This window comes from Pseudonaja textilis, chromosome 1 (assembly GCF_049901715.1).
Source record: "Pseudonaja textilis isolate UNSWEBS1 chromosome 1, rPseTex1.2, whole genome shotgun sequence".
NCBI classification, from domain to species: Eukaryota; Metazoa; Chordata; class Lepidosauria; order Squamata; family Elapidae; genus Pseudonaja; species Pseudonaja textilis.
The window spans coordinates 99,654,088-99,798,266 of NC_141990.1; the positions used below are offsets into that span (position 1 = coordinate 99,654,088).

The 144,179-nt window shown below is 37.2% G+C and overlaps 2 protein-coding genes across 6 annotated transcripts; one reads left to right on the plus strand and one right to left on the minus strand.

The window, feature by feature from the left end:
• Window positions 1-9,221: 9,221 nt before the first annotated feature.
• Window positions 9,222-49,558, minus strand: CDC40 (cell division cycle 40). Of its 2 annotated transcripts, none has more exons than XM_026726622.2 (15): window positions 49,454-49,558; window positions 37,985-38,071; window positions 31,823-31,952; window positions 27,571-27,654; window positions 26,253-26,392; window positions 24,841-24,937; window positions 22,941-23,080; window positions 21,488-21,562; window positions 19,912-19,957; window positions 18,687-18,788; window positions 17,562-17,677; window positions 17,195-17,328; window positions 14,225-14,301; window positions 13,140-13,284; window positions 9,222-11,408 (listed from the first exon to the last, which is right to left on the minus strand). In XM_026726622.2, exons 2-15 carry the CDS (start codon window positions 37,997-37,999, stop codon window positions 11,231-11,233), a joined length of 1,479 nt encoding a protein of 492 aa, XP_026582407.1. In that variant the 5' UTR covers window positions 38,000-38,071; window positions 49,454-49,558; the 3' UTR covers window positions 9,222-11,230. The 2 variants fall into 2 exon arrangements, with proteins under 2 accessions (XP_026582407.1, XP_026582405.2); XM_026726620.2 differs by lacking the exon at window positions 49,454-49,558 and adding an exon at window positions 47,745-47,981.
• Window positions 49,559-49,643: 85 nt separating this feature from the next.
• Window positions 49,644-113,407, plus strand: WASF1 (WASP family member 1). Of its 4 annotated transcripts, none has more exons than XM_087913172.1 (9): window positions 49,644-50,317; window positions 91,930-92,088; window positions 97,141-97,275; window positions 100,675-100,828; window positions 102,283-102,400; window positions 106,784-106,956; window positions 107,564-107,743; window positions 109,659-110,251; window positions 112,479-113,407. In XM_087913172.1, the coding sequence occupies exons 2-9, from the start codon at window positions 91,956-91,958 to the stop codon at window positions 112,634-112,636; spliced, it is 1,644 nt and encodes a 547-aa protein (XP_087769298.1). In that variant the 5' UTR covers window positions 49,644-50,317; window positions 91,930-91,955; the 3' UTR covers window positions 112,637-113,407. The 4 variants fall into 4 exon arrangements, with proteins under 4 accessions (XP_087769298.1, XP_087769323.1, XP_087769313.1 ...); XM_087913197.1 differs by having other exon boundaries at window positions 106,787-106,956; XM_087913187.1 differs by lacking the exon at window positions 49,644-50,317 and adding an exon at window positions 50,717-50,860.
• The last annotated feature ends 30,772 nt before the right edge of the window (window positions 113,408-144,179 follow it).

Here is a 144,179-nt window from a genome sequence, read left to right on the forward strand (position 1 = left end):
ATTCTCTCTGTTTGGGTGTAAGAAACAGACCTTAGTGGGGTGGGGTATCTACTTCATGGAGGACTCTTAACGGACAAAGTATGTTGGGGACTGGAGGTGGGCTGATGTTTTCTTTCTATTCTACAGTGGAATTATTGAGTCTATCATCTGCACCTCTGTAACAGTCTGGTTTGGTTCTACAACCCAACAAGACAGACACAGACTTCAGAGGATAATTAGGACTGCAGAAAAAACAATTACTACCAACCTGCCTTCAATTGAGGACCTATATATTGCACCAGTCAAAAAGAAGGCGGTGAAAATATTTGCAGACCCCTCACATCCTGGACATAAACTGTTTCAACTCCTTACCTCAAAACGACGCTATAGAGCACTGCACACCAGAACAACTAGACAAAAGAACAGCTTTTTCCCCAATGCCATCACTCTGCTAAACAAATAATTCCCTCAGCACTGTTCAGCTATTTACAATGTCTGCACTACTATTACTATTAATCTTCTCATCACTCCTTATCACCAAGCCCCTCCCACTTGTGAATGGATGACTGTAACTTTGTCGCTTGTATCCTCGCGATTTATATGGACTGTTTCCTAGTATGATTTGATTGCTTATTGTACTCTATGACTATTATTAAGTGTTGTACCTTATGATTCTTGACTCTTGACGAATGTATCTTTTCTTTTATGTACACTGAGAGCATATGCACCAAGGCAAATTCCTTGTGTGTCCAATCACACTTGGCCAATAAAGAATTCAATTCAATTCAATTCTATTCTATTCTACTCTACTCTACTCTACTCTACTCTACTCTACTCTACTCTACTCTACTCTACTCTACTCTGTTTCTCTTTCTGTCTGTGATAAATGAAATTCACTGGTACCAAATGTTTATATCTTGAAAGTAAGCTTATGTTAAGAGATGGATTGTAATTCAGGTTTTTAACTTATTGTTTGCATTTTTGCAGACTTTTTTTAAAAATTAGCCTAGCCATCAGGATAACCATTGCTGTAGGGTATAGGTGAAGATTCCTGTAGTTCTGCTACTGAGGTCTATAATAGTGAGTTGCCTCATCGTGCTGGAGAGAAAGCAGACTCTTTTCCTCCTTTTTGGCAGCTCAATCTATCTTGGAGAAGATTAGTCATAGTAAGTGAGCTACCCTCATGATCATTTCTGCAGATGCTGTACATCATTCACTTAATGCCTGCTGAGCATATCTACATGACTCCAGATGTTGACTTGATTGTTGCATTCGTTTAGGAAGACCTGGAAAAGTATAGAAGCTGTGACGCCACAGCCTTAAATTAAAAGGGGAAACAGAAATATGTATGACCCAGCAAATGCTTGTGGTCTGAACACTGAATTTATTAAGTTCAGCATTCCCTGATATAGGATTGCAAACTTCAACTCTTGGAATTCTGGAAAATTCCAGAGAATTTTGGAAGCTGAAATCTGAAAGACAGCTTATGGGGCTAGATGTTCCCATTCATGAATTGAATTAATTTAACTCTGTGGGTCAGATTTTGTTTTAAATTACATTTAATGGCCTGCGATTTAGCTGACTAGAGTAGGTTATCCCATTTTGGTGCTCCAACAGTGAACTAACTGCTCCCCCTTCTACTGACCCTGAAAACAAACAAACCCTTAAAAGAAGAAATTATAGAAAAGACTTGGAGGATATTAAATAGATGATGGTGTTTTTGGATCACTTTTACATATTTATGGGCAGCTGTGCAGTTAGAGATTAGTGTGGAAGAAAAGAAACAAGAGACAGGTTGAGCAACGTTTTGACTTTTCTAACACATATAGATGGGAAAGTATCAGCTTGGAGACAGTGCAGTCCATGGAGCTGCTTTGTCTACCCACAACATCCTTATTTTACAGCTAGGCTTTTGAAATCTTCTATTGGTCTGAAGGTTTGTTTGTTTTCTTCCAAAAAGCATATTCATATCACATGGTTTGCAGGTGAAGTTTGGAGCCATTATCGTAGTTTTCCAGTCAGGTTTGTCTCGGCATAAATCAAAATGAACTCCATGCAATTTGTTGTACGAATGGCATTCTGAAAGCTGCCTGCTCTTTTTCCTAAACATTTGAGGGCAGTGAGCCAGGATTGCAGATGTGCATATACAGTAGCCCGATTATCTGCAGGACAGAGAACTTGTCTGTTGGTTTCTACAGACTATCCCAAACTGTCATCCCTTTGAGGTAGGTTAAACAAGAAACCCAAACCACAAATACTACCTTTATTGTAAAGTTAAGTAACAGAAGGTTAAACAAGAAACCCAAACCACAAATACTACCTTTATTGTAAAGTTAAGTAACAGAATCTTGCAAGTCTGAAAACACATCTCTCTCTCTCTCCCCCACCCCGACCTCCTGTCTTAACTTCCCAAGGAACTAAGGAGAGTCCCTTGTGAGATGCTTCCCGTGGTCCAATTCCTTCCATGGGCTGAGATGCCTCTCATTTAACTGTTGCAATCTGGTTCTTCCTCCTCCTGTGTCACAAGAATGTTCCCACAGATAGACATAGAGAGCAATTGGAGATGTTCTTTTATGGAATGTTTCCCTTTTACTTGTGTTCTTAAGGTGGAGAATTAATCTTTCAATCTGTAGAACTTATTTCCCTCCAATAATTTACAAGGGCAAATTGCTGGAAATCAATTTACAGTTAGCAAATTTCTGGAAATCAAGATCAAGGGTCATCATCTCTCGTGCCTATAATTCAAAAACTGGTGTTTGGCTTCAGGTTGGTTTAGCAGTTTTCTGAGGTTTGTCTCCCAATCAATTCTTTTCAGCTAGTGTTTCTTAAACTTGGCAACTTTAATGTGGCTGGCTGGCAATTCCGGGAGTTGAAGTCCACACTTGTTAAAATTGCCAAGTTTGAGAAATACTGAGCTAGAGCAATCTGTTTCATTTGGAAACAGTTGGGAGGCAGTTCTCTCCCCCCCCCCCCCCCCGCAACATTTTCTAAATTCTGTTGGCAGCAGTGGGAACACACATTAAATCCTTTTACTACTGCATATGACAGCACCTAGTTACCATATCTGATCTTAAAAAGGAGAATGTGTGGAATAAATGAAGGGGTGGAATAAATGCCCTAAATCCTGAGAACCCCCGCACATTCCAATGAAAATGCAGAATTAAAGAAAACACCCAATTCCACCGTTTTGGGCTTCCCTTGCTTGGGCTCGAGACCCACAAAGAGCTGCTGGTTAGTTGTGTGTGGCCTCCAAGCTACAGTCTTCACACCCTGATTAAATGGATATTGTGACTTTTTTTTTTTCATCTTTAAGCCTTTAGTTCACCACCACCTCATATTATGGAATTATCTCCCCAAAGAATTTCGCTCCCACCCACCTTTAATGGAAGGGAAGTGAGACTTGCTGGTTTGTATAGCATGAACTATGGCTCCTGCAAGCTTGCTCCATCTTGTTATTTTTAAAAGGCGCTTGCAAGAAAAAACGCATGGCCCAAAAGCTTTCTGCCCTCTCGTCTGCCCCTTGTCCATTTTGAAAGCTTGTTAGCTCTACCTTTCACCTCTAGAAAAGGCACTACCTGTGTGCAGGTGGTCTCACTGTTATGTTGAGGGACACCCCAAGGGGGCTCCTGAGAGATAGGTGGCTGTCTTCCCACAAGAAATAGGATGGACACCGGGATGCAAGAAAAACCTCCCCTTTGCTTAGTTGTATGAATGTGACTAATGCCAAAGATGCCGACACTTTCGCAAAATGAATAAATGTCACAGGACTCCACTGTGATTGTTTTGCATAATTTATTCTTCCCTTTCGCTTGTCATGGAAACAGTTCGACCTGCTGGGCAGTGTTGGTGCACAAACACAGCAGCTGCGAAATAATGATTCAAGGGCATCTTCTTCATCCACTTGCATTACAAATTCATTGTAAACTCTTTGCAAAAGTTCTGATAATCTTGTTTCTTTTGAACTCTGCCATGCCAACTAGCAGCTGTTGGCATCAAATGCAGCTGTTTAATTCCAATGAACTAAATCTCTAACATTTCCCTTGGAATTTTAGTCATAATTTTAGGTTTTAAACAAACTGCAAATCTGCATCTGATGTCAGAAGCCTGTGTATTTAACTATGCTTGATTTGAGACTTGCCTCTAGAAGTTGCAGGTGCTCCAATACTGAAGGTTTTTAAGAAGAGATTGGATAACCATTTGTCTGAAATAGTACAGGGTTTCCTACCTGAGCCAAGGGTTGGACTAGAAGACCTCCAAAGGTCCCTTCCAACTCTGTTACCCTGTTATTCTGATATTATTCTTCTCTACTCAACCTCCTACTCCCCTTGGGTGAAGCCTATGGGAAAACATTTCATGTTTGCTCTGTCCAATCATTTTTTTTTTATAAAAATGGATTGTGTGAAATATGTTGATGTGTTGCTAAAATTATATTCCAAATATGTGGATTTTCTCTATGAAGAAACTTGAACTTACCATATTGGTTGGACTATTACCAGTGGTGGGATTCAATTATTTTTACTACCGGTTCTGTGGGCGTGGCTTGGTGGGTGTGGAAGGGGAAGGATACTGTAAAATCTCCAATCAGAGGTGGTATTTGCTGGTCCTCTAAACTACTCAAAATTTCTGCTACCGGTTCTCCAGAACTGGTCAGAACCTGTTGAATACCACCTCTGACTATTACCAACAAAATCATGATATGTTCCTAGAGAGACACCTGTGTCCCAGATAGCTGAGCCTTTGAAGTAGCTATTGATTGATACAAAGGAAAGATAGGACAATATGATTCCATAGAGTCAGAGTTTAATTCACTGCTGAAAACAAGTAATTTTTTATCTAAAGTAATCTAAATCGATGTCATGGTCGTTGTACAGTTGAGTTTGATTGGTTTTTTTCCCTTGGTAGTTTTTTCTATTTATCTTTTCTGCTTTATTTCTGTTTCCTGCACAAGGTTTGCTGTATAAGGCAACCCAATCTGGACTGAAAAAGACTTAATTCTTTTCACAACAGTCTCTGAACTGCTATTAGAGACAGCATCCCTTGGAATGCTTTTTTTAGCAGCCGATTAACTAGAGACTTGTGACATCTTCTAGACAAAAAAGAAAGGAAAGAAAGAAAGAAGGAAGGAAGGAAGGAATAGTACCATTTGAACAACATTGTATTGACAAAATTACCATCAGTCAATTGCAAAAGTCAGCTTTCCTTGGAACAGTGTACATCCTGTAATGATACCTTTAACACTATCAAACAATGCCTGCCTGTTTCAGGTCCCCTAAATGCCAAATCCAATCTAAACATCTAACTGACTGTGCAACTAACAACAACAATAATAACAATAATATAAGCCTCTGCACGGAAGTACAGTAGTTTATTATCCAGAAAAGTTTATCAAATTGGTTTTTGTGTGGGTGTGTGCACCAGAATTTTTGTTATAGCGCACATAGGTGTCAAACTCGTGGTTTCATGTTGCAGTCATGTGATGTATTGTGATGTGTTTCCCCTTTGGTGAGCTGGGGTGGGCAGTTTCTGACCAATTCTGGAGAACCAGTAGCGGAAATTTTGAGTAGTTCGAAGAACCAGCAAATACCACCTCTGACTGGAGATTTTACAGTTATCCTTCCCTGCCTTGCCCGCCAAGCCACGCCCACAGAACCAGTAGTAAAAAAAAATGAATCCCATCACTGGTGGGGGTGGCCTGTGCACGGGCCGCGAGTTTGACACCCCCAGTGTAGCAGAAACTGATACTGGTGCTCCTTGCTTACCAACATTATTTGGACCAGAAAATCCACCGCTAAGCAATGTCAGGTGATCACACCAACAGTAATTGCAGCAGCCCCAGCTGCTGTCCTAAGTGAATCCTGCATTGTCATAGAGTCCCACAGTCACATGACTGCTATTTGCGATCTCCTGTCAGCTTTCCCACTGACTTTGCTTGTCAGAAGCGGCAATGAAGGTCGCAAATGGCGATCACATGACCGCAGGATGCGGCAACATCATAAAGGTGAGCTAATTGCCCAATACCTGAACTGCAATCATGTGAGCTCAGGAAGGCCACAACTATGAGGACCCATCATGTGTCCTGCTCCTTCAAAGCCATTGTAACTTCAAACTGAAGGAAGGGGTGAACATTAAGTACCTGTTCAAGCTCACTGAAATGCCATGTACTAATCCATATACATTCCTTCTTTTGCACAGACAACCTTACACATATAGAGCAGAATTGCGATGGCATATACAGAGCCGTGCCTCCATACCACACATGCTTTCTGTAACATCCAAGGTGAGCTTTTTGCTTTCCCTTTGGCAGGGATAAACTGACAGCTGTGGAAATGTGTGAAGACTGAAATGTCCAGCATGAATGCAAATGAGATCTCTACATGCTGCTTTGCACTCTTGCAAGAAAAACCTCCCCTAGCAAAATGTAGCCAGGAAATTTCTGATGGATGCTTGTCCAATGCTGGTATCTGCAACAATTATCTCACAATAATTCATTTCAGCAGACATCACACCTCTTGATATCTTTGGAAGCCTGGCTTGTATTTCTTTCTTAGAACAGATGAATGCCTTGCAGCTGCTTGACAGTACTGTTCTAGTACGGTATGACTTGTCAAAGCCCTCTAAAATAATATTAGTCTTTTTTAAAAAAAAAACCAAATGAACCCAAACAGTTGCATGGTTTCAGTATGAAAATATAGCAAAATGGAATAGTTCATTTAACATAGCTGATTCAGCCACTGAATTATCAAAGTCACTATCCTAAAGCACCATTTCATTGTTATTTCCTTGGGCCTTTACTGAGAATTCTCACTTTCTACCATCAAGGACTTTGTTCAAATCGAATATACCGATGTGGAAATTCTTAAAATGCATGGCTAATTCCTCCTGCTGAGTTGTTGTTCTTACAGTCTCTTTAGTCAGCTATGACTTCTGATGTGTACAACTACATTTGCTCAACCAGTTTAAAGAAATCTTCTTGGAACACAGTGCCTCAAATGTAATTACTTTTAATATTTTGGCTTGATAGTCTCAAAGCCAATAAGGAAACTGTACAGTGAAGAATTTTGGAAATCTGGTTCTGGGGCATAGTACAAAACAGATAATGTCCTTGTGATGCACATTCAAGTTAGAGTCAATGATGGTATTATGAGGTGGTAGTGATAATAGTCTCCTCAAACAATGAACAGAAGGATTTCAGGCTTTTCACACTTTTTTTTTTTTAAACCCTCACAGATGTGTTTGAAAAGGAAAATCTTCTGTTGGAAATTAGTTCATCCTGCACCAGGCAAATACAAAGCATGAGACACAAAATGGAACTGTGAAACATGTCCTTTTATGTTCTATTTGATAATTTGAGAGACACACTGATAGAAAATATTAATGGAAAACATGCTGAATAGAAAAAAAAAAATCATTCAGCATTGTCTACCCCTCAAAAAAACAAAAACCCCTGTATACTTTCTTTACCTATGAATGTTATTCTGGTTCTGTCAGCCTCCCAAGTAAAAAACACAAGATGAACTACAGTACTTTAAGGTTACATTCACAGAATTTGGCATGTCTGAAAGCACACTCTCTCTTTACGGCCTGATAAGTTAGGGCAGCTCCTTTCTAAAGTTTTTCACTCTGCTCATTGCTCAGTTATCAGCTCCTTCCCCTTTACCTGATTCTTCCCTAGACAGTTTCTCTTCTCCCACCTCCAGGTCATTCTCACATTCTATTGCAGGCTCCGTCTACACCTGATAAATTTACCCCATCATATGGTCCCTGCTGATCATCATCATTCATGAACCCCCCTCCCCGCCCCAATCTGGACTACTGCAATTGCTCTATGAGGACTTCACTTGAAGAGAATTTGGAAGCAAAATGCACAGATAGTAAAACCATTTTCATGGATAAACAAGTGTAATATAAACTCTTTCTGATCCTGTAGCTGCATTTGCTGTCATTAATTTAAAAAAAAAATTCCCAAGAACCTTAACAGTAGCACCACAATTCTGCCATTGTCTTATTTTGTTGCCTGGGTTTGGGCAAGAAAAAACCTTAATAGATTATTCCCCCCGACACGTTTTTCTTGTTTTTCTTTTAAACAGGAAAAGTTAGCTGCATTCAGTAGAATGATGCGATCACCTACTTGTTGTGAACTTGTGAAATACAAGAGGTTGTGAATTTAAGCTTCTAACAGCTTCAGTCAGCATGGCCAGTGGTTAACTCTGCTGAAATTATCATTTAGCAAAATTTAGGTTAGTTACTATCCTTCCCTTTAAAATATTCTTATCCCCTACTTTTAAAACATCATTTATCTCTTATTATGCATATTGATTTGTAGCTTAGTACTTAAATTAAAAATGCATATATGTATATCTAATGCTATGCACTAATGCATTGATAGAAATAAGGAAGAAGTGAATGAGACCTGCTCAAAGCAAGCCAATAGAATGATTTTCTTATGGAAAATTTCAGCTTGTGGAGCAAGTGGAAAAGTACCAGGATAAAATTTTCTAAGATACAAGAAGTGACACTCAAAACAAGAAGTCATTCTCAGAATAAGATGCTTCCTGTATGACCTGGGATGAGATAGCTTGCAAATTTAAAAATACATGGAAGTGTGAGAGAAGTACCAAAGTGTAGCTAGCCAAACCTAGACATGAACAAAAATGGACAGGAACTATACTGTTTTGGAGTTTTCCTTCAGAACAAGGTTTTCCTGGAATTCTAACTTGGCTCAACAGACTTTGTTAGATACATATGCATGGATGTGTGAAGTGTGAGTAATAAATCTTTGGGTTGAAAAAATAAAAGTTACAAGTGCTGCATTTTTTTCAAATATCCATACAGAAATAAAACATGTATCATAAAGATCTTTGTGCCAACATGGCACGGTTACAACTGACACCTCTTCCTTGCCCTCCTGTCCCTGTTGACAAATTGATCGGGCAGGCTGCGAATAGAGCTGATGAGGTGTCCAACCTTTTTACATCTTTGACTTATTTGATCCTATCCAGGCATCTTGAGCCTACAACTTTCATGACAACTTAGTTGAGCAATTCTGAAAAAGTGATCCATGGTACGCTCAACATATACTTGCAACCCACATTTATCATGCTGTTACTTTTCAACTGGGACAATCCCAAACACATTTTGCTTCCACAGAACAAACAAACCAACAAACCCCAACCTGTTGAGATGTACTTAACAAAGGAGTGAAACTCAGAGCCTAAGTAAGAGAAATTAATTCAACTATAGTGAAAGGTGAAATTAACTGAACTTTTATTAAAATGCAGCACCTGATCATCTACCTAAGCCCATAAGTTTGAAACAGCATGCTTATATAAATTTCATTTCCAGTTGGTGTAAATTATGTAGCATAAGCAGACACAAGTTAAGAACAATTTTTATATGGGAGCCAGATTGCAGTAAAAGTTTAATTTTGGCTATTTTCTGCCCTTTGCACTATTAAATATATTTTCCCTTACATACAAACTTGACTTGAGGACAGAAGAATAATGATACATTAATCATACAAGAAATACAATCTATTAACTCCTTGATTTCTATAAATATGTAAAAATACAAGAGAGTTCATAGTGTTTTTTGAATACAAAATGAAATTTGTGAGAAAGCTAATACTGCTTCCCAAGCCACTCTATTGCCATACCCATCCTTCTGTGGTAGGCCTGATGGTATTTGAGAAATTCGTACATAATGACTTTCAGATAAAAGCACATGCGGTGATCAGGATACTTTCATAGTTCATACACATCAGTTTATGCCACTTTCTCTATTTTCTATGCTTACACAACATGAAGCAATAAATAATCCTTTCTCTCCAAAACCAATTTGGAGATATATTTGGGAAAATACACACACAGAATATGTGTAGACAAGTTGTGAAGAGTTCATCGTTACACAGATGCATTCTGCCAACAGAAGGGCAGTACGGCACACCATTTTAATGTGAAACAACATATACCTGCCATACACTCTACTTTTGACACCAAAGATGTGCACCACAAAAAGCTGCTCTTTCATAAGCTTCCAATACCATAAATTCAGGTAAAACCGATTCATGCTTCAGTGATAACTATACCAAACAAACATTTTAAAATGCACAATGCTTCAGGTGGTGTGCTAAGTTAAAACCTGCATTTTTATATAAAGCATTTATTAAAAATAATTTTGTAAAAATAAGAACGGAGATATCTGTACAGTAGTTGAGCACAAAAGAAACATGCTTTGTAAAATAAACAAGCAAAAATAATAAACATATTTAAAAGCCTATATACAAGTCTGTAGTTGGAATATGATCGTGAATCTGACAGCAATGGCTGCCATTGTACCAATTCCATTGGCTGACTGGATTTTTGATAAAATGCCTGAAATAACATTTGGTAAAGTACTTCTTAAACATTTTATATACCTGTATTGTGTTCTCTGAATTTCTGTATTATAAAATTGAAAACCTTGAATGATAGTCTGACTTTCTATAAGGATTAAACGATACAAAATGAAACAAAAAGCAGTAATGATCAGTATAGATAAAATGTCTGAGCATATATTTGAAACTAATGCATCGGCAAACACAACAGTTTTTTTCTATGGGATTATGAAACGCGGTTCCTCAGATACAATCAGACAGATGCTCTGCATTAGGGTGGATTCTGTATCTATGCTGAAAGACTGGACAAAGCAGACTGTTTTTCTCCTGGGGGCTGCAATTTATTTACACCTTTAAGTATTTCCACATGACTAACACTTTTTATTAACCCCCACCCACCCCCAGCCGAAAAACATCTGGGTAGCAATTTCTATAAAATATACATGGAAACAATATCCTATTTTATTTAGCAACTGTGTTAAGATTCCCAACAGGTTAAGAAAAACCTTCCTAATAGATTAATATTATGGTAACATGAAAAAAAAAATCTTCCAAATTCTTCATTTGAAAACAGAGTGAAGTTTGTGAGGCTTTGGCTTCAGTTTCGTTTCATTAAATAAAAAAGTTGTAGGTACCTCTCTCCATTTTAATTCTTTTAATATCTGGAAGGACCAGCATATTTAGTCAATTTGTGCAGTGATTTGCAACATTTCAAATGTCTGATTTCCAATGTGCTGGGTGCACATTCTAACACTGAATACTTGAATCAGTCATATTAATGTCCTTATTTCAGACTTTATTTGTTGTAGCATATGGATCCTGAAATATCATGTATTAATTGTCTGATTAGAGAGGGCAAAAGGGTCTATAGTTCAGCCTTCAGTCCCACAGTTTAATGAGACCATCCCATCCACAAGTGATCACTTTGGATGTTTCATGTGGGTGCCACACTGCCCCAATGCAGACTTTGTCATGGGCTTTTAATCTACTGTAGAGTTTTGTTGTCTTCCAGTCCCAGATATTTAACTTTCCATCTGCATCACCTGAGGTCACATAGCTATTTCAAAAAAAGAGAAAAAAATTATAGTCGGAGGTCATTTACAAAATAGTTTTTAAACATAACCAATTCAGAACAATAGCATACATTTTAATGAGGAACAGACAGACCTTTCCTATAGTTTTATAGTCTGTAGATTTTCTGCTACTCTTAGCTGCCTTGATGTCCCAATGTATTTGTTAAGATGGGAAAACATGACAATACAGCTGCTTCAAAAATGTAGGACACTTAATCAGAAGTCTTCTCAAATGAGCAGAAAGGCAGTATAGTCACTTAATCCATAATGTCAGATGATCTGTTTTGGCAAACATGTACACAACAAAGCAGGCTACTTAGCTCTGCATGGAGGGTTTAAACTTAATACTGAAAACCAGGTGTAATTCGGATTGTGGAATGCAAAATCATGCATTCATTTACATGAAGCTCACTTTTTTTTCGAAGCAAAAAAAGTATGGGAAGCTTGTATTTTTAACGGTTTCTGATACCACCTTAAAGTAAATGCACACTGGCTGGGATTTTGTCTGATATGGGTTTTCAATTACTGCTTGAAAGGCCTTCTTGGAGTGGAATAACACAACAGCTCTGTGCCTCAAGGCTCGACTCTCTTCCCACTCCCTTTTAATATAAAGCCACTGAATGAGGTGATTTGTCATTATGGGTCTGTGTAGACCATAAGCTGATGATAATACTCCATTATACATCTCCGCCTCCAACTGTTCCAAGTGATACCATTGAAGGAGCATATGGGGAAAAATCAGGCTTCAACTCAAGCCAAAAAAGGCTGAGTAGGTGTGGTTTTAGACTATCCTGAATTTCCATCTTTAATGGGATGGGATGGTATTATCCCCACCACCACCAGACAAAATTGATACACTCAAGGAGCAGGTGGCTGCCATGGTCAGAAGACCTCTACCCAAATCCATCCTGTGTGCCAACTGTGCCCATTCCTGGATCAAGAGTCCCTGCCCCTCAGTCACTTATGCCTTGGTCAGTTTCCACTTGGATTACTGCAATGAGGCCTACATGGGGCTGTCCTTGAAAAGCATCTAGAAACTACAGCTATAATTCTGAATGCTGCAATGTATGCACTGTTGGACACACTATTGTATGCTGATAGGCTGAGTATGCTCCAGATTCTGTCTATCAGGCGGTGCCATTTTGTTCAGGCTAGGAGTTCACACCTTTCCTGTTCTGCGGAACAGCTCCATTCTGAGAATTGGATGCCCCAACCTTACTGACTTTCTGGAGGGCTACGAACATCACTTTGTCCTCAGTGGCTGTGGCCAGGAAGTTTGGCTAGCTGACTAAAGTTATTTGTTAAGATGGATGGCTGGATAAATTTAATAAATAAATACCTCCTACTTTCCCCCTGTATTTCTCATGGTAAATTCAAATGGATATTTTGGCCATCACAGGAATGTCTGAAATTAGCCCATGGGTCATAAAAGGCTGCCCAAATTTTGCAGGATATCCATATAATACAGGGTTTGATAAGCTGCTGTAGCCCAAAGACCAAATCTCAAGTTCATTAATTAGGGTATATGTAGTAGCCCAATAATGTGTATTATATTCTCTTCAACAATTGTCTTAAGGACTTCTATATACATAAAACATTTGACAATAATATGGCGGGTTTATAAACATATCTCTCTCAACCAAAGCCAAACTTGAAAATAAAAATGAAAGTGATATGTAATCTATATTATGTAATAAAAACAGTAGAATACGTACCTCATATCAGGTGAAAAATCTACTTGGCAAGCGTAGCCTGCCACCATATGACCTTTGAAGATTTTCTTTTTGTTTAGCCTGAATCTGTTTTGAGCTCCAAAAATCAAAATCTGATTGTCCATTGATTGACAGGCAAGCCATTTTCCTGTTGAGGTAAAATATTAATGCACACGTGAAGCTCCTACCTCTCATGGATTTTAAGAATGAAACAGTCCTATAACATACAAAAATGTAAGCTACAGAAATGTAAGCTAAGAAATTTGTTTGCCAAGGGCAAAGCCCTGCAATTTTACCAGCTTGATCCCAACATTAGATTTACTAGGATTTTGGCATTGCTGCTTTAATATACAATGTAATGTCAAGAATTCAACTTGCAAATTGACATTCAAAGGAGATATGCACCTTATAGCAAATATGAGTAACGTGAAAATACAAGGAAAAAGTCAACACTGAGACAAGAAAAATTGCTGCCAGAGCAAAAAACATACAAGGGAAATATGGAAATAAGTCTGATAATGGGTACAGGATTACTAGCATTTAAAGTAAAGAATCAAGAAAGCTAGCTTCTATTCTGCCTCAAAACACTTTTTCTTTTTGCTTTTGCCAGATGTTATAGCAGTGTTTAAATACTTGAGCGGCTGTCACGGGGAGGGTGGGGGGGGTCAACCTATTTTCTAAGCACCTGAAGGCCAGACAAGGAATAAGGGATGGAAACTGATCAAGGAGAGATTCAACCAAGAAATAAGGAGAAATTTTTCTGACAGTGAGATCAACCAACCAATGGAACAGCTTGCCTTCAGAGGCTATGGGAGCTTCATCACTAGAAGGCTTCAAGACGAGACTGGACTGCCATCTGTCAGAAATGGTGTAGGGTCTCTTGCTTGGGCATGGGGTTGGACTAGATAACTTACAAGGTCCCTTCCAACTCTGTTGTTCTGTGAGTTCTGTCATCCTCCACAACATTTGCACACTTCAAAACCCAGATAATCTATTTCTGAAATCTTGGATGTTAAATGAAAAATGCTAAATACGATTGCACCTTTTAAAATTGAAATATCCTACATAAGATAGAAATAGAAGCTTACCATTTGGAGATAAAGTCACTGCTGGCATTGAGTGCATACTTGGCTCTGCTATGTACTTAAAATCGACTGGAATGTCCCTACAAAAGTAAAATATATGGATGAAGGCTCCTGCAAATAAAATGTTCTTATATGGAAGGAGAGATGTAGGCTGCAGCATTCCAATATGAACCTGTAATTCTGAAGTACATTTTTTTAAAAAAATTTCGAAGTACAGTTTTACTTACATCTGATATCACTACTAGCATTACTGCCTTCCGTGCCTGGATTACAATCTACAAATATTTTTATGTCTAATGCCACAGCTGGATTATTTAGTGCCTATCACACACAAAACAAAACGGGATCATCTTGATCTTAAAATAAAACAAAACAATAGCTGAATAATTTCTCATAAATATTGCTTGTATGAATTAAATTAATGAAATCTTTAACTCTTGATACTCAGCACTTTCCAGGACTGATGGGGTGTAGAAGAAGCTGAGCTCTAAAGGGTTTCTTTTAAAACAAAACAAACAAATTGGCTACCTTAAGCCTTCAGAAATATATAATATCTTACCAGGGCAAATTAGGAAAATCTGCCATGTTACCACAGAATGATTTGGAGAGAAGAAAATATAGTTCCCCTTAACACGGGATCTGATATCAGTTATGAATGATGACATTAAGCCCTAAAGCTGTATTTCTGCACTGGCTATATGGAGCTCATGAATTCTTACTATTCTTGTTTACCATGATAATGTAAAGATAATGTTTGAATCAGTAGGAGTTTCAAAAATTAAGAGTATCTTTGTTACTTTGGATACAGGTTAAACACCAAGAGTAAGGAAGAATTTTTGTTTACATACCCTAATCTTGATAGGCTGATTCTATAAACCACTTAGACAGTGCCATATATAAGTCTAAGTGCTATTGCTATTAAGAGGTTTCATTCTATATATGGAGATAAGACCATCTCTTAAAAGCATTTAACAAATTCTAGTCAATTAAATCTCTCTCTCTCTCTCTCACACACACACTATATATATATATATTGTACATATGCACCCACATATAAACCTGTTTAGACACAAACACATACAAACACATCCCAAAACATATTTGTCTGCGCTATCTATGTTTTACATTATGTTGTGGTTATCTTAACAATCTTAAATGTGGATTAACCTCCCTTCAAAGGATGGTTTACAATGCTTCTGCTATCAATGTGTATGTTAAAGGAATAAGATATTTCTTATTACACTTTAGTAAATTTCATTTTGTGAATCATCTTGTAGCATCTAAGGCTGTTTTATTTTCATGAACTAAATGTCTTCTGGAAGCTCTTTGAAGAATTTGCTATAGCCAACAGAGATCTCACAATGAAGATTAGCAAATGCAGAAAATATTCATTATATAGCTATATTAACCTTCATAATACTTTCATGCAGCACATTAACGATGAATTATTTGGCATGTACATGATCCCAGAAAGGTTAATTGCACTGGTGGGATTCAGCCAGTTCGTACCAGTTTGGGAGAATCGGTTGTCAACTTTCTGAGCAGTTTGGTGAACTGGTTGTTGGAAGAAATCATTAGGGCATAGAACCGGTTGTTAAATTATTTGAATCCCGCCACTGATTCATTGCGATAATTTTGTCACAGAACCATATAAAATAAAACCAAATGCTGCAGCCTACAGTACAACCAGAAAAACACTTGCACTTTTAAAAAGCCAAATAGAATTATCTGTGATAGAAAAATCATTTCCTTTTATTATGGCCAAAAATTAAAATAAAGAAGTTTGATTTGAGTGCCGGCTTTTATACGCAGCATACCTTTAAAACAATCCAACCAACATTAGAAAAGGCAGATATTCTTTTACCACCCATATCAGTTGAACCCAGATAATCTGCATTCACTAGGCACTTGTTTAGCCAGGTTGTGTACCGAGCATTTTGCTATTCTTTCATTTATTCAGGAGCTTCAGGTCGTGACTATCAAATGAAAACTTACTTGCCACTACAACACATCCATTCTTTATACACTTCTTTGTACATATTACTGAAACAGCTTAACAGAGCTTTGGGGGCTCTGAGTATCATTAAGTGGTACTGAAGAACCAGCAGGTGGTGCTCTTTCATTAAAGTCAATAGCTAATTAAGGATCGAATCAATTATTGTTCTACAATGGGTCTAAAACTCCCCCTCCCCCAAAGAAAATCCAGTTTGCCTTGATTGACATGATTCTTCTTTTCTCCTTTGAAGTTAAAAACTCTTTGTTGACCACCATTCTGAAATCTCAGATTTAATAATTACATGAGAAAATATATTCTTTGCGGTCACTTTCCACTACTTTCTTTTGCGTTTTCATTTTTTCACTTTTACTGAACAGCAATCTCACTTGTTTTATTTTAGCACCAATACAGGCATACCGAATTACAAAAAAATAAAAATCAAGAATCAGACTTTGAGACCTGAACATGGGCTCAGTTAATGCCTTCCTCTTCAACTATCAGTTGGAGAAGAAAGACTGCAATCCAACCTTGGAAGCTCACTGGATCACAGCTTGCTTTGTGGAGTTGGGGATGCTCCATCATGGGAGGTTTTCACAGAAAAGACTGGACAACCACTTGCCCAGGATGGCATAAGGATTCCTGCTTTGGGCAGGGGGTTGGACTAGAAGATGCTTAAAGTCCCTTACAGCCTTACAATTCTATGGTTTTTCTCAAGAAATAAAGGAACCAGAATAATGCTTTTGACTCGTTTGTTTGGGTTCACTTTCTCTAGTTTTAGGACTTACACGGAGAACAGATATGTCCTATTTATGCAGAAATATTGACAATTTGAAACAGTTCCCAAACTTTTAAGCAACAGTGTAAATATAATAACCTGGGATTTTGAACAGACTAATGGAAAAGTATAGAGAAAATCTGCGGCGATTATTTTTGGGATTTGCCCTGTTACCGTCAAATGCAATCAAACTTATACTTACCATTCCCAGACTCTTAAACTCTTGTCATCCGATGTACTCACAAATCTTCGGTTCTCATCTACAAAAACAATGGTGTTGACAGCCCCCAAATGTCTATCGTATTCCTGAACGATTTCTCCATTTCGAATATCCCACTGCAGGGAAAGACAAGCATGATTTTCCCCCAAATTTTTTTGAACGGAATGATAACCAGCATTTGCAAAATTGTATGGAAATATTCTAAAATATCTATATGTTAGAAAAACCTAACCCAACTTTAAAAAGAACTTTAAAGGTAAATAGCCTATTTGCAACTGCAAGGAATGAAGTTTTGCAAGTTGAGTTGAAACTAGATTGCTCTAAATAAATTAGGAAGTTTTTGGGTTACCTGTACAATTTTCTTATCCGACATTCCTGCTACAAAAAGATTCTGCTTATCTTCATCGGGATTGAATTTGACGCAGTAAGGAACTTTCCTGTTGGTGAATCTTGAAATACACTGTCCTAGAGTGAAAACAGTTGAACAGGAAGATGTTCACAATTTTAGCTTTCAAAGTTTGGTTTTAAGACAGCTGACTGGAATGGCCTACTGGTCTAAAGACTTCCTGAAAAGCAGGAGAAGGGGAATGCATCGGAGTAAAAAGAGACAATTTGTGGGGGCAGTTATAGTGTTTAGAGAAGGTACAGTTTCGGGGTATTGTAACTGTATAAGGAGTAGTAATTTATAAATCACTTGGCAATGCTGAACTAACCTATTATAAGAAGTGACAGCGGTTGACAGAGAAATATTCTTGCCCTGAATAGCAATAGCACTTAGACTTACATGCTGTTTCAATGCTTTACAGCTCTCTCTAAGCAGTTTATAGAGTCAACATACTGCCCCCAACGACAATCTGGGCCGTCATTTTACCAACCTCGGAAGGATGGAAGGCTGAGTCAATCTTCAGCCTGTGAGAATCAAACTGCCAAACTGCTGGCTGCAGTCAGTCAGCAGACGAAGCCTGCAGTACTGCATTCTAACCACTGCACCACCAGGGCTTATCTGTTACTAATTAAGGTGAATATTTCATTACTCAAACTATGTAACTTCATCAATGCTCATGTTTATGTGTGTTAATAAAAAATTAAGGCAGAGGACAAAAATAAACAAACCAGTCAGTAGGAATATCCAGGAAGCAAGCTTATATATTTAGACAAACCATTCGTCTGTCCAGTCTGCAACAATTAGCAATGGACTCTACAGAGTTTAAGAGGAATGTTTCCAAGCTTTGCTTGAACATACTAAACAAAGAACTCCCAAAATGGAATATCTGCTTTTTTATTGAGCTGTAAGTCCGCCTTTTCCATCTCAGCACATGCATATATGACTGATGTGTTTTTATGATATGGAACCATCCTTTAATATATCCTAAAAGTACCTTGCATCATTAAGAGAGCAATGTTGTATCCTGCTTGAAGTTTATCCTTGGAAAAATGCACATCACATAAACAATCTTTCCACACATACAAATACCTGTTTCAGTGTCCCACAGTTTGAGATAGCGGTCATATGCAGCACTGAGGAATTGGTTCCCAGCATTGTTAAAACATATATCCCTAATCGCTTTACTGTGTCCTACAAGATGGAAATCATATCATTAGAATTGCAGAGGACCAGAATTTAAACCTCTAAACAGAACACCAGCATGGTGTATAATTCAACATAGCCTATAAAGAATTTTGAAGTGGCAGAATATGAAGCCTGGATTCAGGCTATGGCTTTATTTATTTCTACTTGCCCTTATTTGTAGATTAGAGACCCCTGTCTAGCATAATGTAGAGACTAGCACTACAAAGAACTGCAAAGAATTACAAACTGGTAACTGTACATATGCCAATTTGTACAAATATGGTTCTCAAATCAGCAGAAAATATGAAGATAAGCATTCGCTTTTGCATGGCCCTCAATAAATTAGGGAATCTATTAGACTTCTTGTCATGGTTCTGACTTCTCAAAATATAATTGCAAAGAAATGAAGCAGGAGATCTATCTCCATCAGTAGTTAATCTGTTCTGTAGGTTCCCTATGTCCAGAAAAAACAAGGCAGAGGATGAGGTGAGAGAATATTTCCGTATAACAGCCTATAGAGTTAACATGGTTTCATTTTCCTTTTGAAGCATTCCCATTTGGAGAACATAGCAAGGAGAGCTAAGTAGTTCGCATATTTAAAAATATCTCACAACTCTCTCTAAAAGTCTGTGGAGAAAAACATGGGTGTTTCTTTTATGAAGAAATCTTTTCATAATTCTTGTTAAGATGAAGACTAGTTATTTAATGATTAGCTCTAGCCCTAACAATATTCATTGATGTAAGATATTTTTATCCTGTTGCTTTAACAGGCCTGGCTGATAATAAATAATTAAAACCACTTTTAAAATAACAATATCCATTTAAAGTCAAAATCAGCATTACAAAACTGAAATATCTTATCTGAAAATCATCCAAATGTCAAGGCTTTGATTTATACCAATGTCATGTGTATTATGTCTTGGTGAAAAAGATATGTAGGAGCAGTAGATGCCAGGTTCAGAAAGAGTAAATTTGTGCTTTCGTGCTCAAATCATGGTGCCTTTTACTTAAGCTCATGAATATGCCCACAACCTCCAAATTTTGGGAAACGTTGGCTTACATAAAGCATAGACATCTCAGTCATGCACATGTACAGTCATTTAAAAAAAATAAGGGTAAATAATATTACCAATGAATGTTCTCAAACATCTTCGTTCACCGTACACTTCCCAGAGCTTTGGGGTGGAGGAAAATACAAATTTAAATAGAATCACACACAGCTGTTATATATACAAAGACTTCATTTTAAAACCAACCCACCTTCAAATATAAACTATTGTACAATTTGTATTCTCAAGCATAGGTAAATTACAGCATCAAATTCCCTTACTGAAATATTTGCAGCTCAGATAAGAAAAGGAGAAGCTGCAGTTATGTACATGATGTTTGCTTTATTAAACAAAAAGGTTCTCTCATCACTAGTAGTACAGTATATACTGCATACCACAGATGTATAATTTGTGTGTACAGTACATATATATAAATAAAAAAGTATAGGGGAAGTGATCAAGGCACATCCTAACTTGATTATGAGAGAGGAGTTTGAGTTGGTCACTCAGAGAATCTTTACTACTGTGAGTTCTGCCACCTATTGTCTGCATCCATGCTCTTACAGATTAGTTAAGAATTCCTGGGAGGTGGCTTGTGGTGATCTAAGAAATGACTAATGTCTCTTTGTGGGAAGGAATGATTCCACCAGCCTTGACAGAGATGGTCAGCCCCCTCAAGAGACCATTCTTGGATTCTAGGAATTTGGAAAGCATTATTCAACCAATTGCTGATGATGAACAGCATCATCAAGAATTAGTGAAGGATATAAGACGGATGAGAGGTTCAAACACACTTTTTTAAAAATAAAATTGTAAGCGGAACTGGGGGGAAATGGACATGGGAGAAACTGAAGGGAAGAGTGAAAATAGAATGAATGCAGGAAAAGTATGTGTCTCACAACCAAATGAATAAAAATGGGCATATGAAAAGATGATAAACAGAAGCTGTATGGAATGGGATGAAATTATGTTACAAAGAACACTAAAATGTGCCAAGTTAATCTACTGGGAAGCATGAAAAAGAATACTTGGCAGAATAAAGTGAGATGGGTTGCGAATGAAAAAGATTATCAATGATTGCCTCAAAAAGTGATGAGAGAAAAATATTATATAATAGAGAGAGAGAAAGACAGCTGCAAAAATATTCAAAAGGAAACAATGGTTAGTATTTTAGAAATCCAACTATTTTCCAGAAATACAGGTATTGTGGGTTAATGCAGAGGATCAATACAGTTATTTTTATACCACAGGATCCAGTTATGCATAACCAACGTTCTCCTCTTTTAACATTGGATATAATGGCTTTGGTTTACCAGTTACAAGATCTGTCCAAAACGTTTAATTAGCTATTGAGTTGTGGAGAAACCCTGACTCTTCACGTATTGAATTATAGGCTACTTTCAAGAATCCTAAGTTATGAAGGATATTGGGAATTGTAATTCAGTAAATCTCCACAACTATGGGTATACCAACGGTTTTAAATGAATGTGTTTCTTACTAAATAAGCACTTAACAGCTCTTAAAAGTTATAATCCTGGATGGCCCTGGCAAAAGCATGACAATTGCTACTGAGTTTACATAAATGAAACCATTAAAGAGCAAATGTAGTCACAACAAAATTAAAGCAGAGATAGTATACGCTTTGAATCCATTTACCTTAATTTTACAGTCCATGGAGCAAGATAAGAGCAGATGGCCGGAAAGAGGAAATAGCCTGACGGCACTGACTCCCTTAAACAAAAACGTAACTATGAATATGTATGCATTTTCCATTTTAAAATTTGTATTTCAGTACCATATATGATTTACAGGTGCTTCTAGTACCACTGAGTTTTGGTGCCCAAAGCACAGCAACAATTCTACATCTCCCAAGATGCACCAATGACTAGGCTTTGATTTGGTTTTGTCTTCTAATTTTCAAGGCCAATATATTATGACTGCTGTATATTCTAAAGTTTGGGCAGTTTTGGATAAACCCCTTTTCTAACATACTGGAAAACTGCAGTTACTCAAGGCTAACAAATTAAAAGCTCCTATAAATCACAAAATGTGCATGAATTCAAATCACAACAATACTTTTAATTTTACAAAAAGAAGAATTAATGCCAAGATAGAAATGTATATGGTCACATTTCATGGAAAAAGCTTGACAGTCTACTTAGACAATTTCATATCCACAATCTGAACATAGTAGTTTCCCACACTATTAACAAACCAATATTAATATGCAATGAAAGATGCTAATACTTAAGATGAGCATTGAGATACTGCAATTCAAATGCAGCTATGTTTCCATGAAAAGAGGTCTTCCCTTCAGCTAGGGAAAGAGGTTTGCTACTCTGTCATATGGCTGGCCTAGTTATTACATTATTTTGAGAACTTCCATACTTCCTGTAAACATGGCCATGCAATAATGGGAGATTTTTCAGGCAAAAATGGAAGATTTTTGACCCACAGAAAATAGTGGGATAAGTTAGGTTTGGAATGTATACCTTGAAACTTGCTGTGAACTCATCAAAATTCTCCCACAAGCACACAAAAGACTTTATAACCCACAGCTTTAATGCCTGGCATTTTCCCCAAGTCTTCATATTATTAACACGTACCCATGAATGAGCTTCCATGAATGAGCAGCAATTCAAGACTAGATCTCTAAGGCCAATGGTTTTAAAATATAGATGTAAAAAATACTTTGATTCTGAAGTGATTTGTTTTTCAGTCTGAAACAGCTGCTTTGAGTTAAAAATAGCTTGTTTTGATTATTCTGCAAGTGTTTTGAGATTAAAACATCTGTTTCCAATTCGAAACAGAACTGTTTCAAGCTCAAATTACTTCCAGAGTGGTTGAAACAACTTATTTTAAATGTAAAATAGTATCTGTATTTTAAAAGCAACTTATATGGGAGAGTAGTGATAACTAGAAGAGATAGGCTAGAAATTCAGAATAAAATTGACATATAGTAATAAAATTTGTCTAGGAATATCCTGTGCAATTTCCCCCCAACATTTTGAAATTCTGGTGAATTTGGAATGGGCTTAATGCAATTATAATCAATGAAAGGAATGCAAGGACACAAAAGAGGAAAATATATCTTTCAGGTGTTCCTTACCTTTGTATGACCTGACCATACATGGATTTGTTTCTTAGGAAGGTAACATTTTTCAGGGGGCACTGTCGAACGTAGGTTAACACCAACATCCTGAGGAACATGAAGATAAGACCTCCCTTGATAGTCATACATTTCTTTGACTGAAAGAAAAAATATAAATCAATTAATAGAAAATAGAAAATTCACACTATCAGAGAAATAAAAGACTAATTCAATGTTAAAGTGGCTCTGATTAAAATGAAGTGCATCCCAAACACTGGCCCCTCAATTCAATTTATTTGGGTTGCTTCTTTTAATACTGATAAATATTTAGCTCAAATGCAGTTTGTTTCTATCCGTCAGCTGTCTGAGCATATTTGTATTCATCTGTCCACTCAGTGAGATCAAGTCTCTTCAGGTCCTGTCCCTCTGTTTGGTACTTGGAAGCAGGCGTTCTCATTATTCAGATCCCTCTTTGGAACCCCTTCCTAGCAGAGGTCAAGTCAGACATTGGGCATGATGACTGCTGAAAATCAGCCACTTCTGCCTCAGATCAGGAAAGAGCAAGTGGTAACTGAAGGTGGGATCTGTTTTACTTCACTTTTCAGTTTTAAAATCTTACTTGGTTTCATCATTTTGTATGTATACTTGAAATTTCAGATTGTTTTAATGTTAATTCTGTTAACTGCCCTGAGTCATTGTGAGAAGGAGAGACTTAGAAGCAAAATGAATACATAAATAAGTTCACTGAGACCTTAATAAATAGATGACTAACATGATTTGACAAAAAGTTTAGATTTATGGCAGGATAGGCATGCACATTTAAAAAAAACCATGCTGTAATTTAAAAATAATCTTTGTGATATATATATACATGTGGCACCCCTCTTGTCTTGGAGGACATTCCATACGAATGAATGAATGAAATCAAATGAATGAAAATATATAGATATATATGAAAATAGATATATATGAAAAATATATATTTTATATATTTCAAGTTGATTTGTAATATTGGAAAGAGTGTTCCACTGAGTGGAAAAGGCAGTCATAAGAAAAAAAAAAACCAAAATCCTGATGACATGCATAAATCCTAGGATGATAACTAGTAGAACTGGTTGCAGAAAGAGAAAGAAGCATTACATCTAGAAAGATTATGATGTAAGGAGAGGAAACAGCAAAAGCTTTTCTCCACATTGCTAGATGTTTTTCACATCAACATCATCACTTCAAACTTTAACAGCAAAAGCTATGAGTTTTAATTACATTATTTCTTTGGAAGAATAGTAAGATTAACTGATGTTAAATATTTTCTTCTCCTCCTCTAAGGGAATCTCTATATTGAGTCTGGTATTCATGGGAGAGAAGTGCAAATTGTGGACTGTACTCACTTAAGTAGTTTATCAATAAATTCTTATTTTTTCTCAGCTGCTAAAAATTTTTTAAATTGTTTTTATGAATGTTGCCACCCTGAATCACTTGTCCGAAATGGGTGACTAGAAAAATTTAATAAATAAAAATACATAGATTAAAAAAAACCTTAAAAATATAAAGATCCAGGTGCCTATAGAAATTATATCAAAAGAAGTTTGCAAATTAAAAACCAAAGAGCTAACATTTGAGATGAGTATTCAAGCAAATGACATTTCCAGAGTGTTCCCAATAGTTCAATAGGCCACATCTTACGTTTAACTGCAAGTTGAATTTTTTTCTTGTGTTACAATAAACAGAAAGCAATTGCTAAGCTTATTTCTTATTTGATTACACATATACACCTACATAAACAGAAGCATCCACTCTGCACTGACTTCTAGCTATGACATATTAGTTCAAAGATTACAGATATGGTATTATCTTTAATAGTGATACAGTGGAAAGTTGATGACAGAAATGCAGATTAATTGCCAGTAGTATCACTTACCATGCAAAACTGTCTTTTCTTCTCCAGGTTTATCATCTTCATGTTTGCCCTTCTTCTGCCTTTTTGCAGTTATTTCATCCAGTTCCCTCTGTTCTTCCTAAATTGCCAAAATATTAAAAATTACAACCCTTACTTCTACAGCAAAGTATAGAATTATTTATCTTCAATGAGTTCTAATAAAATAAGAAATGATATCTGAAATCATTGCTTTAAGTAAAATTCAGGAAATTACATTATGAACAAGTTGATTTTACATACATGCTCTACACGCATACCCACACCCACAGTTGTTATGTGTCTGCACATACTTCAGTACTAGCCATAGATAGGGTCACTCCACATATGGTCCAGATAGAAAATGGACTGATTTTATAGTATTTGATAAAATACACATTCTCTTGCAAACTTGGATTGTAGTGTCTCCCTTCCTCCTTCTCCCTCTGTAATCAGATTCAGATTCCTTGGAAATTGTCTCCCCATTGGAAGATCTATCTTAGACCTCAGAGACTTTAGATATTCTACCTTCTACTTATTACTTTGAGATGAACCCACTTTCCTTGGTAAATATGTTTATTTTTACCCCCTTGTATGATGCATAGGAACTATAAAGAAAATGTGGTTAGTTATGCTCCTTCTCTTACTTGGTGTCTTTGATAGCAGTTGCACCACAGAGAGTGTATAATAGTGCTTTCTGCTTTGAAGAGACTGGAAAGGGTGTTTGTCAAAAATATCAACATTAAAACATTCTGAAGAACAGCATCAAATATATTTGTGTGGCTGAATATGTGAATTGTCTTCTGTGTCTTTAGAAAACAAAATTTCTTTGCTTCATTTTCAGCCAAAAAAAAAAAAGATTTAGAAATTTATCTGATGATATATTTTCTATGTTTTGCTACTTGTGTCCTAGATATACAGCTCAAGATTTCAATTATAATACAGATATGGAGATTTTGTATATCAATGTCAAAAAACCAACTATAGTTTAAAGTAGTGTCAGTAGTCTGAGCAGAGCTGTCTGTTTTAGTAAGTGACATCTTGATGCTCTGTAATTTAAGGAATTACTTTTCAAAAGCCATCTGCATGATTTATACCATGTAAGCTGTTTTTTACTGATTCCAGAATATCAGAGTAGCATATTGTGTAATGAATAAACACTTTTTAAAAATCAGTGTTTAGGAAACCTAGTACTATTCACATATTTTAGACTTTAACTCCCATCTGCTGGACAAAGGCAAGCAACTGAATCATGGGGCGTAGCACCACATTTCTATCCAGAATTAGAACTCCTCTCCCATTTAAAACACAAGGAGTACAACTACATATATAAACAAATGGGTGAGACAATATAAAGAGAATGACTTCCTCATCCCGGTCTTTATACTTGCAAACAAAAATAAACAAAGGGTACTCACTTCAGAAGGTTTTGCAACCTCCTTTTCATCAACATATTTTGCCCAAGGTCCCAAGAAGCCATCTATATTAGATGCATCATTCTCTTTGAATTTTTTCCTTTTCTCTATTTTCTTTTGTCCTGTTTCAAACACTGTTAAACCTATGACACAATAGCAAAAGATTATGTCCAGATTTGAATGCAATTCTTACTTTGAGGATGACAGAAGAGTCTTCTGCCTCCTAAAATATCAATTGATGCTTTCATACAAAATCAAGTTTGGACAGCATGTTTATCACAATCCATTTCATGCTCATACATAGCCAATAAACTCCAAATAGTTTTGCTAAGGTTTGTGACTATGACGTTTATAACATACACTTCTACACTAAGCTCTTGTTGTGGCCTGTCAGCCACCGACCCCTCCAGCAGCCGAATTAGAGGAAGAGGAGGAGGTGGGGGAATCAGGGTCAGCTACAGGGCAACCTAGGAGCTCCGAGGGGGAAGAGGGAATGGAGCTGGCAGAGAGAGAGAGAGAGAGACAGAGGCGGAGCCTGGGCCATCCATCAGCCCTCAGATGGAGAGTCAACGGCCCCCAGGTCTGGAGGTAGTTGATGAAGAAGAGGAGGAAGAGTTGGGTCCAGTGCTTGATACGTGGCTGCGCAGAAGGCAGAGAAGAGGAGAGCACTGGAAAGCCATGGGCCGGATCCTGGGGAAGGAAGAGCCACCATTGCCTAGCGAGGCCCCACCCTAGCTCTGGGGATAAAAGGCAGGGGGCAAAGATGAATAGGTGTGGCAGACAACTATTCATCTTCCAGCTGGATGGATTGTTAGCCTATGAGAGAAACTTTTTGCCGGCATTCCTAATAAAAGAACCTTTTGAGCTCACGTCAGAGGGTTTGTCATGTTTGGGGATCTGGGTCAGAACAGCTCTGCTATGATTAGGTTCCATATTAGTTTTCTCCTTGTAGCACATTCATCGCATTCAGAGATAACTGAATAAAGATTCTTAGAAAAGAAAAATAACTACCTGCAACTCAATACTTACTTTAGAAATGTTATCACTTGTCCAGAAAACAAAGATAAGTTAAGAAGAGGTGCTCGAGGTGACAGTTAATCCCCATCCTAAAATACTTTTTGAAGGCACCCATGATGTTCTTCAAAATTTTAATATGCATCGGAACCACTCAAGTCACAAACCCATGCCGTGAACATGTTTTCTCATCCATCAAACAGTGACAGTTCATCCAACACTTAATTGTTAGTTTGTGAATGCAAGAATACAGAACAAAAGATAATAATGAAATCAAGAATGAAAATCATATTTGGTGTTCCTTTACCTTGATTTTTTTCTGCTTCTTCTACGGATCCAATATATTTAGTAGATACTTCATAATTGTCTATGGAAGGATCTAGTGCATATCCTGGGGGATCAAATCATTTGAAAGTCATTTTTCGTAAAGTATTTGTATTGTCACAATTTTAATTTATATTATCAAGTTCACAAAAAAGTTTGTCCTTGGCTCACATCCAACACATTTAACAAAAATCGTTATACATTAATTATCAATAGATCTATAGTATTATAGCAACAAAATATATCTGTATTATAACGACAAAAGCTTAGAAAATTCTTCTAAGCTTTTGTTGCTATAATACTATAATCAAGGACAATTATAATTATTTTGCATATGGGATGCATAAATGCAGAACCATATACTGTATAACTGCCTTTCTGTTGATATCTGAGTAAGCTATATATTCAGTCTTTTACATTGTATGGCCACTGAAGCAGAAAGGTTCAGATCAATCTAGAGAATTCAAAAAGCCTATAAAACCACTGATTGTATTTGAAGAAATAGCATTTCAGCCTTGTATATTTATACATAATGTATATTTAATTATATACACTACAATATATGTAATTCTTTTTTATTTTTAGTAATTTAACACCAACTTTATTCCAAGGTTAAATTAGGGTTAGTAACTAACAAAAGCAGACAGAATAACTATGCTTGAAATACTTTTTATGTTAAACCTTGTAATCTTTTGATGTTAAGAATCTATAATATAATAATATTCTAGACTAGAGACCTATTTATTTAAGATGATAGATGACAGGTATGTCCCTTGGATTCTGAGATATCTCTTGCACTTCAAATGTTTCAAAAGTAAGGAGATTTCCATGGTGATTGAATGATTGAAAGAAAAAAAATGGCAGCAATATTACTGGTATTGCACGATTGAACAAAATACCTGTTTCGTCTTAAAAATGCTTACAAATAAAAAAATGGCAGGATTCCAATCACAATCAGCTATTCACATTGCAAAGTGTGAATTGTAACATTAATCAAATGTAAGGAATCATGCCACCAGACTGATGTACCTTCCCCCTCCTGTCAGTACACATTTAAACAGAAATACCATTTTCAGTGGTTAGGTATTGCTTCAGAGTACGAATCACGGTTAACATGAAATCAAGATTGAATCTTTTGCCATTCCTCTTCATACCCCTTATACAGTTGGAGGAGCTTTCTTTGAATGATTTTTAAACTAACTATCCATTTAACTGTCATTATATCCATTCTACATTAATTGACTGACTAATCATGAGATACATGCAAGTGGGATAATTGAAAAAAAGCTGAAGAATGACAAAAAGAAGTCAGTATGTGCTTCATTTTTTTTGGAGAAGCCTTTGGATTGTATCAATCACATCAAGCTGTAGAATGCACTCAGGAAAATGGTAATCTCACTGCCCTCATTGAATACAAGTCAGAAAGCCATAGTCCAGCAGAACATGGGGAAACAGATTGGCTGCAGGAGTGCAGCAAGACTGCATACTTTCCTCTTATTCTTTCAACATGTATGCAGAATATTTATCAGGGAAAGCAGGATTGGAAGAAGAATCTGGTTTAAAAATTGGAGGGAAAAAACATCAAAAACTTTTTCCATGCTAATGACACTAACTTGAGAGCCAAAAAGTGCAAAGGATCTTTAAGACTAATATTGAAAGTCAAAAGACTCAGTGAAAAAATAGAAGTAAAATTAAATATAAACAAGAACAAATTAATGACAACAGATGTTTTAGGATTGAGAATAAAAATATCTGGTGGTTATACGTCCAAGAAAGGTTCTGCATAAATGTTCACGCAGAACATTTATGAACATAACTCAATGCGCAAACCAGGTATATTGTTTTGCAACCTATTAGGTTCTCATTTAAAAAAATAATAATAATCTAAACAAAAATAAGATGGGCCACTGAACCTGGTGGATTCAAAAAGCATTGTCATCAAGCACCTTAGTGCTTCAAATGCCATGCTGGAAACCAGGATTTATTCCAACAAAAGTCAAACTCAGGAGAACAACAATCTAGCCAGTCTTTCCTCTTAATAGTAGAACCCTGTTTCACTGTATAATTAAACAGAGAACAGAACAAGAGTGGGGATTTCTTTTTGGCTCTTCAAAAACCAAAAATACTGTCTATACGACAGTACAGAATTGCTCAATCGTAAGTGGTATTACATTCTTTCTGACACACTTAGCTTGTACTGCTGAAAATCGTAAGTGGTATTACATTCTTTCTGACACACTCAGCTTGTACTGCTGAAATTTGTAGTAATAGACAAGATAGCTGATGGCTGGCAATTTAAACTTATGAGAATAGGTGGGAATATAAAACAGGATGTACATGGGATTGCAAACTACTCCAATTTGCATCTCCACAAATGGCCTCCAGTGAAATCTGGCCATGTTGGTAAGTTGATTCCAAGATTTTAAGGACAGAAATTAGAATGGTTTGCTTCTTGGATGTTTCTCATTCTGATTCACCCCCAGTTAACAATGGGCTAAAATGCAGCCTTGCTTCTTCTTCTGACATCCCTACCTTATTAGTGACTTCAATAATGAACTTCCTATCAATCAGGCCAAAACTGAAACCTCTGGTTCTGGGAGAAAAAAAAGCCTGCTCTTGCTCCTATCATCATCTGTCAACAGAAATCTTACAAACTGAATTTCCTCAACAAGTATCACCTTCCTGTCTTTGGAATAGCAAATACAAGCAATTTTATTTGCTATCCAGTAATCTTCTTTCAATGGCTTATAATAATTTCTGTCTGAATACGTAATTGTCAAAGCATGCTCTGATGCTCTCCGAGATAAATTAACACACTCACAAATAGCAAAGTGCAAAAAAAACGGCAAAATTGAAGCTCAGATGTCTTTTCCTTCTCTGTCTACAATCTACAATATTTTATTTTACAATCAATAGTGCTCCACAAAGATAGGCCTGGAAGACAGCCCAGGATTTGGGTGAATCAAATGTATTAGTTCCTGCTGTTTCTTGCTGCCAACACTCTAGGTTATTTTATTAGATTGATGTAGCTGAACAATGATGCCTTTGTACCATTCTTGCAACATTTAGGTAGGAGCACATTCCTGCGCAGAGAAGCTTGGATTCTTGGAGACAGAGGAGATGCCTTCTCTAACTCCCAGCATTTGGCAAATTCTTTTACCGTCAGTGTACATGGAGATATTCTTTGCTACTGCTGAAAACTGAGAAAACAAATTGCTAGACTATTGCTTAGTTTGTTTCCAGAGTTATATTCAACTGTTTACCTCTAGAAAATATCAATCTTAATGTAAGTAGTATGTAAATATACGTTTGAGAAACATTTTAAAACACATATACAGATAGAACACACACATTCTACACAATCTGCTGCTCTTTCTCTTTCATTTGCAAACATCACATTAAAATGAATGCTAAAATGTTTCAAGCTTCACAGGTAATCAACTTGGGTTGATTTATTTATTATACAGAATAGTAAAACTGCTCCAAAGGAGAAAAAGGAAATTCTCCAAAATGAATTAGGCATCTTTCTTTTCAAGATATATTTGAGGTTTCTACATATTTCCTATATATTTTCTCAATTGATATCATAGGTTTCAGAGAATGGGCCTTCCTCTCTATCTCCAGGCAATGCTATTGACTGACCCTGGACCTAGAATGCAAGCCATGAATTCTACAAGATATTTTCCATAATAGATACCCACAAAATGAATGGGAGTCAAACTTTCCCTTTAGCTGATCTTAAGCTTTGGAATACATTCCCTGTTGAACTGAGGAAATTATAGTCTTCTGAAAGACAGGCTTTTAACTAGTATGGAGATAGAGAAGAAGGCCCATTCTCTGAAACCTATGATATCAATTGAGAAAATATATAGGAAATATGTAGAAACCTCAAATATATCTTGAAAAGAAAGATGCCTAATTCATTTTGGTGAATTTCCTTTGAGGAACTATATAACTAAAATTAATATTGTAAAAGCTTTTTAAAAAGGTGAATAGGAAATTCAATTAAATAAACAATTTAAGCCTAAATGTTTTCTGAAATTTTCAAATTAAAAACAAAGTCTTTTGACACTTACTACTTGCCAGAAAGACCAATGGCAGATGGACCCAATTTATTTTTAAAGCTTTGAAAGTTCTGAGAGGTTTGGAGGTATATTAGAGCACGGCATTAATAAGCATAACAATTTTAAACTGGTTCAAGTATAAAGACACGCACACACACACACACACATTACCATAAGTTGCAAATGTTCTCCTCTGTTGTTCAAACATGAAATCATTAATATGTGCTGGTTCCGTATATCCAGAAAGCATGTTCCTGGGAGCGGCCATCTGTTGAGTTCTAAATGGATTGACTGGCCCAAACTGTGTAAAAATGGTACAATAAAATGCTTAATAAGATTTGCTCCATTAATAGCATTTTATTTAAAAAATATCCATATTGAAATTGAAGATAATGGTGTCTTATCTTTCATTCAAAGAATTCTGCACAGCATACATTAGTCTATCCTCACAACAATTCAATAAAGTTAGGTCAGAAGAATGATTGCCTAAGATCATTACTGAACCTTCACAAGTGGGCATTTGAACCTCAGATTCAATAACTGTAATGTAACATACTACCACAATCTGAAATTTTGTAGACAGTGGGTTAGCAGTTTCCAGGCATTACTGAACTGAATAATCAGCAACGTCAGTGGATTTTTCCATTGGTCATAGAAGATGTGACATTTAGTCTGTTATCAGAAGGCTCACCATTGCCTATCCTGCTAAGGTTTAGTATGGAAAAGACACACATCTATTTGTGTATCTATTAATGTGAGGATCAAAACCGAATCTTTGCAATGGTTTCCAAATTTATATAGAGAAATCTGCCACCTCACATAAGCAAAATTGTTACATATTCATATTGGTATGTGATTGGTATGATTTATATAGTGTAATGATGACTGCTAAATAATGAACGATGAAAGTAGAAATGGAGTCAATAATCTCACTTTCAGAATTCTTACAGTACAATATGCAAAATTATATTAATAGCCACAACTCAATAATAAGATTTTTCCCTCATTTTGAGACTTTTTATCCAAAATAGCAGCATCAAGAAAATTAAACTGCAGGTAGATGCAAGGCATTCCATTCACTCAAATAAAGTTAAAAGGATTGAAAGCATAGAAGACCAGAAATTCCCCATCCAATTTATTCTTAACCATTCTGTAGCATGAGAGTTGTTAAATATTATCCCTAGTACACCCCACGTTCTGTAACAATGTTAGAGAAATTGAAGTACTTTATAGCTGAATATAATTGCTATGGAGCCAAGGAGAAATTCATTGTATGCTATCCATGGGCTATCTCAGAGTTTTATTCTCTGTGGGTTTCCTATTTCTGCCTCAATAGGATGGTCAGAATCAAGATGGCTGTGCTGCCTTCTGTACCGTACTGTGATTTTTTTTTCCACATTAGCTAAGTAAAAATTCTGCTGAAAGCTTCAACTGATTTTTTTTCTGTGAACCATGCTGAGATAACACAGTTTACAATACCTCCAACCTTGATGGTGATAAGATCACTGCAAGAGAAGCAGAACCTGCAGAAGTCACCACATTCCCTTAGGCATCGGTGGCTGAGAGCAATTTAGATTTCCATTCTTCCACAATCTGAATCCAACCCTATCAGACTTCAGTTTTATTTAACTGATTGCACTGTAATGTTTAGATTGCAAGTTATCTTCATGTCAGAGCTAAGATACTACATTCAATTTTACTTTCCATTTTTGCAATGGCAATCTTTATACTATTCTATCCCTATTGTGTGCCTCTAAATCAGTTCTGGAAAGCCCTTTATCCACCAGAGACAGGCATATATGTCTGCAGATAAGAATCTGGTTTTAATATATTCCATTCTACTAAAGCTGTGCACAGTTTCGAGGGAGGAATTCGGTGAGAAAAGCTGGCAATAACAGAGTACAAAATGATCAGATGAAAGGTATATATTCCTCATAAATTAACTGCAGCTATTAATATAAGGCTGTTATTCTAGCCGCAGAGATGCCCACTATATGAATCTTGAGCCATTTGACAAAAAAGTCAAAACTGCAATACTTAATGAGATTCATTTCATGTATTATTTCCTCATCCTCTCGAATCGTTCTCCTGCTCACTCATGTTTAAATCTAAGATCAAACTAATCAAGTAATAAATATTCTTAACCAGCAAAAATTATAGCTATTTTTTGAACATTTACAATATATGTTTTCACACTGTTTACTCTTGGGAATGCAGATCACCAATATCACAAAAAAATGCATTAAGCGTACAAAAAATAACCTTTTGAGTTTTGATAGCCATGTTTTCACAGCTGATAGCTGTTTACATTGAGACAAATGAAAATGTATACAGTCTTCACTTACAGCCATAACTTGCCCAGAATGAAGGTTGTGCTGGTGGTTAAATGAGTCATCATGTGACGATGTCCAATTTTATGATCTTTTATGTGGCGATCATTAAGTAAATTCAGTAGTTGTTAAGCAAACCCTTTGTCCATAAGTAAACAATGTCACAAATCCCATTCATTTGACTGCAGGACACTGCAAATGGCCATAAAATGCAATCATGTGACTGCACTCCCATCCCGGGTGTCAGAACTTCGAATCCCATTAACAAGTACCTTTTGGGGGGTCCACCATAATTTCAAACCATCACTAAGCGACTGGTTATAAGTCAAGGGTCATCTACACTTATAGTACCTGCTTTTTCCTGGAGATTTTTTTCTGAGGAATATTCAATTTTATGATTTTTTTTTAAAATAACCTAGGTATTTTAGAGATTTTACAAAGTAGAAATTTGTATTCATGTGCATCATACTTTTAATTGAACTTTAAAAATGCCTGTTTATTTTTTTTAGAATTTAAGAAGAAAAAGGATTGCAAATATAAGGAATACTGCTGTTTTTTGCCTGTAAATATTATTTATTACAGACAACTATAATTACAAAAATATGGCATTTATGAAACTCATAAAAACACATTAAATATGGACAAGACACATATCTTCAATGCATCAGTTCAGTACAATTCCTAATTGATCATGCCAAAACTCCTTGAGAATTAACACTGCTTTCTTGTCTTTTGATAAAATTAGCATTCTTCAAGAGTACAGATCTAGCATTTAATCGATAAAAAGATAAAGATAAAAAAAGAGAGTCCCCAATACCCCACTTACTGTGTAATTTCACAAATGCAAGAGAAAGAAGTAAAAGTAACATCTGGCTATGAGATTACAAAGCTATGAATAAGATCATTCTTTTCCCCACATTTTGCTTACTATTTCCAAGTGAAAAGTCAAATAACTAGAGTATTATAAACAGACCAGATGTATTTTATATACACGAACTCCATTATTTAGCTTTATTATTTCCAGTTTTAAGGAACTGTATTGTACAAAACAAGAAACAAATAAAATCTGTAAAAGAACAGTCTCAGGGGAGATATGGTAGCAATTTTTAGATATCTAAAAGTCTGCTATACATAGGAGGAATACACTTGTCCTTTGTTGCTCCAAAAAGGGTAGTACCAATCCAATGGACTGAAACCACAGAGAAGTAGATTCAAATTAGATACAGGTGAAACTCGAAAAATTAGAATATTGTGCAAAAGTTCATTTATTTCAGTAATGCAACTTAAAAGGTGAAATATATGAGATAGACTCATTACATGAAAAGCAAGATAGTTCAAGCCTTGATTTGTCATAATTGAGATGATTAGGGCTTACAGCTCATGAAAAACCCCGAATCCACAATCTCAGAAAATTAGAATATTGTGAAAAGGTTCAATATTCTAGGCTCAAAATGTCCCACTCTAATCAGCTAATCGAGCCATAACACCTGCAAAGGGTTCCTGAGCCTTTAAATGGTCTCTCAGTCTGGTTCAGTTGGAATCACAATCATGGGAAAGACTGCTGACCTGACAGTTGTGCAGAAAACCATCATTGACATCCTCCATAAGGAGGGAAAGCCTCCTAATTGCAAAAGAAGTTGGATGTTCCCAAAGTGCTGTATCAAAGCACTTTAAGAGAAAGTTATGTGGAAAGGAAAAGTGTGGAAGAAAAAGATACACAAGCAGCAGGGATGACCGCAGCCTGGAGAGGATTGTCAGGAAAAGGCCATTCAAAAATGTTGGGGACTTTGACAAGGAGTGGACTGAGGCTGGAGTCAGTGCATCAACAGCCACCACACACAGACGGATCCTGGATATGGGCTTCAAATGGCGTATTGCTCTTGTCAAGCCGCTCCTGACAACAAACAATGTCAGAAGCGTCTTACCTGGGCTAAACAAAAAAAGAACTGGTCTGTTGCTCTGACAAAGACCTCTTTTCTGATGAGAGCAACTTTTGCATCTCATTTGGGAACCAAGGACCCAGAGTCTGGAGGAAGAATGGAGAGGCACACACTGCAAGATGCTTGAAGTCCAGTGTGAAGTTTCCACAGTCTGTGTTGATTTGGGGAGCCATGTCATCTGCTGGTGTTGGTCCAGTGTGCTTCATTAAGTCCAGGGTCAACGCAGCCGTCTACCAGGAGATTTTGGAGCACTTCATGCTTCCTTCCACAGATGAGCTTTATGGGGATGCTGATTTCATTTTCCAGCAGGACTTGGCACCTGCCCACACTGCCAAAAGCACCAAAACCTGGTTCAATGATGGTGGGATTACTGTGCTTGACTGGCCAGCAAACTCGCCTGACCTGAACCCCATAGAGAAGCTATGGGGCATTGCCAAGAGAAAGATAAGAGACATGAGACCGAACAATGCAGAAGAGCTGAAGGCCGCTATTGAAGCATCTTGATCTTCCATAACACCTCAGCAGTGCCACAGGTTGATAGCTTCCATGCCACACTGCACTGAGGCAGTAATTGCTGCAAAAAGGACCCAAACCTAGTACTGAGTACATATGCATGCTTATACTTTCAGAGGACCGATATTGTTCTATGTACAATCCTTGTTTTATTGATTGCATGTAATATTGTAATTTTCTGAGATTGTGAATTTGGTGTTTTCATGAGCTGTAAACCATAATCATCTCATTTATGACAAATCACGGCTTGAACTATCTTGCTTTGCATGTAATGAGTCTATCTCATATATTAGTTTCACCTTTTAAGTTGCATTACTGAAATAAATGAACTTTTGCACGGTATTCCAATTTTTCGAGTTTCACCTATATTGCGAGAAATTTCCTTGATAGTAAGGTGTCAAAGAATAGGTTGCCTGAATATGTGGCGTTATCTGTCACTGGGGATTTTGAAACAGAGGCTGGATTGCTGTCCAAAGTGCTTAAGAATCTTACACCAAGCAGGGATTTGGACTGGATGATTTCTTAGGTACCTTTCAACTATATGCTTTTATGAAATGTTTTTCTATTCTAATTAGCTGAAATCTGAATTTTTTGTTAGAAAAAAAATATTTTTAGGAGATTTTCCAATTTCATAGTTCAAGCTCTTTATTATATACTGTAATTTTTATTATTCATTTTGGTGTAGCATTTAGTGTATTGAATAGCTATAAAAAAGTTATGTCCTAATTTCCAGCCCCAATTTTATACTTTTTCAACTACCTTTTAGTTGAAGAAGGTATCAATATACTTAAATACAATAGGTGATGTTGCAATGTATATAATTTAATAATCAACAGTAATTTACCACATCATACTGAATATTAGCTAATACTATCAAGTTTAAGAAGCCATAATTCATCTCTACACTGTGTTGCTGCGATTGTAGCTAAAATACTGTGTCTAATTCTGCCCACTGCATTTTTATAAAAGGCAGACAAACTGTATCATGCCTAAAGGACAGGTGATAAGGAGCTAGAAAGAAAACGTATAAGAACAGTTGTAGCTATGGATATGGAGAAGAGAAGAATGGGATAGGGGGAGAGACATGACAATGTCTTTGATTATCTGAACAACTGTCATGTAGAAGATGGAGCAGAATTGTTCAGAGTAGCTTCAGAAACCAGGAAAGGATAAATGGGTTTAAACGGCACAGGAGTGGATTTTGGTTAGACACCCCCAAAATACTAATGGTCAGAGCCTTTAAACCAGGGACCTTTAAACTTGACAGCTTTAAGACTTGTGGACTTCAACTCCCAGAATTCCTCCTCCAGTCATGTTAGCTCAGGAATTCTGGGAGTTGAAGTCCACAAGTCTTAAACTTGCCAAGTTTGAAACCCTTGCTTTAAACAATGAAATACTCTGAAGATGGTGGGCTGAATAATAGGATACAACAGCAAATTCCTTCACTGGGCAGGATTGGACTAGATGATCTCCAGATCCTCTTGTAACCTTTACTTCTATGATTTTATGATAAATTGAAAGCAATTCACATTTAAAGCCAATTTACTTACCTCTGGTGCAAACATGGTGTCATACTTTGGATTATATTGAACTTCCTTGGTGGTTGGATCAAGATGAACCCCGGTTTCCACATCTTCCTAGAAAATTAAACATAGTTGTAATGGACATATTTTCCAAACCGTACATCTTCTATATTAGCCTGATTAGAAAATTATATTTCAAGTTCCCTAAGATCTTACATTATTTTGGGATATGGCACCATCAGAGCAACTTTTATATAAACTTCCTATAAAACTGGCATCTGAAAAATGTTTTATATTTTCTTTTTGCAGTAGGACTTTCCTAGGTTAGGATAACAGATTATTCATCATTGGCTACCTGCCAATAGATATATTCACTCAAGGTTGAATTGTGGACTCTTTAGTGCTGCTCTCTGAACTTACCATAGTTAACTGAATCATACCATAACTATATCATACTTTTTAACTAACTTAACTATAGTTTTGATTGGAAAACCATGAGCATCTGAGACCAAATTAAATCTAAAAATGCTCGGGAATTCTTGGAACCTTAGGGGTCCCATCAACAGGTACACAGTGAAACAACAGACACAGCTTTTTGGATGAGAAGTGAAATGTCTTTAAAGAAAAACCAGAAAGTCCAGTTGCCTCTTGAAAAAAGCACCTTTGGGAAACCATGACCTGGATGACTGAGAATCTCCATAGACATCCATTCAAGAGTCGATAAAAAGCTAAAAATAAACAGAAAGACCAGAACATCTCCTTACCAGCAACTAACACCCAGATAAGCAGGGATTAAAACCAAACAAATAATCAAGCAGTAAACCGCCTCACCAAAGAATTACCAAGGAGAAAACAATGCCCCACCAACATGAACAAGGCAAACTACTGTATATAAAAAAACAGAAAGCAAATATCACTCCCTTCTAATATTGAAGATATAATCTAGTTGGATAACAAAACATCTTCAACCAAAAAACCAAGCTCAGAGAACCAGCGACTCCACAGTGTGGTTGGCAAACATAATTTTCTTAAGTCCTACAGGAGGCTGTCCCCTATATAAACCAATTAAACCGATACAGAAGGGAAGTTCCCCAAGCAGGGAACTTCAACATGTTAGAATTAAAGCAAATATCAATATCAAAGACCAAAGAAATATTAGTTAAGACCACACAACACCACCAACTTTGTGAAGGCAAGATGCACTAGTGAGAGAATACAGAAAAATTATGAACAATTTACTCCTACTACCCCACACTGACCTTCTCCATTTATCATTTGGAAGGCACAAATCTAAGAGGCCCCCTCTGGCAGTTGCACAACATCTGCTTAACAACTTTAACATTGATTCCCAATGGGTTACTGAACGCCCAGACACAGATAGACATATAGATGATCCCATGCAAAAGGTGCCAGGTTTTGAACTATCTCACTAAGAACTAACTCTGAATAGGATTCATACCTCACATGGCATCTGCTGGGATTTATTGTATAAATGGAGTGTAAATCCTCCCCTCAATGAGACCATGGGGTCCCACATCAAAATTGTAGATCACACTGTGACCGGTTGTAAGCTGAAAGCATATACTGCTCCAGTGTTTTATTTTTCAGATAAACAATGCTGCATTTCAATGGTTAATATCCTAGACATTGGCATCTGAATATGGATCCTTTTAACATTCATATTTTACTGTTGTTGTTTTTTAATTTTAGGTGACGTGCTAGTAAATCCATATATGTTATGCCATATCTTTGGGGAAAAAAGATTTGGATCTTATTATCAAAAACATTTACTATTTGTCTCAAACATCAGTTAACCTCTTCAAAAACTAACAGAATCCTTGACAAACAGCTCCTATTCTAGTGATGAAATTTTAACCTTAGTAAAAAAAAAAAAGGCCAATTCAATTCAGGGCTGCATTTATCTAATGCTAACCCAGAGATTCAGTACCAAGGAAAGCAGAATTATGCAATCAATATATGTCCTGATTTAAGGAATTTAATAAAAAATATGTTTTAAAGCAAAATTGCCCTTTAATTCTGAATCAGATTTTATGCATGTAGAAAATAGTGAATCAGATTTTATGCATGCACAGAAGCTTACAGAGTATGGACAAAATTTCTCAGCTGTATCCAAAGTTTACTAACCAAGGTCTAACAAAAGTTTATTTTTTCAATTTAAACACCACATGGATAGCTCATAAGACAAAAATAAAACAACAAATATATAATCAAAATGTAACATAAAGCAATAAATGGATTTAGTTACAGACACAAATAACATTTACTGTATCTGTACTGTCTAGTATTTAAGGCATCAGGATACCAACTGGGACATCTGAGTTCTAAAACCACTTTAGGCAGAGTGACCTTGGGTCAGTCACTCTCTCTCTATCCAACTGATCTCATAGGGTTATTGTAGCGAAAATAGGAGGAGGAAGGAGTATGTTTGCTGCCTTGAGTTGTTTATAAAAAAATAATAAAGGTGGCATAGAAAATAAATAAATAACATTATACATTATATTATTTCATTTTATACAAATTATAAGGAAACCAAGTATTAACCTCCATCACTAAGAAATCCACACAGTTCCTTTTTGGTCTTAATAGTATCCCTCCCATGCTACAAGTTCATAACCTGTGAGATTTCTAAAAATAGTAATATAAGTAGATATTGTTTAGATATTGACCGAGCAAATAATGTCAAATTCTATATCCTTCTTTAGAGTTTGGACAAACAGAAAAATCTCAGAAACTTTTTACTAAGTGTTTTCTGCATCTAGACTTACTAGTTTTGAAAATAACTGAACCAGTGATAATTTAGTATATCAGAATGGAATGGCTTCATGAACTCATTACTTCATAAAGACTTTTATAACGGTTATTTAGCTCACCATTGTTGAACTTCATTCTACGATGAAGTCCATTCGTACATCAATAAAACTAGACGCAGAATACAATATTATGAAACAATTCATGCCATTCAACATAAATGAATTTAGGAAGTACAGTAAGGATAAAAATCATCTCTCAGATTCAATTTGGTATTCAATTAATAAAAGAAAGCTATAAGTTATATACCTTTCCCAGAAGGAGAATATCTACTTAGAGAATGATTTTTCATAAACATTCCATCTCTCCTAGTTGGCTTCACAGTGGACAAGAAAACTGAATGGATGATTGGTGTGTGTATATATATATTCCAATAAGTATACATATATACATATACACATATATACACACACGCACACATACACACATACAGAGAAAAATTTGTGAAAAGATGGGAAAATGGATAGAAAAATATTAAGGGGTGGAAATGCTAGGCAAAAAAGCAGTAGGGTAGTTTTAGGCTCTATTATGAAGAATGAATATCAAGAGTAAAAGTGGAGGTACAGATGATCCTCACTTAACAACCTTAACTGGGATTAGAATTTCCATCACTAAGTGAAGCAGTCATCAGGCGAAACACCACATGACCACACTATTTAGAGACAGCAGTTTTGGTAGCCCTCATTGCAGCTATTAAGCAAGGATTGTGCTGTTTTTCGAAAAGCATCTCATGTTTCCTTTGACCTGCCGTGCTTACCTTCACTTCACCTTGTCCCATCTCTTATCTCCCCCCATCTTTGTTCTTTTGGCTGCCTTGCACTCTGCTGTTGCCTCCCCCTGCCAACTTTTGTTGTCTTCTTCCTCCTGCTGTGATGAGGCCCTACCTGATCAAGGCCTGGACTTTTGTTAGGCATCTATGATGCTCTGTGAGACCCTTGCAAGGCCTTTATTCAGCATAGGGAGGCCTTGCAAAAGGTCAGCAGTTGTCTCAGCTGGGTGTGTGTTGTCAGCAGCGAGAGGAAGAAGACAGCAAAGGTCAGCTGTCAGTCAGCTGGGGACGATGGAATGCAGGGTGGCCAAAATGATCTATCTGAGTGGCCTACCCTTCTCTCCCCACCCTACTTTCAAGATAATGATAAAATAAAAATAATGTCTATTTCTTGAACTTGAATAATTCTGTAGTTTGACTTGAATTATTAAACAATCTCTTTACATCAGTGTTTACTGAAAATATCTTTCCCTATAAAGACATCAGAGAAAATAAATTCCACAGCCACCTGAGGCAGCTTATGTGGCTACTGCATTATTTTTGTCAGTATTATTCTTGAAAATCAACATTACACAATCTTGTGGTTTTAAACCATTGGATGCCAAAGTGCATCATAAATGTTTCCATTAATGAATGGGGATTCTTTAGCTTCTTTCCTTGAGTGATAACTTCCTACAGCCTCTGAACCAAAAATGCATTATGGCCAAGGGGCTGCCATTGAAAAGAAATGCTACCTTCTGCAATTAGATAGAAAACCTGCCCTCAACAATTATCATCTTCTTTATTAAATATCTTTACAAATTGTCAGTATAAAGCACCTATTGGAGCAAGTTCTTATTGCTGGTGGGATAGCCAATAATAATAGAATATCTATCCTCCCCTCTGCACATCTCCGAATCTCTGTAGTATTGCAGAAAGCTAAAGATAAGAAAGCAAAGCGAAGTCCTATTATATTAGTGCAATCCACCAACATAACATTGGTCGGTACTTCCTGGTTTGGGGAACATAATGAATTATAATCACAGCTAGGATATGAGATTAAATTGGCACAAGAGTTTAACTCACTCAAATGAGATTTTGACTTCTGTAAGTAGCCAACACGTTTAATTTTATCCTGAACTACTTTGGAAAAGCCAGCAGCTTATCATGTGCCTGTGCTAGAAAAGCAGAAGCTAAAGATGCCCTTAGACACAGTCTTTAAGCTGCATTTCCATTTTTATCCCTATCAGCACCTTCTTCCTCATAATCCACAGAAATGCACGACTAATTCCACAAGTGAAGCAGTACTATGGAGCAACAGAGGTTTTCTGCATACTGCATGACAAAGATTCTGAAATTTGAATCATTTAAGAAAAGGCTTAGAAAGAAACATTGTTACAAAGTTTTGAAAGTGGCAAACTGATGTCCACATAAAAGCTGTTGAATAATTTTAAAGCACCCCCTAGAATACAGCTTGAAAATTAACTACTATGTTGTTTCTGAAGAATTTAATCAGTAATTGATGTTATTGTCACCATGAACATAACAGGAAATTATAATCAGTTGCAATGTTTTAATTCTGATTATAATGCCAAATGTGCAAAGAGATAATTAATTCTACTCCAAATATTCATAATGTTCAGAAATGTCTGTTTTATTATCTTCATATAGAATGCTGGAGAAAAAAGTTTTAATGATACATTGTATAGATCAATCATCTTGCAACTGCTTCATAAATCATGCTAAATCATAATGGCTCTGTGCTTCATTTGTTGAGTGTGGCCTAGAGATTCAATATCCTTTTTCCCTACTCTTGGAATAAACCAGAGAGAGAAACCCAAGAAAACCATGTTTTAACCAGGTTTGTTCCACTCAGAATAAACATAGTTCCTGCATACTGCATGACAAAGATTCTGAAATTTGAATCATTTAAGAAAAGGCTTAGAAAGAAACATTGTTACAAAGTTTTGAAAATGGCAAACTGATGTCCACATAAAAGCTGTTGAATAATTTTAAAGCACCCCCTAGAATACAGCTTGAAAATTACCTACTATGTTATTAGTTTGTCTAATATTCTATAATAACTATACTGCACTAGCTGCATCTGCTTATAAAATTCAGCACTGTCCATTAAGACAAGTACTCTGAATACTTAGGATGTAGGTATTTTTGTGCAGAATTCTGTTAATATAGACAAAAACATTACTTTTTAAGGATCATATAATACATTATTTCTTTAAAATTAAATTTGAAACAGGAAGCATCCAAAATTATGTCTGATTAAAAATATGACACAAAAGTCCTGACAATTTTTTTTCCAATAAAAACCTTGTCTGGTGTTTAAAACAGCAAAAGTAGAAAAGCAGTTGTATGTAAAAACAATTTATGCAGGGGATCATTCATGGTAACGAACATTATATTCCTTAATTTATTCTTTGTGCATTAAAAAAAGTTGGGGAGTTCAAATGAGTGTCCTTTTCTGATTCTTTAATAAAAGGATTATAAAGGACAGAAGTTATCAGCAATTCAGTAAGCTCCTTTCCATAAAACATCAACTAATCTGGGATTAGCAAATGAACATAATGAGTGTGTCTCACTAATATAGCATGTTAAGGATGATATATACAGAATATGTACATCAATATAAACATTCACACAATGGTGAATAAAAACTAACACTTTTACATGATATATATATAGTAAGGCAAGACTTTTTTTTTGGCAAATTAGAATATATATTATTTTTGTGCAGTTATTTACAGATTCAAATTTAAAAAGCAGTGAATATGACAGATGCAGATGTCTGAATAACTTTTCAGTTAGTACTCTGTAGTCTTTCCTTTGGCAGAGATAACTTGCAGACATTTCCCATAGCTAGCTAAGAATCTTTCTATTCTTGGTTTTAGAATGTTCTTTTTTGTAGAACTCTTCTAGCTCAGAAATATTCTCAGGACTCCCTGCATGCATGTATCTTTGTGATTCCAGTTTTATAATATTAAAATCTGGAGATTATGAGGTCCTTTTCAAAGTCATTTCTCTTTCTTTTCTGAAAGTATTTTATGGGTGATTTTGAGCTATGTTTTGGATTGCTGACTGACATAACCAACTTATTTTCAGCTTCCATTTCTCTAATAATTACACTAACATTGTAGAGTATTAGTTTCTAGAACGTGATGACATTTAATTGAATCCATTCAATTAGTAAAGACTTTTCTTCATAGTCAGTGAGCAGGTGTACAGCCTAACTACATTAAATGGGAAATCAGCAGAAGGTAACTTAGATTACTAAAATGTACTGTACTTTATATGGAACTGACCTAGAAGGCAACTCAAAAGTTGTAGCTAATAAAAATGTGAAATATGCATTTGTTTTACAGGAGCAACTGTACTGGTTGCTGTACTGGCTTCTGATAAGCCTCCATATAAAACAATATTTTATTTGAATTAGCAACAGTTGGCTGCCTTACATAGCATACTAAACTATACATGATAGTTTAAAAACACCACCACATACATCACTGTATCAATCTTTATTTTATTTTATTTTAAGATGATTCAGACACACACCAAATGTAGAAAAGAGCAAATTATGGTATAATGCAAGCCATATGTTAATTTTTAATAGCATGTCTGAACTACTAGAAACTTTAGTAAAGCCATGTTTGTTTATAGGTCACCCGAAACAGTCAACTCTGGACAGCAAAAACCACTTATGGCTGCTTATATCCTTTACAAATGGAGTTTCAAGCAACATCACTACATAAATAACAATGTCCTACATTAGATTTCAGCAATTCAGCTTCACTGTTTACCATATATATCATTATTAATGATGAAAACTAATGCCAACAGATGCCAACTAATATTAGCATGCTAACTGGTATATTTCAACTTCCCCAAGAACTAAATCTATCTAAGTAAATTGTGTCGCAGTCATCACTTCCAAATTTAAGAAAAAAGAAAATTCTGAAACTGGTCCATGCAATAATTCTGACAAAGACCTGGAAATTCAATTGCAAATAGGATATTCACTGATATTTACATATTAAAAATGTAAATTAAACATTTTAGCATATATAGGTGGCTGAACTAGGAAAGACCTCCATGAAATTAGTGAAGTAAAAACCACGAGTCAGGGGGTATTGATAGCTTAATTAACCCACATCTGCAGTATAAAAACAGATCTACTCATCTTCCAAAGCAAAGCAGGTAAACAAAAAATCCATGGATAAAAATGCAAGGAGGACAGAAGATGGTCATCTTAAATTCATGTGACATGTTGGATCGTTTCAGAGATATTTCCTTACTTAAACTGAGAAACAGAATGGCCAAGGTTAGGCAAAAAAGCAATGGGAGTGGCAATGACATCTAACTTCTTTCTAGTTTCCCATAGATTTTCCATGTAGGAAACTGTCATAGTTAGAAATGACAATCAGGTAACTAAAACTGACCAAAAGAACCAGGGAACAGTGAAGCAGCCACAACTTTGCCAAATTCCAATCTCACAGGAGCCATGGGTCCTGGAACTTGGATGCATTCTTTAAGTTAGCCCTATTTGAGGTACATTGGTTCAAAAACTGTTGCTTTATTATGCATCATTTTGCCCAATGGAATGCTACAAAAAAATCAAACAGACATAAGTGTTTTACTGGAATATAGATTATGTGAAGAGCTTTCATCCCAGTAACACAAGTTATGCAAAAAGTTACTGATTTGTTTAATATTTAGCACACACACATTTTTGTCAATGTCTTCACAACTGATCTTTACAAAGTAAGCTATTGTGACTCTATACAGGAAAGTTGTTCCAATAGCCTTCAGCCCTAGTTATCAACAAAATAACATCATTTGGGAAGAGAGATGGTGCCACTTTGGAGAATACAAAAGAAGAAACAGATCTTGTTCCAGAACTCAAAATAACTCTTCGATTTCATTTGCAATGCTATGCCTCAGACACAAAGACATGAAAGAAATAGGATTGTGAAGATCAATGCTGATCTTTAAAGTTAAATTTACCCTCCCCTACCTTCCCAGTGAATGCTGAAGCTAAAACTACAGGTAATCCTCAACTTACAATCACCGTTGAGCCCAAAATTTATGTTGCTAAGTGAGAAATTTGTTAAGTGAGTGTTGCCCGTCACATCCTGGACATAAACTGTTTCAACTCCTACCCTCAAAACGATGCTATAGAGCACTGCACACCACACAAGAAGAATTTTTCCCCGAACACCATCACTCTGCTAAACAAATAATTCCCTCAACACTGTTCAACTATTTACAAAGTTTGCACTACTATTACTATTAATCTTCTCATCACTCCTTATCACCCACCCACTCCGAGTTGTGACCATATGACTGTAACTTTGTCACTCGTATCCTTACGGTTTATATTGACTGTTTCCTAGTATGATTTGATTGCTTATTGTACCCTATGACAATTATTAAATGTTGTACCTTATGATTCTTGATCCTTGATGCATGTATCTTTTCTTTTATGTACATTGAGAGCATCTGCACCAAAACAAATTCCTTGTGTGTCCAATCACACTTGGCCAATAAAGAATTCAGTTTTCGACTTTTCTGGCCACAGTTGTTAAGTGAATCTGGTCTCCCTATTGACTTTTTTCTTGTCAGAAGGTTGTGGTAGGCGATCACAGGATGCCAGGACACTGCAACCTTCATAAATATTAATCAGTTGTCAAGCATCATCTGGATTGTAAATCATGTGACCCTGGGGATGCTGCAATGGTCCCTAAGAGTGAAAAATGATCATAAGTGACTTTTTTCAGTGTAACTTCAGTCACTAAGTCGACTGTTGTAAGTCGAGGACTTCCTGTATAACATTTTAAAACATCCACATGCTTCTGAGTGTGCAAGGCTGGACCCCGCCCGTTCCCCAACAAGCCTTTACCAGGACCAGCAAATCCTCAAAAAAGTGATGAATAAGCTTTCCCTACGGACTCTCCGCTGTTTCGCCGCTATAACGTTTACAATCACGCTTCCTGGAGGAAGCTTGCACGCGAAAACACCCAGGCGTCGTTTCCCCGTGGCACAGCCAAAGAAAACCGCTGGGGTCTGGGAATGTCAAGTCTACCATCCAAGTCAGGAAAACGTTGGCCCTTTCTACTCGAGTCGGCGGGGCTCGTAGCCGAACAGCCACGATCTATCTGTTCAGGTGGCGGATATCGGCCATCGCCGGCCAGCTCTTACCTTGACCGACACTGCTGGGGCCGAGTCCACCACCGGCAGCAACACCTGTTGCGCAGCGGGCGCCGCCGCAGCCGCCAAGTGAAACACAGCGTCAGCCCCGGCGACCTGAGCGGAAAGGCCGGGCCTTCCTTCAGCATCCGAGCCCGAGTCGGACTCGGAATCCGAGCCCCCGTATGACGCGAGGGCAGCGATGGCGGCCGACATCTTACCCGAACGGAAGTGGCCCTCCTAGGCCAGGGGGGCGGGGCGCGGGAAAAGCCTGAAGAGTCCTGGCAGCTGCGTAAAACAATTCTCCTTCTCTCCGGACTCCCCTCAGTTTGGGCTGAACTGAACATATCTAGGAGCGACCAAAAGAATATGTACCTATTTTTAGCCTTCTGTCCAAATACAATTGTGACGGGAGTCATGAAGCGTCACGCTTTTTAAGGTTGACCGCAATGAGGACTTTCAACCAGTACACAAATCCCAGGATACCTTCGATTGTTGCGGAGGGAGGAGGGTAGGGCAATCTGAGACTGTTGCTCCTGAGATAGTTATCGGTGGAAAACTGTAATTTCAATGCACATTAGTTTGCATTAATCTTCTCGGGGCTACTTCAGATAGACCTAACAGGAGAGACTGAAAGCTGCACAGCTACTATAGTATACATTAGATGAAGGGTGTGTGTGTGGGGGGGGGGGGAGATTTGTGCCATCTTTAGAACTAACCAAATCTCGCACTTCTTTTTATTCCAAAACAAGAATGGACCCCTTCCCTTTTATTCCAAAATAAGAGGGCATGAACGTATCGACATTCCTCACTTGCAAATAAAGTGGGTCTTTTTTATTAAGTGGTCCCAGTTCTGAAATGCAGCAATGTAAAATAGGCGTCAGTGTCCTCTCGCCTTCAATTCCCATGTTTCTAAACGCCACCAAATCATTTTTGCAATGTTAATTGCAAGGTACGTACTGAAAATATCGGTTCCGTTTTGACAACAGACCTAACATAACTGCATTAGGGTGCAGTTCGAAATCTGGTAGTAAGAATGGCATCCAATGACTCTAGGAATTCACTGGTTCATTCTCGCTGATCATTCAGAAAGCACGAATGAGTTCCAAAAGCTTCATATTTTGGATAAAAATAAACGGATATGTAAAAATTCAGAGCATAAATCCTAAGCATCGTTAGGCTCAGTTGCTTCCAGAATTATAGCGGAATATATATAATTATTAATTACAGGATAAATCATCGGGGCATATAAATATCTATTTTATATAGTATTTATAAATGCAGTTAGTTTTCGATCCGATACCATTTATTTCAATACATATAGGCAAGTGTTGAGATTTGTAGCCTTACTAGAAATTCAATAGTACTACTAAATTATTAAAAGCGGTGTCAGCCACGTTGACCGACTATATTAGAAAGTGAATCATGGCTAAGGGGATTACTACAGACTTCCTTCCGCAATTAGTGGAGTCCTGTGAAGAGTTTCACAGTACAATCTTACCCACTAACGGAGATGCAAATCCTACCGAATTCGGTGCGGTTTGACCGGCAATTGTATATACACTGTATTGCATATTCCTAATACAATTGTATAATGACAGAATGACTGCAGCATTCAAACTACGGCGTTTCCATGCTTTCTTTTTCTAACCAAACATTTGCTCCAACGGAAAAATGGAGCAAGCATAAGTAAGCCTCATCAACGCTTAGCCTGCGCCGACCTGTATCTTAATGTAGCTCTCCCGGACCGCCGTTCACCCTCTTGCAAAGCCACCTCGGTCCGACTGCCTTTGGATCTAACGCCAGCTCCTCCTCCTCTTTCTTCTAATTGGCTGCGAGAAGCCGGTTTAGGGAAAGCCGCAATAAAACCCTACCGCCGCCGCCTCCCCTCACTCTCAACCCCTTAAACAGAATAAAGCTAGCCTGTACCACCCGGCCGTGTGGGCGGGGGTGCGCGCGCCTGCGCGTGACTGGCATCAGTAAAGAAGCTCCAAGCGTCCGCCTCTTTTCATCCCGAGGCAGAAGAGCCGCGCGGTGAGGGGCTTGCCGGCTCAGGTGGCTGCGCAAAACGACACCTTCGCCGGCCTCTCCCCTTCAGTGGTCGCGCCACCCCCGTTCCGGGAGAGAGTGCGGGAGCCGGCCAAGAAAGCCCCGCCTTCGGCACACTCGCGCCGACACACTCACACACGCGCACACACACACGCGCGCCGCTCTCTCGCGCCGTGTCTATTGTGAAGCTTTGTGCCGAGGAAGGTCCGCGCTTTCTCCTTCCCTTCCTTCGTCCTTCTCCTCCTCAGCTCCGTCTCAGCGGCCCCCACCCCCAACAAAAAATCCGGACTTTCGCAGACAACCGTTCGCCAGGGGTGCGGGGTGGGCTCCCTCGCGGGGCGCGCGATCGAACTTCCAAGCCCAACGGACTCGCTGGGCGCGAGCTTCTTTCTCCCCCCTCCACCCCCCCGACGCAGAAAGGGAAAGGAGCCGACGGGGCGGCGGGGGCTGTGAGAAGATGTAAAAAAAAAGGGGGTGGTGGTGGTTAACGGCGAGACGTGGTCAAGGAGCCGGGATTCCCTCAGCAAGAAGACGCGGTGAGTTTGCTGCCTCTGCTGCGGTCCGGTATTCACTGCAGTGCTCCTTCTTTTTCTCCCTTCCGCCACTGCCCCCTTCTTCCACTTGCCCCGCCGCTTCCCGCTTCGCCGAGGCGAGATATTCCCATTCGGTCATTCCACGCGGAGAGGGGTCACGCCTCCCACCTTTACCTGCTGGCCAGCCAGCCAGCCAGCCAGCCAGCCAGCCAACCATCTCTCCCGTGCTGGGTTAATGGGAACGGGAAAGCGAGGGAAGCCGAGTGGGGGGGAAGGGGAGGTCAACGTTAGTAGCTGCACTCCCCCCCCCCTCTCCTTCTTCCCCCTCGGTCCTGCGGCCTCAGATTGGGGCATGCGGGCGCTTCCGGTTGGCGATTTTTCTCCGCTGCCCCCCCCTCCCCGCCCCCCAAAGAAGGCGAGGCTGCGGTCAAGGGTCTCCTCCTCAGATGTACCTGAAATACGTCGTTGGAGGGTGGGATGGGGGTTGCTCGCTGCTTCTCTCCTCGAGTCTTCCGCCAATACGCGGCAATCTTTATTTAAAACTGGGTATGTAGCCTTATTTCGTGGCAAAAAGACCCCGTTAAATTCGTTTCTTATCACATGCTCAGATGGCTCGATGCGAACTTAAGTCTCACCTCTTCCCCTGTATAATGGGTGGAGGGATGGAGTGGTTAGAAAAGCATAAGGAGCCTTTTCTTTCCCGCTCCCCTTTTGTCGAGGCGGGCTTCAGAATGGCGTGGAAAAACATCAAATCCGATGAATGTAGTTTAAACGATACGAAACGAGGTCGGGATATTTGTTTCAGGGTAACTGGAGCAGAATCCGTGTACCTGTGTGTGTGTTCCACTGAACGCATTAATGGAAATATGAAAGGGCATTTTTGGTGTGTGTGTGTGTGAGAGGGAGAGAGAGATGTGCTGCATATGGGCTAAATGCAATAAAGATACGGAGGACTTTATACATCCTTGATTTGTATGAAGCTATGTAAAGCAGTGTGTGGAACAGGTTCAGGGTTATAGAGCTCTTGTCTCAAACATATGGAAATAAGGAAGGACACAACTGGCCATTTGTCTAAGCATAAATAATTGTGTTTCCATATGCTATGAAATATCACTATTTTTGAATTAAGCTAATTTCTCTTTAAAGCCTGAAACTTATCTTGAGAGGGGGTTATCACATGGCAGTGAATGAGTTATCCAGCCCAGTACTTTTATTATACAGAAATGGTAAGATCCAAACCTTTTCCCCTGGAATCCTACTTGTGGCTAAAGTAACTGTGTCATAGTAGACTTAACTGCTTTCAACAGCTCTTCCAGATTGTACTTTATGTTATTTGACATAATTTTATAGACACTGGGTGTGAAGATTTAACATTGGTTCTGAGTGCTTTTAAATAATGTTAAGATTGTTTTTTTTACATTAATATTCCTTTTTTTAAAAAAATGGAAAAAACATAACAATGTAATAAAATAAAATATTTTATATGTATTCACATATTACATAATATACATTTGAAAAAAGCCATTACTGTGTTACCCATTTATGCTTGGGTTTTGTAGAAATCTGAGGTAGTGTACATATACAGTACTTTTGTTTTGACTAAATGTTCTTTGAATATTAGATCTTGAATTGTTTATTCAAATAGCAATACTTCTGATAAAGCATATTCTAACTTTGAAATTTTACTCGGAAGACAATGTTGCATGCTATAGAGAAAAAGGTAAAATATTTCTAAAACATGTCTGTCATTTTGGTTGGGTTGTTTTTCAATTCCATTCTAAAAGTAAATTGAAAAATGTTTAAATCAAAATAAAAGATAATACATTTCACAATAAAAACAATATGATAACCTGATCTTGGACACCATCAATTTGCTGAAATATTATTTCTTAATATATAATAATTTATAAGGCAATATCATAACAGAACCCTTTGAACACAGTAGTATAAATGGAGTACAGTACACAGACAGCTTATAGCTTTATTGTTTTTATTTTCATGAAGCTGTTTTGTCTTGTTATTGTTTTAATGAGCTGGCAGCAGGATTGAGATATTTTGTCTATGTTGTTTGTGTAAACTCAGTTTTGCAGTAACATTGACTACAAAGAGTTTCCTGAATAAGTTGTTACTTTTAATATCAGTATGTGTGTATCTTTTTGATGATGGTGCAATATTTCTGTGAAACTGAAATAGGTTAACCATGGTGATATTCATGTCTGATAGGAATAAGAAATTTCAATAAGCATGTTATCCATTAACCAGGTATAAAATAAACTCTTGTTCCCATTCAGACCCAAGTATTAACTTTTTCGGAAAAAGAAATATTTGGAATTTAAAAAATGCTAATAATTTGAAATATGTTAGTCTTAAATACTTCAGAGGTTCCAATGAAGAATGTACAGTAGTATATAAATTGGGTTGATCAACATTTATCTTTGTTTTTTGTTGTAAGTGATCTTTTTAGTGGATTTTATGTGACTTATTTTTATTTAATCAATAAGGTATAGGTATACAAATGTTTACTTTTCTTCTATTCAGCCATGACAATTCTTGGAAATTGCCTGGACAAGTCCTTGCAGTTTTCTTTGCAAGGTTTTTCAGATGTGATATGCCATTTCCTGCTTAGTTATTATCAAAATAGGTTATATTCACGCTCCCTTTCTTATCATATATTAGGGGCAGAATTTTTATAATTACAAGATGCACTTTCTCTGTGTGGAATGGGCATTACCTTATGATTTGTTCTCAACAGGTAGCAGCAGAACCTAGTAGAACTTTGTTGATCTTGGAAGCTAGCAGAAATTGTTCTGGTTGGTAGTTGGATATGGCACTATCTAGAAACTACTGGGTACACTGAAAATTTGAGGGGAAAAATCTTGGAAGAACACAGTTGCAGTTTAATTACAAAAAATGCTGCAAGATTCCCCCCCCCACTTTGCACTTTCCAAGATTTTAGTTTAATTTGAGGACATCCTTTTATATTGGTATGCACTTACCATTAACAGCGTCTAGAAGAATGGACAAGGTAATGAAAAATTAGGAGAATGCAATGGAGGAACATATTCATAGATATTCTACTAGTTTTGTTTTTGTTTGCAGCAAACATGAAATAGGAATAATGAATAATTTATGTCATTCTCCTGAATCATCTTTTATTAACATTGTATAACATGTATCCTGCTGACTATGATTAATTCATGTAACTTAGATTTCGTATAAAAGATAACTTAAACAATTGATAGAATACAGTACATGATTTTTCTAGATGTACTAGCTTCTGATTATATTTTCTGTTCCTCCCATTATTTTATGCCACTGTGAATGAACTGTATTCAGTTTTTTTAAATTTTATTTTATCAACTTGCTAAGGGGTTTTATATTAAACCATTCAGGATCTAATAGACAGTACAAAGTATTTTAATATAAATATTGTTTATTTACAAGTTCTGCTTGCCTATTGGGTGACTTTTATTTATTCTAGACCAGTCATTGATTTTCAGTAAATGAATCAATATCTATAGGATTGGCTCTCCAATAGCAATACAAGAGCCAGTGTGGTGTAGTAACAAAGGTGCTGGCTAGAAACCAGGAAATTGCAAGTTCTGGACTTGATTGGATTAGCAAGGAATGCATCCAATAGTGAGAAAATTGTTAAAGACACAGTTGAATGATGGAAACACTATCAAAGCCATCAATATCTGAGCAATACCTGAGATATGATGCACTGCTGAAATTATTAACTGGACACAAGTTAAACTGGACAATTTGAACCGAAAAACAGAAGTAAAGTTTGGGTTACAAAACATCAGATATAATTATGATTGAAAAGAAGAAAGGGTGGATAATTAATGGGGCAACACCAGGCAATAGTAGAATAGGAGACAAAGAACTGGGGATTACAAAGTATCAAGATCTGAAAATAGAAGTTAAAAGGTTATGGCATAAATTGATTGTGGTACTCTCAGTGGTTATTGGCACACTGAATACCATACCAAAAAAATGTGGAATTTGTGGATTGACAACATTTCCATCTGTCAGTTGCAAAAGGCCATACTATGTGGATTTGCATATATTATTAACTATGAGAATATATTACCATATCCTAGATCAGGGGTGTCCAACCTTTCACCTTCCCTGGGCCACATTAGAAGATGAAAATTTGGTTTGGGCCGCACATAAAATAAAATAACAGTAACGATACCTGATCATCCAAAAAACCCATAGAAAACATAGTTAACATATTAAATTTATTTGGAAATGAAGTTAGTGAGATGTTTTTATTATTTATTATTTATTAAAAAATATTTATTTTTTATCACGGTTTTTTTATCACAGTTTATCATTGTTTATTTTCCGGCCAAATTTTGCGGGGGGGTGGGGGAAGAAAGCTCGGCTGCCTCACGCCTACCTCTCCTCCTGCAAATGGCCCAGCTGGATGAGGCAGGACTGGAGGACAGAAGCAGCAGGGGCGGCGGGGGCAGTGGCGGTGGGGGCAGAAGCGACAGCGGCGGCAGGGGCAGAAGCGGCAGTGGCGGCGGGGGCAGAAGCAGCAGCAGCGGCGGGGGCAGAAGCAGCAGCGACAGCAGGGGCAGAAGCAGCAGCGGCGGCAGCAGCAACAGCAGGAGGTGGCACTCTGACGGCGCTCACCTTTTCTGTTGCTGCTTGGCATGGCGCTCGCCTTGCCCCGCCTCGCGTCTGCCTCTCCTCCTCCTTGCTGGCTCTGGCACGAAGGTTGGGGTGGGCACTGGGCTGCATTATGAGGCGACCTGGGCCGCATGCGGCCCGTGGGCCGCGGGTTGGACAAGCCTGTCCTAGATTGTTGGGAAGACCTAAATGTGTATGAAGGCCAACAGCTAAAGAACTGGCAGTTGTGACTTCACATTGTTGTGAACAGATAATAAGAATAATATGGGTCCTTGGAAAGCATTCAATGTGTAGATAAAAATGCCAAATCCAGCCTAAACATCTGATTGACTGCCATCAACCATAAAAATACATTGTATTTTCTCAAATACAGTTACTGACCCATCAGAAGTTTTTTATTTAAATCAAAATTTGACAGATGGACATGGAAATAAGTATTAATTGAATTCAGTCTTACATTTTTTTCCTTTAAAAAATTAAAACTCTGGGGACTAGCACTGTTGGAATCCAAAGGCACACTAGTTGGGGGCTTATATAAAAAAAGTAAACGTTTGAATCTCCACCTCTAGATTGCCTCTGCAGTCTTTCAGCATTTGAGGAGATTTTGGAGACTTTAGGGAGATAAATATTACCATTCTTGGATTCATTTGCAGAAAATTCTGTCAGCAGAAGAATTTGACCACCCAGAATGTTTTTGTTTAATACACAAGACTTTATTAATAGCCAAGCCATAAATAAAATATATATATAGAAATAGCAGTACTCTTGCATACTTTCATTTAAGTATCTTGGTGAATTAGATCAAAATCTGTTTATTTTGTAAAAAAAATATCTGCAGCTCCAGTGGAAATTGATTACTTAGCTTTTGCTTTCTGTTTAAGTAGCTTTCCATGTTACTGTGAAACTATGAAACAATTTGCCTCTTTATCTAGTATGGGGACTGGCCACTTTGTAATTTTGGTAAATATGGTAAAAATAATAGCTATAAGTACAAATGGCATAAGTTTGAAATGACTGAAGTAAAATACGAGCGCATACATATTTATGGAGATTCTCAGTCATCCTGGTTATGGTTGCCCCAAAGGTGTTTTTTCAAGAGGCAACTGGACTTTCTGGTTTTTCTTTGAAGACATTTTGCTTCTCATCCAAGAAAGCTTCTTCAGCTCAAGAAGCTTCTTGGATGAAAAGTGAAACGTCTTCAAAGAAAAGCCAGAAAGTCCAGTTGCCTCTTGAAAAAGCACTTTTGGGACTAGAGCATACACTTCCATGCCTCCCTTTTGTCTCTCAGGTCCTAGAGTTCTATGAAGGCGGTTGTGATAAATTTTCAAGATATTTAAAGGTCAGTGTTGCATATGTCTACTCAGAACTTAAAACTCCTTCTGGAAACTTAACTGAGATTTCAAAGTTGGATCAATTCATACTTTTTCCTGATATTGCAGCTTGGTTATATAAAGCTTGGTTATGTAAAGCTTGGAAAGGTTCAGCTGATTATCAATGTATGTTACTGTTGTTCTTCATGACATTTATTAGCTAGTTGTATGAGAGAAAGGTTTGAGTTCAGACAGCAAGTAAGGCTTTCTTGAGGGAGAATAAGATATTAATAGGTTTAAGAGTGATTGTGGCATATCTTCCCCTTTAAAAAGTTAAAAACTGCTGAGTTTTTCTCTAAAATCTTTTAAAAAGTAGTGACTAGACAGCTCCAGAAATTCTGTCAAAAAGATTTTAAATGTATTTCAGTCTGACCATGCTGCCTTGTTATTGTAATAGTACTGGGGTGGGTGGGGTATTGTACTTTTGTTTTGTCTGCAGCCTCAGTTGATGCAATATCTGGTCTAAACTAGTTTCTGTTGATTCTCTGTGATCTCTTAAGAACTTTTGACATTACTAGTCAAGGCATTGTAGTTGATTTAACACTGTCATTTTCTGTGACCTCTTAAGAGTGTTTGACATTAGTAGTCATGGCATTGTATCTGATTCAACGCTACCTAGGGAAGAAAAGTTCAACCTATTTAGATTTCTTTTTATACTAAATTATAATAAAAAGATATCTGTAGTGGTGCTCAACAGAAGTTCCATTCTTCAATTACATCAAAAGATGTTACAATTATATTGTGATTGACCAGATAGCAAATCCCTGAAATTTGACTTAAGGCTGCCTTAGATTTCTGTGTCATTGCATGTCAGGGAATGTATGTATCTGACATTTGGAGACCGTTGCATACCTGTCGCCTTTATATTTCTGCGAATGTTAATATTCTGGCTAGGGAATGTTCAAACAACAAAGCATCAAGAGGAAGTCATATCAACCAATCAACATGCAGGACATGCATCTCTGTACAACATGTAGTTGAAATTTGGGAAGTGTGCATGTCGCCCTGTCTGCAACCATTTGCAACCTTCATTTAACTCATCAACCCTTTGCATCGTAGATACGTGTTGGCACCTACATGCAGTTGTGAACAAGTCTGAATCAAGCTTTAGGCTGGTTCACACATCACATGAAACAGGAAATGTTTCTATTGGCTTCAGATCAGGTTTACATGGCATATTGAAGACTCGACTCTAAAATAGGCAAGTAAGATCCATTTTAGTTTGCTTCTGAGATTCTGCAATAATTAACTTCCATATTTTGTCCCTTCATTCTCCCCAAACTTGAAAAGAGGATCAAAAGCAACTAAAATGTTCATCCCTCCTATTCTTGGAGCCATAAACTGGATGCTGAAGGCTACAGATGACCTCTGTACTTTTTGTATGCTTCAAGATACATTTTGTTTAAGTATGGTTTGTTCAATAACTTACAACTGAGCTTCCATAGCACACTATGTGATAATCCATTTTTACAGCCCAAATAGATTAACATGTCACACTATGCTATAATGTGATTTCTTTAATGTGTTGAATGAATCCAATAAATTTTTTAACATTAATAGTATTTGGATCTTATTTTTCTTATATCAGGATTGTCTGTTATTGTAAAACTCTGGATATGGAAGCAGCTATAAATTAGAAGTGCTTTCATTTTGAAACATTATTTGAAACATTTGAAATTATTTTCCTAGTTTTCTCCAAACACAAAACACAAATCAAATAAGTGGTATTTACAGGTAAGAATATATTATAACCTCATTGTGCTGCAGCTGTTTGGACAGTGATGTTAAGACTTCATATCAGTGTTTTTGTAACTGAACTATTTTCAGAAATGAAAACTAAAAAAAAAAAAGATAAAGATTTTCCCTATCTGTCCATGACCAACTCTAGGGAGTGGTGCACATCTCAGTTTCTTAGCTAAGGGGGCAGCTTTATGCAAAGATTCTTTCTTCCTCACGTGGCCTGCATGACCATACGTAGAGTGCATGGAATGCTGTTACCTTCCCATCTAAGTGATACTTATTTATCTACTTGATTTTCATGCTTTCAAACTGCTAGTTTGGCAGGAGCTGGGGCAAGAACAGGAACTCTCCTTGTCTCAGTACTTGGGTCTCAAACTGCCAGCCTTCTGTGCAAGAAGCCCAGCACCTTAACCAGTAGGTCATTTACCCCACTCTCCCCAGAAATGAAAACTAGATTAACAGGTTCAGACTATTAAATAGTAGAAACTACTAAAGCAGGTTAATTTTCTCAGGGAGCCACATCAGAAATGGGTTGTTGCTGAAGGACCAACTACTAGACTGAACTTAATTCTGCCACTGATATCCTCCATGTGTTGAGGGGAAGAGGAAACAAGAAACCTCTCCCCAGCTTGACTGTTGCTCTTCTGCTCTTTCACAGCTGACTAAAAGAGCACACTTGGCTTCCCTCCTGCCCCTGCATAGTCAGATATATATTTTATTTTCTAACTTCCCAAGGGCTGGATATGACTTGGAGGGCACACACACACACACACACACACACACACACACACACACACAAAATACTCTGGAAATCACTCCTTTTTTTGTTTATTAGAATGTTTCTTCCAATTTGTAGATAGAACCTTTAAGATAAGTTGAACGTGTTACTTACCAACTGAGTTGTAAAATCAGAAAGTAGCTGTTTGTCCCACTTTGCTTAAGTCTTAGAGGCAGTAATCAAAGAAAGAGGCATGGTAAGTCTGTCTAAGGATTGCACATAGGTAAATGGGAACAATGTGGGGAAGCAAATGAAAGTAGAAGTAGACCTCACTTATCATCCATTCGTTCAGTAACTGTACAAAGTGATAATACTTCTGAAAAAAATTTTTATAGCTCATTTAAGACCTGTTCATGAACTTTCAAATATTTCAGGTGGCTAATAATCACCTGGCTCATCTTTAATATCCTTAATATCATATTCAGCAATCTTTAAAAGCTATTTATGGAGTTAGTACATGGAACTAAATATATAAATTCTGAAATTAAAAAGTTTAGTAGCTTTATCATAAAACACTTTGAATGTTAAATTTAGAGAATTAAGTATAGTTGCTACTTTCAAAATCCATGAGAAAAATGACTATCTAAAGCTACATTAAGTAAATAAAAATTTAATTAAGACCACTTTAAAGTAGTTTTAGAATATATTAATGCAAATAACTTTTTTTTCATAAATCAAACATACTAGCCACTGATGTGGATTTTGTTTAATTTAATTTACTCCTGGAAACAAATACTTTTCTATTTACTTACCTGTGATGAAATACTAATTACCATGTTAGTTAAAGCTTTATGTTTGAAAAGAAGTTCGTGCATTCTAAATAAATTATATTTCTTACAGTTTCAATATTTAATTAGCTGTTTTTAACCTGAAATGTATTAATATTTATGTTTCACTATTGTCTCTTAGGACATTAAGTGTCTCTAGCTTCACCAGTGTCGTCAGACTTCTCCTAGCTGTCCAGACAAGAAATAGGTTTCCAAGGACAGTAAAGTTCTGTTAAGTATATTTATTATAACAAATTTAACAAAATCACTATGAAACAATTCAGCGATTGCTGGATATAAAATACTAACTACATTTATAGACCAATCATGGTTCAAAGTTAATCTATTTGAACATGATGTTGATTTCCACCTGCCTCTTATTTTGAAAGCAGAATGATCTGGAATCTTCTTTTTTGGAGCAGTTCATCCTTTAAGTGGAAGAGCAGCTGATTTTGAAATCTACTTTAAATCCTAAATTGGTTTCCAGATTTTTTTTAAATATCTGCTTCTAACATTATTGTTTTTATATTGTTCATTATACAATACATATTTCCTAGATTCATGCTTCTCATGAGAATAAAACATCGGCCTTCAAAAATAAATGGACAGCTTAAAAATTAAAATAAAAAAATACAACAAATCATAGAAAAATCAAATCTTGTTACTAGCTTCTTAATTTATTGGTATTTATTTTTTCCTAGCTTTATTCTGTTTATCTTTATAAAGAACTCACAAAAAACTTTATAAAAAGAGCTTTATTAACGGAAAAACACCTTTATAAAAACATAAAAAAATAAAAGGAAAAATTATTTTAAAAATGTATAAAGAACTTATAAAAAAGACTTGACATCTCACAGAAGGGAGCAAATATTCACAAGGTATTAAACACACACACACACACACACACACACACACACACACAACCCTTCCTGGATATTCTCATCAGCAGAAGAAACACAAGTCTATCAAAAAACAATCCACACTAATTAAGCACTCCATTACCAAAATAACAACCCAATCTCCCAAAAGAGGATTTGGGTAAGAACATTATTCAGATGAGTACCCTATAGCACCCTACAGGAAACAGATTGCCCTAATAAAGGAACTACCAAAGATAAAACCACATTTCTCTAACTCTAGCAGAACAAGCTACTATGTTATATATAAACAGGAAAAAACTGCCACACACAGTAGCACTAATAATATATAGTTACATAGTTGGGTAATGAAATGTCTGCAAGCAACTAAGCTCGGAGAACACCAATGACTCCCCATCGTTATACTTCAGTTGTCATCTGTATTTTTTTCCTGCAAACTCTTGGGAACATTCTATTCATCTCACTGATTTCAAAGCTAGTAAAATAGTTGGATTTTGATTGCTCTTCATTTCTTTTACTTCAAGCTGGGCACAGCAACTTTTAGCCAGGTGTTGATCAAAGTAACCGAAAATAGCATTTATAGCCTATCTAGGATGGGAGTACCTTGCTACAGTAATCCTATGCACATATAGATAATCCTTGGCATAAAACCACAGTGGAGCCCAGAATTTTGGTCATAAGTCATTGCAGTCATAAGTTGAGTCACCACGTGACTGATCTCAATTTTACAAATGCTTTTTTGATGGTCATAAATCAGCTCACTGCATCAACTCACTAACTGAATCACATCATTGTTAAGTGAATCATGGGATTGTTAATCTAACCACATGGTCATTAAACTTATCCAATGGGCTTTTTTGCCATTTTCTGCTTGAAAACAGCAAACAACATTGCAAATTGTGGTCACATGGCCATGGGATACTGGTTGTAAATTGAGCTGGTTGCCAAGTGCCAAAAATGCAACCACATGCCCACAGGTATGTGTGCATGTAACTTTGAGAATGGGTTGAAGTAGCTTTGCAGGATCCAATCTGGATTGGTTACTGGGACCAGAGACTTAGTTTCTCGAGTTTTCGGACTTGTGCTGGAGCCCATCCTCAGGGAGCTTCTGTCTACCAGAATGTGTCTACCAGAAAGCTTGGAAGACTAAACTTCTGGTCCCAGTGACCAATCCAGATTGGACCCTGCAACGTTATTTTGGGACATATATATTTGCTTTCATTCACAAAATAGCTTTTTTGAAGTCTGTCATAACTTTGAATGGTCTTTAAGTGACCAGTCATAAGTCAAGGGCTACCTGTACTGTAATATGCTCTACTGGGGCTGCCTCTAAAAACCATGACCCAGAAGCTGCCAATGGTCCAGAACAGTGGTCGCCAACCGGTGGGCTACGGCCCATTGGTGGTCTGCGAGAAAATTTTGGTGGTCCGCAGAGAAATGTCACCCCCAGAGCACCCCTCCCAAACCAATCCAGGCTGCGTGGGAACACAAGGCTGCATCGCCCACATGGCCCGCAGGAACCCTCCCCGCCCACTCACTCCTTACCTGGCAAACTTGCCTAAGTTGCTATTTTTCCTCCCCCCCTGACCAGCTGTTCTGCTGTGCTGGGAGATTTAGATTAGCTAGAAAGCAGTAAACCATTGGATTTCTTGCTTTGTAGCTAATGTCTAGATCTTCGGCTCTGCTTTTAAGCAAAGCCGAACCTTCCTTAGGACCAAAACTTCTATTATTCAGTACAGACTCAGGTAGCCGATGGCAGAAAGATAGATCTCTGAATGAATCTATGATTCTGTGAGCAACTCAATCTGCCTGCCTGTTTTGTCTGATTTTGGGTAAAAGTTGCTCTTTTTTTAATAAAAAAAATCAATATTTACATACATAGTGTGTTGTGAGTTAATTTTGTGAGTTTGCTTGCAAGCAAATTTTATGTAGCTTTATGTTTAATTTTATGTTTTAGGTAGCTGATGGCAAAAAGATAGATCTCTGAGTGAATCTGTGATTCTGTGAGCAACTCAATCTGCCTGCCTGCTTTGCTTGATTTTGGGTAAAAGTTGCTCTTTTTTTATAAAAAATTCAATATTTACATAAATATTTATAATATTTAGATACAAGCCATGCCCAGCCTTGGGCTCTCTGTCTCCCTCTCCCTCTCCCTCCCTGAGATCCAAAAGGTTGGCGACCCCTGGTCCAGAACACAGTGGCCAGTGTGCTCATTTACCCCCTAGCACTGGATGGAAGCACATTGTATTTATACTGGAGACCTACAGTGGCTAAGAATAAGCTTCCAGGTATACTTTACAGTGGCTGTTTTAACTTATAAAATCTTCCATGGCTTGGCACCAGGTTACCTTCACGAAAGCAACTGGTGGATTCTCCCATTTGCTGGGAATGCTCTGGGAAGGATACACCTAGGGTCAGCTTTTAGAATGTTCTTCATTAAAGCAGTAAGGAGAATACCAGTCAGAAGCTCCATTACTAGGGCAGAATCTGTCAATTCAAGGACTGGAGGTGTAATATATTGTTTGTGCATGTGTATGTGTGTGTGTATGTGTGTGTTTTAATGTGATAATGAGGAGCAGTCTTCAGAATGTTGAGTGAATTGAGCCATTGTGGCTCATAGCATAGTATACAGATCAGATTATGTGCAAACCTGGTCAACTACTATTAATTTAATTTGCTTTTGTTTTGCTTAAATATTAAATTAGCTCTGAAGTCAGTCTACGTAAAATATATCTGTTGATATAATAGAACCTAAGACTGAATTAAGCCCCATTGATTTCAGTAGATTCACTCTTTAAATATAACTAAGTTCTAAACTAAACTTGAAAAATCATAATCAAATAGACTCAACCTGCTTGTAGAGTGAAGCTTCCATATCTTATATTATCAAAAGAGCAAGTTACATTTTCCCACTGCTCTTAATATTGACTTATCATTGACTTGTTTCCTTGGCATTAAATAGAGATCAATTCCCTTTTTTGCAGTACCTTTATTTCACTGAGGATACTACATAAACTGTTGAGAATTATGATTTTAGAGACTTCAAAAAAATTGTTTAATAAAATGTACCTTATTTTCCTTGCACTGTACCCTTAATTTACTACCCATCACACAATTTCCTTTCAGGCTAAGCAGTATTATATTAAGCATAGAAAGGGAGTAAGAAATAATCAGCCACAGAAATTAAGTGTGAGATAAAAACGAAAAACAGTATTTATACTAATTCTGTTTACCACAATCACATTACTGTTTTGCAAACCACCCTTGCATCACACCATATATTTCCTTCATTTATAGAAAGTTTATTTTCTATACAAAGCTAAAAGCATAAAATTGTTGAACATAAACATAGTTTACACTATTATTAGCAGAACTGAAGTTACAAATAGAAAATTCTTTTATTTTGGATTATGCATTTAATTCCAAACGTAAGGACCTTATTGCTTTTAATTACAGGCTTGCTTTTTCTGATAGTTTTGTTTTTCCTCATTCCTGGTAATTCCATCCAGGTTTAATAACACTGTTGTACTATGCCCTGTGAACTACATTGCTAGTACTCCATTAAAATGTATGTCTTTCTTTCTACTCCTATCTCTTTCCTTTCTCTTTCATGTTTCTCTACTTGTAAACATCTTGTTGAAGTCCCTATCAGATGCATTTAGGTTGAAAGACAAAATCCTCTTTTGAGATGATGCCCATTTTCCCCTGCAGTCCATAGTGACATTCTATTCCTGTTATCATCTCTGCAGGTTTCTGTCAGTGTCTTTGTTTATTTCTCCTACATTTTTTATTTCTGAATCCTTTCTGCCCCCATTTCTGATAGAATGTACTTAGTCTGGAAATAATAAGCAAATTTTTAGATGTCCCAAGAGTTCAAAAAGGATTTCAAATGCATGTCATCTATCAAGGCTAATGATATCCAGCTGGAAAAAAATGGTATCAAATCTGTGAATTCAGGAAGATAAGGATCAATGCACAAGCAAGCATTCTGTTATCCTATTTCTGATGGTTCAGCAGATCATAGTTATTTCCACAAAGAAACTTAACTGTAAGGCTCATATCACTGTCCTGGCATCATTGACTGGCTAAGGGAATCTGGTTAAAAAAATAATACGGTATATTATTCATACTGTCTAGAACTGACTACTTAAGATATTTCAGTTCAGAATACAAAGACTCATAGTTTCTCTGTACCTGCATTCTGATAACAAAGTTATCTTGATTTTTAAGTTTTACATTTTTGGATTTTTTTGAAAATGGTTGTTTGCTATCTTCAGCTCCATTTTGAAATAATCTGAATGTAATATAGATTTAAATTTCTTTCAGTAAAAATAAAAACTGGACAATTATGAAATGCATGCTTGATTAAGAAATAAATATATGAATACTTTTTGGCTTTTATATTGTAAAAAGAAGAATGAATGTGTTTGCTTATTTTAAGATTCAGTTATAAAATAAATCTAAGTGAACTTAAGAATTTATTTCTGATTGCATAGCATGCTTCTACTAAAGCCTTCAACATGTTTCTTAACAAGATCAAACTTGGAGGGTGGAGCTGGTGTTGCGATGATACGGCATGTGATCTTGGAGGTCTGAGATCGCTGCCGATATCTTTGCTCCTGGACGATCCTATTGGATCTAAACCATCCTGAAGAGACGGTGAAAGTGAAGAGCGCATCCTGTCGATCCCAGGGACACCACAAAGTCCCTGGTAGATCCAGGAGAAGCTCTTCTTGCCAGCGGCAAAGAGACAGCCATTAAAGCTGCTAAAGTTAGGACAGCTCCGAAATGGAAGAGAACAGAAAGAGAGAGTGTGCCGGTTTGGTGAGAACTTTTTCTTTATTCTAAGATCTGAAAGGACACCCTAAGGAAAAGAAAGAATCTGTAAAAGTTTTGACAGAAGTGATTAAGCGGCAATTTTAAACAGGAATGTCAAAGTAATGTTTTTTTCTCATTGTTGGATTTTCTATACATGATCTTATATTTTGAAACTGGACTGGTTTTTTCTTTTCCATCTATTTTTTTTTCTCCTTTTTGATTTTGTAATCATTTTAGGCTAGAGACTCCCTTTAAGTTATTTCTTTTTTAAAAATATCTTTTTCTTTTTTTTATTAATTCTTATTGCATTTTGCTTGGAAAAGGAGGGGGAAAGTGAAAGCAAAGAAACTTTGTAACACTGCCAACTAGTGGCTTGGAAATATTCTATTTCTCTTGTGACCAGACAAAGCTGAGAAAGAAAGAACTGAAGACTTTTTTTCAAGGATATTGCTGTTTTGATAAGATAGAGGGAAGAGCATGGGAGAGTATTACTGCAGGTGCTCTTCTGGGTTTCTATCAACAGCTGGAGTCTCGTATTGAAGTTTATAGGAAAAGAAAAGGTGATAAGTTTCTGGAGAAGAGTGTTATAACAAGAGCCTTGGATAACTAAACAAAGTGCAGTGTGTTTTCTTGATTTTTCCTAAGCTGTGCTACCCCTCCTCAACAGTTTACTTTTTGAAATAGCTATTTGGATTTTTAGTTCTTTGGAACTTGTCTTTGCTTTTTTTTTTATGCTTGTCTTTGGAAGTTATTTTTTTACGTTTGTTTTTTATTTTAAAAGAAAAGTTTTAGTGTTAATGATTCGTTTCTTTTTTATTTAAGGCAGTAGCCTTTTTTTCTTTTTGCCTTTCTGGTACTTCTGTTTTTCCATCTACTTCCAATACTGTTTTTTTTTTCTTTTTATCTTCCGGGCTTTTTCTTTTTTTCTTACGCAGCCTTTTATATTTGAGACCTCTTAATTGGATTAAGGTGTTGAAGAACCTGAAGAATTTTTCCTTTTTTAAAGCTTTTTATTCTTCACTTTTCTGTCTTTTTTAGGATTTTACAACTTTTTCTCCTTTGTGTATGTTTATGGTTTTTTTCCTTCATTTTTGAATTTTCATTGTTATCTAAACTAATCGATGGATTAAGGTACACAAGAACCTGAAGAAATTCTTTTTTCTTTTTTTTTATTATTATTACTATTTGGCTTCTTTTTCCCTACTATTTTTATTTGGAATTGCAATTGGTTACTTCACAATTGGATTAAAGTCTAGAAGAACCTGAAGATTTTGAATTGTTTGAGATGAGTAGGAAATTAACAGCTCCTGGTTCTTCAACTTCTACTTCCTCCTCTCCACCATCTGCAGGACAACGTTCAATACAGACAATGTTAAGGCAAGAGAAGGAACAAGAAAAAGTGACCCTGCAGATGATTATGCAAGGAATTCAAAACATTCAAACAAGATCAGAGAATATTGAAAAGAGAATAGAGAACATCAAACAAAGAACAGAGAACACTGAACAAAGAACAGGGAAAACTGATGAAAAAGTCAAGAACATCCAACAAATGATGAAGTATGATAAGAGACTACTAAAAATTGAAGAAGAAGATAAACAAAGAGATAAGAAGATTGGAGACATTGATACCAGATTAACTGATTGAACAAGATAAAAGTGGTATGCTAAGATGGGAGATGGACAGACCAGAATTTTGTCTCAGATTCCATAACATAGAGGAAGAAAAGGGACAAAACCTAGCTGAGATAATGATAGAAATTTTGGCTGAAGCTTTGGAAATAACCAAAGAGAAGATGATGGATGGAATAGATGAGGTTTATCGAGTCTTCACAAGATACGCAATGAGAAATAGCCTACCAAGAGAAGTTCACATCAGATTTACAAAGGAAACCATTAAAACGCAAATATTGCAAGTGGCAAGAGAGAAAACATTGAAATATAAAGGCAAGGAGATTGTGGTTTTGAAACAAGTACCCAGAAAAGTGAGAGAGAAGAGAATACCGATTCTTGACCAAATTGCTACTTAAACAAGATGTGAATTATAGATGGCTGATTCCAGAAGGTTTAATGTTCGCATGGCAAGAACAGAGATACAGAACTGATTCAGTTGAGAAAGCTGAATCATTTTATACAGAATTTTTCAGAGGGAAAGAGGAAGAGGCAGAAAAAGAAATTTCACTAATTGAATTCCAAGAGGACTGCCAAATGACGACTGAAAAAGAGGAAGGTGCAGTAGGTGGAAAGGAGGAAGCCAAAGAACAACGTGAACCAAGATCCACGAGAGCTGCCAAACCTAATTATAAAACATAACCATGGAAGAGAAAAAACTGATTACAATTAACATAAACAGACTTAACTCAGCCATTAAAAGAAGGAAAACTTTCCATAAATTAGAGAAATTCAAATTTGATATAATCTGCCTACAAGAAGTACATATTAAAAAGCAATATGAACAATTGTTGATACAGCCCAAACTAGGGAAAATATTTACCTCCTTGATACAATGCAAGAAAAGAGGAGTGGTTTTATATATTAAAGAGACCATTCCAGCGAAATTGATTTATACTGATGACAACGGAAGAATACCAATGGTGGAAATAATGGAGAATAATACGAAAAGACTCCTGATTGCAATCTATGCCCCGAATGACAAACAGAAGAATTTTATAAAAAAATTACATATCAAAATAATTGAACTGGACTATGCTAATATAGTTATGATGAGAGATTTTAATGGAATTGTAGACAACAAACTGGACTATACAGCACAGAAAACAATACAGCAAACCAGAAAGACTCTCCCTAAATCTTTTTTTAATATGGTAGATGAAATAAACTTAAAAGATACATGGAGAGAAAGAAATGCTAAAACTAAATAATACACCTTCTACTCAAATAGACACTTATCATGGTCCAGAATAGATATGATATGGATGTCAACAGAATTGTTAACTAATATTCAAGAAATAATTATTGAAACAAGTACTTGGGCAGATCACAATCCAATGACAATTAAATGGAAAGGACAAAGAAGAAGATCTAGATGGACGCTAAATAATACTATTTTAAAGGAAAAAGACTTCATACAGTGGATGGAGAAAGAACTGGCTTTTTTCTTTAGAGAAAACAAAAAAGAAGATACATCAATCCAGAATGTATGGGATACAACGAAGGCATATGCCAGAGGCTTGATAATAGACTATACAAGGAAAAGAAATACCATGAAAAGATTAGCCTCTAAGGCATTAGAGGATGAGTATAAAGAACTTGAAAAAGAGCTACAGAAAATGCCACAGAAAAAGGACATTAAGTTAAAAATGGATATAACCAAACATAAAATGGGTCTAATAGAAAAAGAAGAATTAGCACAGAAAATTAGAGGTGCTAAACAGAATTACTTTGAAGATGCAAATAAACCAGGAATATGGTTAGCATATAAATTGAGAAAGGAGAAAGAATCAAGGAAAACATTGCAATTAATAGATGATCAAGGCCAAGTTTGCTATGGTAGTAAAGAGAAGAAGGAAATCATTCGAGACTATTATGGGAAACTATACACACAAGAGAATATTGATGAGGAAAGAGTCAAACAGTACCTACAGAATGCTAAGTTACCCTAGATACCTAAAGAGATTGAAACAATGTTAGAAAGCAATATAACGATGATGGAGTTAACTGAAGCACTCAAGAAGCAAATTAATGGAAAGGCACCAGGCCCAGATGGACTTCTGGCAGAATTTTACAAAACATTACAAGAATCATTAAATCTTCCATTGCTAGAAGTTATGAATGAAGTTATGTTAAAGAAGAGGATACCTAAATCATGGTCAGAAACTTATATTACACTTGTTCCAAAAGAGGAGGCCGATCCATTACAAATCAAGAACTATAGACCTATTTCCGTACTAAATGCAGATTATAAAAATTTTGCTTCAATATTGGCAGAAAGACTTAAAAAATACTTAAATAATTTTATCCATCCTGATCAAAATGGATTTCTGCCAAATTAAAGACAATATGAGAGTAATATTGGACACTTTGGAATACTACGAGGCACATCCTGAAAAACAAATGGCTTTGATATTTCTAGATGCACAGAAGGCATTTGATAATGTGAATTGGCGATTCATGTTATTACTGCTGGAACAGATGGGCTTTGCTAGAAAATTCAATATTCAAGCAATAGAAGCTATATATCATAAGCAAACGGCAAAGGTAATGATAGAGGGAGAACTGACAGACTCTATTGATATAAGAAAAGGAACAAGACAAGGGCACCCACTCTCACCTCTGTTGTTTGTGTTAACTTTGGAAGTGCTAAATAGAAACATTAGAGATGAAAAGAATATAAAAGGGATAAAAATTAAAAAGGAAGAATTTAAGTTGCAAGCATTTGCAGATGATCTGGTTTTTATTTTAGAAGACCCACTAGAAACAGCATCAAAATTGATAGAAAAGATAGAGGCATATGGAAAGGTGGCTGGTTTGAAAATAAATAAAGATAAGACAAAGATCTTGACAAAGAATATGCTATCAAGACAAAAGGAAGAACTGGCAGACATATTGAAAATTCAGGTCATGAATAAGATCAAGTACTTGGGGATATACTTGACAGCAAGATGCAGTACACTAAAAGAGAATAATTATATCAAACTTAAACAGCAGATAGCGCTAGATTTGGTGAAATGGGAAAATTTACAACTGTCATTAATAGGGAGAATATCAACAATCAAGATGAATATCAACAATCAAGATATTACCCAGAATTTTATATTTGTTTCAAACAATTCCAATTAGGCTTGGAAAAGACTATTTTGAAGATTTAAATAAAATTGTGTTGAAATATATATGGCAAGGTAAGAAAGCAAGAATAAAGTTAAAACTTTTGCAAGATGCTAGAATAAGAGGAGGATTTGGTTTGCCTAATTGGGAGTTGTATTACCAAGCTACAAATTTGATGTGGGTTAAGGAATGGATAACATTAAGAAATACTAGATAGTTGACATTAGAAGGACATGATCTGTTGTTGGGGTGGCATGCATTTTTATGGTATAAAGGAACTGAAACACAGGGGTACTTTAGAAGACATTATATATGGGAGTCTCTGTGGTTAAACTGGGAGAAGATTAAAAGACAATGTTATTTGAAAATTCCAGTCTGGCTATCAACTATTGAAGCATTTTCTTATCCTATAATATACAAAAAGGAACAAACAGATATGATGAAATATTGAATGAAAAGGGTGAACTTAAATCTATACAAAAACTAGAGGAACAAGGTATAAAGATGAATTGGTTTTCATATGCGCAAATACATTCAAGGTATAAAGATTCTAAAACAGAAGGTTTCTGATTTAGATAAGATTTTGACAGGTACTGAAGAAAAGGTGATTAAAAAATTGTATGGATATTTATTAGAAATTAAAGTAGAAGAAGAACAAGTTAAAGAAACTATGATTGCTTGGGGGAAGAATTTTGGATATGGGATTGATCTAGAGAAATGGCAAAAATTGTGGTCTCCAAATTATAAAATGACAATGTCAACAGCATGTAAAGAAAATTTGCATAAGATGTTTTACAGGTGGCATTTCCGCCCCCCCCCCCCGACAAGAATAGCAAGAATGTTCAAGAATAAATCCGAAAAATGTTGGAAACGTCAACAGACACCTGGCTCATATTACCATATGTGGTGGACTTGTGCGGATGCTAAAAAATACTGGACTAAAATCCACATGTGGTTGGAAAAAATGACAAAAAAAAGATAGATTTGAAACCAGAGATATTTTTATTGGGAAAATAAAAATTTAATTACCTGAAATATATAGTAAATATTTGAAATACCTGATTGTAAATGTATTAACAGCGGCTAGGATTGTATTTGCTAAAAACTGGAAAAATGAGAAAATACCATCACAGGAGGAAATCATTAAGAAAATATTGGAATGTGCTGAAATGAACAGATTGACATTTGAAATTAGAGAACAGGATGATAAACAATTTTATAAAGTTTGGGATCTATTCTATCAATGGTTAGACAATAAAGTATAGTAACGAAATATGTAGACTTTTAGAAAATACTAAATATATAAAGATGTATTCTTTCCTTATTATATCTACAAAATGATTTTAGGATAGATTTGGGATGATAATGTGAATTGTCATAAAACAAATTAAGTAAAATATGATTATTTCCTAAAGCATGAATGAATAAAAGTATAGTCAAATGATTGATTAATAATGATACCAATGTATTTAATATTGGATTGAAAATATGAGATCATATACAATGTAATTGTAATTGAAGACTACGAAATGGAAGCAGAAAACAATTTGTAAACCAACCAGCACACTGTATGTACATATATGGAAGATGGCCTGATGTTTTTATGTTTTGTTTGTTTATGTTTGTTTTAAAAATCAATAAAAAATTATATAAAACAAACAAACAAACAAGACCAAACTTCAGGTTTAGGCTTAGGAGTCAATTCAAAACCTACTTCCATATTTTTCTAAAAGATTCTAGAACACATCCAGTGTGATTTAAATGGTCTTCTCAAGATAGTCATGTTCATCTTGAACTTATACTTCAATTATTGATCTGGATAACAATCAAGTATGCAGCTCTGGTCCATGACAGAAAGTTGTTGATAGCAAAAATGGTTTGTTTTTGAAAGCAAAAATTTTCTCTGGATTTTCATATACTGTAGCCAGTATAAAGCCTTTATTACTGCTCCAAAAGCAGCTGTTCTGCAACTGTATTTTCTGCAAAAGAGGACTGTAGGAAATACATAATGCATTTAAATAGGAAATATATCAAGATACATTTGATTTGTTGCTTAGCAGCCAAAGCAAATTATGCAAATCCAATAGATTGAACATTATGATAGCAAAGTGATTTCACTTCATCTTGTATTTTCATGTTAAATAATGGCTTAACTGAATCAATTTATGTTCTTTGAAACATTTTTTAATACTATTGCAAATAAAAGGTGTGGAGATACTTATAAAAATGCTTCAAAAATATTCACATTTGAAAATACTTTATTATAATACTATCCATCTTATGAAACCTGAATACATGACTGTATTAAAATTCTGAACATAATAATTTAGGAATGCCTTCTTGTTCCTTTGCACCCATCATCTCTGTCCCTTGGAAAAACGTTAACCTAAATATTTGGAAGAACTGTGAGCAAGTATAAATGCATTATCATAGTATAAAAGGACAGATGCTTGATTTGTGCTCCTGTAGGGAGATGCTTTACTTGGGAAAGAAATTTCTGTAAAAAGAGAATATTTTTAGAGTGCAAGTGTGAAGTGTGAAGATGACCTTGATGAAGATAGGCCAGATCTGTTGGAAAGCATAACTTAAATCCAAACGAGTCAGAAAGTATCGCATGTGGCAATGGCTCAGATATAGACCTCCTGAATACATGGGTATAAGAAGGGGAAGAGGTACTTCACAATCAGACTTGTGAGTTTCATTATTGTGGCAAATTTTCAATGACAGTACTCCTAGTTTTCCTTTCCAGCTGATTCCCAATCTCAGAGTCTACTTGTTGGGAGGAGGGATGACAGTGGCTTCAAAGAAAAGATTTTAGGAATAACAGTAGACTAAGTTCTATACATGTTTGTTGTAATGCTAGTATTCTTTGGGTCTTTTAGTTGTTCTTGATGCTATTAATTAGAAAGCACTGCATATTAAATGATGGCATACTTTTTTTTTTACTATATTTAGACTTGAGAATCATATGCAGGATGATAGGTACATCATTTGTGTGTGTGCTTCTACCAATCTATCTGCATGGATTGAGGTTATATAGGGACATAATTGAAACAGTGTCTGGGTTACAGATTGACATTGACATTGAGCTGTCATGTTAGCTCTTTACATACTTGGTTCACAGGTGTGCCACACAAAAAAAGGCTATTGATGGCCCATAACTAAGAAATCTTCATATTTAAGATGGAATTGTCATCTGTGTAATGTGCTAGTGAGCAAATATTCCATATGTAGTAGAAGAAGGACTTAAGAACCCACTTATCAGTCAAGAAAACAGTAGTTAATAATCAGGATTGCTGAGCTTAATACAGTAGTTAAATGGTATCACTAAAAAAAAGTTTAAAAAATAGATGCCATCTGGTTAGTAACATCTCTATTTATTGTCCTAAGTATCAGATAGAACCATGATGGTGAACCTATGGCATGCGTGCCACAGGTGGCACATAGAGCCATTTGTGCAGGCACCTGAGCTACAGGCAAACTTACCTCACTGCACATGCGTGTACCTCACAGCTGATTTTCGGCGGGTTTGAGGCCTCCCAAAGGCTTGAGGAAGGCTTCTGCAGGCCAAAAACTAGCCCCGTTTCGTCACTTCCTATATTTCCAAAATACCGGAAGTGATGAAACAGACCTAGTTTTCGGCCTGCAGAAGCCTTCCTCAAGCCTCTGGGAGGCTGAAAAAGGCCTCAAACCCACTGAAAATCAACTATGAGGTGCAGTGCAGGTAAGGGGGCAGCAGGGGTGCGGTGGGTGGGGATTGTGCACGCATGCGTAGGGGGCATGGAGGGTGTGCATTGCCTTCCGGGTGCTGGCATGCGAGCGCGAGCGTGCAAGCGCGCACACAATTTTTGGCACAGGAGCCCAAAAAGGTTAGCCACCACTCAGAAGTATGTAAAGTAAACATTGTATGAGTATTTTTTTTAAACTTCTATGTTTCTATATATCCTTTTAACCATATAATTTCCCATTGTTCCAGCTTTATAGTGCAATGAAAAATTGTAACCAATTTTATCAAGCATTGTTTTACTTATTCTTCCATTTCAGATTTCAGTAAAGTTTACACATTTTAGCAATCATATGTACATCATTTGTATACAATTCTATTTCAATTCTGTTTATTGTCAGTCTTACAATATTCAGCTTCATAAAGATTCTTTGAATTTTTCTTAAACCTATAAGCAGGCAAACTATTAACAACTATGTCCTTCTGCCTTCAGTTGATATTGGTTTGAATTCCCTTTGACAGAATTCTAGTATTTCATGATAAGTTAGCCATTTGTGTTTGTCTGTTATTTCTCTTCTTTATTTCTGTATCTATTCCATATTCTCAATTGCATGTCTTACATAATCTACACTTAAAATTTGCATTAACCTTGACTTTATTGTGCAACAGTTATCCATGTCATCGGAATCTTAGGTCATGTCCTTTTAATTCGAAGTCTTCTATTTCCCAGCAACACCCACTCTTTCATCCAAACCAAACAGCAAGCTGCAAATACAATTTTAAATTGGGAAACCCATTCCTTCTCTTTTCTTTCCATATTGTAAGACCTTATAATTAACAGATGGTGTTTTCCCTTCCCTACAAACATAGATATATCCTTCCACTATTCTTTAAAGAGTTAATCAGTTGTAAAATCAATAGAGTCTGAAAAAAATCATTCTAGGCAAAGGATTCATTTTTATCATGAAAATTATCCCAATAATAACAATTGTAATTATTTTTAACTGCATTCCATATCTCAAACTAATTATTTTGAAATAATATCTAATTCGCATTTGTCATCTTTATACCCATATATTTGACTTTTTTTCCTCAATCTTAAATCCCATTTTTATCAATTCTGTTTGATCCTCTATTTTGATATTTTTTTCTTAACCATATTCTGTTTATTAATCTTAAAATCTGCTGATGTATCAAATTCTTTTAATTTTCCCATTAATGCTTTAATTCCCTTTAAAGGATCCTCCAAAACCAACAAATCATCAACTAATAATAATGCTTTAATAGTCTCTGTATGTCAAATAATGTCCTACATATCCTTATCTAATATTTTTGGTTTTGCTTCAGACTTCTTTATAGCTTATTTGCTTGTTTGTCTGTGTTATATAATACTTTAATTTTAAAATAAATGTTCTTTCAATAAACAGTATAGGGAGGCACAGATACCCAGTACAAAGTTTTAGCAATGTTTTATACACTTTTCGTTTATGCAAGAGTGTGTAATTGTGGCTCTTAGGATTTAAACTTGAAGCTATATTGCTCGGGAATTATTCTGTTTTATGTGGAGCTTCTCTCTTCATCAAATACATGATTTTCATATTATTTACATTGAAAAATGCATTTATACAGACCTTTGACACAGCACTTACTTCTGAAGCTTTGTCACTCCACAATTAATTAATTACTTCAAATACTGTACAGTCTATGGCAAGGGTCTTCAAACTTGGCAAGTTTAAGACTTGGGACTTCAATTCCTGAGCTAACATGACTGGAAGAGGAATTCTGGGAGTTGAAGCCCACAAGTCTTAAAGCTGTCAAGTTTGAAGGCTCCTGGTCTATGGCGATATAAATTTCTGTAAACAATAAATTTGTGAATATAGGTAATATATTGCAAGAAATGCACTTGACAACTGTGTAATTAATTTCCACTGCTTTTCACATGCAAACTTATAATCATGACATCCATTAATATTAGAAAAAGGCTACAATTTTTTTGTACAAAATATTAAAAAGCTTACCTACAAATTAGAAAATGTAAAAACTGTATAAGCTGGCCATTTTAAAGTAAATCCTAAAGTATCTTATTTGCTGCTTTTAAAATATTTTTCAGATGTACAGTTGATTGAGCCCAAATATATAAGCAGCATATATGTGAATTTTGTCTTCTCTGCTGTTCAGTAGGGAGGTCTCAGTCTGGCATTAATTTGTGGATATTTTAAATTGTGAAATAGCCCTTCCTACATCTGTCCGACATGTCTTTTATTCTGTCATCAACACAAACCCTTGAATTGTATATACAAAATGTTTTGCAGTCAAGCCATTCTGCTTACCTGGGGTAAGCAGAATGGCTTGACTGCAAAACATTTTGTATATAATTCAAGGGTTTGTGTTGATGACAGAATAAAACATGATTGAGTTATGTTACATTGAGCCAAGTTCTATCTTTAATTCCAAATGAATTCAAGCCCTGAATGAATTCAGGGGTGGGGGCGGAAGGACTCTGGTGATTGGACCTTGGCAGCATATGTTGCAAATCCTATATTAACTGAAGTTTTCAGGTACACAAGGATTTATGCTTGTTAGCTTGCATGATCCAATGACAGATGAAAGCATTGTCCATAATAAGGATATATACATGTGCCCAGGGCAAGGGAGTGAGTCCGGACTGAACCCAGAACAGAAGTGACTGGGACGTTCCAATATTCATACCAGTAGCAGCAGCCAGAGCTTTGGTTCTAACACAGGGTTTTCCTTGGTGGATCCAGACCATCCATTTATTTTAGCATAACATGTTTGGAGGTGCTGTCTGATGACCTACTATTATTGAGGGACATTTTAATCTGCATAAGAAGAACGTGGCACAAGAAGTTAGGTGCATCTGTATTACATTTTTAAAATTGTGTCTGTATACAGTATGTAAAGGAAAGTTTTAGGTGAGAAAAAAACTAAAAGTGAGCCAGTTCTCTTTTCTACTCTAAAATTGAAAGATTAAAGTTAGCAGAGAACCTGAGCACTTTGAGAGTACATAGGAGATTTCAAGATAGTATAGAAGAGAAGGGATATAATCATGACAGCTAATGCCATCTAATATAAATGCTTTAATTGTAAGAAATCAAAACATGACAACATATGCATGTTTGACAACAGCTTCTTGATTTTTTAGGCTACAGTATTACTGCAGGGAAATTTAATAACAGGAGGGAAGTGATTTATACTTTTGTACTTTAATACTTGTCACGTTCTAAAAAATAATAATCACTCATGTTATACAATCAGTCAGGTATATTATGAACACAAACATGAAAACAAATAGCATCTCAGCAAATATCTATGCTAGAACTCAATACCACTGCATCATGAATTTCCTGCGGTTTAGATAAAAGGTTCAAATTTGCTGTTTTTGCTTTTTTTATCTGTTCTTTGCAAATACAGGACCATCTTTCAGCATGAGTTTACATTTCATGGCCCAGGATTTATTTTATACAAAAAAAAGTTTAAATCTTTTAATCTATGTCACAAATCTCTGCTGTTGTTTTACTTTAATTCGGCATGTAGCTATCTTGGATTAATTTAGTAATCCAGTTTTTACACAAGTGAACAGATTTATTATGTAATCTGAATTTAACACAGGACATTCTTGCCATTTATTGTGCAATTTTAGAACATTTCTAGAATTTCTCACAATTTAATGATTTTTTTAAAAAGCTCTGTTGTTTATTCTTTGTTTATTTCTTTAATTATGTCATTAAAATCTGCTTCTTTCTTATAAATTAATTAATGGTAACTTAAATATGTCAAATTACCTATCTTCAGTGTCTCCTAATCCAAGAAAATGAAATGGTTTGGAAGCAAAATTAGATTAATTTAAATAAAAATTAAACTTGAAAAATAAAATCCATTTAAAGTGGGAGGCCTTTTGTCAAGGCTCCAACAATACACCCCCATTCAAATCATAAGTCTCTAGCCGCATCTCTCAGAGTAAGTTTTTATTTATTTATTAGGAGTGATCATGTCAGCATTATCTGGGTGCAGCCGATTTTAAGACACATCATTCGTTTCACCCTTGACCCTGGTCATCCCACCACCCCCTGGATGTATATTCTCCAATGAGACACATCCATAGCCAAGAGTCATCAATGATGCTCTCCACTAATAATCTTGTGCGCCAACAGCTTTGGCTGCCTAGCAATTATCTAAAGCATTCCCCACTCCCTTTCTGCTGGCAACAAAAAAAGACCAAAGAAGTATTTTTTTAGTTGACACCTTTCATAAATATTTTGTTGAAAAGTAATAACAGTTACTAAATATCTGTAAAAGAATTACTCCCCTTTTGTGCAAAGCATAGATGTGCTTTTGATGTCTCTGATTCTCCAAAAAGTAGATGCAGCTTTGGAGTGATATATGTGCAGAGGTGTCAAACTCAGGGTTGTGTTTGACTATGGGGGGCTGGGTGGGCATGGCCAGGCTGGGCATGGCCAGTTCAATATCATTCATGTGGGTGCCTTTGGTGGCCTGGGCGGACCTGGGGGAATCCATTGTATCCAGCAGACAAAGGCGAGACTAGGGAGAGGGCCAAACCCTTGTCCTCCAGAGGAGCCTCGCTGTCCCTCTCAGGCCATGCGAAGGACCCCCAGATGGCAGTGTAGGCTGTCCAGAGGCCTAGGCAGCAGGAGGCAAGTGCTCAGCCTGGCCCTCAAACTCCCAGGACACCAGGACCTCACAGCCCATCCCCACTTCCCTGAGGAGTTGCCTGGCTGCATTTACCTCCTTGAGGTTTCTGCTGTTGTGCTCACTCTCCTTGGCCAGGTTGCTCATGGTGCGTGCAGGAAGGCATAAGAGTAGACCTGGCTTTGTAATCAAAGCATCCTTAGCAATAGGATGGGATGGAGGAGGAGACAAGAGGATGCTGAAAGGGCAGCAGAGCTGCTGGTAGCCAAGTGCTAAGGCAGGATTTCCCTCAGACCCTCCCTCCCTCCCTTTCATTATAATCTTCCTTCCTTCCCTCCCTCTTCATTTTCCTTTCTTTCTTCCCCCTTTCCTTCTTTTTCTTTCCTTGCTCTCTTCCCATCTTCCTTTCTTTTTCTCTGTCTTTCCTCTTTCCCTTTCTCCTTTCCTGTCCCTTCTTGGATGCTCAAATGCAAAAGAGGAAACCTTGCCTTGTGATCAAATACAATTTTTGCTAGTAGTTTGTTTTGCTAGCACTTTGCCAGCAAAAACAGAGCTTGTGGCGGCCTCCCCCAGCATGCTGCCAGCAAAAATGGAGCTTGCGATAGCCTCCCCCAGCATGCTGCTAGTGAAAATGGAGTTTGCGGGGGGTGGGCGCATGTGGCCCTCCTGAGTTCTGTTTTCAGCTGTGATGGCCTCCTACAGCACTCTGCCAACCACCACCAGATTGTAGATCAGTTCCCGGTTGGACTAGGCAGGGCCAAGGCACTGCGTGCCGGTCCTTCGCTGTTTCCAGGGTGGCCCTGCATGCCAGATCTAAGCACTCCATGGGCCAGATTCAGCCCGCGGGCCTTGAGTTTGACACCCCTGCTCTAGAGTTTCTTTTGAAAGCACATAATCCTTTTATTTTAAAGGTTTCTTTTTGTTAGCCTAAAATTTAGATTTTTTTAAAAAAATATCTTTAATCAACTTTGCATCCAAATTACACATTTGGAGATTGGCTTTTGATGAATAGCTAAAGATGGACTTGAGGTATTAGTGCATTTTGTTGTTTGATAAATGCATATTGCTGCATTTTAATTCCTATGCAATTGCTGTTTTTGAACTTTTAAGTACTAATTATCTATTAAATTCTTTATTAATTAAAAATTGAAATCCACCCTGAATATAGATTCCGAAAAGAAGCTGTAAAATTGTCTGGTAATGCTATGGTGGCTTTATATTCTTCTCTTGTTGGGGGAGTTGTGCTGAATATTTCTCATAGAGAACCAACTTTGCTTTACTTTTGTTATTTTTCACCAGCAGCTACTGATAAATAAATAAGCTCTAGCTTAGTTGGATAGTTCAGATGTGGGTTATGCATTGCTGTGGTTTTGTTTGTTCTTTTTTTTCTTGATGTAAGTGACTCCCAGTAGTTTATAAAAAACTTAATATATAAAAGCATAGGTGAAACTTCTGCAGAATAACTAAATATAGATTCCCCAAATCCATAGAACCCAACTACTAGTATGTACAACAAAACTGGCTGCCTGTATTCCAAGAAATCCAAGTACCTGTTATTTCAACAAATAGGCAATAGGCACATGGTGATCATTGACTCTCCAAATGCAATTTGCTATGTGGAAGTGCTAAAACAGTTATTACTGAAGAGATGCTATTGACTGTATAGCTATTGAGTTGCAATCATGTTATAGGGTCAGTACTGTAAGCTTGAAGTAGTTTTAAAATCATGGTAAAAGTTTCCCAGGATTTTAAAACCACCACCCAAAAAAGAAAACATCCCCACAGTGCATAAATAGTAATGTCTTTATATTCTCAAATTGTGAAGGTTTTTTTTTCCTTCCTTCTCTCCCATCCCTTACTGAGTTCTATAGCAGGGGTGTCAAAGTCACTGCCCACGAGCCAAATACTCCATGTGCTGGCCCCGCCCCCTGCCCAGTTTAGCAAAGGGGGGAAAAGTCCCCATATGTCACGTGACGCCGCCATGAGGACGCAAGTTTGACACACCTGTTCTATAAGGAGCATGCAGTCTCTTAATTTCATTTTGGTTTATAAATGTATTCTGAGTCCCAAGTTGAAGTTTAAATCAACTTTCCATTCAATCCAACTGAAAAGAACTACTATGGAAAAAGAAGTCTGGCATGCATTTTGCAAATAATAGTAGAAAATTACAGGATTAGGTAGAATTGTTTCAAAAGAACACAAAAGAATAGACTGATTAACTTAGTGGAAACTGTTTATATTTCTAATTTATAAAATAGGATTGCTTATTGATTAATAGATACGGCTATTATAACATGTTTAAATTAGTCTTCATTTTACATATTAGATACATTTAAAAAGATTTTCCTTTGTAATTGTGTGTCCCTCTATGCTGAGTTTAATACTTCTCATTTCCATTTAAATGTGTATGAAATTACAGCTGAGACCTCAAGTATTATAACATATTTTGGATTATTTTGAAAAAAAATGCCTTAATGCTATTTCTTAGTCTATGATTACGATAATGGAGTTAATATCATAAACAAAAGTTACACACCAAAATGAATGAGCAGTTCTTTAAAAAAATTCCACCTGTCCATAACATTCTTTGCTTACTGAAGAATACCTAGTACTCACCAAGATGGATATATGGGTGGATTCATCCCAAATACTCCCAACTTGCTGAGGAATAATACAATATCCATGCTTTATTCAGTTATGGCATGCTTTTACAGTTGTTCAGGAAATAAAATAACAGATGACAGAGTTGTAAAAAACAGCAGCAATTCTGTCACTTTGATTTTATTTAAATTAAAAATGTCAACTACATCACTATTCTTTGTTTATTTGGGTGCATATAACCATCTTCAGATGTTTTTTCTTGGAAAATATGCAGGCACATATTTGCATGTGATGACAAGCATAATGGCTATAAATTATTCTGCATACCACATTACTACAACTAAAACAAGGAAATCTAAATATTTTCTGATTTTTTTGTACTAACAGATGCCATATGAAGCCATTTAATGCTTTTTAAAGCCATATAACCTTTCATTGGAAAATGGTCAAAAGATGATATTTTATCAATATTTTATTATTCACAATCATTACATAAAGTGATAGTTGTCAGATTTAAAAATATTTGGCTTATTAAATTAACTACAGGCAAAGCAGGAATAAAGAAATATAATTCTAATTTCAGAGCAGCTGCTTTCTTGTGATATAATGAGAGATTAACCACTTCTGGCTTTGTATAAATAAGAAAGGGAAAAAATGGCTGAAAAGCTTTAATATAGTAAATTATACCATTTTATATTGATTTATTAAATAAGTCTGAAGTAGTATTATGAATCATTCTTGGAATAATTGGAAAGCGTATAATACCTTCATGATATCACTCATTCTATTTTAAGTATCTGATGCCATTGATTATTTCATTAGCTTCTAGTTTTCCATTTAAATGCCACAGCAGGCTAATGCCAAGAGCTGTGCAATCTTATTTTCCCTCATTTCATTATTTATTTTGAACATAGCCATTCATTCTGCATACATGGTAGCATGAATTTTGGAATTGGGAACTAGTATGGTGTAGTAGATAAAGGCACCAGGCTAGAAACCAGAGTTTGTGCGTTCTAGTCCATCTTTAGACATAAAGCCAGTTGGATGACTTTGAACCAGTCATTCTTAGTCCTAGGAAACAGACAAGGACAAACTATTTTTGAAAAAATTGCCGGGCTTTATCCGAACAGCAGTCAGGGGCACACAACATACATACATACAGAGAGATTTTTGAGTCACCAAAGAAATTATTATTCTTTGGAGTTTTAAAAGAAGTTCTAGTCATCACTAGTTTCCTCTCAGCAGCCTTTAGAAAAATAGATTTTTTGTTAAAAAAGAATTATTTTGAATTCTAATTCATTTGTGCAGAGGCTAGCATGTTTTATAGCATCATGGGGATTGGTGATGCCTATAAAGATTAATAAACGCTCAGCTCTGTGAATAACGAATTGCAATGTATTTTGCTGTGTTTTTATAGTTGCTTAAAGAAAATATAAATTCTACAATTTGAAACTAACATTGTAAATATAATTTAAAATTGCAGTATGAAATAGTTTTGAATTAAAAAGCAAGATGTTCTGAAACAGGAGATTGTAGATTTTTAAAAATTATATTTATACTCTGAGAATGTTTGTATATGTATTACTGTAGACATTTCTTATCAAATATACCTGTTCTGGTAAATTACAGGCATAAAACTTTCATATCCTCTTTAATCAATCTTGTGTGCTGTGTTGGCTTTGCAGGTCATGCACCTACACTTTGCATTAGTTTTGCAAGTCAATACTGGAGTGGAAAAAAGAGGATTTCAGGCAAATAGTAAATAGATTTGGTTTCCCCAGTTGAATGTTGAAGATATTGAATAATTTATGAAATTCAACTCTGATGGTCATGTAGTCCATCCTGAAAAAAATTGTTCTCTGCTCAGAAACCAGTGGCTGATAGCCCAGTTTGCAGGAGATATTGAAAATTGTGGTGGCAGTATTGTTTTTCTAGACCTATTTCCATATAGGTAGAGATCTGCTTTTCAGCGTGAAACAATATTGTCAACCTCTTTATTCAGGCCTTTGCTGTGACTTTTCTTGGGAGAAGAATAATGGATATGCAGCTCTGCTACATTTACTTGACCTCTTAGCTGTTTTTGGTTTCATTGACCATAGTATCATATCACAGATTGCCTCTGAGAATTAAAGTTTAGTGTCAGGGTTCCGGCAGTTACTCCAATTAAATCATGAGCCTTGAGCCACACTCCCCAAACTACGTCTGGCACTAACCTGGCTAGCCAACTCTGAGATACGTAATTCACTGTCACCCTTGATCCTGCTTTCCCCCCCACCCTTCTGGGTGTATCATCCAATGAAAAACGTCCATAGCCAAGAGTCATCAATCATGGCAGAAGCGTCAGCCATCTAATCAGTCTTTGAAGAAAATATGAATGGAATGTACTTTCAATTCCACACTATTGCCTGAACTCCCCACCCCCCTTCTTTCTGTTGTCAACTATAAAACGTGTATACAAAATGTTTTATGAGTTGACATTTGGGCCACATTTCTACAGTACTTCCTGTACTACTGGCAGAGACAATTAACATTAGTGAGTGAATTTTTAAAAATAACTTCTTTCTTGTCCTCAGTGCTATTTAATGTCTATGGGCACTCTAGGTGCAATTATCAGGTGATTCAGGAGAGTCTGAGGTTCTAGGATATCTGGATGCTGTGATGGGCTGGATGAGGCTAAAATAATGATAGCATGATGTCCAATGAGGGGCTATTTTCATAGTCCCGAGAATAGGAAATTTATTTATAGATAGGATTACACTTCTCCTTCTACATATTTAATCATTAACCATTATTTACACCTAAATCAGATGTCAAATCTTGAGTGTCCAAGTATTTAAATCCCTTCTAAAAACTGCTATTAAACTGTATTTTCCAGTTCTCTAGTATAGAATGTCACATACACACATACACACAAATATGTGTGTGGGGTATATAATGCCACATATTTTATTAAAAGACCATCAAATCAACTTCAGCTTGATTTCAAATTCTTAATCTGTTAGTAGAGATGAGAATTTATAGTCATGATACCATTCACGAGCTTCTCATGCATGCATTGAGTTAGTGTTAGTATATTTGCAAATAACCATGATGAATTGCTATCTACATTTATCATTGTGCGTTATCTAATACTTTTCAGTGGGGAAGCTATGCGATAAATCTAAAATGTCTGTTTTTACAGCAGGTTTTCTGCCACTGATTTATCATTTCTTTCCATATATTCGTTGCTATCTCTGAGCAACCATATGATGGGAAAATTATTTTCTGTATTTTTCACTTTTTTTATTTAAGAAATTGCTAGTTTAGAACTAGCATGTAAAACATGCCATTTAAACTATTAAGTCCAAAGCATTGCTCTGTTCAGAAATCCAAATTAAAGCATTTCTGACATCTAGCCTCCATTTGTTTCAATGAAGAGAAGCCCACCATTTCTCTAGATAGGTAGTTTTATTGCCAATTTCTTTCATGTTGAAAAGGTTTTTTTTCCCCAGCTAGAATTTGTCTCCATGATAGCTAAATCCACTATTTCATGTTTTACAATGTAGAATAATGAAAAACAGCTCTTAACCTTCAGCATGATATATTTCCAATTATTTGAAGGATGTTATTTCATTCTCCCTCAATTTTTCTCTCCTGAATGCTAAACATTCAGTCTCTCTTCGTAGCATTTAGTTTCTTGTCTCCTGTTCATCCTCACTTACATTGACTGAATCCTCTTAAACTATAGTGCTCCATAATAGTATTACCAAAACAGAATAAAATGGGAAGGTTATTTCCATGATTTTAAAATTATATTTCGATTGATACTACCTAAAATTGTACGTGCCTGTTTTATGCTAGTTCATATTCAGTTTGCAGTTAATTACTATTCCAGGATCTCCCTTTTTATTGTTTATAATAATACTCTATGAGATATGCTGATCTGAGAGAGTGATTGGCTGAAAGTCTTCCAGTGAATTTCCATTTCCATGGCTGAGGATACACTTGAATCTTGTCTCCCAGATAGTAGTTTGTCATTCTAACCATTACATCACATTGGCTCCCTTTACTAAAGAAATTAAATAAACAAAATGTTAATCTAGCAACATTTGCTCTTTATAAATCTCTGGTGACTTCTGGAAAATAAAGCATGTTTATAAAACTGTTTTTAAAAGTGTCTAACATCCCCAGGTAATTCAAGACCATCACAACTGTATGTAAAATCTAAATTATTTGCCAACCTCTATTGAAAATAATAGAGTCATACGGTATTAAAATCCCATTAAACAATTGTGACAAGCAGTAGCAATGTGTCAATTTTAAATTTTAATATGATGAATGTTGATAAGTATAACCAATGCAAACAAACGTTCTTTTGGGGTCTTCCAAAAGTTTATACAAGTAGAAAGTGGTCCTGCGAGAAAAAAAGTTTAAAAGACATTGTTTATAAGGTCATTCTCCCATACGCTGCTTTGAGAGTCCAGGAATGGAATGGGTTAAGCTCCTCCTTCTGACATCATAGACCTGAGTCTGCCACTATAAAAAGCCAGCCTCTGGCTGGCCTGCCCATCTTTTGGCTCAGCTTCTTGTCTGAGAGCATAGTCTCTGGAAGAAGTGTTTTTAAACAGCTAAAGGAAAGGTTTGAACTCAGAGAGACAGCAATAAATTTAAAATCCAGCTCCTGGGGATCTGGTAGAGCTCTGTCTCCAGGAGAGTGGGGATCCGCTCTCCTGGCCCTGCAGCGCAAGGACTGCGGACCCAGGGAACGTTCAAAGGAACCTACCATGCAGCCCCACTGATCACAACCTTGTTGTTGATGCCGCTGGCCAAGTTGACTCCAGAGCTTCGTTCCTGCTGCTTCTCAGCTGTTCCCGATAGCTCGGGGCCTGGTAAGAGCCTAAGGAGTGAGGGTGGTGGCTAGGCCGTCTCAGGGCCACCCCACCTGGTGGGTGGCCATTTTAGAGTTGCTGGGCAGCTATTTTGTTTTGGGGGAAAGTGCCTCCCCAAGGCCTCACCCTGACTCACCTGGACTAGGCAATGGGAAGCACCTACATGGGGGAAGCTCAGAGCAGCCTTGGTGTCTGCTCTGTTAGCCAGATGGAGAGGGAAGTCCCGCAACCTGGCCCTAAAGGACTGGAAGACTGCCAAGACTCCCAAGCCCTTTTGAGGAAAAAGAAAAGACAAAGAGGCCTTTCTGCTAACAGAGAGGCTGTGGCACTTAAGGAACAATTTGCAAAAGGCTCAGATGCAGGCTCAGATTCAACATGCTTCTCATTCTGGAGAGGTGCACATTAGCCCAGCAGTTTCTTCCAAGTGGGGTGAATCTGCTCGCAGTCACCTGTTAGCTTGGTCCCCAGAGAGAGTGGAGGAAGAACCATTTCCCCAGGACCTAAGCAGATCAGGGCCTTTCTCTAGACAGGCTACCTGGGGGCCTGGCCCTTCCTTCCTTGGTGGTCAGGGGGCTCAAGGGGGGAATAGGCCTAGGCATGAAGCATCCTACACCCCCACAACTGTGAGCCTACGTCCTGAGGAGAATAGGCCCGAGAACTTTAGGGAAATGGTCTTTGTAGCTATAAGGCAGGGCCTAGCAGAAGAATTTAAACAATTCCTTCACCCACAAGGGGAAGGCATGACTTGTTACATCAGGGTTTTCCCCAAGGGGTCCCCTACTCTCAGAAGGGTGTTCCCAGACACTCTGTTTCCAGCCGTCCCATTCGGAGTGTGGGGAGGAAAAAGAGGAAGACTATTCCAAGGCCTCTGACCATAGTTGCTCTACTCATTCTGAGGAAGAGGAAAGGAGAACTCATAGACCCCAATATGTCTGAGGAAGAGGACTTTAGAGTTGATCACCCCACTCAGCAGGGGTTTTCAGGCCTTTCTTATTCAAGCCTCTGTTACACAAGGCTTTGGTTACTGTACAGCTAAGCCCTGAGGAGGTGGCCCCAGAACCATAGGTTACCACATTTGGCCACACTGATTCATTGTTCTCCAAGCCAGTGGTGCAAATGGAGGTCCTCCCCTCCCCACTGATTTTCCTTGATCTAGTGAAGGAACAGTGCACCTCTCCAGGGGCGGGGCCTTGCCTGTCTGCTCATGACAGACAATTCTATAAAGTGGGCCTGTCCCTGGCCAATGCCCAGCTGGTACCTTTGGTGGATACTTCGGTGGTGGCATTGTTTCTTCCTCAGGTACCCCCACCGAACCAGAGGATGTGCTCAAGGCAGAGGACAAATGGTTTGAGCAAACCCTCAAGCTCATTCATCAGGCAGCAGCTTGGACAATTAGAGCATCAATGGCAGCCTTGTTTTTTACAAGATCTTCACTACGCTGTTTTCACCAGCTTCAGGAGAGACTCCGAATTGAAGCACATCAAGATCTCAATAAGATAATTGCGGTGGCAGAGTTTACGGCAGACACCACTCTGAGCTCAGCCAAGTTCGCTTCCAGAGCCATGGCTTCTTCAGTGGCAGCCAGGCAGCTACTTTGGCTACACAACTGGCAATCCGACTCCCACCGTACATGGAAGTTGGCATCGGCTCCATGCATGGGCAATAAGCTATTTGGCGACATCCTTGAACCATACTTGACAGAGACCAAGGACAAGAGGAAGGTCCTCTCTTCAGCAGGGAAAAGGTCCGAGTATTGCCCCAGGCCATACTTTTGCCCCTCGTCTTTCAGACCCGAAACCAGCTCTTGGTTCTCTAGAGGTCAGAGGTCCTTTCCTGCTTGCCAAGAACAGTGTCCTGAAGCTTCCAGCAGGCAGCAACAGCCCCCCACTAAACAGCCCTTTTGAGGGGGAGGTTCATTCAAACGCTCGAAATGGGTGCCTCATCTCCCCACCCCATCGGAGGCCGTTTGGCTTTTTTTGCCTCCAGATGGGAGGAGTCTACATTGGATGCCTGGGTTCTTGAGATGGTCAGGTCGGGCCTCCAACTGGAGTTTTTCTCCCCACCTCCATGATGGTTTGTTTGCTGCCCCACCTCCAGGGACTGATCTAAATGGGCCCTTACAGAATCGGCAATCCAACATCTCATGACCTCCTCTCCTCCATAGACCTCATGGAGGCTTATCTCCACATTCCTATCTGGCCTCATCATCGCCAGTTTCTCCATTTTTGTTATCAGAACAACCATTTCCATTATCAAGCTTTACCCTTTGGTCTCTTGCCGGCCCCAAGAGTCTTCATGAAAGTCCTGGCAGCTTTGGAAGCTTTGCTTCACACCATACCAGTGAAGGTCCAGTGCTACCTGGACGACATACTCATCCAATCATAGTCGACCCACTCGGCCCATTGCGACCTTCAGATCACATTGCAGAGCCTAAGAGACCACGGGTTCTTGATCAACCTAAGGAAAAATCACCTTTCCCCGATGACCAGGTTGCTTCACCTCGGGGTGGTTATAGATACATCACTTTGCGAGGTGTTCCTCTCCCCAGACCGAGGGGAGACCCTTCACAGTGGTGTCAGTCAGATTCAGTGTCAGAGCACTGTCCTGTTGTCTCTACTGTCCCAGATCCTGGGAAAGATAATCTCCTGCATTGGGATCATCCTGTGGGCCCGTCTCCATTCCCGGGAACTCCAATAGTTCTTGCTCCCCTTTCAATGCTCAGGAACCAGCCATTCTATCATAAGGGTATAGGTTCCTTCTCAGGTCCTTCGCTCCTTTGCATGATGGCAGTCTCAGGCTCTAGAGAGGGGTCTTCCCTTCAAGGAGCCAGACAGGATCTGGCTCATCACAGATGCCGGTCTCCATGGCTGGGGAGCCCATCTGGAGGGGGAACTAGCCCAGGAGTGTTGGTCACAGTCAGAAAGGACATGCCCCATATAAATTGGCTGGAACTCAGGTCTATTTTCTTAGCCCTGAAACACTTCCGGAACAGGGTGGCTGCTCACCATGTGTTAGTCATGATGGACAATGTGGCCGCAAAGGCCCATGTCAACAGGCAAGGGGGGGGGCAGGTCCAGGGCCTTGATGAGAAAGGCAGAGCACCTGGGGAGGTGGGTGGAGAGACACCTCCTTTCAATCAGGGTGGACCATATATCGGGAGTCGACAATGTCCAGGCCAACTGGTTGAGTTGGTCCACAGTAGACCAGTCAGAGTGGAGTCTATACCCCTCTCTGTTTCAGGACTTGTTATGCCGATTTGATCCTCCAACCGTAGACACCCCCCCCAGAATGCTCAATTGGGCAGGTTCTTCACCAGGTTTCTGACCCAGGGAGCAGAGGGGACCAATGCACTTTGGAGTGCCTGACCTCTGGATCTCCTCTACACCTTTCCTCCTCTTCCAATTATTCCGGTTGTAATTCAGAAGTTGTTGGAGGAAAAGGCAGAGCTAGTTCTCCTGGCACCCCAGTGGCCCAGGAGACTCTGGTTTGGAGATTTGGTGAACCTGTCTGTGGCCCAGCCATGGAAGATTCCAACATCCAAGATCTCCCTGCATCAGGGGTCATTACTTCACCCAAACCCCCAGTGGTTCAGCTTAACCATTTGGCGCTTGAGCAGCAATCTATGAAGGCTTCCAACTTTCCTGAAAAGGTAATTGACACCATTCAAGCTCTCTTCCCTGTTCTATCCTGGGAGGGATATGCTTCTCATCACCCTTTGGTGCACAGATTCCTAATGGGGGCATACAACCTTCATCCCCCTGTTGTACATAGGCTTCCCATTTGGGATTTACCTAAAGTGTTACAAGCTCTAACGAGGCCCCCTTTTGAGCCCCTCAGATCTGTATCTCTACAAATATTGTCCCTCAGGGCACAATTTTTAGTGGCTTTTACCTCGGGCAAGAGAGTGTCGGAATTAGCAGCACTCTCGGTACGACAGGACCTGTGTCTTTTCCATCAGAGCAGGGTAGTTCTTAGGTTAGACCCCACGTTTGTCCCTAAGATAAACACATGGCTTCACTGGGCGCAAGATGTTGTGTTGCTAGACTTTTGCCCCAGACCACAACACGAATTGGAACACAGGTGGCATACATTGGATGTGAGGCGGGCCCTTCGGATTTACATCAAATGGATGGTGGCCTTTCGAAAATCTGAAGCCATGTTTGTGTCATTCCATCCCTCTACCCTGGGGAACAGGGTGACTGCATTGACAATTGGTAGGTGGATTAGAGCTTTTATATCCAAGGCATACCAAACTTTGTCCATGCCAGTTCCCAGACACGTCACGGCCCACTCCACTAGGACTGCACCTACTTCAGTCGCCTGGTCTACTCAGGCGTCACTAGAGGAGATCTGCAGAATGGCTACCTGGGCTTCGCCTTTGCCATTTGTACGGCATTATCTCCTGGATTCATTTGCTTCAGCCCAGGCATTGTTTGGTCAGAGAGTGCTTCAACAGGTGGTTCCTCAGTCGGAGTGACTGGACCAGACGTTGGCCCTCCCATGGACATGCAGGCTTTGGTATGTCCTATTCCTGAACCGTCGAAGCAGTGTATAGGAGAACGGGCATTGGTATAATTACCTGAGAACACCCTTTCTATCTATGCTGCAAGAGAGTCCAACCCTACCCTATACATCTGGTTATGATGGTTGGGGAGGGGTGAAATTATTTTCTTCTTTATCTTCCAGAGACACATTACGTCTGTCAAGTATCCTCGCCTAAAAGATGGGCAGGCCTGCCAGAGGCTGGCTTTTTATAGTGGCAGACTCAGCTCTATGATGTCAGAAGGAGGAGCTTAACCCATTCCATTCCTGGACTCTCTTGCAGCATAGATAGAAAGGGTGTTCTCAGGTAATTATACCAACGCCCAGTCTCTTTAGGATTTGCTCTAAAATTTGCTCAGAAGTTGATGTCAGATTGATTAAATTTTAGTTTCTCAGAATGAAGGAAAACACTCCTCCTCAGATTATCTGCTACTTTACCTTTTTCATAATTTTAAAAAATATAATTAATAATGATTCTATTAGACCATGATTTATTTCCTTTAGTATCCTATGATGGAATTTGATGAACCTAGAGATTTAAACTCATTCAAAATAAACAGATATTAATTATGAAACTTAAGTTTCACTTCTGCCCTTTCACAACTGACTGATGTACCTTGTGCTTGGAAAAACTGGACCAAAATAGGAATTTTACAGAATTTCTTTGTAATCTATTATCATTGTCATATCTTCATGGAACAACTGGTATACTAGTTTCATACATGGTTTCTCCATTTTGCCTTTCTTTTGGTAAAATAAATGATGACATGGTATAACATGTATTGTTGTTCATCTGAGATTGTACCTACTTTTAAAAACTGCTAAAGACCAGATGATTTTTACTATATCCTGACATATAAAAACCATAAATCTCAAAGGGGTGTACTTTATTTTTCAGATTATTGTATATTTGCTATATCTTATTTTATATTCCCTTAAAATCAAGTACTTACTTTCCCCATCATTTTTAACACATGATTGTAGAATGCATTTACATTTCTCAGCTTAGATCATTCCATAAGTTTTAGACTATATCTTCCGTCATCCCACATGATTAGTTAAGATGCCATAATGCAGGCAGTTAGAGAAATCCAAATTTGGAAAAATTGATTTATATCATCTGGCACAATTGGTAGAACTATAAAATATAAGCACTCCCAGCTTCACAAACAATGAATGAATAGTAAAGAGGCTCAGTGCAGAATAGCACAAGATTTCTATAGTTTCTATAATTTCTATGGTTTCAATAGTTCTATGAGGAAATTATCATATGAGCACTAACCAAGATGTCCTATTTTGCATCTGACAACCCTGCTTTTCACAGGTGCCTTAATTTTATTTTCAAATGTTTGTCATCCTTTGTACAACTTATTTGGAAATAAACAACACTGAAACACTGAATTATATTTTAATTTGTTCTTCTGTTTCTTCACAGGATTGATAGCTGCTTGATATTTCAGAATGCCTCTGGTAAAAAGAAACATAGACCCTAGATATCTTTGCCATACAGCTCTACCACGAGGCATCAAGAATGAACTGGAATGTGTTACTAATATTTCCTTGGCAAATATTATAAGACAATTAAGCAGCCTAAGTAAGTATTTCATTTATTAAGAATTTATTTTAAAGGTAAATTTCATATGACAAATCTGTGTGGCTTTAACCTGAATCCCATTTCATTATGTTCATTTTTAATTTTTTTTTAAATATTATTCTCCCATCCCCTGTGTATTTAACAAAACGTGCTATGTGTAACTTCCTTTATGTATATTTTGTGTATGAGAATACACATAATACATGTATACATATACATATGTGTTTGTTTTCGTAGATTTTCATGGATGTAGGTATGCAGGTTTTGGCGTGTTCGGGTCTTTTCCTGTGTAAGATTGAGAGTATCTTGGCCAAGATACATATGTGTATATATATGATGTATACACATCATATGCATGCATGATGCGTGTGTGTGTGTGTGTGTGTGTGTGTGTGTGTGTGTATACATATTGCTTGCACTGCTTGCACTGGCACGAAGCCGAAAGCACCAGCCTGAGGATGGCGAGTGGGACCTCACCGAAACGTCGCCAAGATACTCCTAATCTTACACGGGAAAAGACCTGAACACACTTAGACCTACATACCTATACCCATGAAAATCTACGAAAACAAATACACACACACACACACACGTACAGAGAGAGAGAGACAGAGAGGGAGAGACAGAGACAGAAGAGATGTTTTCTTATGTTTTCATGAGTATGTATATGTATGGTATTCAGCTTTGTTCGGGTATTTTCCCACATCTTTCTAGTTGTGCTTTTAAAGTTGTAGCGATGTTTTGGCAGAATCTCATCTGCCATCATCAGGCTCATGTATTGGGTTCGTCTTCATTGTGTGAGTCAGGCTTTTGCAGCCATTTCTGTTTTAAATTTGGTGCTAACCTCGTGCTTTGTTTTGGGGGCTTTCAGCGCGGCTTGGCTTCAGGTGAATGGAAGAAATGATCAAAGAACTACACATGGAACAAAAAGCCCCCAATACACAAAACACAATGTTGCCAGCTAATCAAGACAAAAAAAAACAACGCTACAAAACAGACAGAAGATATTAGAAACATCAATCAAGCAGAACATAGCAAACTCCAAGACCAATAAACACAGACCAAGGCTCCCAACCAATCAGGATGAAAAAAACACCATTCTAACAAAGCATGAGGCTAGCACCAAATTTAAAACAGAAACAGCTGCAAAAACCTGACACACACATGATGAAGACAGATCCAATACATGAGCCTGATGATGGCAGATGAGATTCTGCCGAAACGTTGCTACAGTTTTAAAAGCACAACTATCATGACCTGGGAAAATTCCCGAACAAAGCTGAATAATATATAAAAATATATATATATATATATATATATATATATTTTCTATATATTCACATATATATATATATATATATTTGACACACACACACAACTGATATATACACACATATATACACACATATATACACACATACACACACACACAGTACATACACACATATATATATATATATATATAATATATATATATATATATATATATATATATATATATAATTATCACACACACACACACACACATACATACATATACATACATACATTGTGTGTGTGTATCTATGCCTATATATATATATACATATTTTGTGTATGTGTGTGTGCATATAAAACATAATTAATAGGTTCATAATTGTTGCATTCTCCTAGAATATTTCTCCCATCATATTCCACCCATCAGAAAATCGAAGTATTTTTAATTTCAAATCTAGACTTGAAAGAGACTGTAATAAGTGTAGTAAATTAATCTCACTAAATATTAATTTAAAATGGAAATTATTCATGCTTAGACAACTTCCCAGGAAGAAGATTCTTAGCAACTGACTAATAATTACAATTATAATTTTTGATCAATGTATGTTTTTTCAGTTGTGGTTGAATCTGTGTTTCTTTCAAAACAGTTGGGAAACAAACAGAGACCAGGCAAAGAACAAGTTTGTATTGCCTTATATGGCCCTTCTGGCACACATATGTGCACACCTATCTGTATCCTATTTTTCCTCAACAGAGAAAGAAGGCGGCAAAATACTTGCCTTGCACAATATAATATTTCTGCTAATGTTGGTGTCATGGCCAAAATCTCCCCCATTTATCATGCCTTTCTATTCTTGGAGAAACTGCCGATTTCTGCTGTATGAAGGGAAAGATCAGGATAAGCAGTCTGCAACCTTTATCTAATAAACACTCAAATTTAGATAACAATGATAAATCTATTGTAAGCAAGTTCAGGAAGAACATAAGTCGGTTCAACTGCATCTTCCAACTAATATCTTTTGGTGCCAAAGAAGTTTCTCTGTATTAGTAAAGAAATATCATTGAAAGGATGAGCCATTGGATCAAGGGATGTCTAGTTGTACTATATTAAAAAACCTGTATCACATGGTCTCCCTCGCTAAATTCTGAACATTGGTTATGATTTGTAAGCTCTTCAAAAGTAAAGCATCCTCCCTCTATTACATTGCTATTAGATACCTTTCTAAGGCTCTTTTACTATTTAAGTTATAATAGAAGTTTACTGAATAAAGGGCTTTCAAAATTTTGTATTTTGGCTGTGTAATCTTGAAAGAATGTTTTCCTGGTACTTGCCTTAATGACATTTTAGGATCAAGTGCATTTTTAAAATTTTTCTCCATCTTTTAGTTAGCCTGTATTTTCTCTGTTGATTATCTTAGCTAGCATGCTCCTTAACACTGCAAGTTATTTAAGATTGATCATATCACTGATGGCTTGATGCACCCAAATTGGAGAAAATAGTAGCTTTCCTGCCTGCCTCCCGAAAAAAAATCAGGCTCATCTAGCTTCTCTCTCTCCCTCCCTCTCCTTCTCTCTCTCTCTCTTTCCTACTTTGTTAACGGATCTTCATGATAATCTGATACTGAGCCATGGTTCTATTCAGCAAGTCAATGGAAAAATAATTTGTAAATGAAGGAGAAAAGGGGAAATAAAAGGAATCCCATAGTTGTCCTTAAATGAAGTTAGTGCTGTGTGGATATTACGTTTATTATTAGCTTGGATAAGCTTTCTATTTCATTTGTTTTTCCTTTGGATTTCCAGTCTTGTGCCAGGGAATCTGTTGAGGTTTAGGCAGAAAAAGCATTTTATTCTGAGCCCAAAACATCTGAAATAGATATTCTGAGCTTAGAATATTTTATACATGCATAATATCTGTACAGTTAGAAAAATCTATGCTTACAGTGATGCTGGACTCTGCAGGAAAAATCTTATAGCCTGATAGCATTTTGGAAAATACTGCTGGGTGGGGCTGTTTTTTAGTGAAGAGACCTGCACTAATTTAAGCACACAGAGTGTTTTTGTTGTTGCTGGTGTTGAGACCAATGGGCATGGTGTTACGCAAAACTTGAATAGAACATTCTTCACTTTTGCTGTTGAATTAATATTTTTGAACATTTTCTGCCAATTTGTGTAGGTTTCTAAATGTCACTAAGTATGATTCTAAGCAGCATTTGTAAATTTAATCCAAGTCTTTCTCTACGGAAACTAAAACAAGGACCAGCATGTGTGAAACAAATATATCACCACATGGATTATTCATTGAATTTTTAACATAATCATCTTGAGCCTCATGACTACATTATTTGTTGAAGTTTCAAGTATCCTGAGAAGATATCAAATTCCAGATTCAACTACTCTTAAGTGGATTGTCCTATACATGGTCCAGAAACCATAGTTGCCTCCTGAGTTATTCTATCTATTATTTATTCTATCTGTAGGTCATTTTGCATGGTAAAAGACAAGGTAGTAGTTCTAATAATGAGTACTACCTCTCTAGGCACTCTTCAAGTGAAAAGTGTGAATATTTCTTGAAACAGTATTATGAGGCTACTAGTGATAAGTACCATATATATATATATATATATATATATAATATTATATATATATAAAATAAAATATTGATTATTGAGAATTTGAAAGTAGACAAGAATTACAAGTTTTTAACCCAAATATAGTGGCTTTAAAAATATCTCTGCGTGTGCGTGTGTGTGTGTGTGCGTGTATGTATGTGTGCACGCACGTGCATTCATATGCATATGTTATATGTGTTAAATCTGCAATAGTTCAAAGGTTTTTCTCAGGTAAATAAATTAAAATTCCCCTTAAAATTAAGATTTTGAAATATACTCTTGCATCTTTCTTTTTTTCCCCAACTAAATCATTAAATAACTTTTTATCAACAAAGTGATTCTACCAGGAAAAGGTTGAACACAAAGAACCAAATATAAGGGCCAATAATTAAAAAAAGAAATAATATTTGTGCATTCCTAATAGAAGAAGCTATAACAGGTTTTCAAATATTTAGCAATTCTGTTTGAATCTTCAGTAAAATACTTAACTGATTAGTCAAAATAATTATATTTAAGGCTGCTAGATGTTCAGTATTTGTGGGAAGGTTTTACATATGTGTATGAAATTATGAATAAGTAACCACTATACTTCAGTGCTATTTTATTATTGTGGTAATATTCTTACACTTCTAGTTGCATTAATCTTACCATGAACATTCCATTCTTTCTCTTGATCAAAATAATTTTGGAATCCATTTTATTTCATTTATAACATTTCTACAGATTTTCATTCATAATGCATAGCAGTTATGCAGGTTTCAAATTCTAAACACCTAGAGCTCTGACCAATAGGGAAAAGAAACACCAGATGCTTAACTGTTACACCTGAAAAAACACCTGGGATAATTATTGAGAAAAATAGGATATTTCTTGGACCATGAGGATACAAGCTCTTAAGGACTGGAGAAAGCTGCTATTAATGGGCATTTCATGTGTAACTATATACAGGACTCCAATAAAAATACTTATTGAAATTTCTCCTGAATGTTAGCTTTAAGTGCCACAAAACTGTTGCTTTCAATGCAATAAACCAATATAGATATCATTAATATCTTTATTTTTTAAGCTTTTATTTTTATTATATGATGTATATTTAAAATGGAAGTATGATACAACGATCCAAGTCCTTTGAAGCATGTTCATATTGTTAGCCCTATTTTTTTTTAAAAAAAACTTCCTTTTGCAGGTAAATATGCAGAAGATATCTTTGGAGAACTTTTCAATGAGGCACATAGTTTTTCTTTCCGAGTGAATTCCTTACAAGAACGTGTGGATCGTTTATCTGTCAGTGTTACACAACTTGATCCAAAGGAAGAAGAGCGTGAGTTTTACAAGAATAGTAGATGTGTTACTTTATGGTTTGTACCAGATGTGGTTATCATTTGAAAATATTGGTCCTGAAGACATTTTTATCTATTATTTCTAGTTAGCAGATGTTGCACTATAAATCTAAAGCAAACCAGTATAAACAGCCTTTAAAATATGCCATTGAGAACATAAAATACATGATTGAGAACATGTATACGCTGTTTTCGGTATCCCACTGAATAATCTGTGTTCTGAGAGATCAAATTTCAGTTAGCTGTGTTTGAGAGCAGATTTCAAGTGAAATTTGCCATAAAGCAGTTGCCATACTGATACATGCCATAGCTGAGAGTCTTGCACAGGGCTAACAAATACTGATTTGTAAAAACTCATCAGGTTGTTAATTGATTAGATGAAGATGAAGAAACTGAAATTTGATCCAAAAATATAAGTGGTGGTTCTCTGTTTCATAAAACTAGTTTCACAAAACTAAAAAACTAGTTTCACAAAACTAGTTGAATATGAATATATTTGTTCCATAAAATTATGTTCATGACTTGGATATAATCCTTGAACTGGTAGTGGTATTTAGGAAACCCTGGGATCAGCTTTGACTTGATAGCCACTGTGGCCCTATTCCTGGAAAAAACAGTTTTGTTACATTTTTGAAGCTTATCAATAGAAAGGTAGATAGATCCTCTGTATACTGCTCTGGGCTCCTTCAGGACAAAGCACAATATAAAGATAGCAGTAATTGTAATGCAATAGAAAATCATAAGTCAGTGGTATTAGTGAGTAATATACTAATAATATACTAGTGAATTGTGGTAATGAAGAACCAGTGACAAAGTTTATGAAAAACTATGACACTTTGAAAGAATGTAGTCTTGTTGAAATGATAGACTTTCTGAAAGGCAGAGGAGGAGAAGTAGTAGTAGTAGTAGTAATGTAGGAGCTGCTTGAATATAGGGAGTCACCTTACAATTGGGATTGGGAGTGCTACCAAAAATTGGTATGGTCATAAAGCAAAAATCACACAACTGCACTGACTTAAAATGGAAAACTTGGCACCCCCTTGTGTTCATTAATTGAGAATCACAGGTAAGTAAGTGAATATTCACCCAAATCCAAGCCATTTTGAGGTCTGTCCCTCCCAGCTCTAAGCCCAAGTAAGTGTGTCATCTTACCCCAGCCCAGTCCCAATAGCCTTCACCACCCTGCACTTTGAGATCCCTGCTCTGCTGTCTCATCTCACCTTTGCTACCATATTCTTGCTCCTGCTGCTGAAATTTACCCACTCTGGTTACCAGTATGGGGCTTTGAGCAGCCAAAAAAACAAAAAAAATGCACAAAGCAGCTTAAAGGAGCCACAAAATGCCAAAACCCCTTTGTGCCATGTTTCTGGACCCTATGAGGCTAGTTTTGCATGGCAAAAGCTAAAAATAAAAAAGCACAAAGCAGCCCCTTTAAAGTGTTACTATGGAGAGAAAATTTGGAGATAGATGCCCATAGATGTTATTTGGCGATTGCAGAGGAAAGACAGGATATTAAAATATAAAATAATTTTATGTTATATTTTATATATTTATATATTTTAAAATAATGTTTTAAAAATTATTTTACTCTATTTTTCAAAAAAGTGTAGGAGGCATAAATCATACTTAGATTAAGCTATTGGCATAATTGCAGCAGGAAACTATGGGAACTTGGAATTGAAAGTTAATCGGTAGAGCTTAATACTCCAGATATTTAAACACTTTAAGGTAGTTTCTGCAAATGTGTTTTTAAAATTTTTGCTTTGGTTTATCTGAAATCACTGATCTGGTTACTCAAAAGCATACCAGTGAAATTTCAGCTATTTCATAAAAAAAGAAAGAATTTAAGGAAATTTTCCCCTGAGTTTTATAAATTTTATCCATCCTGAACATGGAAAAAAGGTTGAAAAAAATGAAACAAATTAGCATGATTACTCTTATCATTTTAATTATAATTGCAATCATTTTAATTACAAAAAAACCACTTACAGTATTTTTCAGTATTAATGTGCCAAGATTTCCAATACCAAACTTACATAACTTCATTCAAAACCAGGACCATTTTAATTCATCTTCTCTCTTAGAAATGTATGGACTTTCTCAATTAAGAGTTTTAGAATCAATAAATTCAGAGATGGAAAGCATTAGAAATATTTAATCCTACCAGCTATCATAGCATTTCCACTATGATATTCTTTTGAATATGTTGAACTATAACTTCTGACATACCTATATGGTCTGCTTAGGGGACACTAGTTTATAGAACCCCCGTTTATTAGTTCCCATCAGTTAAATCCAAGTGTCCACCACAAAATTGCTTTCACAAAAATTGATCAGTTTAATTCCGTTCCATGAAACATGCAGTTATAGATTAATGCACACATTACTCATTAATTTCAATTAAATAAATTATGGGCAACAGAAATGTATGTTCAGTTTTGTTAACTACCTGAATTTATAGTCAATATTAGATGTAAGCCACATCCAAGAAACAAGAGCATGATTGATAAATTACCTTGTAACGCATATATGCTTTTTCCCATTATATTATTCTTTTGTTGCATGTAGTTAATTATTCATTTGGAAGATTTCTTCCATTAGAAAAATGTACGCCATTATAAAGAATCAATTCTGATCAGCTTTGAGGAAACAATTTGGGAAAAATCATTGATGCCAGTAGTCTAAATTATATGTTAAACTTTAACAACATGTTGCATAAAAATAATAAAGTAGTGACAGCTACTCAGCCAATTCAGAACCACATTCAAAGAATCCGTAGCAGCTTATTCTATCATTGTTAAGCTGTTAATTTCCAATTTCACATTGCTCACATACTTTTGTCATAGCAATTTTAGTTCTAATTTCAGAATTATCATTGCCTTACTTCTGCTAGGTATATTGAGCACAGAATCCTCCACTTTTTTTTTCCTGTTCAATCTTGTCCAATTCTCAGAGAGCATGGACAAGTTTTTACAGTTTTCTTGGCAAGGGTTTTCAGTAATGGTTTGCGTTTGCCTCCTTCCTAGGGCTGAGAAGACAGTGACTGGCCCAAGGTAGCTTTGTGCTGATTTCTAGTATAATGCCTTACACCAGACTGGCTTTTTTCTTCCACTTTACAGAGTTATAATTGTCATTGTAGTTGACTATGTAGAAGCATTCAAAGCATTGCTCTGAAAAGCATATTGTTGTGAGCTTAACATTCTTTTCCTTGAACCATTAAAGGAGACAGATCTACCTAAAGGAGGGGTCCCCAAATTTGGCAACTTTAAGACTTAGCATAGCTGGCATAGCTTCCAAAGTATGTGGCTATTTCAATGCTTCAATACTGAATATAGAGATTAATAACACACTAACTATGTAAATAATTATCTTTTCTCTAGTTTCACTGCAAGATATAACAATGAGAAAAGCTTTCCGAAGTTCCACAACTCAAGATCAACAGCTCTTTGACCGCAAGAGTCTTCCAATCCCTTTGCAGGAGACTTATGATACCTGTGAACAGCCACCACCACTCAACATCCTTACTCCTTACAGGTTATCATTTCAAAAATCTATACCCTATGTATTTATTATTTACTTGGATAATAATTTTCAAAAATCTGTAACTGAATTCAAGGATTTCATTTGAGATCCCAATTCTTTTTCATCAAAAGTCTCACAACTAATTCTATGCAACTTAAATTTCACATATTATTAGAGCAACTGATAATTTTAAGACTACATAATTGACTATCCAGATTACCTGCCATATATTTGTTTGATTGTTCATCATGATTATATTCTTTTATAATACATAGGCAAATGATTTATATTTATTCCTGTCCTAGCTAATCCTGTACTGCCAATGTCTAGGGGACTCCCCCCAGTTCTTTGTGTCTTACTGTGAAATGCTAAGGATTTAATTTGGAACTTTCTACAAGGAAAGCATGTACAGCAAGCTGTAATGTACAACATCTTATCATGCTTAAACTTGTACTAGAGGTTGGATTAAAGTCTTTGATTGATTGATTGATTTTTATCCTGCCTTTATTACTTTATAAATAACTCAAGACAGCAAACATACCTAATACTCCTTTCTCCTGTTTTCCTCACAACAACAATTCTGTGAGGTGAGCTGGACAGAGAAATTGACTGGTCCAAAGTCATCCAGCCAATGAGCATCTGCTGAGTGCATTTTCCTCATTATGAAGCATGTTGTTCCATTCTCAAATGGTAACTTTTATCAACCCATATGATTAGAACTTTGCAACCAAAATCACCTTTCAAACAAATTATTTAAATCATTAATTTCTATTAAGTTCACCTTTTCCTTATATTTTTCATATATGATTTTATATATTAATGGATTGTTAAATCAGTGCATAAAATTCTGCAATGAACTTAGCAGTCAAGCTCCTTTTCAAAATCTACAAAATAAATAATAGAATTTAAATGGGCATTACATAATGAATTTTACATGGCCTTTAAATATTTAGACATATGATGAAATAATTGCCACGATTTGTGTATTCAATAATTTAAAATTTGGGTTCACTTGTTATTGTCCTCAGATATGGTTAACTATTGAATTAACATAATCTAATTTTTTTGTCAGAAAGGTTTTTATTTTTTAATTATTTAAATACATCTTTGCGAGAACAGTGTGGTTTAGGTGTTTTACATTTTAAATCAATCATGTCCATAATCACAAATACAACTTTCCAGGATCACTTCATTGTCTATTATCATTTTTTCATCTTTATATTGTCATAAATTACTTTGTATCAGTCTCTTTATTTTAATTCATTGTCTATCTTCCTTTGTCATATATTTTACATATGAACAATTTAATCATATCATTTCATTAGCCATTCAAAATTTTCATCTTAATTTATAGTTATTCCTTCTCTAACTTCCTATTCTTCGTTTAGTGATGAGGGGGTTATAATCTCTGATGTTATCATTCAATTTGTATTTAATAACATTGTACGATGTTGCTTTGTCTTTAGAGATGATGGAAAAGAGGGTTTAAAATTTTACACAAATCCTTCATATTTCTTTGATCTATGGAAAGAAAAGATGTTACAAGATACAGAAGATAAAAGAAAGGAAAAGAGAAAACAGAAGGTAAAAGATACTGCTTTTGACCAACAACATAATGAAACAAAAGTAGCCCCATTAAAGGCAGCCATTAAAATCATATAGTTTCCTAAACATAGTAACACTTATTTGAATAATAAATTAAGAACTGGCAAAAGTAGTAGAAATGCCTTCCGGAAAATCAAAGTTTCATATAAAAAATGGAAAGATATGCACAATAGATAAAAAGGAATCTTTATTCCATCAGTTCAGGCCTATGATATATTTTCTTCTCTCTTGACTCTCAGGTAGAAGTTTTGTTTCCTGTATGACAAATTCTATAATGGGAAATAGAATGGATTCTTATGTCCCTGCTATTTTGGCTTGTAAAGGATTATCCCTGTTGCTATCAGAGTTAGCATAGCGATTAAAACATATTTTTATAATCATGAGAAAAGTCTTTCTGCAAAGTAGTAAAAATAAATATTGATAGCCTATGAATGCTTGTATATAGAGATACTGACCCTTTTGGAAGAGAATAAATTATCTTCCTTAGCTTTAGGTTATCTCTTCCTATTTACTCTCAAGTGGCATATCCAAGTCTAGATTGCTTATAAGGCACTTATAATGGAAATAGATAGTAAAAAGCAAAAGGTATTGTAACATTTGCAACATATTTTATGCAGTTAGAAATTCATAAAAACAAAAGAGTTTTCACTTAAACTCCTATCCCTATCCTTCACCTGACTGTGCTACAGGGAAAGCATAGGAAAATCTCCTTAATGGAATATTTGTGTCATTGTAATGATGGCCAAGTCAAAACTATTGAACACATTATCTTCTACTGTAATTATTACCAAGACATTTGTACTACATTTATGTACCCATTACTTTTACGACTACCAGCATGTTCAGATCAATTTTACATCCATTTATTGCTTCCAGAAAACAGCTGTTATTGCTTTCAAACTGTAAGTTCCATGTGACAGGATATAAAATATGGCAGGACCCTTAGCTAGGAGATGTTAATTGATAAAAGTATTTAATATACATAAAGTGCCTTCAAAAAGTATTCAGACCCTCTTCACTTTTGCCAATTTTGTTATTCAGCAGCCTACAGTTGTTGAAATTCATTTTCCCCTCATTAATCTATATTCAGCACCTCATAATGACAAAGTGAAAATGTGATTTTAGAAATGTCTGTCAATGTATTAAAAATAAACTGAAATATTACATTGGCATAAGTATTCAGACCCTTTGCAACAACACTTGAAATTTAGTTCAGGTGCCTCCATGAATGGAGCAAAATACAGGGATATTCTCAATGAATACCTGGTGTTCCACAGCACTCAGGACTTCAGACTGGACCAAAGGTTCACTTTCCAACATGACAACAATCCTAAGCACTCAGCCAAGATAATACAGGAGTGGCTTAGCGACAACTCTCTGAATGTCCTAGAGTGGCCCAGCCAGAGCTCTGACTTCAACTCCATTGAATTTATCTGAAGGGACCTGAAAATAACTGTCCATTGACAGTCACATCCAACCTGACTGAGCTTGAGAGGATTTGCAAGGAAGAAAAAAACCCAATCCAGGTGTGCCAAGCTTGTCACATCATACCCCAAAAAGACTTGAGGTTGTAATTGCTGCCAAAGGTGCTTAAACACTGAGTGAAGGATCTGAATAGTTATGCCAATGTGATATTTCAGTTTTTTCTTTATAGAATAGAATTCTTCATTGGCCAAGTGTGATTGGACACACAAAGAATTTGTCTTTGGAGCATATGCTCTCAGTGTACACAAAAAGAAAAGATACATTCATCAAGAATCATAAGGTACAACACTTAATGGTAGTCATAGGGTACATATAAGCAATCAAATCATACTAGGAAACAATATAAATCATAAGGATACAAGGAACAAAGTTACAATCATACAGTCATAAGTGGGTGGAGATGGGTGATAGGAATGATGAGAAGATCGTAATAATAATGCTGACTTAGTAAATAGTTTAACAGTGTTGAGGGAATTATTTGTTTAGCAGAGTGATGGTGTTTGGGAAAAAACTCCTTGTTCTGGTGTGCAGTGCTCTATAGCATCGTTTTGAAGGTAGGAGTTGAAACAATTTATGTCCAGGATGTGAGGGGTCTGTAAATATTTTCACAGCCCTCTTTTTGACTCGTGCAGTATACAGGACCACAATGGAAGGCAGGTTGGTAGTAATTGTTTTTTCTGTAGTTCTAATTATCCTCTGTGTCTGTCCTTTTGGGTTGCAGAACCAAGCCAGACAGTTATAGAGGTGCAGATGATAGACTCAATAATTCCTCTGTAGAACTGTATCAGCAGCTCCTTGGGCAGTTTAAGCTTTCTGAGTTGGCGCAGAAAGAACATTCTTTGTTGTGCTTTTTTGATGACATTTTTGATGTTAGGTGTCTATCTTAGGTCTTGAATATGATAGACCTAGAAATTTGAAGGTCTCTATTGTGGATACTGTGTTGTCTAGTATTGTAAGAGATGGTAGTATGGGAGGGTTTCTCCTAAAGTCTACCTCCATTTCTATGGTTTTGAGTGTGTTCAGTTCCAGATTGTTCCAGTCATACCACGAGGCTAGTTGTTCAACTTCCCATCTGTATGCAGATTCATCGTTGTCTCAAATGAGACCAATCACTATTGTATCATCTGCAAACTTCAGTATTTTAACAGATGGATCATTTCAGATGCAGTCATTGGTATAGAGAGGAGAGAAGAGAAGTGGAGAGAGCACACAGCCTTCTGGGGGCTGTGCTAATTGTACAGGTATCTGATACGATTCTGCTTAGCTTCACCTACTGCTCCCTGTCTGTTAGGAAGCTTATGATCCACTTACAAGTGTGTTCAGGTACCACTACCTAGTTTAGTTTAGTTAGAAGAATGTCTGGAATTATAGTATTGAATGCTGAACTGAAGTCTAAAAGAAGATCCTTGCGTAGGTCTTTGGAGATCAAGATATTGTAGGATGTAGTGCAGAGCCGTATTACCAGCATCATCTATCGATCTGTTTGCTCGGTATGCAAATTTCAGGGGATCTAGCAACGGATCCATGATGGTTTTCAGGAGGAACAGCACTAGCCTTTCGAAGGTTTTCATAACTACAGATGTTAGAGCAATTGGTTTGTAGTCATTCAGTTCCTTGATGGAGGGCTTCTTCAGCACTGGGATAATAGTAGAGTGTTTGAACAAGAAGGAACATAGCACATCTCTAGTGATTTATTGAAGATTTGGGTGAAGATTGGGGCCAGTTGGTCAGCACAGGCTTTTTTAAGCAAGAAGGAGTTACCTTGTCTGGGCCTGGTGCTTTTCCTGGCTTTTGTCTGTGAAATAGATCTTGCGCTTCCTTTTCTGTGATCACCAGGGGTTTTGAACCCAATAGGATGGGGTCAGTTGAAGGAGGTTTAGCTGTTGTTGGTGTAACTGAGATGGGGTCAGTGGTAGGAGGCTTGGGTGTTGTTGGTGTGTCTGAGATGGGGGTTGTGGAGATAGGTGGCTGTAGTTTCCTTTCAAACCTGCAGTAAAACACATTCAGGTCATCTGCTAGTTGTTGATTTCCTTCAGCCTAGGAAGGTGGTTTGCTGTAACTGGTGATGTTTTTAAGAGTTTTCCAAATGTTTGTTGGTTCATTTATTGAGAACTGATTCCTTAACTTTTCAGAGTAGCTTCTTTTTGCTGCTCTGATCTCCCTTATTAATACGTTTCTGGCCTGATATTTTTATATAATGTATAAAAATATATAAATGTCTATAAATTTTAATAAAGTTATAGACATTTCTAAACTTCTGTTTTCACTTTATCATGGGATACTGAATGTACATTAATGAGAAAAAAAGGAATTTCAGTAACTCTAGAATCAGGCTGCAGCATAATAAAATTGACAAAAGTGAAGATTCTGAATGTCCTGTATTTTCATTTTAGTGGCTTGTTAATATTCAGTTTTCGTAGAAATGCATAATATTTTGATTTGATGAGGTTTTTTATCTTAGGGAATTTTAGGTTATGTAAATTTATAAATTTATACTTTCTAGCTTTTTATATTTTATTCTCGTAGGCATTTAATAAGGCATAAACCTTATAGCATCTTCTAGATCTTAAACTCATTAGTTCATACTTTTTAGTTATAGTCAGTATATGTATATTCAGTGTTTTATAGTAAATATAATATGAGAGATTGTCTCTATATTATGCACAATAATTCAATGATTACTGAATTGTATTGTTTATTACTTACATCTTATATTGCTGAATGAATGACAAAATTGTGAAGGCATTATCACTGACAGTCTAGTTTAAATGTTATATCCTTGTTGTAATGAAAAGAAAATGGATGCTTCTGGAGGATTCTGTTATGTGCTGAGCAGAACTCTTTCAGTCTCAGGTTTTCTATTTTTTTTTTTAATAGCAGAAGAACCTCGATCGTCCTCATGAACCAGAAAAAGTGCCACGGGCTCCTCATGACAGGCGCAGAGAATGGCAGAAATTAGCCCAGGGACCAGAACTCGCGGATGACGATGCCAGCCTTTTACATAAGCATATTGAAATTGCTAATGGTCCTGCCTCCCATTTTGAGACCAGGTTTGTTTGGGTTTTTTTAAACTTAGAGTTTGATCCTAGCCCATTATATTGTTTGTATGAATTTCAAGTTAGCTGTCATCTGTACGTTCTATAATTAGGAGTAATTTTCTAGAAGGGTCCATAATTTGACATTGCCGTGATAGATCATTGCTGTCTGTCATGCCACCTTATATTCATGACTGGACTTGCAGTCTTCCTTCCCATATTCTCCAGGGAGAGCTTTTGAATACTTTACTCTCCAGACAAACCCCTCTTGTTCTTATATGTGGATGTGTGTATAATAGCAGTGGTGATGATGGTTTGCTATTTGCTTTGGAGTTAGCAAAACGGAATTTAAAATTTCTGTTCCTGCATTCAGTGCACATCTTCAGTGTTCACAGTTTGTGACAGTTACAAAACAATGTGTTAGGTGTGTATATTTCTTTGTCATGTGTTAAGTTGCCATGTTGGCCATCTAATCACTAACGGTTTGATACCGTCTTCCTTCATAAGTATTGAAATAGTGGGCTAATTTTTCTTTCGAGAGAAATATTTTTTCTTGTAATGGCAGTGAAATCAGAGACTAAAATGAATTTAACATATGTGCATGGGATTTATTTCTGTTCAGACCGCAGGCATATGTGGAACACATGGATGGACCCTATTCTCTTTCTGCATTACCGTACAGCCAAATGAATGAACTTCTTAACAGGGCAGAAGAGCGTGTTTTAGTAAGACCCCATGAACCTCCCCCACCTCCCCCAATGCATGGAGGAGGAGATGTGAAACCCATTCCACCCTGTGTTAGGTAAGAAGCACTTAAAATGAACAGCCAGAGAGCCTTGGTAATAGCTGACACTGATATAAGTTGTAGGTAAAAAATAAAGAAGTAAGAAAGAAAGAAAACTTTACAGGAACAAAAATCCATGAAATACCTATTCCTTGTTTGATAAGTCTTGAGTACTTTGATGCTCTTTAATATGCTTTGTTCTTAGAGGTTTTCCTATGCATTTACTCAGTAAATTTATTGCCATTATTCATGAGCCAGTTCAACACCTATAGTCATCGAAACAAAAGTAATAAAATCATATAAAACCTCTAGAAAGTGACATATTCAGCTTAAAACTAAAAAGAGGAGGAAAAAAAACCTGAAATTCACCTGCATGTAGTCCTTGTTGAGCTACAACGTACTGCCTCATATAGGAACTTTTGACGATTGGTGGTGAAAAAGTAACTTTGTGACCAATTTTTGCATATATGTCCTCTGCAAGTGTGTAAGCAAAGGAAAGCTGAATCAAGATTGTAAGCACAATCACATTTTCATTTAGGGACACTTCATATCACAGCCAAGTTGCCAGTTCCTATTGTCACTAAACAAGGACTACCTGCAGAGTATATCATAGTAATTGGAACAATTCGCTACCATCGTGTAAATCCCTTTCATTAGGTTATCCCGCCAAAGAAAAGACGTACCTACTAGAATTGTGTGGTGATCCAGATTCTAAAGGTAAAAGTGGTTTGGTCCACACATAGGTAGCAGACTTCAATTATCAGCATCTCCTTAAATTAGAGTCACCTTTTTCTGGGATTGCTCAGTTGTTGCCCAAGTCAAGGAAAAATGGCAGCCTTTTTAAACAATTGCTGGGGAGTGACATGTCCATGTGTCCTTTTATTTTTCAAATTTAAATTGTTAGATAGCCCTGATGGCATACCAACTGAAAATATAGATTGTTACTAACCAGTAACCTGTGTTAGGCATAGTCAAGGCATCAGACTAAGATAGAGATGATCTAGATTTAACACTATCCCCAATCATGAAATTGACTGGCTGACTTTGAGCCATCACTATCAGCTTTTGGGAAAATATAGAGGAAAGGGTACCATGTACATTTTCTTCAGTTCCTGGAGGAAAGATGTTATTATATAAAGTTAGCAATAAACAAATAAAAAAGATCGCTTGATCTCCAGTGATAATGATGTCTCTAGGAACACGTCAAACCCTAGGCAATTATTTTAAAAATGCAAGAAAAAGGACCAATATTTTTGGCCCCATCTCTGGGAGGAAGCTCTTGAGGCTTACAAAAATAATGTTGGGCGGCTGTTTTTTACACATGCTGTAAAATCTACAGAACTCCACTCCAAATTCTACTTCACTCTGAAGTGCAGAGACTGACCATAAGAAGGAAGGACAGTGTTTCACACTCCTTTTGTGGAGTACTCTCAAAAAAGAAGCTTGCCTCTCTTGTAATAATTTATTCTTAATGCTGGGCATTCATCATCTGGGCTCTTAAACATTTTAATACATTTTATCATCATGTTAAGCAATGCATTGTCAGTTATTTAATTATTGTAACAAAATAATTTGACAGATTTGTCTTTTTAGTGCTATGTTATAATAGTTATACTGATTAAACTCTAGTTTCATTTACATGTGTTTTTCTTTATTCTATATTGCCAACCATTAAGTGACAACTCAGGAAAAAATTACAAATAAATATATCATTTATTTTTAAATTAGCAGTATAACTATTTGTAATACAATTTCAAAAATAAAATGGTAAACGAAGTATTAGATATGGAAACCCTGGGAACTGGCTCAAGTAAGACCGATTGCACATTCAAAATATTTGCATGTTCTGAAATTATTATTGATATTTAGAATGTGACTACAACTAATTTCTCTTCTTCTAATTGAACTTATTTTCAGTATTTTTTTATCCCAGCTCTACTGCAGCTTTGACAGAAAATCGCCCTCAATCACCTGCTGCTGGCAGAACTCAAGTCTTTGTGAGTCCCACTCCTCCCCCGCCTCCTCCCCCTCTTCCGTCTGCTCTATCTACTTCTTCATTAAGATCTGCAATGACTTCCACACCTCCCCCTCCAGTGCCACCCCCTCCCCCTCCTCCCACCACTGCTTTACAACCTCCAGCTGTCCCTCCACCCCCTGCACCACTACAGATTGCTCCCGGAGTTCTTCATCCAGCTCCACCTCCCATAGCACCTCCCTTAGTGCAGCCCTCTCCTCCCATCACTAGAATTGCCCAAGTCTGTGAACCCGTTCCAGTTCCGCCAAGTGAAATTCAAGGACTCCCTCCACCGCCTCCTCCTCCTCCACTGCCCCCTCCTGGTGTTCGTCCCTCATCACCAGTTTCTACTCTTTCTCACCCGCCCAGCTCTACTGTCCCAGGCCCTCACCTTCCCATAATGCCTCCATCCCCATCCCAAGTCACTCCTGTTCCTGAACCCAAACGGCACCCATCAACACTACCCGTCATCAGTGATGCCAGAAGTGTCCTCCTTGAAGCAATACGAAAAGGTACTAGATATCTGGATGAAACAAATATTCTTTTTGCAGATTTAATGTTTTTTTAAAAGTATGCATACTCAGCATGTCATCTTAAGCAAATTGCTATATGGATTTAAGAAAAAAAACCTTCACTTGATGTTAGATAGTCATTTATCCTTGGATGGAGTTTATAACTACATAAATGTTAGCTAAAATGGTTTCCACACAGTACAGTGTTGAGAACATAACCTGTGAAAGTGTCCCACAAGTGTATTTTATAGTATTAAGTTATAACAACAACAAAAATCAGTATATGATGGATGCATGTTCTAACATACCAAACAGCTGCTCTCTGATTTTTCTTTCTGTTGTTCACAAGTTGTTGTTTTTTTTAAATTAAAGCCATATTACTGTGCTTTGGTTGAAATCATTAGCACAAGTAACAGAAGAGCTTAATTTTTATTAATTTAAATAATTGGGAAATAAAAAGCAGACAACTAAATAAAAGTATATTCTGATTTCTGCTTTAGACTATTTGAAATTCAGGAGCCTTGGTCAGAAGTGGTTTATTCCGATAAACATGGTATATTCTTGGTTTTGAAAGAACCAGAAAGTTCGAGCGTTCTAAGGCTGCAATTTATACAGCATTTTTTCCAGTAAATTTTACAGTAAAGAAGTGACTATTTATCAAAGAAGCTACTGAAATATATTTTCTTATTAAATTTCTATAATAATAATCTATATCCGTTACACCACTTCACTGTAATTTGCTTCCCATGTTATTGTGAATTCACTTTTAATGAATTCACTTTTAAATCAGCAGCTGCCAGACCTTGGAACATTTTGTATATCAACAATTTACATTAATAAAATTGGTGTATTATTAATATAAAGTATGGATATTCTACTTTAAAATTTATGAAGAAAGGTTATTACTGAATAATCTTATTTTTTGTAATTGCATTTTTATATTCATTCATTTTTGTCCTTAATTAAAGAATAACTTAATAAATTCCCTAATTTCCCCTCCTTTCTTTATTAAAGTAGCTTGTACGTCCCAAACAAGATGCCTAATGGTATAAGGTACACAACATAGCACCTGAGGCTGGTTCTCTCTCCAACTTGATGCTTCGCTCAGTTGGATCTGATTATTTTTATTCTTTCCATTTAAAATAAATAAATAGATTTTGGAAGCTAGCATGTTGCAAAACACAGTACCAGCCTCAGGCATTTCTGCACTAACAGTACCTCTGTGGCACCTTTGAGGCAAACTCAGAAAATAAAATATTAAGGGGCTGAAACTCAGCATTCTCTTTGAGAGTGTGCCCAGCAACTCAGAAAAACAGGAATAGTTGAAGTGTTTAGAGAACATCCTAAGAAGCTAAAAGGATAATAGAGAACAACTGTACCCAATTTTCTTCTAGCAAATGCTTTGTGATCATCCATACCAACCCTGACAGGCTTTTTTTTTAAAGATATGATGTCAAAATTACACATAAGTCTGCTAAGACAAGGCAATAAGTTGGGGACCCCTTAGATAACAGGTGGTTTTGGTCACCCGCAAGTGACTGGATAATATGTAAAAAAAATTGACAGCCTAAAAAAAGATATTTATTTCCAAGAATGCTTTTGAGGACTGTACTGTCCAGAGGCATTTATAGAAAAATGACTGTATTGATCGCTCAGTTGTTCGGAAGTTGCCATCTTTGTCTTTTTTGTTATTAGCAAAAAAGAGAAAGGTAAGGTGAAGTAATAGTCTTATATAATAATAATAATAATCTTGGTAAACTAGAGAAATGATGGGATCAATTTTTACAAGTTTGCCTCCTAGTAAATATGTGTTTTATGACTGAGATTATCTCATTGGTGGTCATTTGTTGAAAGTGCCTATGATGTATTCTCGGACTTCTGAGTTGTACTACCTGGATCAGAGGTAGTATTCAGCAAGTTCTGACCAGTTCTGGAGAACCGGTAGCAGAAATTTTTAGTAGTTCAGAGTACTGGCAAATACCACCTCTAACTGGAGATTTTACAGTATCCTTCCCCTGCCACGCCCACAGAACTGGTAGTAAAAAAATTTGAATCCTACCACTGACCTGAACCAGAAAATTAATAGGTACTCCTAAGGAAGTGATAAAAGTGCATGCTATTAATTAAAGATTCTTATGGAAAACAAATTAGTCCATGTTGCTATGCCTAATATAGATGGCTTGCAAAATACATGTTGGTTATTTATAATTTTTTGGTGATATTCTAGGTATTCAGTTGCGTAAGGTTGAAGAACAACGTGAACAAGAAGCTAAACATGAGCGTGTTGAAAATGACGTTGCCACCATTTTGTCTCGCCGCATTGCTGTGGAATATAGTGATTCAGAAGATGATTCAGAATTTGATGAAGTTGACTGGTTGGAGTAAAACGATTATATGCTACAAAACTGAATGCCTAGTGTCCATTGTGGTGCTTGTTCTTTGAAAATGTTTGGTCATTCCTAGTGTTTTTGTATTTTCTTTATATAATCTATGTTTTTCTATTTTTTATTTCAAAAAATGTTGGCACATCTTTGGAACTAAATGTTTTACAGTGAAGACAGTTCTTTAAAAAGAGCGTCATTTTGCTCCAGTAGACCATTAAGTATTAAGCATGGGCAGCTGTTGATAGAGTAGCAGACTACATTTTCTGGCATTTAACTGTGCACTTTGTGAATTTTAAGTTATGAAGGCAATTAAGTCTGAAGTTTCAAGGGCAACTGCATGTACTAATAAGCTTTATTATATTACATTGCTAATGCTGAAAAACTTGGAAAAAGGGGTGTTCATCCATCTGGCACTGCAATCCCAACATTTCAATGGACCTGGAATATGAGATGAACTTGAAGGATTTACACCCTTGTAACCACTGCCTTGATTACATCTGTACAGGACTTGTAGTTTTAGCAGCACTGGAATACTGAAAAAGAAGGGAATACGGATCTTGGGGGAATTTTATTGTTGTTGTTTTATTAAAAAATGATGGCCTTATTTGAATGCTTTGGCGATTTTATTCCTTTTTACCTGTTGTAATATTTTCCCTACTTAAAATTTTTGATTTTTCTCCCCTTGTGAAACCATCGGACTTAAGTCATTCTGTGTAATTTATGTAACTGTTAAAAATAACCGTTCAGTTTTAAATAAATGGTTTGTTTTTAATGTTCCTGGTTGTTGCTTTTTGACATAGAATAACTCAGAACATTCAAGACTTTATTGAATGTTAAATAATAATGTCTAAACTTTGCAGTGATTTTATATGTGTGGAAAACATTTTAACTCTGAAGAATTCTAACAGGTTACATATTTTTCTTGGCTATGTAGGATACATCAGGAACATTTTTGGCCTTAAAATACACATGCAGTTGATGATGGTTGGGGGACCATGTATACAGACACTTGCCTCTTCTGCATAGAGTACACTGGAGAAGCAAAATCAAAATGGCTTCTTCTTTTCTATAGGTAGCTGAATCTGATTTTTACCCTATGACTATTTTCATAGACAGAGAGGCAGTTTGGCGTAATAGTCAATGTAACAGGCTAGAAACTGGGATATCATGAGTTCTAGTCTTGCCTTAGACATAAAGTCCACTGGATAATATTGGCTAGTCATTCTCTTTCCACCCTCAGTAGCAAACAAAAGTAATCTACTTCATGCCAAGAAACTACAGGGACTTGTTCAGGAAGTTAACAGGAGTACATGCTGGCACAAAGGAGCCAAAAAAGAAAAGAAAAAAAAATAGTTTTCATAACTTAAAGCTTTGTGATATATCTAATGTTGCATACCACATCCACATACAAATGCAAATGCAAAGACCAGTTTTTATGTTAGTCCATCATCATAGTCCATCATTCTTGTCACCATGATTTATAACAAACATCTAGGAAATGATCAAAATTATTAAATGAAAGGGACAGAATTTCTTACTGCATTCCATTCTCCCCACCATCAACATTGATACAGATTATTTTGAGATGACTTTCCTTGCATTCCATCTTTAACACAATTGAATTATTGACAGCCCACCAAATAGCTGCTTGCTGAACTGTGAAGAATCCAGTTAAAGTGTGGTGGTCTCCTTGCACAGCCTATTCCCCAGCATAATTAAAGCAGTGACCATTAAAGGGACATGGAAAACAATGTTCAAAGCTATAGAGAAGAATCCACAAACCACAGATTGCAGATTTCTGTTATACACTAACGATTCAACCTCAGCAACAATAAGATGTGTGGGCTTCCAACTCCGAGAATTCCTCTTACTAACTATAGACTAAAGAAGGATGGGAAATCTGTGAATTATATCTGGTGTTGGATTCCAAACATTGCTTACCATCTGTCCCAAACATCACAACCAATGAAAGCAATAGTATATCAACCTTAGGAGATGCATTGTATCAGATACCTCAGGAGAAGCCTACACTCTTTGCAGCAAATAATATTAGTGTTAAATCTCTTCAAGATTCCAGACATCTTTCATACTGAAAAAAAATTAGTTCATATTTTAAATGCGTGTGTACATGTTCAGTTTAATATTAGTGTATATATAAATAATGTCCCTCAAAAGCCTACATGTAATCTGCCTTTACTGTTCTTTTTGCTTGCAGGGGAGCTGTAGTCGTTTTGAATATAGTAAATCAATACTAGTAAGTTAATAAGTATGCATTATATAAGTACTGTTGCTGAAAAAATAACATTCAGGGAGATGTTTTTAATTGGTTTTGCTCTCATGCAATTGACTGATTTCAGAAAGTTTCTTGGACCTTTGATATTTACACTTTATGATATCAAGGGACTCCATCTTTGTCTCCATTTTTAAAAAATCTGTGGCACATAAGTTTAAATCAAACATAGGAAACTTGTGTTCCTAAGTCCAGAATGTGATTGTCAGGTTAATTTCAAAGTTCCTGTTCAAGAGATCCTTTAGATCCATTGTAAGAACTATCTGAACTTCCCCTGCAGCCTGCAAGGGTTATTGGAAAAGGTTCCCCAGAGATAGATTGCTTCTTTAGAGACAAGATTGATGTTTTCACCAACCTTATGTTCTGCTTCTCTAGTTGCTGGTTGCTTCACTCATTCATCATGTGGCCTCTAGTAGATTATTGCTGAAGGGAATGTGAATCTTGACATGAAATAAGTTTTTTCCATGCTGTTCTAAGAGAACATAGCATAATCTGAGAGTACTTTCTGATTCAATTTTTTCACTTGAGAACATAGAACGTATTATAGTTTGGCATGGGGCATCTTTTACTAGTCTTGACCTGAAACTGAAAGTTAGATGCTATTTAGATGCTGGTATCATATAATTAATTATCCATTGTTAAGATTATTGAAATAAGTTGCACAATGCTTACTCTTGAAAATGGATCAAAAGCTGTAGTCATTTTAATAGAAGATTATTGCTTGATAGAACCAATCTATATACCACTCACATTGTCATGACTTACCTGGGCAAAACAATACATAACAGGGCAACAATTTTGAACCCAGGTAACTTAAGTCGACTAACATAGAAAGTGCCCAAAATATGGGATCCATGACTCCTGAAACCATGAAATTTGAAAAAGTGGCTGTTTCAGTGCTAATGGCTGCTGCTGTAATCAATAATCTTCATGTCCAACATTCTATCACAGTTTCCCAGCCAGTCTCACAATCCTTTACTCCCCTACCCAGCAGCAGCCACTTACCTGCCTCCTCTCTATTGTCTGTGCTCAGGGGTTGTGGGGGAAGGTAATTGCTTGTTACGGGAGCTTGGGAGCTCCTCTGCTCCACTGCTTGCCCTCTCCTCCACATTTACTTGGTTATCCTGCACCCTCTCTCCTTCACTGGCAACCGTTCCCAGGCCTTGTCCTGTTCCTCCGGTTGTTCCTCAGGGGCCAGAGACGCTGTGCCATCTTCCTCCATCCACCCTAGCTCTGTCTCATCGTCCTCCTTAGACCCAGGCTCTGACGGGGCCATGACCATACCATTCCTCACCGCACTCCACCCACATTTCCTCTCCTACGCAGCACTGGCCTTGCACTTGTAACTGCCTGTCCCAAGTTCCCCACTGATGGGAGGGAGGGAAGGAGGGAGGGGAGGGAGGGAGGATCTCTGATGCTTTCTGCCAGCTTCCCATAAAGAAACTCAGTTGTTCCTGTTCCTACTGCTTTTTTGCCTACCCATGGTCATTCTGTTTCTCTGTTTAGGTAAGGTAAGAAAATATATCTGAACCAATGACCCACTGGGAAATGGATTGTATGTGGAGTGGGTTGTCCAGTACCTATACGTAATCATTTTCCCCACTAAATTTAATTGTTGATGTGCGTACATCAGAAACCACTTATGGTTGGCTCAAAATACTAACCCTTGATATTTATAGAAGAATGATAATATTTCAGTAGATAAAATAGAATCAATACTACACAGTTATTAATATGTACTTGGAACTGGAATTAGTGGATTATGTGTAATGAAAAGAGGGTTATCTGGTATTAGAAGGATATTTTGCTTATCCTTTTGATACACATATGTAGGCATATACAGGTAATCCCTGGGTTATGAATGTTCTGTTAGCGAACATCCGAAGTTACATGATCAGCACACCCTAGCGTTTCTGAACAAGGCCCCAAACTACGAATCTTGCAGCACCATGGCAGTTGTTCGCCCTTATGAACAACCGCAGAGGCTCTGCAACATTCATACTGCACGTTGCTGGCCAAAATGGAGCTTCTGAGGGGGGGATTCGCCACTCAGAAGCTCCCCTTGGGCATCCAGAGGTCTCTATTACATTCATAACTTCAGGACTACCTGTATGGGCAGGGGATACAGCTGAGCCTCGGCATCCAGGAAGCTACACATACAGTTCCTGCCACTGTCAAACAAAAGTATTGTAAGGAGCAAAGGTGAGAATGACTGGCAAAGACACCTCTACTCAGAGAGTCACAAGGGATAAATTGACATTGCATAGAAAAGGTTCATTTAAGGGAAAACCATGCCCTATTAGAGCATTAGTCTAAAATCCAAGATCCAATAGGGTTTACCTTCCTAAATCAGCAATTTTATAATTCCTAGAGATAATTATAATAGGTTGATTTGGTCCCACATTGTACATTTATAATAGGAATTATATGTCTTCCTTTATCTTTCAAAAACAGGGCTTTAAAATGACTCAGATACATAAAAGTTCACTTACTTGCAAACACTCTGCTTCCTGAAAGCACATCATAACAAATAACAGATAATTAGAGTTGGAAGGGACCTTGTAAGTCATCTAGTCTAACCCCCTGCCCAAGCAGGAGACCCTACATCATTTCTGATAAATGGCAGTCCAATCTCTTCTTGAAAGTCTCAAGTGATGAAGCTCCCACAACTTCCGAGGGCAAGCTGTTCCACTGGTCAATTGTTCTCACTGTCCTTGTTCAGTTTCCATCCATTGTTCCTTGTCTGGCCTTTGGGTGCTTTAGAAAATAGCTTGACCCCTTCGTCTCTGTGGCAGCCCCTCAAATATTGGAAGACTGCTATCATGTCTCCCCTGGTCCTTCTCTTCACTAGACTAGCCATGCCCAGTTCTTGTAACCGTTCTTCATATGTTTTAGTCTCCAGTCCCCTAATCATCCTGGTTGCTCTTCTCTGTACTTTTTCTAGAGTCTCAACATCTTTTTTATAGTGTGGTGACTAAAACTGGATGCAGTACTCTAGGTGTGGTCTTACTAAGGCTTTATAGAGTGGTATTAGTACCTCACTTGATCTTGATCATCATTCAGGAATGCTTTCACACCATCCATGCAGATACCTTTATATTATTTGAGGAAGGGAAGGTATGTTTGTCTCTCATTAGGGGTGGGATGCTGTCGATATAACAACCGGCTCAGTGATCAAGCACTTCACTGAGCGCACGTCAACACAATGCAAAAGTCCTTACCTACTATGTTACTTCGTAGTAACACAGCTGAGAGCGGCAATTTGCTAATTAGCTGGGACAATAAAGGTCAGTACTGTACAGGGGTGGGCAAGTTGGCCCCACATGATTGTTGCAGTGAACTGGTTTGGAGACAGCTGATCTTCGGAGCAAGGGGTTCGTCCAAACTGGTCCAAACTGGTAGAATCCCACCCCTGCTCTCATTATAATATGAACGTTAACTGCCATCAACTGCTATTCTTTGAAATGAATGTGACATCTCAACTTTCAGTATGGCTAAACATTACAGAACAGGTTTAAGTTTGAGTTTAAAAGCAAAATGGTTTCTTAATCCTTGTTTTCTCAAAACTGTTATATGAACATATAGTGGCATTTATTTCTAATAGGGTTGTTAAAAAGGCTTTGCACTGAAATGCTTCCTACATGGGTTTAGAAAGGAATTGGAGCCCTCTGGTGTTTATTATACTTCCAGCTTTTCAAAGATAAAAATGGTGTTGGGGGAAACTTTATCTGGTTATGAGAATATCAACCTTTGTGGGAAACCTATTAAGTCATCTCATCACTATGTCTTAGCCATAGTTGGTTGAATAAGCCACAATGTCTGCATCCACAACAAAATAGGAAAGGTCCATGTTTTAACTTAGGGGGTTATCTGATGTTGCACATTTGCTCTGCCCGTATTCCCAGCATGCAAAGCCCCCTGAACAGTTCTGTTATGTTCGGCTAATCCAGAAACAGAATCCTTTGTGTTGGAAGTGTTAATGCAATGCAGCCCTTCCCTCTGAGCTGCCTCACTCAGCAGGAAAAACAGACAGATCTGCTTCTCATGCTGAAAGAGCTTCTGTCTCCCATGGTCTGTTTTATTCAGCAGAATGAAAACGGCAGAATATAATGAAAATCCCAGGGACATACTTTTATCGTGAACGCTTAAGGGAGCAACAGAGATGTTGAGTTTCAGTAGCTGTAGGGGGACAGAAATGAGTAAGAACAGCTATTCATATGTGCAAGAGGAAAGTTTGCTTGGCTTGTTCACATGCCATGTTTCCTCTAGGATGGCTCTAGAAGCATTTTAGCCTGACATAGTTTAGATGGAAGTTTAATTAAATCCTGGCCAGCTACAGCCCATAATGTTTAACGGTCTGACTCAACACTAGACAGCTTCCTTTGTCCTTATTGCTTGCCCAGATACAGATTTAGCATAGCATTTGGCAATACTTTGTGATCAGATTTAAGCATACAGTAGTATGGGTGACTCTACCTATAATATTTGGGAAAAGGGAAGTCAGGCAGTGCCAGCTTACCTGGGACGCATAAAGCATAAGCATACAGGAGCATTCTCTTCTTCCTTTTACATCATGTGTATCCTTTCCAAGCTGAAGGGCTTCAACTGATATTGCCTTCTATAGAAGTGGAATTTATTTGCTGTAATACACAACTGAAGTTTAATAAATCTGAGGGATTTAGCAGCTTGATAAAATCCAATACAGCAGAATTTAGAGGTTTTTGAAAGTTTAAAATGTCTACCAAGAGGGGGCAGCATTTCCATACTTTTCACAATCTACCTGTTGAAGAATTCGAGAATATTTTAAGGACAATTCTTTTATAAGACCTCTGTAAGCTTCTGCAGCTATAGGCAAGGATAATATGACACTACCTCTGTGAATGAAGCATGATGACAGTGCACAAAAGCCTTACCTCAAAGTGTTCAAGATGTATAAAGAGGTGTTTAAAAAAAACTAAGGGAACCATAAATTAACATTTATTAATTGCCAACATTCATTAAGTAACTGTCTACCTATCACATTAACTAGCTATTGTAATTGTTTAGTGTACTATTGCCATTGACCATGCCAGCCAAAAACTCCAAACCAAAACAAAAAAAAAATATCTCTACCAATGACCTCCCAGACTCCTGCACATGTTTCAGGTGCCTTGAAACCATCAATGAAAGCGACATTTCCATCAAATGCCACCTATGTGACAATCTAGCCCACCCTACCTGCTTAAACGCAAACAAAAGCCTAGCTGATATGGTTAAAAATTCAGATACATTCTTTTATCTATGTCCATCATGTTCTCCTACGCTAAACAAACTGACTACCCTACCTGACAGAGTTGAAAGCATACAATCACTCATTCACTCAATAGAAGAATGCTTAGCAACACGTTTTGAAACAACTATACAAGCAAGCCTAATCACTCTTGAAAAAAAAATACAGCACAGATAAGTGAGTACCTATCAGCTCAAAATCAAATCCCACAACAACCACATCCACTACCTCAACTACAATTACAACTACAACCAAAAATAACCACCAAACCACAGCCACAAATAATTACTATCACTTCAAATAATTCCACAAATAATATCTCCTTACTCATCAGAGGCGCCATGGAACCTGAACAGAAACATCCAAATGCCATCTTATTTGGTCTCGAAGACACCAACAAATCAGACGACATCACCAAAGTTCGTGATATCATAAGCAACTCAAATACAATAAACTTCTCTCCTGAAGATATAATTGAAATAACCAGAGATGGCCATGGGTGCAAATACAATGATGGCTCTGTGGCCCCAAGATTTTGTAGAGTTGTATGCAAAAACAAGTCCTGCAAATGCATATTCATTCATACAATAAACACCATTGCAAAAGCCAATCCCAACCACAAAAAACTTCGCTCAAGACCAGACTTCTCCATACTGCAAAGAATCCGCTCCTGTGAACTCTGCGCAGAACTCAAAAACCGTCTAGACAATGGAGAAAAGTAGTATACTTTGACTACTGATCTGATTGCATCAAAAGAAAGTCACACAACCCACAACTCTGCATCCAACACCACCTCATCAAATCCAACATCACTCAAAACTAGGCACGCATGCCCCTAACTACCTCTATTCCAACCACAACTGGCCTTAAATGCAAGAAGCCTTGTAAATAAAATACCTGAATTTCTCCTCTTACAAAATACTGCTAAATTCGACATTATATTTATCTGTGAAATATGGCTCAATGCATCTCTCCCTGACTCCAATACCACACTAAGAGACTATCATGTTTACCGATCAGCATGAAATCCGTAGAAGAGGTGGTGTTGCTATCTTCTATAAAAAGTCCCTACATCTAAAAAACATCCAAGTTACCCAGGAGCTTGCTCTTCCTGAAACCATCGTCTGTGAACTGTCCTTAAATATCACATTTCGGTTCTTACTATGTTATAGAGCCCCTGATTATGACATCAAACATGCAAACAAGCTAAATACACGACTAACATGGGCAGCATCCTTCCCACACACTTTTATCTTTCTTGGTGACTTCAATCTACCTCATATTAACTGGACCCTTAACGAATGTACAACTGAACCCACACATGCAACCTTCTACAATGCAGTAACAAATCTGGGACTAGAACAACTAGTAATCAACAACACTAGACTTAACAACTGCCTCGATCTCATCTTCTGCAATAGTTTGAATTCAATTTATGGAATACAAATTAAAGAACCCTTTTCCAACAGTGACCACAACATGATTAACTTTTGTCTCAACATACGTCCACACAAAAATCATCGTAACAATGTGATCCCCAATTATAACTTCAAAAAAGGCAACTATGATCTTATAGACAGCGATCTCTCATCCCTTGATTGGCAATTTCTATTCTCTGGATGCAATACTGCAGAAGACCATTTCAACATATTTTTACTTGAAGTCAAAAGAGTCATCAAACTATATGTACCATTAACAACTCCCAAAATCAGAAAAAACAAATTACCCATAACAATAAGGAAGCTTCAATCCAAAAAGAAATCACTTTGGCAGAAAAACAAATCTGGTCACATTGCCAACTTCAAAAGCCAATACAAAAAGTTATGCCACCAGATAAAAACTGAATGCACCAATTATCACATTAAACAAGAAGAAAACCTCCTACGCACCAATTCAACCTGCGCTTTCTACAATTTTGTAAACAACAAACTGAAAGACTCAAGGTCCATCCCACCCCTGAAAGGACCTAATGGTAAAGACTTCAATGATGACACTATTAAAGCCAACCTCCAACACATTCTTTGGCTCAGTATTTGTAAACAGCAATGGATCATGCCCGGTATTTCCTAGTCGAACCACAGACAACTACAATGATCTAATACATATCGATTTTACAGAAGACAATGTTGAAAAAGCACTGCGCAATCTAAAACCATCTCTATCTATTGGACCAGACGGAATATGTGCCTTCTTAAAAAAGCTATCTACTGCCATAGCTGAACCTCTAAGCATAATCTTTGAAAAATATTTCAGGACCAGCTCCTTGCCAAAACTATGGTCACAAGCCATGGTCATCCCCATCTTCAAAAAGGGAGACCCCAGCCTAGCTGAAAATTGCAGACCAATATCTTTATGCTGCATCACCTGTAAAGTCATGGAATCAATTATTAACCAATCCATCATCCTCCACTTAGAAACAAACAACCTACTTTCTAATGAACAATTTGGTTTTAAACTATCGTATAATCTGCAACTCTTACACTGCAAAAACATATGGACTATACAACTCGATCAGGGCAAAGCAATAGACTCAATCTACCTAGACTTCCGTAAAGCCTTTGATTCAGTGGTACACGACAAACTACTCTTAAAACTAAAATCTGACGGAATCTCTGGACACCTGCACAACTGGATAGAAGCATTCCTGTCAAACAGACAACAAATGGTCAAAATTGGGAGCGTCCTATCAAATTCTGTACCTATCAACAGTGGTGTCCCCCAAGGCAGTGTTCTAGGATCAACTCTTTTCATACGCTACATAAATGACCTCTGTGATCATATCAAGAGCAACTGCGTTCTCTTCGCTGATGATGTAAAGCTATTCAACACCACAGACAATATTGCTACCCTTCAAAAAGATCTTGACTATGGATCAGAATGGTCAAACAAATGGCAACTTCAAATCTCAACAAATAAATGCTCTGTCCTACATATTGGCAAAAAAAATCAGAAAATAAAATACAGGCTGAATAGTCAAGAACTTGTTGATGATCCAAATTCTGTCAAGGATCTTGGAGTACTCACCTCTAATGATCTAAGTGCTAGAGCCCACTGTAACTACACAGCCAAAAAGGAGTTGAGTTGTTAACCTAATCTTACATAGCTTTTTCTCTCATAATATTACACTAATAACTAGAGCATACAAAACATTTGCTAGACCAATACTCGAATACAGCTCATCAGTCTGAAAACCACATTATGTAGCTGATATTAACACAGTTGAGAAAGTCCAGAAATATTTCACAAGAAGAGTTCTCCACTCCTTTACACGTTGCAGAATACCTTATGCCACCAGACTCAAAATTCCAGACCTAGAAAACCTAGAACTACGCTGCCTTCGGTCTGATCTAAGTATAGTACATAAAATCATACATTGCAATGTCCTACCTGTTCAATGAATACTTCAGCTTCAACCATAACAACACAAGAGCAAACAATAGATACAAACTCAAGGTTAATCGCACCAAACTTGATTGCAGGAAATATGACTTCAGCAACAGAGTGGTCAATTTCTGGAATACTCTACCTGACTCTGTGGTTTCTTCCCCAAACCCCAAAAACTTTAACCTTAGACTGTTTACTTCACCCCTTTCCTAATAGGTCTGTAGGGGGCATGCATAAGCGCACCAACGTGCCTACTGTCCCTGTCCTATTGTTTTTCATTTTTTATTTTTCTTATATGTATCCATGTATTCTTAACTATGTTTTTACTTGTACCTTTTATCTTGTAAGCAATTGACAAAATAAATAAATAAACCTCCTTTGAAAGACAGTTTTAAAACAGAAATACATCTTCTCTTTTCTATTTATTTCCAAACTTCATCACCACCTTTGTAGGGAAACCTCTCTCTCTTTAAATTTCTATGGGTGTGTATATGCTCCAGAGTTGGTATTCAGCAGGTTGTGACCGCTTCTGAAGAACCAGTAGCGGACATTTTGAGTAGTTTGGAGAACCAGCAAATTCCATCTCTGACCAGAGATTTTACAGTATCCTTCCCCTGCCATGCTGACCAAACTACGCCCACAGAACCGGTAGTAAAAAGGATTGAATTTCACCACTGATATGCTCCAGTCTAAATGATAAGGGAACTGTTTTTGCCTTCTCTGGTCATTCTTTGTGGTCTTCCAGCTGAATGTTAACTGCATTCTGCTTTGTTTCCTAGTTCTAAGAAACTCAGCTAGATGCTCTGCTGACACAATCATTGAGGAAATATCATCTTGCATTAGTTTTTGCAGACTTTGATTGTTCTGCTTCATTTGTTGACTTTGGATCAATATGGTAACTCCTCTGTAATATTCAGGTTTAGTGGTTAAAGCACTGGGATAGAAACTGGGATACTCTGAGTTCCAGTCCCACTTTAAGCATGAAGCTATCTAGCTGAGCTTGGGCCAGTCACTCTTTCAGCCACAGGAAGGAGGCAATGGCAAACCACTTCTAAAATCTTGCCAAAAAAAAAGCTGCAGGGAGTAGTCCAGGCAGTTACCAGGCGTCAACAATGAGTCAAAGACACACACACACACACATACACACATTGCATAAATATATCATCTACTTTGTCCCAGCTTACAGTACTAGCAGATAGACAAATATAATTTTTAGTGACTTTAATCCTTGCAGAATCTCATTGTCGGCCTAACCATCCTGTGGTGGGCTTGTATTTTCCCTATATATCCAACTTACATCCTCATAGAAGTTCCTGTCATGGAAGTTTTTTCATGTTTGTAAGCCCAGGAATTGTATTTTGCTTATCTTTCCGGACTAGTTGGAGTAAGTGCTACCACTTGTTGTGATCTTTTCTTTAAAGTTCCTCTCAAAAGCAAACATCTTCCTGGACCTTTTGATAAAACTTCCTGATCCCTATAGATCCTGGTAATCAAACTGTAATATTTGCAACTGAAACTATCATATAATTCTCTTCTGCCTACCTGTGTCACCAGTTCTTTCCCCTCTCTTTCTTGTGCCTGGTCACTCTAAACTAGTCCAGTTAGAGAAGAGTTACCAGTCTTTGAATGGGATCTGGAAACTGAAATGGGTACAAACTATCTTAGTCAAGTGGGCTGCCTGTTGATGCAAGATAGAAGGATCCACTGAAAGATCCACACTGGATGCCATGGGTCTTATGACCACCGTTGAACTTTAAAAACAGAAATGGTTTAGATCCTGACTCTCAGAGGAAACCACCTCCTCTGCTTGTTTATTAGATCAATTTCCTACTTTCATTCAGGAGCTCAAGGTGAAACACAGCACTTCTTCCTGATCCCCTCCCATTTTTCTCCCCAATGGGGTAGGCTGGCCTAAGTGAACCCCTCAGATCCAGAGAGTTTCTGTGGCTGAGGATGGCCAGACCTGGGTCTCTCTCCACTGTGTATGTTTACCCATGCACCACAAAGAATCTGGCCAGCTGGTTCCACCAGTAGGAGATGCCCGTTTAAAAATGTCTCTGGTACTAGAAGCTACAGTAGTTGGTTCAGAAGACAAGGCCTTCTTGCTCCCAGCTATGGAACAGTCTCCTGGAAAAATGTGGGCATCATCCACTTTCACAGGATTGAGGAAAACAGCAAAAACGCCTCTCTTCCCCCAAAGCCTTTAAATATAAATGGATTTTAATGATGCTGATATTCTTCCTTTGTTGTAATTATGTTGCTGTTATTTTTGTATCTTGTCTTTCATTTTATTTTTACTAGTCATCTTAAGTGCTTATGTAAGCTAAAATGGTGGGATATAATTTTAAAAAGTAAAAAAACCACTTTGCTTTGAAAAATGCTCCTGCATAAAAGGACGAAAGAGAAGAAATGCTCAGTGGTTCCCAAACTTTTTCAGTCCACTGCCCCCTTGGTGCTACAAACTTATCCTCGGTGCCCCCCACCCAGGGGTGGGATTCAAATTTCTGTGGGCATGGCCTAATTTGAGGGTGTGGCTTGCTGGTCATGTGACTGGGTGGGCGTGGCTTGCTGGTCATGTGACTGGCTGGTGTGGCTTGCTGGTCACATGATGGGGTAGGTGTGATTTGGTGGTCATGTAACTGGGTGGGCGTGGCCAGGTGACTGGCAAACCAAATACAAGTGGTCCTCACTTAATGGCCGGTTGTTTAGCAAGTGTTCTAATTTATGACTGGCCTCCCCAGAGATACTTGACCCGTTTTTGGAGTTTTGAAAGCCATGCACACACATACACTCACACACTCCCTTCTAACCCTGCTGGAGCAGGTCATTGCACTAAAATCGGCAAAGCATCTCTGATTAGATTCTAGCAGTGAATAAAATCTAATCAGAAATGCTTTGCTGATTCTTGTTGATTTGTTTTATTTGTATCTCATTATTTTATGTTTCTGAATTGCATTGACATGTGTGTCCCTTCTTGTGCACAACCCAGAAGCTTTTGTGATTCTTTGCAGCAAAAATTATCAACCTCTGGCTTTGCTCTGCTTTTCAAACATGCCAGCATTGCCATGTTCTAGGTGCCGGCCCCACAGGTCCACTCCACTGAGCCCACTGCACTGGAGGGACCTGCCCAAGCAAGTCAAGTCAATGGAGTGAGCCTGAGAGAGGGAAAGAGAGAGAAAGAAGAGAGAGAGAGAGAGAGAGAGAGAGAGAGAGAGAGAGAGAGAGAAAAGGAAAGAAAGAAAAAGGGACAAAGAAAGAGGGGGGAAGGAAGGGACAGAAAGAAAAAGAAATAAAGAAGGAGGGCAGGAGGGAGGGAGGAGAAAGATAATGAGATATCTATTCTAGTCCAAACACCTGCTCCAGCAGGGTTAGAAGGAAGTGTGTGTGTGTGTGTGTGTGTGTGTGTGTGTGTTATCCTTTTAATTTACCAGTACATTTTGGTAAATTACATTTCAGAATTGGCACTGTAATTAATATATTGGGGAAAAGTAATTTTTAGAATGGAGATCTGGTCCAATGGATCCTGTTTAAAGCCTCAACAAGAATCCAGGCCAGCGCCCCCAGCCACGAGACCCTGAAAAATGGGAAACACCCACCACGCCTAGGGCCCGAATTCAACATCGATTTCGCAGGGCCCTGCCAGGGACAGATATTCTTGACAGTCGTTGACGCTTACTCAAAGTGGCTGGAAGTAAACCTAATGCAATCCACCACATCAGAGGCAACAATAAGAGCACGCAGGCACCTATTCACCACTCATGGGCTACCAGATGTCCTCGTCTCAGATAATGGCCCACAGTTCACATCGAAACCATTCAAGGCCTTCTTAGCTGAACTGGGGATTCGGCACGCACTGTCAGTGCCGGCTCATCCGGCCACGAATTGTCAAGCAGAAATAATGGTCCAGGCCACTAAGGAAACACTACAGCGTATGGGCCGGGGGGCCTGGCAGGAGAGGATCGACAAAATGCTCCTCGCGCAACACATCACATCCCACACCACAACACACCGCAGCCTGGCAGAACTATTAATGGGTCAGCGGCTGCGGGCGATACTAGACTGGTTTCATCCCAACTACAGTACAGAAACTCACCCAGACTCCATGGGGAAATGCAGACAATTCACCACAGGGGACCCGGTCTACAGCCACAGTTACACTGGGGGACCAACGTGGGTGCCAACAAGGGTAATTGAAAACGCAGGGCCATGGTCTTACAGGGTAGAGACAGAGGAAGGGAAGCTATGGGAGTGACACATCGATCAGCTACGGGGCCGGGTCCCGAGCTCAGCCAATCAGCCAATCACCTGACACGCAACAAGAGAACAACACAGGCCACTCACACCAACCCCACTGGCACAAACCCCCGAATGACAACAACAGAGACACTTATCTTGCAAAGACGAAGTCCCGTGGAGTCCTTCTGAGGCCTCAGGCTCGACAGTCCCTGCCGTGCCAGTAACAAGCTTCAAGACGATTCCACTGGCGGGGAGCAGAGCAGCGGCGTACCCATCCTCTCGGGCCGTCACTCCAGGAACAAGTGTGGTGCACAGGTCTAGTCACACCACTCGAAGTCCCGGCTATTTATGCGGCTATGTACGGTAGCCAGCTGCAGATTGAAGGAACTCTATCTAGGAGGGGAGGGGTGTTGTATATGACCAAATATGGCCAAGGAGTGGAGTCATCTAATAGACTCCACTCATTGGCCCCGGCCACTGGCGGGTTGGAGAACTCAACAAAATAGTATAGGGTTTTCTGCTTGAGGAAACCCTATACTATTTTTAATACACGCACATACACAAACACACACATACACATACACACTATACTATACTATACAGCTTGGCCTATGCTGCTTGACAATCAGCCTTAGATCTAATCTGGCAGATGATTTCTGTCTTCTAGAATCATTAACAGATATCAACAGTGAAGGAACCAGCAATCAGGAAATATGCTGTATAGATGAAACTCGAAAAATTAGAATATCATGCAAAAGTTCATTTATTTCAGTAATGCAACTTAAAGGGTGAACCTAATATATGAGATAGACTCATTATATGCAAAGCAAGATAGTTCAAGGTGTGATGTGTCATAATTTAGATGATTACGGCTTATAGCTCATGAAAACTCCAATCCACAATCTCAGAAAATTAGAATATTGTGAAAAGGTTCAATATTCTAGGCTCAAAGTGGCCCACTCTAATCAGCTAATTAAGCCATAACACCTGCAAAGGGTTACTGAGCCTTTAAATGGTTTCTCAGTCTGGTTCAGTAGGAATCAAAATCATGGGAAAGACTGCTGACCTGACAGTTATGCAGAAAACCATCATTGACACCCTCCATAAGGAGGGAAAGCCTCAAAAGGTAATTGCAAAAGAAGTTGGATGTTCCCAAAGTGCTGTATTAATAGAAGTGCACATTAATAGAAAGTTATGTGGAAGGGAAAAGTTTGGAAGAAAAAGGTGCACAAGCAGCATTGATAACTGCAGCCTGGAGAGGATTGTCAGGAAAAGGCCATCCAAAAGTGTTGGGGACTTTCACAAGGAGTGGACTGAGGCTGGAGTCAGTGCATCGAGAGCCACCACACACAGATGGATCCTGGACATGGGCTTCAAATGTCGTATTCCTCTTGTCAAGCCGCTCCTGAACAACAAACAACGTCAGAAGCATCTTACCTGGGCTAAAGAAAAACAGAACTGGTCTGTTGCTCAGTGGTTCAAAGTCCTCTTCTCTGATGAGAGCAACTTTTGCATCTCATTTGGAAACCAAGGACCCAGAGTCTGGAGGAAGAATGGAGAGGCACATACTGCAAGATGCTTGAAGTCCAGTGTGAAGTTTCCACAGTCTGTGTTGATTTGGGGAGCCATGTCATCTGCTGGTGTTGGTCCACTGTGCTTCATTAAGTCCAGGGTCAACACAGCCATCTACCAGGAGATTTTGGAGCACTTCATGCTTCCTTCCACAGACAAGCTTTATGGGATGCTGAATTCATTTTCCAGCAGGACTTGGCACCTGCCCACACTGCCAACAGCACCAAAACCTGGTTCAATGACCGTGGGATTACTGTGCTTGATTGGTCAGCAAACCTGACTGACCTGAACCCCATAGAGAATCTATGGGGCATTGCCAAGAGAAAGATGAGAGACATGAGACCTAACAATGCAGAAGAGCTGAAGGCTGCTATTGAAGCATCCTGGTCTTCCATAACATCTCAGAAGTGTGACAGGCTGATAGCTTCCATGCCATGCCGCATTGAGGCAGTAATTGCTGCAAAAGGGGCCCAAACCAAGTACTGAGTACATATGCGTGCTTATACTTTTCAGAGGTCCAATATTGTTCTATGTACAATCATTGTTTTATTGATTGCATGTAATATCCTAATTTTCTGAGATTGTGGATTTGGGGTTTTTCATGAGCTGTAAGCCATAATCATCACAATTATGACAAATCACGGCTTGAACTATCTTGCTCTGCATGTAATGAGTCTGTCTCATATATTAGTTTCACTTTTTAAGTTGCATTACTGAAATAAATGAACTTTTGCACGATATTCTAATTTTTCGAGTTTCACCTGTAGATCAGCACTTGGTGGGATAGCAATGAAAATCTTGGGAAAGATATTCAGATGACAGGATGACCAAAGGAAAACCAAAATCATGCAGGCAGTCGGTTTGCATATAACATAGTCTATGGGAGTGAATGTTGGATTTTGAAAAAGCAGGGTAGAAAGAGCACTGACTCTTTGGTGTTGGAGACAATCTTAGGAATGTCACAGACAGCCAAGGTAACAAGTACATGGACCAAAGAACAGATCAATCCAGAGTTTTCATTCTGAGGCACAAATGACTGGACAAAAATTGGCACATTATGTGAAAATCCACCTCCCTTAAGAAGTGCATAATGCTGGAGATAATGGAAGGAAAGAGGGGAAAGTTCAACCAGCAGTAAGGTGGACGGACTCAGTTAGCATTGGGAGTCATGATGCACCAGTTTGGGAATAGACTATCCTGGAAAGATGTATCTATGCCTCCCCTCTCCCTCTCCCTCTCCTTCTCTCTCTCTCTCTCTCTCTCTCTCTCTCTCTCTCTCACACACACACACACACACACACACACACACACGTCTGTCTATCTATCTATCATCTATCATCTATCATCTATCATCTATCTATCTATCTATCTATCTATCTATCTATCTATCTATCTATCTATCTATCATCATTGTTCTAACATTGAGCAAAGGGTTTGGCTACATGAATTGCACGAACCCTGCATATTCGGTGAATCTATCCATTCCTTCACCCTCCCAAAACAAAATGAGGTTATTCTCAAGTAGCAAAGGCTCTCTTAAAATGGCTAGCTAAAATATCTGCTGTTTGTGCAGTGTGGGAACATGAGTGGAGGTGATTCCAGGTCAGACAAGGTAAGGCAGTCAATACAGATCGGTATAGCTGGCAGGGAGAGTGAGTTCAAAACTTTCAGTTAAAATAATAACACTACTGTGTAGATGAAATGTGAGTAACTAAAGCTGTTCGCTCCACAGAACTCTCCATCCCACCTAGCACCATCCATTTTTCATTTTTTGAGGCCACATTAAAGATGATTTAATTTTATACTCAAATATTCTCTGGGCAGTTGTTTGTCAATTTGACTATGTGATTGCATCTTATTCTGGCATGATCAAGGCTTTCTTTCTTTTTTTAAATAAACACCAAAGGACTGAACCACAGCTCGCTTCCTTATGCACTTTCATTGGAACACTAAATTGGGAGTACAATGTAAATAATGTTATTGGTAGACACATGATTCAAAATGTCTTTATTGCTAAGTCATCTTCTGAAGAAAGTAAACAGAGCTCAGAGAAATAGCAACCATACAAATGGACTTACTTGGCAACTGGTGGAGTAGAACATTATCTTCAATTGTCATGTGTGCTGACATGTGTAATGCTCCATAGCATCTTCCACACAGCCAGGCACTTTCTTACATTTCCAGACTGTCTCAAGCATTAAAAAAAGGGAAAGGAAAGAAAACAAGTAAGAACTCTAAAAAGAAATGGAGACTCCTTCGTTCAGCAGATAATCTGGAAAGTAGCACGTCCAAGGACCTAATTCAGCAGAGAAATCTGCTCCCTGCCCTCTATAAGTTCAGTTTCTTTTCTCTCTTTTTTTTCCAGCTTACATTTCTTGTGCCAAATGATTACAGCAAGTAAGCAATGCAAATAGGTTATAGACAAAATGGGATATCAAGGATTTTGCTTTAAAAATTTGTGATAGAGAACCATACAATCAACTCCCTCATTTCAAGGTAGGCAAGATATGTTTTATTTATTTAGGTAGAAGCTCTAGGCACTGTACATATTAAGTCAATAACAAAATAACAAGTCTATAAAATCAGTAAAACTATAAACAGTAAAAAAAACAAACCCAGCAATATTTAATACAGAGTGTACTCTAACGGCTTAATCTCTGTACAACGAACTGACATTCCTGAATAATCTTTAATAATAGCCTCCAAGTGCTTTTCATTGTGAGAAATGAATTTAGAAATTAGCAGATCTTGTATAATTGTGGAAAAACTAAGCCTGACACTATCATGGCTTGTACACTAACCATAGTTGATAAAAGGACACTCAAAAGCACTCAGGGAATTAAGCTGTTGAGTTTTCTATATCTTATAGGACCTTGGTATCAAGAAGCCATTCTTGCAAATAAATACAATGCTAGAAACTTATGCCTTAGTTTATAATATGCCAGCTTCATATTTCCTATTTTAATTAGAATTTTTTTTAATTAAATCCAAGGAAGTGATATAAACCAGTGGAGGTAGCTGGGAATAATTGTGCCCACAGGCATTAGTCTGTTATCTACATTGGCATCAGTGATGGGATTCAAATTTTTTTACTACTGATTCTGTGGGCGTGGCTTGGTGGGTGTGGCAGGGGAAGGATACTGTAAAATCTCCAGACAGAGGTGGTATTGGCCGGTTCTGAGTAGTTTTGAACTACTCAAAATTTCTGCTACCGGTTCTCCAGAACTGGTCAGAACCTGCTGAATACCACTTCTGTGCATTCATGCATTCTTTCCTTCTATTAATCAATTTGCTATAGTAGTTGATAATATTATTTCTTAAGTTGGAATATTTTCACAAATACTATAGATATAGATAAATCTTTTCATCCCTTCTGAGGAGTGAATTCATTGGTTCCTATTGTTCCATTGCTATCTGTTCTAACACATGCTGGTGAAACATGGACACTAAACCTCACAATCAAAACAAAAACTACAAGTGGTGCAAAGAGCCATGGAAAAATACACACTTGGCATTGCAAGTCAAGTCAGAAAGACCTGCACATGGATTAGAGAACAAACAAAAGTATACAATATCATCAAGAGAGTAAAAGAATTGAATCAGAAATGGGCTAGTCATATAGCTAGAAGGACTGATGGCAGGTGGAGCAAGGTAGTCGTAGAATGGATCCCACTTGATAAAAAGCATCCATGAATGAGACCTAAAACAAGATGGATCGATGACATCAGCAAGGCCCAAGTGGAAAAAGGAAGCTCAGGACCATATTGGTTGGAAACATGGCGATGAGGTCTTGATCCCGCAGTGGATAGACAATGGCTGAAATGATGATGATAATGCTAATAATGATATGATGGTGGTTGTTCCAGACCTTATTTCCACATAGGCACAGTCCCATCCAATCACATAATAAAGAGATGGCTATGCTAACTTTTCTTACCAATTTTATAAAGATTTTAAAAAGCAGAGTGGACAAAGCTTCCAGGACTCAAAACATTTATGCTAAGGGCCTAAGTAGAATTCCACTCCAGTTCTATTTTCTGAAACCCAACAAATTGGTAGAACTGTCATGTGTCAACAAGGCTGTGCTTCCTTTGTTTTTCTGCCATTAAGGACAGAGTCCGTCTCTGTGACTAAGATCATTTTAGAATGAAATCAGGGGCTGCATCTGAATTTAAATGGGCTTTGATAATCTCCCGCTCATAAAGATAAATTATGCACCCTTCAGACCTCTCCTGCCCCAGTCAACTCCCTCAGATAAAAATCAGAAATGCAGATGGTTGCTTAAAAACTTGCAAGCACTGCTGATCCTATCCATTGAACCTAATCTACACAGCCAGCTTGGATATATGGTTTTGATAGCTCTGTAGGAAACCCACCTATCATAACATTATTTTCCAATGCATTTGATTCTAAAAAACAATGTTATTACCATTATTAATAGACTTAACTCCAATCTTAGAAGAGACGTGGATGAATAAAATCTTATTATGGATGCAGTAGTCTGTGGTCTCTTGATAGGAATGTTAAATATTTAACATGTAAATTTTTCATGAGGATAATATAGAGGTAATTGAGATGGTGGCTTACTCAAAGTAAATTTTAATGAGCAAACTCATCCCTGCAATCGGTCGTAGTTTTGTCTGATAAACCGAGGCATATTTATTAATATGAAAAGAGTCGTGTTGCATGTAATCAAGGGCCTATATAGCCCAGGATCATGTGTCACATACTGGCAAATAAGGCATGATTGGCACAATACCCTTGAGACCACGAAGAGATCTCCAGAGCCATATTGCTTGCCATACTGGGAAAAAAGGTGCAATAAATAATAAACACACATGCATAGTACCAATTACCATTACATCTGTGTTCCCACATTATATCATTCCAAGTTTATTTGTTTAAACAGTAACTTGACGAACAAAATTCTTACTATTCTAGAATGCCTTTCAAAGGAAGATGTTCCATGCACATCTACCGTAATATTTACAGAGGTGGGATACTTTTTTCCTCCTGTTGAGGATCTTATTCATTTGGAGGCAAACTGTAAAGGGATGCATGCTGGCAAGACGTGGGGCGGGAGCCAGCAGAAGCTAAGGTTAGAAGCTAACCCTCACCCTAACCCTAACCTTCTCTCTTTCTTTCACTCTTTTTCCCTGGAGAACAGATTGCTGAACAGTGACTATTTAAACTTCCTGGTAGGAGATTTTGCAAATTAGGATTATGAATTTAAACGATAGGTACAGATTGTCCATCTAAGTTAAATAAACTAGTTTTGCGCTCTCTCTCTCTCCCCCACTCTCTCCCCCCACCACACACAAGCTGGTTCAGGAATACCGAGTTGGCATAGCTCTTATATAGCAGAATAAGAGTTGGAAGGGACCTTAGTTCCTTAGTCTTTAAACCAACCCCCTGCCCAATCAGGAGACCCTACCCCATTTCAGACAAATGACTATCCAAGCATCCACAACTTCTGAAGGTAAGCCATTCCACTTATTAATTCTTCTCTTTGTCGGGAAATTTCTCCTTAGTTCTTGTTTGCTTCTCTCCTTGATTAGTTTCCATCTTGTCCTTCTTTCAGGTGCTTTGGAGAATAAGTTGATCCCAATTTTTTGTGGCAACCCTTAGATATTGAAACACTGCGATCATGTCACCCTTAGTCTTTCTTCTCTTTAGACCAGACATACCCAATTCCAGCAACTGTTCTTCATATGGTTTACCCTCCAGACCTTTCATCATCTTTATTGTTCTTCTCTGCACTTTTCTAGAGTCTCAACATCTTTTTGATATCATGCTACCAAAACCGGATGCAATATTCCAAGTTTAATTTTACCAAGGACTAGCACATCACAGGACTTAATTCTATCTCTCTGTTAATGCAACCAGGACTGTGTTAGCTTTTTTTTTTTTTTTTTGGTAGCTGCCACATATTGCTAGCTCATACTTGTCTAGCACCCTCTCACAATTATTACTATTGAGCTAAGTACCAGCTCTTCCATATCTGTGCATTTGTTTTTACTTGCTTAAGTGCAAAGCCTTACTTTTGTCCCCACTCAAGTTCATTTTATTAGATAGGCCTCAGTGTTTAGTCTGTCAAAATCCTTCTGTATTTTGTACATGGCATTTTGTCAGTATTTCTGAATAGTTCTTGACATTTCCCTGTATTCCTATCAATTGACCTTTTTTCTGTTATTCGTATTGTCTGTTTGGTGCTTTCACCACTTTTCCAATCATGCTGTGGTGGCCATCTCAAAACATTTCTACTCAGCCCACATTTCTACACTAAAACAGCTTCTACAAATGTTGGTCTTGTGTTATGACTAGGGTACTTGAATTGCATTCACACATGAGCATTATAATACAAATAAACATAATGAGTTGCCCACACTATTGTTTGTTCTATGATGAAAATCCAATGACTGAATAAAAACTTAATGAATGTTCTGGTCTATGTTCAGCCTCTTCAATAGGATAGCTGGAAAGCCACATCCCTATAAACTCACATTGTCTGATATACACCCTGAATACATAAGAGTACTATCATAATAATAGATGACCAGTCCAGCATAGGAGAATTTAACTATCTTTCTCATCTTCTCTTGATCTGTATCTTCTTCCAAGGCACTTGATATTGCAAGAGGAATCTTCAAAGCCTGGTCAGTTATTGGGAACCTGCAAATAACAGCTGTAAGAACCATGAAATAAAAACACTCAGATGGGAGCGGAAGTATTCAGAAGCAAAGGCTCATCATCTCAGCAGGAAACCACAGTTATAGAAGATCCAACAAGGAAGTGGGCTGCATAGAATGGATGTGTTGCCCCATGCAGGGACATCATTATTGAGTCATTGGAGCTCCAACACTATTATAGAAGGTTATTGTAGACTTCCAACCTTTATCATCAATGTTTTTTTTTTAATGTAAAGTGCTTAGATGTAAGAGCCCAAAGAGTTATGGTTTACTTCTACTCCATTTCCATGGCTTGAGATCTTTCAGAAGCAAACGTTTCTTATCATGGCTGTGGCCAAAGTGCTCCCATGAATTTGGCAATTTCGCTCTTAAAATTTTTTAGGCTCGACTGGATAGAGAAGCCCTGCAGAAATTCTTAACGAGTTGCTTTCTACCCATGTGTATGATTTGTAGTTTGTAGTCCTGCCCAATATATGTCTCTACAAAGCTATTAAGAGGAAGAAAGCCAAACAGACATATATTACATGCAGACTGACTGCACAGCCCACTTGACTGCAGATTAGATGTCAACTCATGGATAAATCTGAAAAACATTCCGCTAAGAAGCAGCTGGGCTCAAACCAATTCATTTTAGGCACTGGTACATAAGAGAAATTGGTGGCAAGTACTAATTTTCAGTTCGGTTATAATAGTGTTATAATCCTGGGATATTTACACATACAACTGATGCATTCTCAAATTAAATCTGGACACAAGATGTTGATCACACATGGCAGTGAGATTATAAACACTGTAGCTTTTTAAGAAGGGGTTGGACAGCCACTTGTCCAGGATGGTTATAGGGGAAAGGGGGTTTGACTTGAAGACCTCCAAAATCCCTTTCAATGACATTCTGTATTTTATTCTACCTAAAAAATGGCATTTCAGCAAGCTCCACACCAAACAGATGGTTACATTTAGCAGTTACAGGAAAAGTGAACATATTCTTTTTTTAAAGTTTATTAATAATTTGTCCCAAAGAATAAGCATAGACATAGAAATGGACTCCTTCAATTTATATATTCCTTTTGAATTTCTTCATAATTTATCTTTTTGGAAGTGGGATTCAAACTCTGTCAAGGATCTTGGAGTACTCATCTCTAATGATCTAAGTGCTAGAGCCCGCTGTAACTACATAGCCAAAAAGTCATTAAGAGTTGTTAACCTAATCCTACGTAGCTTTTTCTCTGATAATATCACACTACTAACTAGAGCATACAAAACATTTGCTAGACCAATACTTGAATACAGCTCATCAGTCTGGAAACCACATTATGTATCTGATATTAATTTAGTTGAGAAAGTCCAGAAATATTTCACAAGAAGAGTTCTCCACTCCTCTAGTCACTGCAGAATACCTTATGCCACCAGATTTGAAATTCTAAACCTAGAAAACCTAGAACTACGCTGCCTTAGGCCCGATCTAAGTATAGTATATAAAATTATACATTGCAATGTCCTACCTGTCAATGAATACTTCAGCTTCAACCATAACAATACAAGAACACACAATAGATACAAACTCAAGGTAAACTGCACCAAACTTGATTGCAGGAAATACGACTTCAGCAACAGAATGGTCAATGTCTGGAATACTCTACCTGACTCTGTGGTTTCTTCCCCAAACCCCAAAAACTTTACCCTTAAGCTGTCTACTATTGACCTTACCCCTTTCCTAAGAGGTTTATAGGGGGCGTGCATAAGCGCACCAATGTGCCTATCGTCCCTGTCCTATTATTTCTTTTTATTTTTCTTACATGTATCCATTTCATGTATTCATAACTATGTTTATACTTATACCTGTTATCTTATAATCGCTTGGCTAAATAAATAAATAAATAAATAAATAAATATTCATGGCGGTTCTATGGGAGGTTTTATAAAACTGCCATGATGAGCTGAATCTGCCCCTGCAGTGATGGTTCAATTCAGGCAGTTCTCCATTTGCTGCTGCACTGCTCCTTCTACAGTGATATCTGCACAAGACCGATTTTCCTCCCTCGCTATATACACCCCAGGAACTTCATGTCAATAGCCCTTTTTTTGCCTGATAATAGATGTCACCCATAATGTAGCAAAGTTCGTTGAAATTGTGCAAACAACAGACTAGCGTACATGACTGAGTTCCTCATACCTCATTCACTTATCTTCTGTTAAAATATTGACTCCCATTATTCTATTACTTCATTCAGTAATTACTTTAATACTTTGGGCTATTAAAACACAGAGTACATTCATGCAAATATTCACCTTTTTAATTTCTGAGACCATGTGGACAATTTTATTTTTTCCTTTTTTGTATTTAGTTTATATATCTCTATCTATCTATCTATCTATCTATCTATCTATCTATCTATCTATCTATCTATCTATCTATCTATCTATCTATCATCTATCTGTATAATATTTTATCTGGATCTCTCTTTGTGTACACCCCTCTCTTTATTTCTATCTCTATTTTCGTAGTAATGATTTCTTAATAAAGGTAGGTGTAATGAAATCTTGAATGACTTTTGAGGAAAAAGGTAAGAGATGCTGCCTAGGAAACAAGTAAAAGCAGGAGCTACAGTTAAAGCCTACTCTAATGGCCAGAGGAAAAAACTTAGGAAGAACCTGCCCTTATGGATGAAGCAATTGATAATGGTGGAAGGACACTTGTGCCTTCAGACTTGCAAAATCTTGTTAATGTAGCCTTACAATAAAGTAGAATTAGTTCATCTAGTCATGTTTCCTGCCTGGTTTGGTGGGAGAGTGAACAATCGGAAACAGCCTGGTCCTTCCTCAGATTCCCCAGGAAGAAGAACCAACATTATTCTTTTCTTTAAAAAAATAGACTCCATCAGAATAAAAATATTATCTGGGCCACCTACAATTTCATTAACTTTATTTGCTACCCTTGTTCGGGTTTGTGTGTTTTTAAATTCACAGCATGATAGCTGAATCTGGGCACTTTAATACATTGAAAATGGCACTAAATTATTAAGCCACTCAGCAGTAATTAGCGTTTCCATTGAGTATCTCCTATTTCTTCTGCAGGAGGAGGGAACCTTACATGTTACTGCCTTGAATTCCTGAATGAAAGGTGGGATGAATACATTAAAAAAAAATCAGCAACTAAATTCTTGAAGACCACCAGCACTGTAGCGGTTCCCATCCTGGTGGAATGAATATGTCTCTTCCAATACTGTTTAGAACTTGTGCTAATTCAGTCATCAAAGCAAGAAATGGTCGTGTCGGTGAGTGGCCTGGCTTGATGGACCGGTCCTCTGCTGCTGTTCACTCTATCACTTCTCCATATCCATTACCAATCTACCCCTTCCATTTATATATAGAGCAACCCAAAAAGTCTCTGCCAGTTGCCATCGTTCTCAGGTTGATTTTCTAGGTCTAGCCCCTGAGGGGAAATGTTCTAGACAGCACATTATTCTTTTGTCTGAGCTAACTCTCTGAAAAATACACTTCTTGTGGAGTATTAGCAAGGACCAGTTGATTGTAATAATTCTGAAGGGAAGTTACCTCAAGTCACCCTTTCTGCTATACTTTGAGTTGATGAATAAAACATGTTCATTAAAATGGAATATAACAAACCTCACTGAGCACCAACCCTCCTCCTTATCATCCATTTACTCCACAAGAAGGAGAAAATGAACAAAACCCATTGAAAGCATGATGTACAGAATGAAAAAGAGCAAGAATGCTGTACATAAAACAAAGAAATGCAAAATAAACTCACAATCTACAGTCCTATAATGGTGACTTAATTGTGAATCATTTAAGAGGAATATACTTGGAAGTTTATTCCATCATTAAGACACACAGAAGTAAGATATTCAGACTCAGATAAATATTTGAAAATAATGTGACAGTTGCCGTTATTGTATTATTTAATTATCATTAAATGTGCTTTCTAACTTTTCATCAAGGGTGCTCAATTCCACTAACAGTAATTATGAAATAAACATGTAACATTCAAAGCAAGACAAAAATAATTTCAAAAACTAAGCAGCTGATCACATTACCTTTACATAACCTTAGGAGGCCAAAGATTTGCCTAAATTCAACATATTAGTTAACAGAAGATCATCCAGTTTATTAAATATGTGTCTTACAGATGGTCCTCATTGAGCAACTATCTCATTTAGTGTTCATTCGCAGTTATGATGGGGATGAAAATGTAACTTTGCAACCTGTCCTCAAAGTGATGAGATTTGCATGCCTGTAAAGCCAAGAGAACTGAAGTAAGATCATAAGCACACTTGTAGTTTCAGTTAGTACCATATCACTTAATGACTAAGCTGCTGGTCCCAAGTGTGGGCACTAAACGAAGACTATCTGTACTCACAATGGCCAAATACAATATTTCAGGAGATCGATATGTGGCTTCATACATGGCTTTGTGAATATTTTAAACCATGCTACTGTAGATGAAGAGGTGAGAATATGTCAGTTTTGCTTTCTGTAATAATCAGGTGTCCAAGCTTACATTTATGAAAGTTAGTTAGTCAGTTAGTTTACTTTATTGTCATTGTATCTTGTACAACAAAATCAAGCACCATCTTCAGTGCACATCATGACCATGAAAATAAACACAAACACACATCCTTCACACTCCACACATTGAATTGAAACCCCCCGACACCACACCAACACTGCACTATACAGTACAATTCAAAAGAGCTACTGCCCTGGGATAGAAGCTGTTTGTCAGTCTATTTGTCCTTGGGTTTTTTTAGTTAAAATTTTTTATTTTAAAAAAACATACACAAACAAAACATGAAACCATCTTCCAGTTACATACAGTGTGTCGGTTGGTTACAAGTCTTTTGTGCTTCATCTCCATAGTTCTCACTTATAGTTTGTATAAATTCTCATATTATCCATCTGGTGTACATACATACATACGTACATACATACATACATACACGTATACATATACATATACATATACATATATATATTCTTAAGTTTTTGCAGGTACTTACTTGCAGGTCATTGTAGTTGTGCTTTTAAAGTTGTAGCAATGTTTCGGCAGAATCTCATCTGTCATCATCAGGCTTCTGTATTGTGTTCATCTGTGAGTCAAAACTGAAACGGCTGTGATAGTCTGACTCACAGACGAACACAATACAGAAGCCTGATGATGGCAGATGAGATTCTGCCGAAACAGGGTACTTACATGTATGGTATTCAGCTTTGTTCGGGTACTTTCCCACGTCATTATAGTTATGTTTTTAAAGTTGTAGCAACGTTTCGGCAGAATCTCATCTGCCATCGTCAGGCTTCTGTATTGTATTCGTCTGTGAGTCAGACTTTCACAGCCATTTCTGTTTTAAAACTGAACTTTTAAAAACTTTTAAAACTGAAACGGCTGTGAAAGTCTCATATATAATTATTATCATTGTTAATCATTTATTTGACTATAACTATTATTTCATCGTTTTATGCGAGACATTCAACAGTTTGGATTAATTTATATTATAACATTCAATACTCCATCATAAATCCATCCAATAATAATACATCCTTATGTTATATCCTCTATAATTCTATTATCCTTGTATTATAAAGTTATCTAAGATATATCATTTCCATATTTTTTTATCTAACCATTGATAAAATAAATCCCATATCTTGTAATATTGTTTATCTTCATGTTCTCTAATTTCAAATGTCAATTTACTCATTTCAGCACATTCCATTATTTTCTTAATGACTTCCTCCTGTGTTGGTATTTTCTCATTTTTCCAATTTTTTGCAAAGACAATTCTGGCTGCTGTTAATACATTTACAATCAAATATATTCTCTACTATATATTTCTGGTAAAATACCCAATAAAAATATCTCTGGTTTGAAGTCAGTATATCTTTTTGTCATTTTTTCCAACCATGTGTGGATTGTGGTCCAATATCTTTTCACCTCTATGCATGTTCACCATATATGGTAAAATGAACCTGGTATCTGATGACATCTCCAACACTTTTCAGATTTATTCTTAAACATTCTTGCTATTCTCGTTGGGAGTAAATGCCACCTGTAAAACATCTTATACAAATTTTCTTTATATGCTGTTGACATTGTCATTTTATAATTTTGAGAGCACAGTTTTTGCCATTTCTCTAAATCAATCCCATATCCCAAAATTTTCCCCCATGCAATCATTGTTTCTGTAACTTGTTCCTCTTCTAATTTAACCTCTAGTAAATATCCGTATAATTTTTTAATCACCTTTTCATCAGTACCTGTTAAAATTTTGTCTAAGTCAGTCAATCTACCATAAAAACCTTCTTTTTGAGATCTTTATCATATCTAGAGTGTATTTGCACATATGAAAACCAATTCATCCTTATACCTTGTTCTTCCAGTTCTTGCATAGATTTGAGTTCACCCTTTTCATTCAATATTTTGCCATATCTGTTTGTTCCATTTTATATATTACTGGATTTGAAAATGCTTCTATAGTTGATAGCCAGACTGGCATTTTTAAATAATGTTGCCTTTTAATCTTCTCCCAAGTTAATAACAAAGCTTCTTGTATATAATGTCTTCTAAAATAACCACGTGTTTTACATCCCTTGTACCATAGGAAGGCATGCCATCCCAACAACAAGTCATGTCCTTCAAGTGTCAATAATCTAGTATTTCTTAGTGTAATCCATTTCTTGTCCCACATCAAGTTGTCGCTTGATAATATAACTCCCAATTTGGCAGGCTAAATTCTCCTCTCATTCTAGCATCTTGAAATAATTTTAATTTTATTCTTGCTTTTTTCCCCTGCCAAATATATTTCAACAGTATTTTATTCAAGTCCTCGAAATACTCTTTCCCTAATCTAATTGGAATTGTCTGGAACAAATATAAAATTTGAGATAATATGTTCATCTTAATTGTTCTATTCTCCCTATTAAAGATAGTTGTAATTTTTCCCATTTTTGCCAAATCTGTCACAATCTGTTGTTTGAGTTTATGAAAATTATTCTGAGTGTACCACATCTTTCTGTCAAGTATATTCCCAAGTATTTTACCTTATTTGCAGGGGTGGGATTCTACCAGTTCGCACCTATTCGCTGGAACGCTGGACTCCTTTTTCTATTTTTATTGGGCGGATATATTCCCTGTTTATTATAATATTAGCCTGTTGTGTATCATAAATGGTTGTTATAATATTTTCAAATTTGGTGCCTAAATTCATATTATAAATTTTTTGGATTAAAAATTGCCAATTTAAATTATCGAAGGCCTTCTCTGCATCTAAAAACATAAGTGCAATTTTTTTTGGGGGGGGGGGGCTTCGTAAAATTCTAAGACATCTAGTACTATTCTTAAGTTGTTCCTGATTTGTTTGGTCGGGAGAAATCCATTTCGATCTTCATATATATGCTCATTTAACATTCTTTTTAGTCTACTTGCTATAATAGAAGTGAATATTTTGTAATCAGTATTTAACAGTGAAATTGGCCTATAATTATATATATATCAGGGATCCGAATCCTCCTTTGGGATCAGTGAATTCAATGCCCCGCTCCATGAGTCCGGCATCCTGGCTGCCAATAAGACGTCATTAAAAACTTCCACTATAAGAGGTCCTATTTGTTCTGCTATTGCCTTGTACAGCTCCCCTGGAATCCCATCTGGTCCCGGGGATTTATTGTTTTTCTGGTTCTCGATTGCTGATTTCAATTCAAACCAAGTAATGTCTTTCTTCCCCAATTGCTTTATCCTTCACTTCATCTAAATAGTTTCTTATTCTATCTTCGTCAACTTCTTCCTTTTTATATAATTCTTTAAAATACTTATGGGCAATTTCTTTTTTCTGTTCTATCTCCTGTTGTATATCCCCCTTTCCATCTATTAGCTGGTATATCAATCTCTTTTCTTTCCTTTTTTTTGGTCTATATGATAGCCATCTCCCTGGCTTATTAGCTTGCTCGAAATAAGTTTGTTTAATTGTATACAAATTTATAATCATTCTCTCTTGTTCAATTAAATTCAATTTATGTTTAGTTATGATTATCTGATTTTGCAATTTTGGATCCTTTGGGGTACTCTGTAATTGAGTTTCTAATT

Excerpts from the sequence above, each read along its gene's own strand:
- CDC40 (XM_026726620.2), bottom strand. The coding sequence starts at position 47,948 with ATGTCGGCCGCCATCGCTGCCCTCGCGTCATACGGGGGCTCGGATTCC. Across the intron at positions 19,958-21,487 it reads CCATGGACTGTAAAATTAAG|CTCTGGGAAGTGTACGGTGA; the intron begins GTAAATGGATTC and ends TCCACCCCAAAG. Across the intron at positions 18,789-19,911 it reads ATGTTTGAGAACATTCATTG|GACACAGTAAAGCGATTAGG; the intron begins GTAATATTATTT and ends TCCATCTTGTAG.
- WASF1 (XM_087913172.1), top strand. The coding sequence starts at position 91,956 with ATGCCTCTGGTAAAAAGAAACATAGACCCTAGATATCTTTGCCATACA. Across the intron at positions 92,089-97,140 it reads AAGACAATTAAGCAGCCTAA|GTAAATATGCAGAAGATATC; the intron begins GTAAGTATTTCA and ends TTCCTTTTGCAG. Across the intron at positions 106,957-107,563 it reads GCCTCCCATTTTGAGACCAG|ACCGCAGGCATATGTGGAAC; the intron begins GTTTGTTTGGGT and ends ATTTCTGTTCAG.